Raw genomic sequence first — 103406 nt, forward strand, 5'->3', positions numbered from 1 at the left:
GGTCATCACACAAGCAGAAAGACATCTTATTGTAGGTGAGTAGTCACGTCACTTTTCAATGATAAATCTAGACTTAACCAAGAAGTGTATTGAAAGGTAGAGCGAAAGAGCTGGGATCTTTGGCATTAGGTAAGGGGCAATAGACAAAGTGTTCAACTTCTTCATTATCATAAGCACATGCACACGTGAAAGAGTTAACTAAATTCACCATGTAAAGGTCGGATTTCAGGAGACTACCTGCTTGTCTAAGTTTAGTATGTAGGATATTAAGGTGACATTTGTCAGTAGCGTAATTTTAGCGTGATGACCCGTTAGTTGAATTAGAAAAACGTTTCTTAAAAACAGAAAGATTTGGAGGATGAGAAACCTATAAACTAATATCAAATGTGTTAACATCGGTGGTTCTTTACAATTGGCATGACTTATTTGGTTATATACAAACCATCAAAAAACGGCAAGGGTAGAAGCGGGTAGCAAAGATATGAAGATCGGTAAGTCGCAAGCAATACCGAGACAAAAAAGGCAACTTTCAAGGTAGCATTTTCACACATTTATATTGACACGGGTCGTTTTAGACTAATGAGAAACCAATGACTGGATACACTGGTCAACAGTGAAATCATTACTGACTTGAAAAGGCTTTAATCTGTAGTATTTTGGTGTGCCGAACACGAATATAACCGTGAAAAATTTGTATTGGCTCTCGTTTTGAAGATATTCATATACCTCATTTTCTATGTTTCACTGTGTAAATTTCTCCAGTAGGACTGCAGCAACATCCGGAATAATGATGTAACATTGCATAATACCATCATGCTCACATCATCCACAGTTGATTGCATCATTTTCTGATGCAATGCAATACTAATGCCATGCGGCTGCTGAAGTAAGTTGACGTCAGCAGTGTACTATACATGTGTAGGCCTATTATACTAATGCCAGGCGGCTGCTGAAGCTGACGTAAGCAGTGTACTATATAAAGCCCAATCAGATAGGTTCAGCATTTAAAATATTTTAGACGTTGTGCGAGACAGTTCAAGCTACTGTTACATAAAACTTATTATTTTATCCATTTACGTACAATAAAGAACAGTAATGCCTCGAAAGTGTGTTAATACCGCGGACAATTTTTGCTATATTTGTGGGGAAGTGACATTTGCCAACCAGAAGAAAAGTATCAATTCTCAAGTGAAGAAGGCATATCATCTTTACTTCGGATGCAAGGTTGGTGACCAAGACAAGCCTTGGGCTCCGCATATATGCTGTGCTACATGTACAACACAGCTTTCACAGTGGTTGAATTGCAAAAGGTCATCAATGCCGTTTGCAGTCCCAATGGTGTGGAGAGAGCCAAGCAACCACCTAAATGACTGTTACTTCTGCTTGGTTCCTCCTCTTTCCGGCGGAATAACGAAGCGAAAGAAGTCGAGAATAGTCTACCCAAACATTCCGTCTGCATTGAGACCAGTTCCACATGGTGAGGGACTTCCTATTCCAGAACCTCCAGCAGAATATTCTCTTGATTCATCTGACGAAGACAAAGGTGAGTCGACCTGTTCTTCTCCTGGTCCATCAGCATGCAGTGATCCAGATTTTCACTGTGGTGCATCATCAACCCCACACAGAATAACACAGGAAGAACTAAATGACCTGATTCGTGATTTGGACTTATCAAAGAACAAGGCAGAATTGCTAGGATCAAGACTCCAACAATGGAATCTTCTAGAAGAAGATGTCACAATTACTGCATATCGAAAGCGCCACCAGCAATTGGAGCCTTTCTTCAGAAAGGAAAGTAATCTGATATTCTGTTCCGATATTGAGGGCCTCATGAATGCTTTAAAAATCACTCATGACCCACAAGAATGGAGACTATTTGTGGACTCTTCGAAACTGAGTCTCAAGGCTGTGCTTTTGCACAATGGAAACATTCTTCCATCTATTCCAGTAGCGTATGCTGTCCACATGAAAGAGACATACGATAACTTAAGGCAGCTACTGAATTCCATTGAGTATAACAAGTACAGCTGGCACCTCTGTGGTGATTTGAAGGTAGTTGCCCTTTTAATGGGACTGCAGCAAGGATATACAAAATACATGTGTTTCTTATGCGAGTGGGATAGCCGAGCAAGGGAAATGCACTACATGAGGAAGGAATGGACTCACAGGCAGAATGTAGCCATTGGAGAGAAGAATATCCAACACCCAGCTCTGGTTGAGGCTCAGAAATTCTTGCTACCACCCCTTCACATCAAACTAGGTTTGATGAAGAACTTCGTGAAAGCCATTGACCGGACTTTGCCAGCATTCCGATACCTGCATGAAAAATTCCCTCGACTCAGCGAAGCAAAGATTAAAGAGGGAGTTTTTGTGGGTCCTCAGATTCGAGAGCTTTTCAAAGATGACCGGTTCAACAACTTGCTGGAAGGTGACGCGAAACAAGCATGGAATGCTTTTCGCCTAGTTTCTACAAACTTCCTCGGAAATGTTAGGGCAGAAAACTATAAGGAACTAGTAGAAGACATGTTGATGAAGTATAAGAAACTTGGCTGCAATATGTCTCTAAAGATTCACTTCCTTCATTCCCATTTGGATTTCTTTCCTAGCAACTGTGGTATTGTTAGTGATGAACACGGCGAACGTTTTCATCAAGATATCGCAACAATGGAACAAAGATACCAGGGAAAATGGTCCACTACAATGCTGGCTGACTACTGCTGGACACTCCTCAGAGATGCTCCCGAACAGCTGTACAAGAGACAGGCGAAGAAATCTAAGATGTAGTCAATGACTTGATTTTTTATAGGTAGGCTATTACAGTTGACCTTTTACTATTGGAATGCATTTCGTTATGTAAACATTAATTTCTTGCAGATTACAAAAAAACTAGAGCCAATTTTGCAATTTGACTGTCATATTCGTGTTCAGCACATAAAAATTGATAAGAATTGACTAATTTTATTTCAGTAACATGACTTTTGTAAAAATTTGTTGTCCAGTGATATCAAATAGGTCCAAATCTTTGTAGCTTTTTTTACGATTAACATGACATATTTAGCCTTATAGAAAACGATCATGTTGCACGGATATAGGCGCACGGACAGAGAAATGAAGATGTACTTAATAAGATACATACACATAATTTTTACTGTTTTATTGCTTAAGTATATGCTTCATATCACTAGTATCAGCATCGAGGTATGTGATACCATCGCAAAACAGCAATACTAGAGGCACGTAACAAGGATATGAAGATTGGTAATGGTAAAGTCGCAAAGGATACTGGGTAAAATATATAAACTTTTCTAGGTTGCATTTTCACACATTTCTGTAGGCATAGATCAATTTAGACTGATGAGAAACCTACCAAATAATACCAGATTTGTCAAAATCTGTGTGTGCTTACGATTGGTATGACTTATTCGACTCTAAGATAAACGTTCGTGTTGTAAAGATCTAGGAGCACTAACATTCAAATGATTATCATCGAATTATATGGTACCATCTCAAAGCGGCAAGGGTAGAGGCACGTAGGTAGAATATAGAATATGATGATCCGTTGATGATCCGTAATATCGCAAGCGACACCAAGTAAAAAATATCAACTTTTTTACTTGCATTTTCACACATTTATATATTTCACAGATCAATTTAGACTGATGAGAAAACTATCAATTGATATCAAATTCGTCTAAATCGCGTTTTTAAAAAATTACTAATGTTATAACTTATTTGCCTATATGGAAAACGCTCATTGAGGAAGACATTGAGCGGACATACAGACACACAAAGATGTACTTTATAAGATGCATACACATATTATATATTGTTGTATAGCTTTCCTTATATGTTTGAGATCTATAATATTAAAATTGAAATATGTGGTACCGTGGCAAACTGCAATGGTAGAGGCACGTATAAGTCGCAACCGATATCGAGTCAAAAATACAAACTATTTTATTTTCATTTTCACACATTTCTGTTGGCACATATCGATTTAGACTGACGAGAAACCTAACAATTGATATCAAATTTTGCTAAATCGGTGTTTATTACTATTGTAATGACTTATTCACCTGTTTGTTAAACGATCGTATAGAAGACATTAGGAGAAAAGACAGACAAATGAAGACGTACTTAATAAGATACACACACATATTATTTACTGTTGTACAGCTTTAATTATATTCTTCAAATTTATAGTATTAGTATCGAAATATGTGGTACAATCGCAAAACGGCAATGGTAGTTTCACGTACCAAGGATATGAAGATCGGTAATGTCGCACCCGATATTCAGTAAAAAGAACAATCTTTTTTATTTTGCATTTTCACACATGTCTATTGGCAGAGATCGACTTAGAATCATGAGAAACGTATCAATTGATATCAAACTTGTCAACATCGTTGGTTGTTTGCGATTGGTATGACTTATTCGCCTATATGGAAAATATTCGGTTAGGAAGGCACTAAACGCAAGGACGTACAAATGAAGACGTACTTCATAAGACGCATACACATTATTTGCCGTTGAACAGCTTTTATTATATGTGTCAGGTTTATAGAATTAGCATCGAAAAAATGTGATACGATCGCAAAACGGGAATGGCAGATGGACGTAGCAAGGATACGATGACCGGTAACGTTGCAAGCGATACTGAGTGAAAAATACCAACTTTTCTATTTTGCATTTTCACCCATTTATATTGGCACAGATCTATTTAGACTGATAAAAATTTATCAACTGATATCAAACGTGTCAAAATCGTTCTTTGCGATTGGTATGACTTATTCGCCCATATGGAAAACTTTCGTATAGGTCAGATGTAGGCACACGGAAAGACAGATAAAGACGTGCTTAATAAGATACATACACATATTTTATAATTATGTACAGCTTTAATTCTATGCTTCAGATCTATAGTATTAGCATGGACGTATGTGCTACCATCGCAGAACGGGAACGGTATATGAATGTAGCAAGGATATGAAGATCAGTAAAGTCGAACCCAATATTCAGTAAAAAGTACACTTTTTTGTATTCTGCATGTTCACACATGTCTGTTGGCACAGATCGAGTTAGACAGATGAGAAACCTATATATTAATATGAAATTTGTCAAAATCGGTGTTTATTTACTATTGGTATGACTTATTCGTGTATATCGAAACCGTTCGTAGAGGAAGGCATTGGGCGCACGAACATACATTATGAAGACGTACTTAATAAGAAGATACATAAACATATTATTTACTGTTGTACAGCTTTAATTATATGCTTCAAATCTATAGTATTAGCATCCAAGTAGGTGCTACCATCCCTAAACGGGAAGGATGGAAGCATCAAGGATACGAAGATCGGTAAAATCGCAAGCGACAATGAGTCGCAAATAGCAACTTTTTTATTATTCATTTTCACACATTTTTTTTAATTATTTTTTTTTTTTTTTTTTTTTTGCACAGATCGATTTAAACTGATGAGAAACCTATAAATTGATATCATATATGTCGAAATCGGTGGTTGTTTACGATTGGTACAACTTATTTACCTATATGGAACATGTTCGTGTAGGAAGGCATTTTGGCGCACGGAAAGACAAATGAAGACGTATTTAATAAGATATATAAACATGTTATGCTGTTGTTTAGTTTTAATTTTATGCTTCAAATCAGTAGTCAGCATCGAAGTATGTTGTAAACTCCCCCTCCCCTTAGTATGCAACTGCAAGCACACTTTGTCAAATGCTAAAAGGCACTAACTTTCTTGAAAATTATAATAATCAAAAAAAATTCCGGATTCGTATATTATAACGTTATAATGCGCTTTCATTTTCCGTCAGGTGGGTCTCCAGGTCGAGTTGTTATGAACAACAGGAAACAGTATCGTACATTCTTTGCTAAGCGATCGCTCAGGTGGTGCAGTGTCTGTACAGAGCGTCCGCCTTGGATGCGAGAGGTCGCGGATTCAAACCCCTGCCGAATCACACTAAAGACATAAAAATGGTACTAGCAGCTGCCTCTTTTGGCGCCCATCATTAAGATATTGGTGTGAGGATAATGTGATTGGGTGGGACAAAATGCTGTATGTTTGTGGCATGATGCCACATTGCTAGACATCATTATAAACTGTCACAATGCAGACATGGTAGCGATATGATTGCATTTTTTTTTAAAGCTACGTTAAAAATTACACACACACACACACACACACACTTTGCTTAGTTATTTGCTATTTGAAGAGATGGAATATTGTTCATATTTCAACCGCTTTTTATTAATGATCATCGATGTGACCAACATATACGATAATAATACTCCCGATGATGATGATGATGGTTGTTGTTCTGATTTCTGTATTACTACTGCTCCATGGGTATATTATATATCGAACTTGAAAACAGAAGCACTACCAGCAATAAAGCAGCTTTGAAAACAAATCGCACTTAATCGATATCAATATATACTGACATCAAAATGAACGTCAAATGCTCTGTGCAACTGTATCGAAATGAACTATTACATGCTGGGTTTTTTTTTTCTTTTTTTTTGGGACAGTTTTAGACCGAAAAAAGTAGTACTTCAAGGCTCTGTCTATGGTATAAATATGTTCATGTACACTTTTCCATTGTAACTTTAAGTATATAGACTGCAAATACGATGAAGCACAAATCGAGGACGTCGAGTGTTAGCATTGGAACAATGTTACTACTTCGGTCTAGAAGGATAACGACCTATATATGTATTCCTGCCCACTACCATGTAGGATGTATCAAACTGTATATTACTCAAGCGCTCTTTGTCGAGCGTGCTGGTGTGTGTGTACAAAAACAAATGGAATATAATAACTTTAACTGAAATATATACAATTAAATTCTATATAAAAGTGATGCGGCACCTGGGAGTAAAGCAAAAATGGAAGAAACAAATTTCCGGATCGCTACTATCAACAGCAATGGGATAGACAAAGCGAAAGCAGACAAAGTAGCCAAAGAAACAAACTTTGGTGTAATAATGATACAAGAAACACACTATAGAATTAAGCCAGAGTTCGAAATTTTAGTAGAAGACAAACTTAACGCAATAAAGATATGCAACAATTTTGCAAATAATGATATTAGAGTTGGTTGCAACAATAATATTTTTAAAAAGCTGGGAAAGGTTTGAGGAGGGGGGAATTTTTTAAGGGACGGTTGCTACGTGTTAAAATGTTTAATTGGCATATTATAAATGTGTACATGCCAGCTAATAGAAATAAGAAACTAATTTTAAAGAAAACTTATACACCTACCTGCAACAATATTCGATGGAAAATCTAATCATAGGGGGAGATTTCAACTGGGTAACTATAAATTAAACCAGTCTAGCAGGATTGATACATTTTACGGAAATTTTTATGATCCATTAATATATATTAATACTGCAATAACCAACCAAAAGCTATCAGACCATTTCATGCTCACTATTGACCTAAAAATGAAAAAAATAGAAAAATGTGGGTCAGGACTATGGAAACTAAATAATAAGATTTTAAATGACAAAGAATATGTCGAAATAATAATTAAAAAAAGAAATTGAAACCGTCAAAAATGAAGAAAATATTAATATAATAATTGATTGGGATGTTTTAAAAAACAAAATAAAAGGAATAAATATTCAGTACTCAAATAGAGGGCGGAAAAACCCCAGAAAAAAAAGACAAACACGAACTCAAATTAGAACTAAGCAAAACAACAAACGACGATGGAGAAAGAAAAAAAAAAAACGATTGACAGACAAAATTAAAATCGTTGAAGAAGACGAAAATCAGGGGAGAATAATAAGGGCGGGACAATTTACAAAGATCTACAACGAGGCAAAAAACGTATATAAGCGAGAAGAATTTAGAAAAGGGGGTGATACAATTTTAAACAATATCAAAATAAACAATGTAACCCATACTGTAAAAGAAGATATCCTAAATAATATTTCCAAATATTATAAAGAACTATACACCACACACCACACAGAACATATACTTCAGCACAATCGACAGCTACTTAAAAAATGTCGACTGTGAGATGACATCAGCAGTACATAGAGACCAATGTGATGATGTCATCTCAGATGAAGAAATCACAAAAAGTATATCAACACTCACAAAAGTCACCAGGGAAAGATGGACTCATCGTGGAATTCTACCAAAAGTTCCACGGTGAACTGACGCCGATCTTAAACGCTTTGTATAATAATATAGTTTTAAGTAAAAATAAAATGACTAAATCTATGAGGGAGGGAGTTATCACAATTATATACAAAGGGAAAGGGAATAGAGACGAGATTAAAAACTGGAGGCCTATATCACTTTTAAACACGGACTATAAGATTTTAAGTAGGATTTTAACAAATACAGTAAAGGGTAGGATAAACAAGATAATTAATGTAAATCAAACTTGTGGGGGAGGGATATACAAAACAATATTTTAAACATTAAAACTATAATTAACTACATAAATGAAACTGGTATGATGAGTGCTATGGTACTCTTCGACCAGGAGAAAGCTTTCGACTGATTTGAACAAAACTGTATAAAGAATGTTTTTAAAAAATTTGGTTTCGGACCCAATTTCCAAAATGGACCAAAATCCTACACACTTGTATAATTAAACGGGAAATGCACGAAAGAATTTGAAATACAACGATCAGTGATACAAGGATGTCCACTATCAATGCTAGAATACGTAATGGCAATATAAATCCTACGTCACACGATAAGAAACAACCCAGATGTGCAAGCAGGGGCGTATTAACCATTAAGCAGACTAAGCACGTACATAGGACACCAGGGCCAAAGAGGGCACCACAAAGTTGAGAAAAGGGTGAAAAGAAAGAAAGAAAAAAGAATGAAGATTTGTAAAAAAACTGATACAACTAGTGCAAATTGATCATGATGTTCTGTTTCTTGATCATGGTACACCCTAGGGTTATCTTCTCAGGTGTACGTGGAAAAGAGGGGCGCGCCAAGATTTGTCAGTGCTTAGGGCACCAGTGAGCCTTAATCCGCCCCTGATTATACAAGGCATACAAATACCAAACCTAAAAAAGAATTAAAAAATGCTCTAACATGCATATGATTGCAACATCTTTATAAGAGAGGGGAAATGCTATAAGCGTCGGGTTCCAAAATAAACCACAACAAGCACGAAATCTTAAAAATAGTTAACTGGAGGGGCAACCACCCTGGATTATCGCCCCCCCCCCCACACACTTACTGAGAGACACTGTAAAGGCTCTAGGGGTTTACTTTGGTAATAAAAAAAAGAAGCTGTAGAAAATTATGAACATATTATCAATAAAATAAGAGAAAATGTGAAAATCTGGCCATGGCGCCATTACCTATCATGGAGCGGGCCCAAGTGGCCAAGACTTATTTATACTCAAATATTAACTACATAATTAAATCCATAGATATGGATAATACAATTTTAAACAAAACAGACAACGAAATAATAGATTATATATGGAATCATAAAATGCATCATGTAAAAAAAGAGACATTATATAGGGCCAAAAGTAGAGGGGGCTTGGGGTTGCCGAGCCCTCTACTACTATAATTAACTAACATAATCAATAGATTAAAAAAAAAAATGCACTCAGACCCGGCTACAGCGTGAGAAGCACCGTACATCTACTGGTTCGGCTTCACCTTGAGAAACCGACCAGAGATATACAAAAATAACAAATTAATATAAAAAAATCGAAGTGTCACGCAAACATATGAGAACTAATTTTAAAATATAGAGACAAAACAGATTTATGCAAAATTTAATAAGTAAAAGTCACGCTTGGATTAGGGAGGAGGTAACCAAAAATATAAAATGTAGAGTAGAGCAGGACAACTGAGGGGGTAAATTGGACAAAAAATTGGAAAAATTGGGGAAAATAAGATCTGTCAAAACACAAAGTATAATTTTTAAATACCTGCACAACACCTGGCTAACAGGCGAAGAAACAATCAAACATCGTATGCTGAGGATAATGCCGAAATGCCCTTTATGTAAAACAGCGAACTTCACCAAACTACATACGATTGTCCAATGTGATAAAACTAAACATAATAGGATAAAGTTAATAATGAAAATTTGCAAAAAATATAAGTATAACAAAATAACATTTTATTCATAGATTTAGACTACGAAAACAAAATCGTTCTAAAATGTATAGACTATATAGTAACTACGATGATATCCTGTGGACAGGTGATAAAGATTTTTAAATAAGATACGTGGTAAAAATAAGAATATTAACCACAACAAGAACTCAGTACGTCTTACGACGAATAGATACTTACCGTCAGGTTGATATAACGCAATTGATGTTGGAATTGGGGGAGAGAGGGGGAGGGAGGAATAGGTATTACAGACCGAAGGGTCGCGTAGCGCAATTGCGAGCTGATGCCATACCCATACCCCCTCCTCGCACCCCACAACAGCCATATTTCAAAGAAAATTTCAAATTCTATTTCAAATATTTCAAAGAAACCCATATAACTTTTTTTTTTAAAAGAGAAAAGGGAAGAAAGGAAGAAAGAAAAAAATAAAAGAATTTTGTAATTTAATTTTTTTTCTTCTTTCTCTGAAAGAAAATTCTAAAGACATATATAGGAAGGGATACAGGGAAAATATAAGGGGGAAGTAAATGGCGATGACATCATGGGGCTAAGTCACAGGGCTCAGTGAAGTGCATAGGCCCATCATGAGTCTTTGAAAACACCCAATGTAGAACATAAACAGACAAAATAAAGACACAAATACATACTGTATAACACTTAGTTTAAAACCCTACTAACTTCTCCCGCACTGCATGGTTGACCACTATAGAATAATGTGGTCTCATAAATACGTTTGGATCTTTCAATAAAGCATAATCAGATAAACTAAATAAAGGAGGCCTAACGCGACCCAGGAAAAACACATAGAGAATAAAGAAGCGTGAACCTTGGATCGAGCGTAACCTACCTATCAACATCTTTAAAGACTATTATGAGGAACGACACATATTATCACTCGAATAATAAAATAGGAAATTATTTTTTTTAAACAAAATCTAAATAGTACACCATTCCATCGTCAAAATTAGAAAACCATAAAACAAATTAAAAGATACAATATAACATCATAAAGGAAGAAATACAACTGGGAAAGATATTTGATCTATACTTGCTGTCTCAAACATAAAGAAAATATAGCATACACACAATATAACACCATTACATATAGCAAACACTGAGACCTAGGCGACATATAGCAAAGGTTACAAAACATTTCAAGGGAATGAACTTCGAGCAAGGTGAGGGAAACCAGACTCGGACGAACAACCCTTTAGATAACACTATGGAAACATAAATACCCCATCAAAAATTCTAAAAACTAAATTTTTTATATAAAATTTTGTTTTAATAAAACGTAGAACACATCTGAGGGGGAAATACACAAATATAAAATACTTTTTATTTTTTTGGGGAAATGGGGGCATCTGTCCGTTGCCCCCCCCCCCCCCAAAAAAAAGTGTGTGTGTGTGTGTGTGTTATTATACCCATTACATTACTTGCAAAATATATATGGTGCTGACATTTTCGGCAAGAGGGAGACCTACCGATATTCTGCATATAATTATTTTAATGTTTTTCAGAGCGAGAGTATTGGGGCCTGATCTGTTCAATATATTTCTCAACTGATACAGCAGGTATAATCAGAGGCGTAGCTGGGGGGGGGGGAAGGGGAGTACATATGTCCCCGGGCGCCAAGGTACAGGGGCGCCAAAATGAGGCTTACAACGTTACATTATAATAAGTAAACAAGGGTAATATTCAAAAATGTGATTAAACGGGGAGGGGGCTGGGGCGCCAATTTTATAGTTCGTCCCCGGGCGCAAAATATCATAGCTACGCCTCTGGGTATAATAGAGACCCCCCCCCCCCCGAGTTTGCCACAGAGCGCTCGTGTAATATACGGTTTAATACAAAATACATGATTGTGGGCAGGAATATACAAAATTTGGTCGATATACATGATCGTTGGTATCTATTCAAACGAGGGCCATGAAATACATTAGCAAATTCCTACAGTATTTTAAGGCAGGCGATTACGAATTATTTAAACCACGTTTTTCATCTGTCACAGATTTTATAATCATTTTGAAGTGGCTGCTTTATCTCGAGGAAAACGAGCGGTAAGTGTTATACAAAACAAAATCTTAATAGCAATTTGATCACTTTTGCGTCATTTGACAGTAAGAATAGTAAAAAATAGAGGATAATTTCTTTTCCTACGTTAGGCCTAATACCTGGTATGTTTTTTAGTGTGGTACACACACAAAAAAACAACCCCAAAACAACACTAACAACATTTTAAAAAACCCACAAAAACGAGTGCCGTGCCGAAGCCACGGGCTAAAATGCTTTATTATCATTTTTTTTTATTTATAGCATCAATCACAAATTGAAATATATACAGTATTAGCGTTGGAAAAGAAAGTTTTCTTTTTGTTATATTTTTTTTTTCTCACCCTAGCGAAACACTTTCTGCAAATGACCTTAATAAAGAAAAATAATAAATTAACCTAAACCACTTTGAATGTCGACCGTATCTTTTATTTACACGGCATCATGCGCGGAAGAAAATACCAACTGAACCGGGATTTCAGACAGCAGATGAATTTAAGTTGATTCATTGAACATCATTAGCAATTGTACAATCAAACAGATGCAACAATGAAAAGTGGAACTATGAAAAATCGAGAATGTTAGATTTGCGAAGGATTTATTCCGAATCATTGTCTGCTAATAGAGAATTCATGTCAGTTGCTGTGTCAGCGATGCCCACACAGCGCGCCGTCCAAATGTGAAGTTGCGTTTTGCTGACAGACATAACACTGTGCCATAATTTATCTGATGGCATGTAAAGAAGCTGCTTAAATTATAGTATTTAAAAGTTTCTTCATTTTGTAAGAGCTCAAGAAATTAATTCTGGTTTGAAAGACAAGATGACGGTAAAACTCAGAAGACGTAGCTGTACAGTACCGTTGCCGGCGTTGGTGTTGGAGACATCATAATAAAGGTAACTGCGTTAACTTCGCTTTTTGTTTGGTAATTTGTTGGATATTATCTTTTGCTGATCTTCTTTGAGCTTGGAGTAAATTTTACATTCTGAACATTTTTATTTGCACTTATCTGCTTAATATGTATTGCTGGGATATCATATAGAATATGAAGTCAGTATAATGGTACTATATTACATATTTGAATGATAAAAGACTGGTAAATGATATAATGATAAACTACAAAATAAATAATTTGCCCAATATCCCAAATATGTTAATTAAAACAAACATTGAATGTAAATTCAGATATAATGAGCAGTTGTAAGAAGTAAGAAATAACATTTTATCCATTGAACCTGTTATGTGTTATCATCATCAGTTTTAAAATAAACACATGGAGACAAGTTTGCTTAAATTCTAAAATTAACACACACACACACACACACACATATGGTATTTTAATCTAATACAGAAATGGTGACATTGATATATGCAGACCAATAGTTTTTTTCTTCTACAGATATAAATTAAAAAGCCTACTTCTGAGAGTTTCACCTACAACATTCATGATGGGAAAGGGCCACTAATTAAGAGCTGACATATGTGGAAGAAAAATACCATCCATGTTGAAAAGGGCTAGAGGTAATGTGAGAAAACATAATTTATCAATCTTATTTAACATTATTGTTGATATTTTATCTCAACTGGTCAAAAGGTTAAGTGGGTTTATGTAATGGTCCAGAGTGTGTTATTTATTTCACATCCCCTTCTGTCTTTCAACAGTAAGAAATTAGCTACTTTGGAGTCCATAGTTCTGATCAATTTGTTTATATAAAACTTGGTTTTGGGCTTAAATCAACATCTTGGATAAATCTAATAATGAGCAAAATCCAAGTATATACATGTGATCATGTATAAGATTAGTTGAGTTTTTTAACCAGCCTAAAAGCCACACTTCCACAATATAGGCTAAAATCATTAAGTTGTCCTTGAAGTTTGATGAGTGTTAACCATTAATAATAATAAGGTGATCTTTCATCTGAGTATGTTACCACCGCATGCAATATTTATACATGTAGTGCAGTTTTTACTAAACGTAGAATACATGCTTATATAAATGAGATCTAGATTGAAGAAGTGAAGATGCATACAAATACATGAGGTTATAACCACTACTGCTGATTCAAGTTTGATCATGCTTGGCCATTGGGCTTATAGAGTCAAGTTTCACAATGATGCTTATTATGAGTGTGATAAAGGTATGGTAGTGAAGTGACCTTGCATCTGATTGGCAGAGTTTCTTATGATTTGCACAACAGTGTTTATGATCCAATTTAGATCTGACTTGTTTAATTATTTGCTTGTATGTCTGAGGCTATAAGCAAAATCTATGCATATAATGTGGTGGTTCTACATCTCACTAGCCATTCTTGCTACTGCTCTTAAAACTATTTCTCATTAATTTCATCAGACTTGGTGAATAGATTTATCTCATCAAGATATAGCAAAAGAGCAATTTTGTAAAAAAAATATTCATTCATATTAAACTCAAATTCTGCATCTGATTGGTTGACCTTGCAAATACTATAAGGGCTCTATTTCTGACAAAAAGATTATTTTGATCTAATGTAGCAGAAATGCTTATATGATCAAAACATTGAACATATTTGATGACAAATAAGAAATAGTTTTTCATGCAAATTTGATAAACATTGATAAATCGGTTCATATCATTAAAAGCTTGGAAGAGTTTGATTACATGCGAGACCATCACATATTAATCATTCTTTATTTAGAGAATTATTTTTGTCAGGATTTAGTAAAATATGTAAAATCAATATGGACTGGTTTTGTTATGTACAGCAACACTAGTTGTTTACTGAGTACTGAGGGAATTGGAGTAAGGCAAGGGTACATTGCAGTAGGTAACCTGGTTGACTTGATAACAGGATTTTAACACAAACATTTTTATCAGGAGTCTAGCATACTAACCATTGATTCACTGCAGATCCTGCCCCCATTAGTTACCTTTTAATACATAAAGCATTTGGGTTTTTTATGTCACAAATCCCATAGGGATTAAAATTAACATCATAGGTCTCACTGGATAGTTTCGTATTTTGACATCCCTCTAATTTTTAAGGTAGAAGGCATGAACCTAATTATCACAAGCCTAGCATTTATAAATTTACACATAAGCTAAATCTATAATGTGGTTCAGATTTACTTTGAGTTAGGCATGGAAATAGGTTGGCTTGTTGGTGACTGCCTGTCACAGTTAGATGAGCATTGGAGATCATATGCGTAACTTAGTCTGCAAATGAGCTGCCGACTTTTATTTGTGTCTGCTACAGAGGTAAATATAAAAAAATCTTGATGGTAGAGGGGTGATGAAAAGTATGCTAATTTGTTATAGTACTAGTGAACTTTATTCATGCATAAGGCACATACTGATTCTTTTAGTTGCCTTGTCACAGAAAAATATTGAAAATAGCTATTTCTAGTAAAAAATGAATGTAAAATGTACCTGCATCCTTTGACCCTACCAGAACCAAACTAAAAGCTCAAATTTGTGCAGCTGCTTTTGCTCATCACAAACATAATTGGGAGTATAACTGCTAACCCTACCCTCTAGCACACATTTCATTCATTCATTGGATTAAAGTCACGTGCACCTTTCGGTATGTGCGACTGTTTAGTTTGTACACGTTTGTGTACTTTTTGAATTTAGCGATTAACTTATACAATGCCCCCAAGCAAGCAAGCCGAAGCCCAGGTGCCCCAAAAGGTCCCGCCCAGGCTCTCGTCGCTGCAACCTTCTCCATCGTTGTACTCCGTTGGTGGTCTGTTTCTGCATCCTGCATCTCCTTCCTCTCTCATTTCAGGCAGTAACCGAAGCACACCAGCAGCAGTATTATTAAATTTTCGTTGCAATCAATGCCCAGTTCCCTATATTTATTGGGCTATTCCTGTACTATCTTGCCAAACATGTGATTGTCACATACGCTTCAGATATTCCTGAGTTGTGAATTTTCCTATCTTTTGTAAGGTCTATTAAATTTTGTGTACTTTGCGTACTTGAATTTTCCGAAAATTTTTTCACATCTAGTAGGCTTTTAGTAGCCCTTTATTTTGTTTTGGAGATCTCAATTTGGTTAAGTATTTTGTACATGTGGCTTTAAACCAATCAGTGTCTTTCAGGGCCAGTAAGTTGTTGGTCAAAAGAGGGCTTTCGTGGGTCAGAATGAAAGCCCTATGTGGTAAAATTTGTTTGTAAAAAAGAAAAAAAAAAAGAAAAGAAAAGAAAAAAAAGGTGGGTAGGGAGTGTGTATGCTATATTTGTGTGATGGCTATAGACATTTTTGTTCGTTTTTCTGCTTTTCCCACATATCCCGACAACACACATTCACGCTCACTTTCTCATTCACACTTATAAGTAGATGTGGTGGGGGGTGGCCTTATTTCTTTTGTTTGATTTCGGGAAGGCAATTCTTTTCATACTGGGGGGTGGGGGTGGTTTGATTATTTGAGGCATACTCTTTTCATTGTTTCTGCCTTCATTCCCCAAGGTCTGCAAGTGTCCTGTTCTTTCTTCTTTTACTGCCTTAGGACGTTTAACTTCATTCTGTGCCTTTTCCTGCTCTTCTTTATTTCAGCTCTTTCTGCCTTATCCCGTGTCCGTTTCTGTTTTGGTCTTCTCGTCCTTTTGATACTGCCATGTTCGCCGTGAGATGTTTTCTTCGAGGGAGGTGGTTTGATTGCCTTTGTTTCCCTTCGCTTTGACCACTTGGCTATTTACCTGTTATTTTTGTTTAGCTTAGCTATTTGTGATTTATTTTAATGTATATTTTTTTTATTTTTATTTTTTTATATTTTTTTTTTTTTTTTTTGAACCTACGGGGCCTAGCATGCCATTATAATTCCAAAACAGTGATTTTGTAATATTCGTCCTTATCTGGTTTTTATTGTTCAGGTTATGAGCGGCGGTGTCAGTCTGTGAACCCACTAGCCCGAGCCGGCCGTCACAATTCCCAAACAGTGATTTGTAATATTTTGATTGGTTTTTTTCTTTTTTGGTTCGATCTTTTAGGTTTATTGGTTTTAATTTCTTTACATGGTCTCTCTTTATACCCAACCCTTCATTCGGTTTAGATTTGTCCCCTTTTGCCTATTTTGTTAATGAATGTCATGATGTTATTATAGGTCATTCCTATGTTATTGTTTTTTGCCACAAGTAACTCTGGGTATGTCCACCGTTCTCCTATTTGTTCCTGTTGAGATTTTAGTTCGGCCCTTTCCTGGTTGTATTTGGGGCATATATTTATTAAGTGTGCGATTGTTTCTGGAGTTGGGCAGTAGGGGCAGTTTTCGGTTGGTCCCCTTTTTATGTGTTTCCCTGCGCATCCTGCCAATAGTGTTTTACCTGTTCTTATTCTATTTATTATTGTTATATCGTATGGATTTTTGAAGGTCGGACTTTCGACTTTTCTACTTACTTTTTTCATCATCGTGTGTATTAGACTGTTTGCATCCGATTTTTCCCATAGCTCTTGCCACATGTCATTGATCTTGTCCCATGTTATTGATTTCAGTGACGCTGTATGCTATATTTTGGGCTTTTGGTTCGTTTGTGGCGTTTTTTGCTTCTGCATCTGCTTTGTCATTGCCTGGGATTATGGATGTGAGAGGGTATCCATACGAATTCAACGTGTTCGTTGTTTTTTTCAATCTCTTTAAGTAGCGATCTTGCATGATTAATCATATTAGGTCTGCTCTTGGATTGGTCCGTTGCTAACGATTGTAGTACACTGTAAGAGTCGCTTAGAATGACTGCCTTAGTTGTGGGGTATGTTTTGACGTATGTTAATGCCATTAGTATTGCCATGAATTCTACCGTGTATATAGCGCATTGGTCTGGGAGTCTTTTTCCAACGGCGACATCTAATTTTGGGATCACTATCCCTGCTGCAGTTTTATTTGGATTTTTGGTTTTTGATCCATCTGCGAAGATTTGCGTGTATGTCTCGTATTTGTTGTCAATGTACGTTAGTATTGATGCTCTTAGTCCTATCGGGTCATTTTGTTTTTGGCCTAGTTTACGTAAGCTAAGATCTATTTGTGGTGTGGGACAGGTCCACGGGGGGTCTGGGTAGTACCTTATTTTTTCTGGGTTGATATTTGCGATTTGAAATTTCCTTTTTAATTCTATAATTATTTTCCCACTAGGTATTTTTTTATTTTTTCCTTTTGTATCGAATGGTTTGTCGCATGCTAAGAGGGCTTGTAGCATGAGGTGGTTGGGTTGGTGTATTGATATTCGAGTCGAGTATCGCAGCATCAATTCCTTCCGCCTTAGGTCTAGCGGGGGTTCTCCTACTATTATTAAGATATCTTGTGTGGGGGTACCATTTAGGACGCCGGTGCATACCCTTAGCGCTTTTGATTGGACTGTGTCTAGTTTCTTTAGTAACGTGGCGTTCGCCGCTCCATATACCTGGCAACCGTAGTCCAATTTTGCTCTTATAAGTGCTCTATATAGGGTAACGAGTGTTTTTTGATCAACCCCCCAATTCACCCCTCTGAGGTTTCTGTGGAGGTTGATGTCTCGTTTGCACTTCGTTACGAGTTCTTGGATATGAGCTGCCCACATGAGTTCGTGGTCGAATACCATACCTAGGAGTGTCGCTTGTTTTTCGAATTTGATGGGTACCCCCTTTAGGGTTAAGTTTGGAGTGGGTGGGGGGTGGCCACCTCCCGGATTGAAAACTATGCCTACTGTTTTTAGAGGTGACAATTTAAATCCCCATTTATCTGTCCAATTTCCTATATCGTTTAGTCCTTTTTGTAAGTGCTTGGTCGTTTCTCTGCTGGCCGGGTTGCCAGTTTTCCATACGGCGCTGTCATCGGCGAATTGGGATAAGTCAAGGTGGTTGGGTTTTACCGCGGTTTCCAGGTCGTTTATCATTATATTAAATAAAGTTGGGCTGATTACGCTTCATTGTGGCGTGCCATTTTCCAGTTTGTATCGTTCGGAGTAGTCTTGTCCTAGTCTGACTTGTATCTTTCTATCGGTTAGGAAGTTAGCAATAAATTTGTATATATTGCCAGTTATTCCGTATGGTTTAAGTTTACTTATCAGTCCCTTAGTCCACATTAGATCATATGCTTTTTCCATGTCTAAGAAGATGGCTGTAACATATCTGGATTTTTAAAATTTTTCTCTAGATGCTAATTTGACAGCGGTTTCTAGTCTCATGAGTTGGTCTATTGTGCTTCGGTAGTTGCGAAACCCGCTCTGTGTATTAGCTAGTAGTCCTTTGCTTTCTAAATGGTATTTCAGCCTGTTGTTTACCATAGTTTCCATTATTTTACATATATTGTCTGTTAGTGATATGGGCCTGTATGATTTTGTATTGCTTGAGGGTTTTCCAGGCTTAAGAATCGGGACCACTACTGCCTTTTTCCATCTTATAGGTATGGTACCGGTTTCCCATATTTTATTAATGAGGTTAAGTGCAATTGTGACAAGTTTTTTGGGTAGGTTCTTGTACATTTCATACCCCAAAGTATCCTCCCCGGGGGATGTGGTCTTTTTGCCGGCGAGGGCCTTTCTCCATTTGGCTTCTGTAAACGGAAGGTTTAGTGGGCCGTCATTATTTCCTGCTTCCTTTATGTTGTCAGAGTTGCTTTCCTCAAATTGCCTTTTATGATTTTTAAACTTATCCTCTAAGTTGGTATTGCTACACATGTTGGCGAAATAGTTTGCGAATAATTCAGCCTTATGTTTGTTGTTTTGTCCAGGTATGTTGGGGGTTATTGATTTAGTTTTGCCTCTCATTTTTTTAATTCTTTGCCACACCTCCTTCGATTTTGTGTTAATATCTAGTTTTGAGCAGAATTCTCTCCATGAGTTTTGTTTAGCTATCATAATAGTTTGTTTGGCAGTTTTTTCCTTTTCCTTGTAGTAGTTAAAGTCCCTATTATTTTTAGTTCTTTTGAATTTGTTTAGAGCTCTTTTTTTCTCTTTAATTGCTATTTTACATTCATTATTCCACCAGGGCACCGTGGGTTTGGGTGCTACTCCTTTAGTTTTAGGAATTGTTTCTTGGGCCATTGTGTTAATGGTTTTTATTAATTTGTCATTAAAGGTGTCAATGTCCCGGTGATATATGGTTTCTGGGTCGATTGAGTCACCTATCTGTTTGAACCTAATCCAGTTGGCCTGTTCGTATTTCCATCTTGGTGTGAAGGACGCTTTATTTTGAGGTATTCTAATTTGTATTTCTATATTTATAAGGTAATGGTCACTTCCCATAGGGTCGCTTTCATCAACTTGCCAATCAGAAATGCCTGCTAATCTTGGTGTGCATAGAGATAGGTCTATTGCTGATGTGTGGCCTGTTCTGTCATCTATCCGGGTGTGCATTCCGTTGTTTAGAAAAACTAAGTTGCATTTTTGTGCCCATTTTTCTACAATTTTTCCTTTAATGTCCGTCTTTTGACTCCCCCATAGTTCATTGTGCGCATTGAAGTCCCCGCATATTACCACCCATTCTCCACAGTCTTTAATCATTTTGATTGTTTTGTCTGCACTTAAATTGCGCTGCTCATTTGTTTCATAGAGGTTAACGATTAGTACCTGCTTAGTTTGAGCGGTTATTTTGACTATCTGTATTTCGAAGTCATTGGGCGGTCTACTATCTGTTAATTTATGCATTTCTGATGTAATTCCATCTCTAACAAAGGTTGCTAACCCCCCTCCTCTTGCTGTGGGGGATCGATGCTTTAGGTATTTGGTGTTGTAGCCTATGATGTTTGGGATACGTGAGGTATCATTTAGGTGGGTGTCCTGTATGCATATAACATCTGGTTTTCTTTCCTGTTCAAGTATTTTGTTATTTAGTTGGTCAGCGTGGGCCCTAAGGCAGCGTGCATTCCATTGCCATATTTTGATTTCTGCTCTGGAATCCATCTCTAGTGCAAAAAGTCTTAATAGTTTGTTTAATTTACTGTTGTTTTCGTTTTATGCGTGTTTCCTACCAGTGAGGGTGCTACCTATTTATTTTGTTTTTGGTATCCTGATTTTTGTTTTGGCCTGCTTATAGTTTACCCCATGGGAGATCATATATTCAACTATTAGGGCTTCTCTAAGAGCCCTGGGGCATTCTGCGTGGTTTGGTTTGTGGTTACCACTACAGTTAGCGCAGTGCTGATTGGTGGCGCTACATGTTTTCCGGTCTGGGTGGTGAAGACCACATTGATTGCACCGGAATAGGTTTCCGCAACTCTTAGAGTAATGCCCCCAATTTTTGCAGTTGCCACAGAACCGTGGTTTGTTTTTGAAAGCAAAAATTTTTTTAGCCTTGAGTTTTTCGGCTATTTTGATAGTTTCTGGGGTGGCGCCCTTAAAAAAGAGTACCACTGCAGTGCTATCCTTTCCCCTTCTTGTTTTTAGGCGGATTGCTTTCTCTACTTCCTGTCCTTTACTCCTTATGTAGTCTACTATTTCATTGGTTTTATTTTGAGTTGATACGTATATGACTCCTTTGTTGTGTGTTTTTGGGGGGTTTGGGTCTATGTGTTGTTTTGTTCTGTTGTGTCTAGTGACCTGAACATTTATTTGGCCTATTCTTTCAATTTCCATATATTTGGCAATCTGTTGTTCAGTGGTGCATTTGATTATCAGCAAGTCGTCTCTAGTGCTTTTAAGCGTGAATTCTCCTTGGTGATGTTTGTTCAATTGCCATGCTATGGTTTTAAAGGCTAACTTCGTTATTTTGGAATTTACTCCCTTGACGAAGAGAGTCAGTTCAGCGGGGTGTTTCTTGTTTTGGATATTTTGCAGACTGGTCTTTTTTCCCCTGGTGTTTGTCTCTTTAGCTGACTTTGTTTCGTTGTCCATAACCGGCTTGCTGGGTCTTGTATTCTGACAGTTAGTGTGTTCCTTATTCTTTCTAACTGGTATTTGGGATTTGGTTTTCCTATTATTCTTACCTTTTGTTGAGTCGTGTGTGACTGCTTTATTTGTGGTAGGGTGAGGGCGTTCTGTTTCATCTAGTAGGTTCTCAGTTTGAGTCCCCTGGCTGCTAGTGTTTTTAACCAGCGTGGTCTGGGTTGTTTTTGTGCTTGTTGAGTATTGTTCCTCAGTTTGGGTACTCATGTCGGATGTAGTTTTGCGGTTACTCGGTAGATTGTCCACATTCTCGTTTACGCTTGGTGACAGGTAGAGTCTACTCATCGAGTCAGTTGGGGTCGAGTTGAAAATTGGCGTTAAGAACTGTATCTGTCGTTTTTCTCTTAGGGGGGATGAGACTGCTTCGGAGTAAGTTTGCCTTAGTTTATCTGCCTTTAGGTTGACCAGGCAGCTGAGATAACTATTTGATGATGTGACATTAATTTTGTTGTTATCCATCTTGAGTTTCTTTATTTGATGTAAGGTATATATGACGGGATATTTCTTTAGTTTTAATCCTGGGTTTGTTTTGATTTCTTGCAATTTATTTGAGTTTAATTCTAGCTTAAAGCTATCTGTCTTAACTATACTTTATTCTACTTAGTACTATGAAAAAGCAACAGCTGTAAGGGGATATGCAAATAGCTTTTATTCTGATTTGTGTAATTAATTATTATATTACTATTATCCAATTTAAACTTATTGAAAATTATTTTCTAGCCAAATGGTCAAAGTAAAAGGTTTTACTTACCCCGATCCAATTTTCTTTTTAAGATCTTTAGAGTTTTTAAATACAGCCTTCTAATTATACAAGTTTCATTACATTGGTCAATAATTAGTCACATGTGATGACACTTGTAACTAATCAAACCACAGCAACTGAGAGCAGACTAAGCACTGATATTTATATGGTACAGTGGCAATATACAGTCTGTCTGCCGCAACACATGAAACAAACTGGACAAATCTGAAAGCCTTGAATTTGACTTTATTTATCTGTATGGTAGAACAGAACCTGAGTTGAAAAGCTTTTAAAGAAAGACCTTGATATCAAACCTAATAATAACTGCAGGAGTTATATTATGGATAATTAACCATTCTCTCAGTTTCAAACTGGGCATTCCATCCCATGGGGTTCTAAATGTAAACCAAGTGTAACTGATATCCTAATGAACTGTAAAGACCATAGCAGCACAACAGCAGGGGACCAGGTATGTCCAGATCCAGAAATCACAGACCAGTTTCAAACTGATGATGAACCACATAAAAATTACACATCTGCTAGAACTTATGTTATGAAGATAACTTAAATTGCATTATTATTAATCCTCCTCCTCACATTCATCATAATTGAGATGCATCATATATGTTTTATTGTAAAATAGTTTATGCAACATAATTCAGTGAAGACCTTTGCTGCCAATTTACCAGTGAACCATTTGTTTCAATGAACATATTTTATGTTGTAACAAGGAGCATCATTTAAACATTATGATACACTTATCATACCTGTATATGAAATCTTAATACTAACACTTATACTTGCAATACTACTACTAATAAAAACACCTGCATTGATAATTTGATTATGTTCAATTGGACTTGTATCTAAATGATCACCAGCTGTATGAAAAGACATATTTTAATATATAGATATTGGATGGAATACTAGTTACCACAATTGAATAGTCATATGATAAATGATATATTATTTTAAACAATTTATATTTGCAGTGAAACATACTTTTACATTATTTTCACTTAAATTTCATTTATAGAGCAGTATACTCTGCATTCATTAAATTACTGAAATGGTTATAATACAACAACAAATACTGCAACTTCCAGAATCACAAAAATCAAAAGATATAAACAAAAACTTCCCTACATGTATCAACAGTTGTCACTTAATAGACAGAACTCTGAAGATTTAGAATAGGATGTTAACAAATTAGGTATTCAAGTTAAAAAGAAAAAAATACCAAGTAAGCTTACTACCAAAAAATCAAACAATAACAGTGAATTTTAGTACATTCCCAGGAAACAGAATATATGATTTTTCTTAACTTGATCTGATACATCTTAAATCTATAGAAAATGATTCATATTGTATGACTAAAATATTATGTAAACAAAAATTCCATCACTTTTTTCAGATGCAACATGCATACCCCAACCCATCCTTCTTGATCATAAAGTATACCAGCATTCCACTATAAGATGGGGAGCTGTAGTGGCTCAGTGGTTAGCTTTCTGGACCTGTGAAATAAGGTAGGTTCAAATTCTACCATCAGACCAACCTGGGTTAGCTACCATGGTGTGTCCTTGGGCAAGGCACTATACTTAAAGTGCCTTGGCACTAAATAACTTACTTGTGTTGGTTTACCATAAAAGGCCAAACCAAACACAAAAAAACAACAACTTTAAAATATGAGTTTTGTCAATACTAAGTAATTGAAAATCATACTGAAGAAATGTTTTTGTTAATACAGATTAATGGATCTAAAAAATCTCTTTCTTCTGCAGGAGTTTAAAATGTTAAATTAAAAAGGTCATGGTACACATTGCTTTGTTCGTACACATCAGGCTCCGTAACCCATATCCAACTAAAAATTTTAGTAGAGTCTGAATAAAACATATTTTAATCTGGATGATAATATTCTTTCTCCATTCATATATTACACCACCAAGATTGATCCAAATAAGATTACATTTTACTATAACACTGAGGATGAGTATGCCTCTTAACAACTTAGAAATGTGGAGAGAATGGAGTTAAACTGAACTTTGATTTCTTTTCAACCATAGCACAAGATGATCATTTATTATGAAAAAACCTGAATAAAGTTGGAGTTCATAACCATGACAGTCTTGATACAATATAAATTCAATATATTATTGTTGTCTTGAGGTATAGTTCTGTAAATTACAATCTCACACAAGATCAGGGTATATTTTAGTACCATACAGTTAATTCGGGATTGTATTAATACCTATTCTGGTGAATGAACATTAAATAAGATTTACTATTTTGGAACCAGTTGCAATAAAGTTTACTAAACAAGAGAAAATATGACTTTACTATAATATCTAAAATGTAAAATCTGCAAACAGAATACTTGCTTGACTTTACACTTCAACTATATCATAATATTTATTTGAAATGAATTTATACAAATGGCATTAAATTGGGTTTCAGGCTGGTAATGACAATGGTAGTAGTGAATAGGGACAGTCTAGGGACTAGGGAACTTCCATGTTAAAAAGGGTATATCCACTCTGGGGACTATGTAATTTAACATGGGAGAAAAAAAAAATATCCATTCTAGGGACAAGGGGAATTTAACATGGGAGAAAGAAAAAAAACTATTCATTCTAGGGACAAGGGAAATTGAACATGGGGAATAAATCGTGGGACTGTCTTGGGACTAGGGGAAATGGAACAGGGTCGGGACCCTATTTTAATAAGGTCCCGACCTGATGGGTCTATGAAAATGGAACAGGCGAAAATTGAAACAGGGAGGGGTCTCTATTTTTTTATTATTTTTTTAAACAAAAAAATAAAAAAAGGGGTAGGCAATTGAAAGTCAAGATCTTTTCGAGAGATAGGAATGGCCCTGAAAAGGGCCTTTGGTTTTATGTTAATATACCCTTAACATAAAGGGCATCTGTGACATCTTCTTCTTGACCTTAGGCTGTGCCTGACTGCAGGACCATAGATTAAGACTCTTTTGAGGCATCCTTGATGCTCCACATAAGATTCTTCGCATCCACAGGCTGGTGTCTGTCCTGTGGATAACTGTCCAGTTGGATCGGACATACATTGATATGTCCGTCCGGAACATCATCGAAGACACAAGCGTTGAAGATTGTACATCGGTCCACATGTTGGGGTGCTGAGTAACAGGTGAAGGAATGCAGTGAACTGTACTTATTTATAGGGGGAGGAAGGATTGAAACGGATTGAGTTTGTTGACCAATCCAAACACGCGTTACAAAATTCAGTCAGCCCACGTCCAATCCGAAGAGAGCAGTCTGTGACGTCACATAGTCTATATAGATTCGCTAGCGCCTGTGCGTAGTCAATCTAAGCGACAGTTTTTCAACATGACGGAAACTCAGAAAACGATCAGTTTGGGTGCACTGATGGTGGAGACTACCCAAGGGAACCCAGACTTACTTTCAGAAGAGGTGAATTGGGATTTTGTGGATTTTTTTACCTTGCAAGAATTTGTTCCTGAACCTTCGTCACCTTCTCCTTCATTACCGCACATGGAAAATTTTAGACAGAGACAGAAAGAAGAATTGGAGAAATTTATACAACAGCAAAAGGAAGCGGAACAAGCTTTTCTCCTACAGCAACAGCAGCAAGAAGAAGAGGTAAGGAAAAAACAACAAGAAGAAGACGCAGCAGCAAAGAAACAAGGGTGTCAAAATCAAACGGTCACGGTACTGTTAGACATTTTAGTTAAGAAGTCTGAAACAGATGTATCAGACTTCTTTATTACGGCCGAAGAGAATACGACCTTCCCAAGCTAAACACTCCAACCCTGTGACTACGCCTACTGCACCATCCTTAGTGATTTCAACGAAATCATCATCAACAGTACGCAGTCCAGAAGTAGGCCTTGGCCATGGCAAAGGCTTAAGACAGTTAAAGTTGATTGTTTAAACTCACCCCTTACACCAAAAAAGGCCCTTTTCAGGGCCATCCACGTCTCTCGAAAAGAGATAGGCTTTCAATTGCCAATAACTAATAAAAACCATTTTACCCAATAGTACCTGTCTGTGTATGAGTGTGCGTGAGTGTAGGTTCTTATTTTAAAATCAAAACCCAAAGACACTTACCTTTTATAATTAATTTATTCTTTTATAAATATTTACAATTCACAATTCACAACAGAGCACTTTAAAAAGTTCATAGACTTATTCTGTCTCATTGTTCACTCTCTGTTTTTTTAATTTCTTCACCGTCATAGTCTTTTCCTCCTCTTCCTCCTCACTTTCTTCCCTTCTTTTCTTCTCCTGTTTCTTTTTCTTCACCTGTCTGTTTTCTTCCTCTTCTTCTTCCTCTTCCTCTGAAGAATCCCTCTCTTCTTCTGACTCCTCTTGTTTCTTTTTTGGGCAGTCTGGTGACCAATGTCCTTTTTCTTGACAATAATAACAGGTATCTTGACTTTTGTCTCTTCTAACCCCTTTTTTTTCTTTTTTGACGGTCTGGACACTCTGAAGACCAATGCCCTTTCTTCTGACAGATATAGCAAGTATCTTGACTTTTATCTTGAAAGGAAGGAGAGTAGTCCCTCGGCTGGTCTGAAGAGAATTTTCTAATGACCCCTCGCAAAGCTCTGATGAAACGTTCGATCTTGGTAGTCTCTTCCATTGTTGTGCTCAGTTTGAGAGTGAAATGAATAGTGAAAGGACAAGTCACATACCCTTTATATACGCTGGTCTGCTATGACTATAAATTAATCCATGGTGTTTAAACTTTAGTCATTTGACTTTTTGCTATCGAGATGAAATGATCCAATTCATTTGAGAAGAAAGAAGAAGAAAGTAAGAGGCAGAAACGTGATCTATCGCCTCGTACTAGGGCTGAAGTCTTGGCACAAATTCATGCCAGTGATTTTGAAGAGGACATGAGTGAACCAGAATCCAAACCCTCTAAACAAAGTTTACCACCCTTAGTCAACCCTGAAAAGTACTATGACATTCGAGAGACGGAAAAGCGTCCCTCTAGAAAATTTAGAACTACGGCTTACAAATACACAGTGAAGTTTAAAGATTTCAAGTCTGAAGTACTGTTAGAGAAAGCAAAAGGGTTCATCACCGACATGTGGGATTCTTTGCTCACCACACTCAAGCGACAATGTCAACCCAAAGAAGATGATCGCTTGAGACTTTCCATACAACATGACGGCTTGAAATCCCCTGTTTGGATCGAGTTTAGCAGCCCTGCAGAATTGACCACTTCCAAAGTCATGGACAAGATTCAACACGTGCAACAATCTAATGACCAGTTTGACATCACCGATGGAAAAGCCACACTGGACATGACCCACGTCTCTCCTCCTCAAGGGACCGGACAATGCAGAAAGACCTTATTGGTCAACAACCTTCGCATTACCAAAACAAGTCTTGTCCAAATTAACAATTTTCAAGACCACATGTGTTTAGCCCGAGCCATCGTGGTGGGATGAACCTATGCCGACAAGAACGACACAGTAGAATGGAAAAGAGCCTGGGAGAACATTCGAAAATCGAACCGAGCCAAACAACGAAATGAAGCAGAACTTCTGTTACAGCAAGCATGCCTGTCCAAAGACACATTCTGTGGCATTCCTGAGATGCAAAAATTGCAAGATGTCCTAGCTCCACGATACACCTTGAAAGTGCACCCTCAAGAAGTGTGCGGGTCTCTGTTGTTTCGAGGGAAAGACTTTAAGGATGGAAAATACATTCACCTCTATCATCACGATGACCATTTCGATACCATTACCACTATCACTGGATTCCTGGGATACAAATATTACTGTGAGAAATGTGACTTATGATGGTTATAATAATCGAGAGCAACACAAACATTGTGGATCGAAATGCTCAGGATGTTTGGCCTCTCAACCCTGTATGAGCGAAGGGCAAGAACCAGTGCATTGTCCTGCTTGTCTGCGCACATTTGTCAGCCCTGCCTGTTACCAACAACATCTGAAGATGCAAGGTTCACAGAAGAAATGTGCTTGTCAACTCCTGAGATCGTGCCCAATGTGTGGACAAGGTCTATGTATCAACAGTACCAAGGCACACGTATGTTCAGGAAAGAAAAAATGTCACATTTGTCACTGCATTGTGGACTTGGAACACCAATGCTACATACAAAAATACCAATCCCAACCAGGGAAAGAGGATGGTCACAAGAAGAAGAAAGGCAATTTCATCTTTTTCGATTTCGAATGCATGCAAGAGACCAGTATTCACATTCCTAATTTCTGCGTGGCTCATCGAGCGTGCGAGAAGTGATTCAAGAACCTATCTTGAGTTATTGCCCTCACTGCAGTAAGATTCCTGGAGGGCGTGAAAAAATCTTTCAAGGACCGAACACACTAGCCGATTTCACACAATGGGTCTTAGACCCCATCGACAAGACGTGGAGCCAAGAGGACATCGAACATTATTATGGAGATTGTCATCACCATGCCACGGTGATGGCTCACAATTTCTCCGGATACGATGGACAGTTTCTTTTGAGATGTTATACGGAACGTGGCATCGAGCGTCCTAAAATCACTTTGAACGGAGCCAAAATCATTTTCATGCAAGTGGGACAAGTGCAGTTTAAAGATTCGATGAGCTACTTAGCCATGCCTTTGAGTCGAATGCCTAAAATGTTTGGAATGACAGAAATGGCTAAAGGGTACTTTCCACACTTTTTCAATACAGAAGCCAATCAACATGCCGTTCTACCCCATTTGCCTCAGGCTCACTATTACGACCCTGACAACATGCGTACCGAACGAGAAACTTTCTACGCTTGGTACCAGGCTCACGCCTCCGACCCTTTCGACTTTCAGGAAGAAATGCTAAAGTATCGTCGTTCCGACATGGACATTTTACGGCGATGCTGTGGAAAATTTCGAGAACTGTTCATGGAACACGGAGGGGTTGATCATTTAAAAGAGGCTTGCACCATTGCCAAAGCGTGTTCCTTAGTCTACCGACAACGATTCATGCTTGAAAACACTGTGGCTGTCATCAGTCCTCAAACGACCAACTATGTCAAACGTCAATACTCGGTCAAAGCCCCATGCTGGTTGCATTACTTGTGCGACAAGGAAGACAAATGGATTCAGCATGCCCGCAACGGACAGGGCGAAAGATCATCGGAATGCATTCGGTCAATGGCTGGGACTTAGAAAACCCCAAGATCATGTACGAGTTTAACGGTTGCTTATTTCACGGATGTCCCGTCTGTTACCCTGACCGCGGCACTAAAAATCAGTTCTTACAACGAACCATGGAAGACTTGTACCAGGCCATTTGTCAGCCACGCCTAAAGTTAGAACAGGAAGGATACCAAGTGGTGGAAATGTGGGAACACAAATACAATCACCGTTTGAACACCGATCCCGAGTTTAAACGCCTCATGGAAAGTTACCAGTTCATGGACCCCCTGAACCCAAGTAATAGTTTGTACGGAGGAAGGACCAATGCCACCTGTTTGCTGTACCAAGCTGACGAAGAGAAAGGAGAAGAAATCAAATACTTGGACGTGTGTTCACTGTATCCCTACGTGTGCAAATATTGTTGCTTTCCTGCAGGGCACCCACAATTGTTCACCGAACACATCGACCTAAAAAACATTCGACAATACGAAGGCTTGATCAAGTGCAAAGTTTTGCCTCGAACGAACCTATACCATCCCGTCTTACCTCGCCATTGCCAAGGCAAACTTATGTTTCCTTTGTGCCGTACTTGTGCTGAAACGTGCAACCAAGATCAACCTTGTCATCACACCCAGGAAGAACGGGCCTTGACGGGGACATGGGTCAGCGTAGAATTGTTCAAAGCTCTGAACATGGGATACCAACTGTTAGAAGTGTATGAAATTTGCCACTTTCCCAAGACACAATAATTCCACAAGGGTGACCCCACGCAGAAAGGCATTTTCGCAGACTACGTGGATGCCTTTTTGAAACTGAGCAAGAAGCCAGTGGCTATCTGTCCTGGTGTCACACTCCCGAAGACCAAAAGACATTCAGAGAGAAATTCTGGGCACAAGAAGGCATTACTTTAGATCACATTGAGAAAAACGAAGGCAGGCGATCGTTTGCCAAAGTGATGTTAAATTGCTTGTGGGGTAAAATGGCACAATGACCGTGTTTACCCAAGACGGAGTATTTGACCGAACCTTCCCGCTACTTTCAGATGATTCATGACAAAGCCAAATTCATGAAACACGTGGACGTCGTTCGTGAGGATTTGATCTTGGTGAATTACGAAGAAGATCTGAACTTTGTAGAAGATGACCCCTTTGGAAATGTCATCATTGCAGCTTACATGACAGCTCATGCTCGCTTAAAATTGTACGAAGCTTTAGAACTGTTAGGGGAACGTGTCTTGTACTTTGACATGGACAGTTGCATTTATATCGATCACCCGAGTCAACAGCACCCTGACATCGAAGGAGACCGTTTAGGAGCCTGGACAGACAAGCACCCCGATGACAAGATTCTAAGTTTCGTTAGTGGTGGTCCCAAAAATTACGGCTACGAATACTGGGACAAACAAGGAGAAGTGCACACGAAGTGTAAAGTGAAAGGACTTACTCTGAATTATCGTACCAGTCGAGTGGTCAACTTTGGCATATTGAAAGAAGCCTTGCAGTCTAGAGAAAGTGACCACCTAACAACCCAACAAGATTGTACGTTTACCCACACACCACATCGTCAGTCGACCCTTGGAAAAAGTCTATCAAATCGTGTAGCAGAAGCGAGTGCGGCTTCCCACCCACTTTACTTTGCCGTATGGACATGTCGGTATAAAACATTGGTTGTAAGAGGATAGCCACCCACCAGAAGGATGACTTCGCCGCAGCAAGAATCGAGTGAGAAATCCAGTGAGAACTCCAAGTTCAAACCCTACCATTTTCCAGTCTTCTTACCTGACTATTGTGATTGTGCCCGTCGATTGGACACGTTTCAAAAATGGCCTACGGATAGGGAAGGATTACCTTCTTCGTATGTTTTAGCTAGAACAGGATTTGTCTACTTCGGACCTGAGTCAGGATTGGGATACGAAGTACAGTGTTTCGCTTGCGGACTGAAGTTACGAATGGATCTATGTATCTACAAAGATTCAGCTATTCTGGAACATACTCGATGGTCTCCGCACTGCCCTTACCTTTCAATGGCCTTTCCACCCATTAAACTACGGTACAATTATGACGGTACCTTAGAGACGGTACCTTCCAAAACTAGACGTAAACACATTGCATCCTATTTCATTGTTGTTTCTTTTCCACATAATAGCTTATTTTTTATAAAATGTTAAACTTTACTAATCTTTTTTCAAGATCACTTTAGTTTGCAAAAATATATCTTGTCATTTATTGGCATTCTACATTGAATTTTGTAAACTAGCTATAAACCTGACCTAATTACTCAACTTAACTGCTGACAGAAACAGTCTACAGTAAATGTATTTCATTTCTATAGCTCGATGGATAAACATTACATCTTTTAAAGCTGTGCACAGAATAGGCCGACATATCACGAGTCAGGAAAACATGGGGGTGGTATCCCCTGTGTCCAAAATTAATATCATTTTGAATAGAATATTCTAGTGACAATTGCCTCTTTTCAAATGGTAAGCATTGCTTTTTTTTATTTTCATCAATCTGTCAAATTCGGTATGCATTTTGCTTTAATATTTGAGATGGAAACCTTAGGTGCATAGAAATGTCAGACAGCATTGTACATCATGGATGGTGTCCAACATACTTTTATGATCATAAAACAAAATCCCATTTTTTAGTTATGGCCACTGATTTAAAAAATATTCATCCAAGCTAAATATAATAATAATAATAATGAGGACTTTGTATAGCGCCTAATCTTTAGAAGCTCTAAGCGCTTTGCAACATTAGACAACATAAAAACATACACAATGATATGATTACAAAAACAAACACCATGAAATTAGAAAACATAAAAAACATGCTGAGAATATTTAAGGTAGTTAACATTATTGAGTCATTAAGTTTGTTTTTGTAGTCAGAATAAGTAGTTTTGAGAGCACTCTTGAATGGGATCACTGCGTCTTTGTGTCTAAGTTCAGTGGGCAATTCATTCCATGTTGCTGGGCCCTGGTATGCAAAAGAATGCTGTCCATGTGACTTTGTTTTCATAGTGAGAATAATGAGTATATGATTGTCGGAAGAGGAGTGTAAGTATCTTGCTTGTGTGTACACATAGGTGAGGTTGGATAGGTATGTTGGACTAGAGTCTGTCAGTGAAACGTAGCACAGAGAACTAATGTTGTGTTTGATTCTGGATCAAATGGATAGCCAGTGTTGGGTACAGAGCAGCGGGGAGGTGTGCTCTGATTGTGGTACTCTAAGTATGATCCAAGCAGCTATGTTTTGAACTTTTTGAAGTCTCTGCAGTAGATATTAAGATGAACCAGACAGAATTGAGTTACCATAGTCCAGTCTTGAAAGCAGTAATGAACACACAAGTGTTTTAGTGGCATCAACTGAAAGATATCTGAGAATGGAGCTGATGCGTCTCAGCTCAAGATACGCAGCCTTGCATATGTTCATGACATGTTGGTGCAATGTGAGAGTACTGTCCAGAGTAACACCTAGGTTTTGTACTGATTGTGTGAATTTAATGTTGGTGTTGCTGATATTTATTGTGTGAGGTAAAGGATGTGAATGAGAAAGTCTTTGATAAGTAAGTATGGCTTGATTTAAATTGTGTTTTTCATGTGACTTGCCAGAGATTTTTAAATGAATTGATAAAGTAACTTGAGACACATTTCAAAGTACGTGTTTTAAAAATATTCCATTGATTATTGCTGGCATTTAGAAAAATGCAATGCATCCTTTGTTGTGAAACTTATTTTAAAACATTGTATTACTCATGCAGAAGCCTGCTTGAAAACTAATGGCAAAGCAAAGGCAAATGGAATGGAAGAGACCATATCAGAGACCCTCAAATATGCACCCAACCAACGCAGAATGATAAAAAACAAGGTAATCCAAATGACTCTTATTTCATCAATATTGGATTCAGTTTCGTCTTTTAAAGCATAGTATTTGTAAAGCGGATGCATTTCTAAACTGATAACAAAATCAGCTTATCCTATTGCCCAGGACTATCAGAGCTAGAGTCCAGCTAACTACAATATGCATATATCTTGTCTGATCGGACAAGTGCCTCCATTTGGAATTTTTATTCACATGAAATATTTGGATGAAATAAATTCATCTTTGTGCAAATTGATTGCACCATCCACTTGCCAGAAATGACAAGTAAGTGCAAAGTTATCTTGTATCATGGCTTAACGATAGTAAGGGAAGCACAAGTGCAGTGAAGAAAATTTCATACATTTTTATAATGCTGATTAACATGACTTCTGCATATGTAACTAGTGCTGAGATGATATGACTTTATTTAAGCATTACAATTTTGTTTTAATTTGCAGGTGCCTGAGCAGAAGAAGTAATAGATAAACTTTACAGTGGAGTTGGAGACTGATTCTGATTCATAATCTTAATTAAATCTAGAAAATAAACATTAAAGTCATATTAAAATATCTGTTGTATTGTTTCCTTCTTTCATTTTTCTCTTAAAAACAAATGTCTGAACCTTTAGTCTGTAAATTCAGTGGATTCCTTATCAGCCCATCTACTTTTACTTTACACCATGCTACTTAAAAAAAAAAATGAATTATCCCCATTGGGGTAGGTCCCCCCAACCCCCCACCCTACTTTGTCAACTTACCTGCCACATTTAAATCTAATGGAAGGCCCTGCTGTAAAGCCTGTTAGTAAAACTACCCAACAAGAGGATTTCATACATTTGCAACTCCCAGATGGATGGTAATGTTTTCATTTTTGTAATGTAGATTTGGACATTCTTGCCACCAGTATGGAATATGTGTTTCAGAAACACAAGCAGCTTTCATCAGATTTGCATATAGGTTTTATATGTTGTGAGTATGTTGTAGGAAGTTTTTTTAAATAACATCATATGAGATGATGCCAGTGGAAATGGCAGAAAAGTGTCTGTATTGTTCACCAACTACACCTTGTTCTTACAAAATGTGGCTGTTACACATTCCCATGATGATGTCACTGACAGCCATCAGTGAGGAATGCCCCAACAAGCATAATACAAATTGCTTCCATTGTAATTGTTACAATTCCATTCTGACCACTCCGGTGTCCTAGTGGTTAGAGCGTCCGCCTCAGAAGCGGGAGGTCATGGGTTCAAACCCCAGCCAAGTCATACCAAAGACTTACAAAAATGGTATTAACAGCTACCTCGCTAGACGCTCAGCATTAAGAGGTTAGTGTTAGGACTGATCGGCCTGGTGTCAGGATAATGTGACTGGGTGCAACATCATACTACATGTTTGCAGCATGATGCCCCAGTGCTATACATCACTATAAACTGCCACACTGCAGACATCGTAGCAATATGACTGAAAAATTATTCAAGCTACGTTAAAAATCCAATCACACACACACAATTCCATTCTATGATCCAGAACCAACACTAATTCCGTACTACAGTTCTTGCATTTCAATCCAATTTTGCTTTTGAAATGTAGTGCCACTCAATTCATAATGAACCCATTCATTTCAAACACTCGCAAATACTTATTATTCCTGTCTACAACTGAAAAATATCTATATAAAAAAACGTGTAACTGTGTTTTATGCAAGGGCATGGAGATGCACAAAAACTTGCACCTGAAGCTTGAATAAAACCCCGACTGTGGATAAGACTTTACCCATCGATTACCCCAGCTTGGGGATAAATTCCGACCGTGGCGATTTATTATATATCCTATGACTGCTCCAGCTTGAGGGCAAAATCCAAGCACATCCCTAAAAAGATAACAAGTATAGCGGCTCTTTACCTTCTGTAAATGCCACTTGAGCTTCCTGATGCTGTTGTATCTGCCATTTGACAGAATCACGAATGTGGATATATTTCTTAATTGCCTCTAGTTGTTGAGCTAGTTTAGCTGTATGAAATTCCTTTGTGCAGACTCACTCATTATTAATATTACAACAGTGATTTAATTACACATCACCTGTCAGCACACCGATGATAAGTCAGTTATTTTATAACACACCAACAAGCTTGCCCCTTGCACCCCCCCCCCCTTTTTATTTTATTTGGGCACCTGTGGACATGAATCTGCAAGGCTCAAATTGTCATTTTTAATATAAGATCTCAACATTTTTAAGGCCTTAATTTTAAAGACATCCTTAAAACCCCCAAAAGGTTATCAACTGGATCACCAGCCTTCGTTTAGAGTAACAGCAAGTATATATATATATTTAGGTCTAAGGAAACACAATAAAAATGTTTGATTTAACAATGACATATTTGCCTCAGGTCTGTAATCCTGAAGTGAATATTAACTGTCCATTTATTTTCTTGGCTTTTCTTTACTAGGAAATTGATTATAGAGATTTCTGCAATGGTGAAGGCAATGTAAAAATTGGTTACTATAACATACTTTTTACGCCATGTTTGAAAAAATAAATCCAATGGAAAGGTTATAGTCTGAAAATCTTCATTAAATTAAGTTAATATAGGGGAAAAAACTTTAAGAGTTCATAAATATTTTTCAGTGCTGAATAAAGATATAACATAACACTTTCTGCTGTGATTTTAATAGTTTCTGAGAGCATGAAAAATTTCTAGAACTATAATGTATAAATGTTTTCAAAAGATTATATTAATATGAGGGAAAAATCTGTTATGAAATAAACTGACAAGATCTTGTATGAATTCATATATCTTTAAATATGATATTTGTGTGAAAATATCTGGAAGAAAAAACAAGATGGTGCCACTCACACATACAATGTGGTTGCCACAGTAGCCATATTAAGAAACTTTTTATCGCTACTTCTGAATGGATAATTGTGTCAGCGTGTCAACATGTGTACAAAATACTTATGTTGATGTCTAGCAGGTCCTGAATGAGAATTATGGTGCTGTACAGACATCCTATAAGGCCACCAATGTGGCCATCCTGAAAATCTTGGTATAACTACTTCTCCTGAATGAATCGTCATATCAGTGAAAGACTTCTTATGTCTAGTTGGATGTAAATGAAAATAGTGCCAATCTAACCTCCAATATGGCTGTTTTAATGGGCATCTGGAAAACCCCTTCCTTGCTACTTCTCCTAGATGGCTGGTCATTTTGACATTGTGCTTTCACTAGATGACCTATTTGATGTCTGGTTGGCCATAAATGGAACTATGCATATGGTTTTGATGTCTAGTTGGTCCTAAATGTGGTTTTTGCTGCTCATAAACTTCTAATGGTATTATAGTTGGTTCCTTAATGAAACTGCTGTACAAAATTAAAAGGCCTTCTCACTTTCTGTCAAGTTGGATACAATTATCTTTACCAGCTAGGATTTCTTGATCCTCTTTTTTATACATCAACCCTTCGCATATGTAGTTAGCTAAAACAGTATTTTGAACAATTAATTGCCCTCTTGCAAATACAATCCCAATTGCATGCTTTTACCAGTGTGAGAGCTCCTTATATAAGTAGCTAAGTATTCAGTAACTGAATTTCCACATCCACATGCATCAACTCAGAATTAAAAGTTGCAAAACATATACAAATTTGAAAATCTTGAGACATGTGTCACTTTGCATGGTGGGTGTTATGATTTAAATGCAACAAGGAAATTGAATTAGGGTTAATTTCTTTAAGCTGTATTCAATCATGGGGCCCTGGATTATAGAATGGTCTAGGCATACACATCACTAATCAATTCTCTCTAGTCCAACCAATGTGTGTATATGAGAAAGCTTGCCAGTAGCGTTATGTGTGTTGATTTCTTCCAATAAATATGTTGGCTGCCATGTAAAGTCTATGATGTCCTGAAAAATGGTGTTAAGCTCCATACAAGCAAGCTAAACAATCAATGATATAATGGAACAGTAGACACCATTTTAGCTAAATATGCCAAGAATTGATTTAGAGACTTGGTTAGTGATGATGACTTAAAATTGGCAAGGGATTAAAAAGATAAAAGAAATGACCTTTCATGGCACTGTAATATAACAAATGAGGAAAAACAAAAGTTTATTGCATTTGAACCTTTTGTTTTTTCACAGTTTCAATTTAAGTCATAAGGCCCCTTATTTTGCCTTACCAAACATATAGCAAGTTATTACCTCAAGCCCTAGCACTAATAATGCCTCACAAGTAAGCAGTCTTTTATGAAGTCTCAGGTCTGAGTATATGTCTAGCAATACTTATGTCCAGTTTGTTTATAAAATTCTTTCTCACATGGTACAGTTTTCAGAGAGACACGATAAATTCAACAAGTGTGGTAATGAAGGGACAGGCATTCTTTATTTATGCACACATCCCAAAGGGACATTGCTATGTTTGAATCAACACTGAACTGAAGAATGGAGCATCAGCTGCATCAATTAAAATATTGTGGCCCACACAAAATACTGCAAGGACTATAATCAATTTATGAGTGCAATGGGCATGAATTACTGTAGCAGACTGGAGGAAGTAATCCGAATTTATTAATATCTTGAAGCTAAATATAGTAAAGTTTTCATCTATAATCTGTGGAATCATTTTTGCACACAGTTTGCAGGATTTGTCTTTGGGTCATCGTTTTTCTTTTTCTTCATCTTTCTAGCTTATGGTATCTTGATAAGTCTTATGGTGCCGTGCAACTGCACTTGATGATTACCACAGCCAGTGACATTGTATCAAATCTTCTGGGATCGGATGATTCAATGCAAATTCCACATAACCTATCACCATCCTCATGTTTGCCATCTGACTTACTAAGTTATTTTGCCTAAATAATAATAAAAACAATCTGGTCTGATGTATTGATAGCGTTCTGAATGACCATAATATATTCTCTGTATCTATCCTAGAAAATCCTGAGTGGATTGCTGTTTGGTTTTAATAAACCAAAGTAATCCAATGAAAGGCATTTTACAGACACAAGTGTCTGTTTCCTGTATGCAGTGATTAAATGATAGTATTATGTCTTTATTTTTTTAAAACTGATGATACATATAATCACCTTCAATGTGCAATATTAGTTATGTTAATTAACGAGTGGGCAATATTTGAATTTCAAAGATAAAAGTGTATGCCATGATCACTTTAGTAGGATGATTTGTCAAGTGAGGTTATCTTTTCTGTTTGAATAAATATTGTTAACTAAACTATTTTCGCAAGTTATGACATAAGAATGATTCAAAGAAAGAAAATTCATTAAATTGAACATATAAAATGTAATACTGCAACAGAGTCTAGATGAACTATTTCTTCAGAGACACAATCCAGACTCTGTGGCAGCAAAATTATCAAATAGGACACAACTAAGAGACAATCACATTTTCAGTCACAATGGTTTGACAATTATCAATGGCTTGAATTCATTGACTGTGAAGGCAAAGTGATTTGCAGTTACTGCAAAAAAAGTTCCCAAACTGTCACAGATTTTAAATTCTACCAGTGGACTTCTAAGTGTAACTGACAAATTCAGGATTTAATCAAGCAAGTCTCATGATAGTATTATACCTAATAAAGCAAAATGTAGCACAGTATATTCATGACACTTAGGCCAGCATGTACAAAATATTCCTCAAGTTACAGTTGCTAGCACTCCACTAAGAAATGTCATTTTATAATAAATAAAAATGTAATGGAAAAAAAAATCGATAAAGTGATTGCACTCTTTAACATAGCCTACTACCTAACTCAATAATGGAAATGATTTGGTTCATTATATCTTTGTGTTTTATGGAATAAATGCATACATCTGATTGAATTTTAGGCAACAGACTGAACTTTTGGGTTAAGTTAAAATGTATGTGGAACAAATGCATTTTCTAAAACTACTTGTATCAGTGTGCATTGTGACTTTTCTTTAAGATAACTCTAAATGGTACTGGGTATATATCATTTTCTTCAACTGCACACTGTTGTCTTCCATTTGATTTGATGACTTACAGCTATACTGTCTACACAGTAGGCCTCAACGTCAGGAAAAATTCTGTATACTTCAGTTACAGCTGAAATAAGTTTTGCATTAGTACCTGAATCAGACAAAAAAGGTTGTGTTCTGGTGTGTGAATAGAAATGGCTAAAAGTAATATAGACAAAAGCCATAAGAGTACACAAGTTACATATGAAAACCACCAATTCACTTGCATGTGTGGCATACAAGTTCAAAGATTTGCTTCAAGTTTATTTGTGTACACAGATTGTTCAACTCATAAGATATTTTAAGAGCTATTTCTCTATTGTATGCATAATTCATTTACAAATGTGATTAGTGGGCCACACCGAAGGCCATACTATTAGTTCACTTGGCAATATGGTAACGTCAGCTGAAAAGCATAATCATCCATTATAAGAGCATTATGATATGAACATTAGGTATTTAGGACATATAGATTTTTCTTTTCCAAATGGAGTCCAAGTAATTATTGCCCAATCCAGGTATAATTTTGTACACAAGTAAAGAACAAAATAAGATAAATCTTCATTTATTTGCAATTGACAATACACTTCTTAATGAATATACACTTTTGCATTTATTTTGTATCACTTGAATAAACAATATTTCTTTCAGTTCATTTTAAACTTTTATTTTATATCACTTGAGTAAACAATATCTCTTTCGTTTCATTTAACACTTAGAAACAGGTTCTTCCAGTTACAATAATCAACTCTGGAAACAATAAACAAACTGGAACTTTTGACCTAATTATATTACATTTACTAGGGTTAAAACAATAAATTCCTTAACATAATAAATTAACAGTTCCAGTTAATCAAACACAAAATCACCTTTTATACAGGGTGTGAACTGTTAATATTTACAGGATAAAGCTTATAGTTTCCAAATTGATTGAAGCTTACATGTTGCAGTTGCTGGCACATATCTATTTCCAGCATGGTTTGCATACATTCCACCTTTAATAATTTTGTTACTTCCCTACCCCACCCCATTCAGTAACAAGTATCAAAAATCAGGCTCATTCTAAGGCAAAGTCTGTAACTTGTGTACCACAGTCATCAGAGAGACAAAGATGCAAAACTTTATGATGCCTGTCAAAGGAAGAAAACAGTTTGTTGTTTACCCAAGTTTTGAACCAGTTAACTTGAATTCTCAGACCATCAATTGCTACAGCCCCACTAATTACAATTGTTAGGGAATAATGAGAACTCACCTTCAGTTATCTGTGTATATATATAATTTTAATAACCAAGAATACCGGATGTCTGGGAACATTATAGCATTCAATGGTAACGTCAGAACTGAGATGAGAGAATTAAACAAGCATAGTACATGACATAATATATCCATAAACTATTGACTGGGAAAAATACTACAGAACACCATTTCTGCTGGCAGTAAGATGTTGAACCTATATGTCATAAATATCAGGTTGGACATCTAGGACCAGTAATATTCATAATGGGCAGTACCCACCCCCCACCCCCCACCCCCAAGTGAGAAGGGCCTGATTTGTAATCTAAGCCACCCAACCTATCACAGCCTTTATAGTACTTGAAACAAATATTGAGTAATAGTAAAACAATCTCTGAAAGTTATTAAAACCAATTTGTTATATTTCCATAACTCTGCATAGTTAACTGTGCAAGCGGACTTAAACATATCAGTGTATGACAGTTAAATTGAGCTATAGCATCGATTAACAGAACTTCAGAAGCTACGAATTCATCAACAAGCAGTGAACAATCATCTTCACAATAAATGTCAAACATTAGCATCCATAAGCTGTCAAGACAAGTTGTTACACTGGATATATAATCATCCATTTATTTCAAACAAGCTGTGAAAAACGAACCTCACGTCCGTTATATGTACGCTGGCCATTGCAAAGGATGCTTTAATAGATTAATGTTTATCGTCGTGTCTTGACAACCATTTTGCGCGCGCACACCGGAAAGTCATGCTATATATTTGTTACTTGTGAACGTATTCGTGGGCAGTACGCTATATATTGTTCCCGTGGCCGTATTCACGGGCAGAATGCTATATGTTTGTTCTTCGTGAACGTATTTTTGGGCAGTTACTTTGTCATCTTCAACCTAAAGGTCAAAACTGCCCGTGAAATATATATATCTGCCCACGAACCGAAAACATGAATAGGACTATAACATAAGTGTATATACTTATTTTCAACATATACATAATTACTATGTAAGAAATACAACCTATGTACATGTATTTTGATTTGAAATGTAAACTATATCATGTCCTTCCCGTAAACCCACTTTCGGGATGACTGCCCACAACGCACCTAAAACGTGTATATATATATATATATATATATATATATATATATATATATATGGGAAGCACCCCAAAACTACTACTAAAACAATTGCTACTACTACCACCACTACTTCAACTATTGATACTACTGACTGTAGTAGTGATGATGAATTGATGAATATGTGATGCTGTTGCTCATGAGGATGACTATTTTTAACCTTTCAGACATGACTGTGCAAATACTTTTTGCACCCTTAGGTACATGTGGTAAGTATTTTTAATGTACATATCTATATCTCCCAAGCGTTTGAATAGGGTTTTACGTTTGAGACTTCCCTTGCCCACAAGCAACATGCAAGATTAGAGCTTCTATCGGAGTCTACTGTGCGAAGCGAATGAGATTACACGACTCCTTGATTTAATGTCAACCCCTGCAGTTTCATTATGATATGCTCCTTTATCCCCTTTGATGACAAATTACTTGTACACGATGCCTGTGTCTGGATAATATGTCTTTTCTCTGTGTACGCACATGAATTAGCAACATCAATGTAATCAAATTATTGTAACTCCAACTTGGTTTTCAAGGTGATGAGATTATATTTCCCCAACTGATAAAGTTTGCTTTTTTATAAAAATTATTCACCATTTGAATTTTAGGAAATACTCTGTAGGTTCTTGCTATATTTTACGTTTCCTTTCTCATATATCGTACTATGCTTTCTATTGATCTACATGATAATTCTTTGGAAGATGATATCATTAACCAGTGTATTCCTGTGGAATAAGTGTTTTGTATGGAACAATGAAAACGTGCTTTTTACCGCCATATATGGATACTAAATATATGTAACATATATCGTACTGATGCATGTTGGTCAGCTCTTCAGAGCAACATCAGTACTTAGGCAGTCCTTTGTAATGCCAAATATACAAATAATTACAAAGATAAAAGCATATGGAATCTGACTAGTATACACTGAGAGGAGAATCTTTAATAGTTTTGAATGAGTTAAACAGTCAGCTCTAGAGTTCAATGTCACAATATACGAACCGTGATTGTGTGTTAAAGTTAATGCATATATGTGTAGACTTATTTAGTCATCATTACATGTCACAATGAGCCAAGTTCATCAAGGAAATTAATTCCTTCTAAATAGTTAATTTCATTAAATTGATATGATATATATGTATCGTCTTGGTTTGATCATATCAACGCTTGGCCGGTTAAATGCTGCTACATTCTTTCTTCCATTAAATTGAGTTTATTGGGACAAATCGTTAAAGAGAAAGTTCTTACTTGCAATCCAATGTTGCGAATGTTCCGCATTTATGTAGAGAATGTAAAACAATGACAATTTAGCCTTACCACTTACCAGTTTTGTAATACTCGTAAAAAATTATACTTTCCATATAGCTACTTCTTTGAACTGTTTTCGGTGCGTAAAGATCTCCAGTGTCCAAAGCTGTGACGAAATCGTTCAGTGTCAGTCAGGTCAGGTAAGTATATATATATATATATATATATATATATATATAATATATAACTGGGGTACTCCAGGGAGCTGGTAAATATCACTTGTTCTTTTTTTATTTTCAAATGGGGGTCCCATCTCTCGTTGGTACAGAGAGGTCAAGGCCACGACCTAGACAAATATACAGTTTACAGTGATGTAGCAAGAAATGCTTTTCATTAGCAATAGTGAAGTTTGTAATTGTCCGAATAAAGTGTAAAAATTAAGGGTGTGTCATATACATTCTCATTCATGTCATCATATGCATGGCATTCGTCGTCGGCCTAATGGCTTTAGAGAAGCTGCAAATCAAGTTCACTCTTCGAGTCATCACGACTATCTTTCACATAAACATCATTGTCAAAAGTATAAATGCGTCCACTGTTTATGTCCGGTTGTAATTCACGAAACATTTGAGCTTAGAGATTATCTTTATCCTCATCTCCACTGACGTTGTCATTGTGTGCATGAAAAGGGATCCGTCAACTTATAGCAGGTGTCGTCGGTAACCAAGACATTGAAATCTAATTGATATCATCTCGAGGGTGATGTTTAAAAAGATTTATAATATTTTAGCCAACAGAGACTGCAACATATATTTATAACATGAAGCATTTGTTATGTAATCTATATTGCGTGCTTAACTTTTGTCAATGATTGTAAGTTGAACAAAGGTCATTTATAAATAGAATCTTTACATAGCTAATATGTTTCTATGATTATAGGTAACAAATAGGTTTACATGTATTTGAGTATAGAACAATGTAAGTAGTATATGGGGACGATTCAGGGACAATGGGACTTACAATTAAAAACCACCCTGGGACGATATAGGGACTATGTCAGTTTAACATGGGGAAAACCAGCAAGGCATTATAGGGACAATTGGAATTTAACATGCTGGGATGGGACTGTCTTTGGACAAAGGGAATTTAACATGGGAAAAGAATATTAGTTTTTCCCATTGTCCCTATAACTGGACAAACATGACAAACATCATATCTATTATAGGGACAAAGGGGAATAGAACAGGGTCGGGACCCTGTTTTAATAAGGTCCCGACCTTATGGGTCTATGGAAGTTGAACATGAGAAAATTTAAACAGGGAGGGTCTCTATTTGTTTTTAAAAAAGGTGTAGGCATGAAAGTCAAGGTCTTTTCGAGGCATATGAAGGGGCCCTGAAAAGGGCCTTTGGTTTTATGTTAACATATACTATTGTTAACATAGAGGGCATCTTTGAGATGTTCTTCTTTTCCTCAAACTACGTCTGATTTCAGGGCCGTAAATGAGAACCCTCTTTAGGCATCCTTGCCTCTCCACGTAAATCCTTCTCATCTACAGGCTTGTTTCTGTCATCCTAACAATAGTCCACTTGGATCGGACATACATCGGTATGTCCGTCCGGAACATGATGGAAGAGATAAGAGTTGATGATTGCACGTCGGTCCACATGTTGGGGCCTTGTGAAGGAATGTCGTGAACTGCGCTTATTTATAGGGAAAGAGAGGATTGAAACGGATTGAGTTCATTGACCAATCCAAACACGCGTTAAAAAATTCAGTCAGCCCACGTCCAATCTGAAGAGAGCAGTCTGTGACGTCACATTCCCTATATAGATTTGCTAGCGCCTGTGCGCAGTCAATCCATGTGACAGTTTTTCAACATGACGGAAACTCAGAAAACGATAAATTGGGGTGCACCAGCCGTGGAGACTACCCAAGGGAACCCGGACTTACTTTCAGAAGAGGTACATTGGGATTTTGTGGATTTTCTTACCTCGCAAGAATTTGTTCCGGAACCTTCGTCATCTTCTCCTTCATTACCACACGTTGAAAATTTCGACAGAGACAGAAAGACGAATTGGAGAAATTTAAACAACAGCAAAAGGAAGCGGAACAAGCCTTTCTCCTACAGCAACAGCAACAAGAAGAAGAGGTAAGAAAAAAACAAGAAGAAGAAGAAGAAGCCAATAAACAAGAGGGTGAAATTCAAACGGTTACGGTACTGTTGGACTTTTAGCGCAGTTAAGAAGTCTGAAACAAATGTATCGGACTTCTTTATTACGACCGAAGAGAATACGACCTTCCCGAGCTAAACACTCCAACCCTGTGACTAAGCCTACCGTAGCACCCTTAGTGATTTCAACCAAATCATCATCATCATCAACATTACGCAGTCCAGAAGTAGGCCTTGGCCATGGCAAAGGCTTAAGGCAGTTAAAGTTGATTGTTTAAACTCACCCATACATCAAAAAGGCCCTTTTCAGGGCCACCCATGTTTCTCGAAAAGAGATAGTCTTTCAATTGCCAACATTCAAACTAACAAAAACCCCATTTTACCCCTATAGTACGTGTCTGTGTATGAGTGCGTGAGTGTAGGTTCTTAGTTTAAAATCAAAACCCAAAGACACTTACCTTTTATACCTAATTTATTCTTTTATAAATATTTACAATCCAATTCACAATTTATAACATAACACTTTAAAAAAGTTCATTGACTTCTTCTGTCTCTTTTTTTCACTCTCTGTTTTTTTAATTTCTTCACAGTCACAGTCTTTTTCCTCCTCTTCCTCCTCACTTTCTTCCCTTCTTCTTTTCTTCTCCTGTTTCTTTTTCTTCACCCGTCTGCTTTCTTCCTCTTCTTCTTCCTCTCAGAATCCCTCTCTTCTTCTGACTCCTCTTGTTTCTTACTTCAATCTGGAGACCAATGTCCTTTTTCTTGACAATAATAACAGGTATCTTGACTTTTGTCTCTTCTAGGCCCTGTTTTGCTTTTTTAACGGTCTGGACACTCTGAAGACCAATGCCCTTTCTTCTGACAGATATAGCAAGTATCTTGACTTTCGTCTCGAAAGGAAGGAGAGTAGTCCATCGGCTGGTTTGAAGAAAATTTTCTAATGACCCCTCGCAAAGCTCTGATGAAAAGTTCGATTTGTGTAGTCTCGTCCATCGTTGTGCTAGGTTTGAGAGTGAAATGAATAGTGGAAGGACAAGACACACACCGTTTATATACGCGGGTCTGTCATGACTATAAAGTAACCCATGGTGTTTAAATTTTAGTCATTTGACGTTTTGCTATCAATATGAAACGATTCAATTCATTCAAGAAGAAAGAAGAAGAAGAGATTAAGAGGCAGAAACGTGATCTATCGCATCGTACCAGGGCTGAAGTCTTGGCACAAATTCATGACAGTGATTTTGAAGAGGACATGAGTGAACCAGAATCCAAACCCAGAGAGTTTTCCTCTAAACAAAGTTCACCACCCTTAGTCAACCCTGAAAAGTACTATTCCATCCAAGAGACGGAAAAGTATCCCTCTAGAAAATTTAGAATCACGGCTTACAAATACACGGTGAAGTTTAAAGATTTCAAGTCCGAAGTACCGTTAGAGAAAGCAGAAGGGTTCATCACCGAGATGTGGGATTCTTTGCTCACCACACTCAAGCGACAATGGCAACCCAAAGAAGACGATCGCTTGAGACTTTCCATACAACACGACGGCTTGAAATCCCCTGTTTGGATCGAGTTTAGCAGCCTTGCAGAATTGACCGCTTCCAAAGTCATGGACAAGATTCAACACGTACAACAATCCAATGACCAGTTTGACATCACCGATGGAAAAGCCACACTGGACATGACCCACGTCTCTCCTCCTCAAGGGACCGGACAACGCAGAAAGACCTTATTGGTCAACAACCTTCTCGTTACCAAAAAGAGAATCGTTCATATTAAGAATTTTCAAGACCACATGTGTTTAGCCAGGGCTATCGTGGTGGGACGAACCTATGCCAACAAGAACGACACGGTAGAATGGAAAAGAGACAGAGAGAATATTCGAAAATCGAACCGAGCCGAACAAAGAAATGAAGCAGAACTTCTGTTACAACAAGCAGGCCTGTCCAAAGACACAATCTGTGGCATTCCTGAAATGCAAAAATTGCAACATGCGCTAGCTCCACGCTTCACATTGAAAGTGTACCCTCAAGAAGTGTGCGGACCCCTGTTGTTTCGAGGCCAAGACTTTAAGGACGGAAAATACATTCACCTCTATCATCACGATGACCATTTCGATACCATTACCAGTATCACCGCTTTCCTGGGATATGGTTATTACACTGAGAAATGTGACTATGGCTATAACAATCGAGAGCAACACAAACATTATGGATCGAAATGCTCAGGTTGTTTGGCTTCTCAACCCTGTCTGAACGAAGGACAAGAAAGAGTACATTGTCCTGCTTGTCTGCGCACGTTTGTCAGCCCTGCCTGTTACCAACAACATCTGAAGACGCAAGGTTCACAGCAGAAATGTGCTTGTCAACTGCTGAGATTGTGCCCTACGTGTGGACAAGGCATACCTACCAATAGTGCCAAGACACACATATGTTCAGGAAAGAAAAAATGTTACATTTTGTCACCACATCGTGGACTTGGAACACCAATGCTACATGCAAAAATATCAACCCCAACAAGAGAAAGAGGATGGTCACAAGAAGAAAGGCAATATCATCTTTTTCGATTTCGAATGCATGCAAGAGACCGGTATTCACATTCCTAATTTCTGCGTGGCTCATCGAGCGTGAGAGACGTGCATTCAAGAACCTATCTTGAGTCATTGCCCTCACTGCAGCAAGATTCCTGGAGGGCGTGAAAAAATCTTTCGAGGACTGAACACGCTGGCCGAATTTGCCCGATGGGTCTTAGACCCCATCGACAAGACATGGAGCCAAGAGGACATCGAACGTTACGGAGATTGTCATCGTCATGCCAGGGTGATGGCTCACAATTTTTCCGGATACGATAGACAGTTTCTTCTCAGATACTATACGGAACATGGTACCGAGCGTCCTAGAGTCACTTTGAACGGAGCCAAAATCATTTTCATGCAAGTGGGACAAGTACAGTTTAAAGATTCGATGAGCTATTTAGCCATGCCTTTGAGTCGAATGCCTAAAACGTTTGGAATGACAGAAATGGCTAAAGGGTACTTTCCACACTTTTTCAATACCGAAGCCAATCACCATGCCGTTCTACCCTATTTGCCTGAGGTTCAATATTACGACCCCGACAACATGCGTACCGAACAACGAGAAGCTTTCTACGCTTGGTACCAGGCTCAGGCCTCAGACCATTTCGACTTTCAGGAAGAAATGCTAAAGTATTGTCGTTCCGACGTGGACATTTTACGGCATTGCTGTGGACAATTTCGAGAACTGTTCATGGGACACGGAGGGGTCGATCCTTTGAAAGAAGCTTGCACCTTTGCCAAAGCGTGTTCCTTAGTGTACCGGCAATGATTAATGCCTGAAAACACCGTGGCTGTCATCAGTCCTCAAACGATTAACTATGTCAAACGTCAAATATTCGGTCAAAGCCCTACGCTGGTTACATTACTTGTGCGACAAGGAAGACAAGTGGATTCGGCATGCCCGCAATGGAAGAGGCGAAAAGACCATCGGAACGCATTCGGTCGATGGCTGTGACTTAGAAAACCCCAAGATCGTGTACGAGTTTAACGGTTGCTTATTTCACGGATGTCCCGTCTGTTACCCTGACCGTGGCACTAAAAATCAGTTTTACATCGACCCATGGAAGACTTGTACCAGGGCACTGGTCAGCGACGCCTAAAGTTAGAACAGCAAGGATACCAAGTGGTGGAAATGTGGGAACACGAATACGATCACCGTTTGAAAACCGATCCCGAATTTAAACGCACTGTGGAAAGATACCGGTTCATGTACCCCCTGAATCCGAGGGATAGTTTGTACGGAGGAAGGACCAATGCCACCTGTTTGCTGTACCAAGCCGACGAAGAGAAAGGAGAAGAAATCAAATACTTGGACGTGTGTTCGCTGTATCCCTACGTGTGCAAATAGTGTCGCTTTCCTGCAGGGCACCCACAATTGTTAACGGAACACATTGACCTGAAAAACATTCGACAATACGAAGGTTTGATCAAATGTAAAGTTTTGCATCCCACCGAATTGTACCATCCCGTGCTACCTCACCATTGTCAAGACAAACTGATGTTTCCTTTGTGCCGTACTTGTTCTGAAACGTGCAACCAAGACCAGCCTTGTCAGCACACCCAGGAAGAACGTGCCTTGACGGGACGTGGGTCAGCGTAGAATTGTTTAAAGCTCTGGACATGGGATACCAACTGTTAGAAGTGAACGAAATTTGTCACTTTCCCAAGACACAACAATACCACAAGGGTGACCCCACTCAGAAAGGCATTTTCGCCGACTACGTGGATGCCTTTTTGAAACTAAAGCAAGAAGTCAGTGGCTATCCGTCCTGATGTCACACTCCCGAAGACCAAAAGACATTCAATGAGAAATACTGGGCACAAGAAGGCATCACTTTAGATCACATCGAGAAAAACGAAGACAGGCGATCGTTTGCCAAAGCGATGTCAAATTCCTTGTGGGGAAAAATGGCACAACGACCGTGTTTACCTACGACGGAATATTTGACAGAACCTTCCCGCTACTTTTAGATGATTCACGACAAAACGAAATTTATGAAACACGTGGACGTCGTTCGCGAGGATTTGATCTTAGTCAATTACGAAGAATATCTGGACTTTGTAGAAGCCGACCCCTTTGGAAATGTCATCATTGCACCTTACGTGACAGATTATGTTCGCTTAAAACTGTACGAAGCTTTAGAACTGCTAGGGGAACGCGTCTTGTACTTTGACACGGACAGTTGCATTTACATCGATCACCCAAGTCAACAGCACCCTGACATCGAAGAAGACTGTTTAGGAGCCTGGACAGACGAACACCCCGACGGCAAGATTCTAAGTTTCGCAAGTGGCGGTCCTAAAAATTACGGTTACGAATACCGTGACAAACGAAGAGAAGTGCACACGAAGTGTAAAGTGAAAGGATTTACTCTGAATTGTCGTACCAGTCGAGTGGTGAACTTTGGTGTATAGAAAGAAGCCTTGCAGTCTGGAAAAGATGAATACTTTAAAGTGACCACCTATCAATCCAACAAGATTGTACGTTTACCCACTCACCACATCGTCAGTCGACCCTTGGAAAAAGTCTATCAAATCGTGTACCAGAAGCTTGTGCGACTTCCCCATCATTTCACCTTACCGTATGGACACGTCGGTATTGGTCTGTATTGGAAAAGGAACCCTAGGCAAGATCGATAGTTCATTGTGACTACCAAAACCAAGCGAACAAGATGAATACTTTCAGAGAAACACAAAACAAGTTCAGACAGGCACAATTCAAGTTTGGGGCTTCTGAAGTAGAATGCGATTGTGAACCCTGCGATGGGAACGATGCTGTACGTTGTGACCTTAGCGATGCCGTAAATCATCATGGGAACTTTAGTGTCACTACCCCTATGATGGAAAGTGATGCTGTGCGTGTCAAACCTGAGGGATGCGAAAGCGATGCCACTCGTCCTCTTGGACAATTCACAGGGTTTCATTTTAAATGTGGATGTCAACCTTCACGTCAACCCCCTCCCCCCTTCGGATGTCATCCAACCCTGAGAAAACTCCTGTCCATGTCACCCTACCCTCATCGAAACGAACCTGTGAAAGAAGAATATTCGTTCCCTGTGCGTTTGTCTGAATACTGCGACTTTGAAAATCGTTTTCAATCGTTCAAAGGAAAACAGCCTAAGTATCTGGGAGGATTAACCCCCGAAGAATTAGCCAGAGCCGGACTTTTCTACTTGGGCGAAGGGGATGAAGTCAAATACTTCAGTTACGGTGTGTCACTTCACCACTGGGAACCACAAGATTCGGCCTACGTAGCACATGCTCGATGGTCACCGAATTGTCATTACTTACCCTTAGTGGGACCGAGACATTGAAGTAACTTACCATGTCGTTGAAGAAGAAACCAGATTGGTTAGGAGTCAAACGTTGGACATCACCGAGACCAGTATTTAAACTCCATTTCAAAAACGATATTGAATCGTTACCTAAAGAACTGCAAGAGAAGATTTACAAGGAAGTTAAGGAGGGACTAGCCAGAGTGAAACCTCAGTGGGTTACTGTAGAACTTTTGTGTCGAGAAATTCACAAGAGGAAAGTGAAAAAATCAACCAGTGTGTTAGATTTCTCTGGGTCAAGTGTGCATTCATCCTATTATATCACTCTAGGCCGTTTACATCAAAAGATTTCAATGAGATTCTTGGACGTTACCCTAAATGGCAGTGGTCAGAAATTACTTACTATGTGGATTATTTTGCTCTAGGAGAAGATTGTGAATTGTACTGACTGACCTATTCATGGATACTTTACAAGAAAACATTCGTGCTTTGCCTGTGGAGTTGAGAGAACGCATTTACCGAGAACTGGTCAAAATACAAGTGAAACGTAAAGACCAATTGCATCCGTTACGTCACCACATGTTTAACCACTGGTACCTGAATGGTATAAAAGAACTGATTCGTCAGAAATTGTTCCAGTGGTCAAACCTTGTTCAACACTTCCAGGGCGCCAATGATCGACATGTTTGTGATTTTGGTTACTTTGAGATTCACCTAGAGCAACGCATTGAGGAAGACAAGTTAAAGGATTACCAACATATTTTACGTGGAATCTACTTAGAGGAAGAGGAAACTTCTAATCGAACTCTGAAGTTTAGGTTACAGTTTGGAGCATTTAAATTTCGAACTGGAGAACGAAGATGTCTGAGTAGAAAGTACGTGTATTGTTTCCGAAACAAAGAGAGTATAAAAACAGGTTGCCATGCCAAGACTTTTATCACATGTGATTGAACAGATTTCGTGGAAGGAACTCAATGACCATATTCAAACCATGGCTCATTACCATCAATTATGACAAGAACTGTATCCAATCAATTTGGGTCGACAAGTGGTGTGTGTCTTAGTGACTTGTTTTCTGGGATTTCATTTACCAGCCGATTCCTTGTGGACTCTTTACGAACAGATGGCCTTAAATGGTCACGAAAGACTCCTTTTGCTCAAAGCCTTGCGTTTTCATCTGGATACTTCTCGACCTCCTACAGGAAAAAAAGGATTCCACAACTTTTATCTACCGAAGACGTGGATGACGATGTGTGTGTAGCTTGTGACTTACACCCCCATTGGACAGATGTACGTGCGTGGAAAAAATGGGGTTCTGAGGCTTGGACCCAAGAAGTGGCCCAGTATGGACGAGAGCTGTGATCCTTCCTTTCAACGTCCAAAGAAAAAAGTCACTTTTCAACCTGTGTTAGTAACAGTACCAGAAGAAGAACTCGTCACCCAGGACAAGACTGTCGTGGACATTCCTGAAAAGACCCTTTCTGGAGGACACTTGTTTGACCGTACCCCCTATAGAACTGGTCAGAACATTACCTAAAACATGTTGTACAGAAACTTGTTTTCATATCCACGTTGATGGTTTTCATGTGCCTTTTATCGTTGTGCTTAAGCCATTGGCTTTTATGTATTTTAGTCTTTCGTGTTCATGTTTAAAACATTCAATAAACGTGTCCTGAAAAAGTATAAAAACTCTTGTCTTGTCTGTTTTCGTGTCACAAGTGACATTCCTAACACTATGGCTACCTCTGCTGTCTCTGCTCCCTCTTCCTCTACTGTCAAAGTCATCGACGAACACTTAGATCGTGTCAGTTGGGAGGCTTTGTATCTTCGCCATCCCTTTAACATGTTCAATGCTGGACCTAGCGGTTCAGCAAAACCGAATTTGTCAAACGTTTGATCGAACATAAACATCATTTGATCGCTCAGCCACCTGATCGCATCGTGTGGTGTTACAAAGAGTGGCAATCGGCGTACAGCCTCTTGCGAGAAAGTCAAGGCGATTCCATCGTGTTTGTGGAAGGCATTCCTAAAGAAGACGACGGAATCGTCTCTGACTCCATTCAAACCCATTTGGCCATTTTCGATGACATGTTAGGAGAAGACGAAGAAGAAATTAAACTTTGGTTCACGCGCAAAGGGCATCATCGTAATGCCAGTGTCATTTACATCACTCAAAATTTGTTTCAACAAAGTAAAGCCCATCGCACCATCAGTCTCAATGCGCATTAAGTGGTCTTGTTTAAAAGCCCTCGAGATAAATCGCAAATGCAAGTCTTAGCCAAACAGTTAGGAACGCCTTGGCTGACTCAGGCGTACGACGATGCCACTCAAACTCCACACGCCTATTTACTCGTCGATTTGAAACCTACTATACCTGATGATTTGCGATTTCGTACCCAATTGTTTCACGACTGGTGCCAAGACGGAGGGCCTGTCCTGTACACGTCTCCGTCCTCGACTTAATCCCTACAAAAAATCTATAAAAACCTCAGACACTTTTCGTCTGTTTCACACAGTTTGAACATGACGTCCCTTCAGTCGCATCTTCCCGTCAAATTGATTCGTGCCTTGTATGGTATCCGTCTAGAAAAAAATCCACAAATACGGGCTCATGTCTTAGAAGCTAGTCTCAAAGAAGTCTTACGATGGTTCACGGTGACAGAAACTAAGTCGCTTTGACCCAACTGGCCGATCCCCGCATCGACACTCAAACTAAAAGCAAATCATTTTGAAACCTGGAGGGAGCGATACTCTAGGAGGTGTCATAATTCGCTCTCTCTTAAGTTCTCCCGAAGAAAAAAGTCAAACGAAGCTCCAAAAAGAAGAAAAAGACCAGGTCCCCAAGAAGACCCGTGTCTCCAAGAACTTCTCCAGTGGCGGGACCCTCCTCTTACCGGTCACCACCCCGGAAAATGAAAAGCCCCCAGAATAGAAACAGAGAAAAAGTCCCCAGAAAAAGAAAAGCCCACAGAAAACAAGTCGCAAGAGAGGCACTTCGGCCAGGACACAACCTTACACTCGCAAACCCCGACCTGCAACGGCGGTAACCGCGTCTCCGGTAGCCTCAGTTTCATCCACTTCTCCGTTGATGACACCAAGAACTGAAAAGTACTTGGAGACGTTGATCACACCAAGAACTTCTCCGTTGATGACCCCAAGAACTTCCCCAGTGGTAGGACCCTCCAATTTAGCGGCAGTGGCCGCTGCTCAGAAAGTACCTTCTCCCAAAATCAAAGTCCAAGAGAGATCGGGCATGTTACAAAGTTTACTGGATTTGTCCAAGCAAGAACTGGCTCGATTTAGTAAGTTACGTACCCCTGCACGACGTGTCATGCCTGTCCTCAAGTTGATACGACGTAAAGACAAACAGTGGCGACGCGTTCCAGTATAAAAAGGCCTGCGACCAAGTAAGGGTATTAGTGAACTTCCGAAAGATGTCACCTCAAAGAAGTGCACACCGTCACTATCGTCAAAAAAGAAAGAGACAAAGGCAGATTCGTCATCCGACAAAACGCTTAGCCAAGCATCGACGTTACCCTAATAAAAGACACAGTCGTTCAAAGAAAAAGTGGCGTCAACAAAGGGGAGGATTCCTTGGCGATTTTGGAAAAAACATTGTCACCTTTATGACAAAGCGATTATCCCAAAAAAGATAAAAGGGCGTTGTGTTAAGTCATCGACGTTAGTGTATGTTTGGTGAATGTCCCGGAACCCACAAGCAAAGATGTCACCCTCCGGAAAACATTCCTCTTCTAAACCCCAAGGAAAGAAAAGAAAAGGAATGCCTCCACGTTTAGTCAAACATGGGGACATGTTATCTGTCCTGTCCAAAGCTTCTCCACCCCTGCGAAAAAAATTCATTCAAACGGCCTCCAAAGAGGTCACCGATACCGTGTGCGAATGTTGTTTGAACGTGTTGAAAGGCACGATCCCATTGTCCAAACACCAGAAACAATGTTTAGGCAAACATCGTCACGTTCTTCGCCAAATGGTTCAAAAGTTACTTCCCATTGGACAAAAGAAGAAGATGTTGGTCCAACGTGGAGGAATTTTACCCCTCTTGCTAGGCCCATTACTGAAAGGAGTGTTGGGAACCGTGTTGGGAGGACTGGTGGGAGCAAGATAAAAAGGCCCTCTGGAGTCCCAAGATCTCAGAATTGACACCTGACATCCCATGGAAGGACGAAAACTTGCTTTAGTGCCTTACAAACGATAGATAGAATACCATCATTGGCAAGAACAACGCACCCCGCATTTATCTCCCAATCCCAATTTGAGCGAGATGTCCCAGTTCCAACACGAATTGCAGTCCTTGATGGATGGCCAAGATTTGTCCGACACAGAAAAATCGCAAAAGTACGGTCAACTCTTGCAACGACTGCAACTCTTTCACCAGAAAGCTTTGGACGAAACAGCTCTTCCCACTCTGAAAGATTTTAAGACCTTAATGAAAAGTCCATCCCCCACACTACCACCACCACCACTACTACCATCCCCAGGGGTCACCAGAGACGCTACCCCACGAAGATGATGATGCAAGAATCCAAATTGGTGGAATTTCACCCCGTCTTCTCTTTGACGGATTCCGCTCCCATCGAGTTTGAAATCAAAGGTCAACCCGAAGATTACATCGATCTGAATAGCAGTTACCTGTACTTGAAAGTGAAAGTGATCGAACTACCCAACAGTGACCTAGACAATGATGATGTAGTAGCTCCCGTCAATTATTTCATGCATTCCTTGTTCAGCGAAGTGGATTTGTACTTGAATAACAAACTGGTCAGCAGCAGCATAGATACTTACTATTACCGAGCGTACCTGGAAAATCTCTTGACGTACGGAAAAGAAGCCAAGAACGCTCATCTGGATGCTTGCGTGGTATGGAAACCTGACAAAGCGACTAAAAGTTCGACAGCATTACAGTTGTTGGGGATGCTACAAATTCAACGGAATATGTAGAACGACGAACGAAAATTGCTAGAAGTCGTACTTTAGAACTGATGGATCGCTTGCATCTAGACATGTGGTTACAAGAGAAATATTTGCTGAACGGTGAGGATGTCAGCTTGAGACTAAATCGTAGCAGTGCCGCTTTCCATTTGATGGCTGGTACTGACGCCACTTACAAAACCAAAATCGAAGAAGCCAGACTCTACGTGCGACGCGTGGAAGTGTTACCTAAAGTGGGTAACGACATCAGTCACACATTGAGCAGAACGACCGCCAAGTATCCGATCCGACGAGTGGAATTGAAAACGTTCAGCGATCCATGATCGAAGATCATCTGTTCCAAGGAGAGTTACCCAAACGTTTGATTATTGGTATCGTCAAGAATACAGCGGAACCTACAATGTGTCCAAGACTGAAGTCAGTCGCGATGGCAAGGCCTTGTGTACCAGATCCTTCGAACCTAAGTTTGGTGACAGGAATTATTTGAGATCGTACTTGTCCCTGTACTATGCCACCGGTCAGTTAGGGACCAACATCAGTCACGGTATTACGTACGAGGATTATGCAGGAGGCTACGCTTTGTGGGGTTTTGATTTCACTCCAGACCAAGGCAGCGACGAGGGACATTTCCACCCTATAAAATCCGGTCAGATTCGTGTGGAACTTCAGTTTGCGAGTCCAATACCCGTAAATAACACGGTGAACGTCATCCTGTATTCGATAATACAATAGATATCAACAGTTTAAGAGAAGTCATTCTAGATTATTAGAAGCCATGGAAGACTGTTATCCCTCTTTACAAAGTGGAGAAACTTTGGAGATGGAATGTGAGGAGACTGTGGAAGAAGAAGAATCCCAAGACGAAGAAGTTATCATGATGAAGTCCCGATGGCCAGAACAAGAAGCTCATTTGGTCTCCTGTTTTGCTACCGTCCTGGCAGATAAAATGAAAGAATTGATCAAGGAAGAGTGCTATGGATGTCACAACGATCATCCCAGTCAAATTCAACACGACAAATGTCTGATGTTGAGTCAAGAAGAAAAGTTGGACGAATATCTGGACAAAGCTTGGGGTCTCATCGAGATAGAATTCGTGTTGAATGAGTGGTATAAAGGCTTGGATAAACATTCTTCTTCTCCATTAACGTCTCTGGAGTGCTGTCGCATCGAATCTCTCTTTGACCAGAGTAAGAAGTCGGAGATAAACGCCTTTTACTTGTCAGACATTTTCAAGCAAAAAGTCAGGATCGAATTGATCACTTATCATTACCTGTGAAAAAAAAAAACAACAAGAAAACATGAATACCTGGGAACTTTATTACCTTTTGAACCACAGTTCGTACACTGCTTCTTGGAATCCTGTCGTCTGTGCTAAAGATGAACTCCCTCATCGCAAACCTCAAGACCATCTAGCTTATGTGATCAACACGGACGACAATCATCTCCCAGGAACCCACTGGGTAGCCGTCTACCTTCCTCAAGAAGGATGTGTGGAATATTTCGATTCCTATGGATTGCCTCCTTTGGAAGACGATATCATTGACTTTATGAGAAGAAATGCTCAGACCACACGATTCAATAATGTGAAATTACAAGGCACAGATTCATTGGTGTATGGACAATAATGTGTGTATTTTCTGCATCATCGCAGCCTGGGCTATTCTTTAGAACATTCAGTAACTCATTTTGATCCTCGTTCTTCTTCTAGAAACGATGTGAAAGTAGATCGATGATTCAGTGACCATTACACTTATCTTTTGTCTCAAGCTAGGAAACGTAGTGTCCATCAATGACCTAATGACTTAACAGTGGAAATCACAATTTCATTCACAACGTTGTCAGCCTTGTCCAAAATAATGTGTTAGTTAAAAACATGTTTGTCATTTGAAAAAATGTTTAATGTTTTATTAAATGGTTATTGTTAAAAATGTTATAGTTGTTTGTTAGTGTTAAATGATTTTGAATAAAAAAATGTTGTGTTTTGAAAAAAATGCCTTTGTGGTTTGTTGGTTATATGTATCTTGATTCATGCTCTTTGACTTCTCTCTATCTCTCCCATAACATTCATTGAACATTCCGACTCGAAAACCGTGTAGGGATGTTTTCCTTCACGTCCGCGCTTTGACTATAAAACCGGTGTTAGTCTCCAGTCTAACCATGCATTATCGACTCGTCCTCCTACGAAGATGTGCTCCAGATTAGCTAAGCTAAACGAAGCCTACGTGAATTTGCATAGGGTCATTCACAGTCTGATACCGAAGCCAGAAGAGATAGAGAATGTGAGAATGTTAAAAGTCACTGAAGACATGATAGAAGAGCTCTTCAGAGAAGAAATTAACAGGGAGAAAGAAGAATGGACAGAGAAGTACAGACTTCAGAAACAGGAGAGAGAGCAGCAACATCAACAACAACAGCAGCAGCAGCAACCGTAACCTGACAGAGGTTTTATCGACTGTCGTATCGATACCAAAGAGTTCTTCTTCTCTTTCTGAAGAAGCAGACCTTATCCTGGGAGAAAGCCTATCGTCAGAGGAGGCCACAATCTTAGAAGATAAAATAGCCATAGCTTCAATTTCACACACAAAAAATAGCCCTTTTCAGAAAAGAAATAACAATCGATTGCCTATAATAAGTTAAAAAATAGAAGTGCGTGTATAAGCACATGAATTGTTTATCTTACTTAGAAAGTGTGTGTGTGTGTGTGTGTGTGTGTGTGTCTATAAGTATTTTCTTTAAGTGGCTTGTCAACATGCTTTAGAACAATGATGGGTAGTATAAAAAAGTGAGTGTTTCTTTTAGGTCCGCGCGTTGTTTGGTCATGTTCTAGGTAATATAAGTTTTGGGTCTTAGGGGATGTTTTCCTTCACGTCCGCGCTTTCCATATAAATTGAAAATCGCTTGGCAGTCTAGCTACCCTTGTTGATTGATCAACACTAGAAAATGAGCAGAAGGCTAGCGAAACTTCTTGAACTTCATGTGCACCTGGCATACGCCAGGCTCATACTGAATGAGCTGGCCGCAGAGGCTATAGTGGAAGAAGAAAGGATGAAAGAGGAGGAGAGAAGAAACAGAGAAGAGGAGGAAAATGAGAGAAGAATGGCTGTACCACAGCCACAATAAGGAAATTTCAGAATCCCAGAGACAGAATATTGGGATTCTGAAGCCACTCATCCCGCGTCTGCACTCCAAGCGGAAAGAGTGAAAGGAGACTAGAGTAGGAGATGCGTTTGCTGTGCCAGTCCGGGGAGATGCAACCACTAACGGGTGTCTGTGGAGTTGGAAAAAACCCAGCCCTTTTCAGGGCTACCCATACCTCTAAAAAAGAAGTAACAATCGATTTGCCAATGTGTGTATGTAGAGTAGTGTGAATATAAACACTGACTCTTTTTTCCTAGTGTGAGTGTATGTGTTTGTGTTTGTAAGCACTCACGTACGTTTGTGTGGATAGTAGATTATGGATATGTTTTTTGCTGCTTGTCGTGTGTGTAGATAGTATAGTTTGTGTTTGATTTGGCTGATTTGAGTGTGTGTGTGTGTGTGTGTGTGTGGATAGTAGATTATGGTTATGTTGTATGTCTAGTCGTTACTGTGTGAATAGTAGATAATATGATAAGAGAAAAGTAGGGGATGTTTTCCTTCACGTCCGCGCGTTTTAAGTGATGATCTAGGTAATATAAGTTTAGGGTCTTAGGGGGATGTTTTTCTTCACGTCCGCGCTTTCCATATAAGAACCCTCAGTGTTCGTCGTTTGCGCCATTCCACGGAATAACCAAAACGAAGATGGAAGTGTCCCAATTGTTTAACAATTTAAGGAATATTTACTTTTGGATGGTGGACGAAGAATATGCTATCGAAAGGATAGAAAGAGAATGGAAGTTAAGAAAAAGTCTTCACTATGTCAACGCAATGAAATTAGCCAGGGAAATGATAGAGGGATTAATAGAAGAAGAAGTCGAAAGATTGAGAGGATTGATAAATCCCCCCTATGTCAGAGTGGGGACAATTAAAGAAGCCATGGACAAGGTAACAGAAGTAAGAAGGTTTTTGGAAGAGATAGAATGAATGTCAGTCTGGTTCGTTGTCAAAAAGGGTAGTGAAAATGTGCAGAAAGTGGAAGAAGAGATGAGATGTGTCTTAGATGAGGAAGTGAAAAAGTTTAAGGAGAAGTGGAGAAAAGAGAGGAAAGAAGAAGAAAATAGAACGAGAAAGGAAGAACTAGAGAGACTGAACCTTAACTGGATGAAAATCCAGAACAAGTTCCGAGCCATGGGTCACCCGGACTGGATACCGGAAAATGAAAAGAGGAACAACAAAGGAATTTTGGGAAAGATAAGGGGACGGATGAAGAAGTGGGGAGTTAGAAGAAGAAACCCTAAGGTCCTTTTCAGGGCCCCTTCATATGCCTCGAAAAGACCTTGACTTTCATTGCCTACCCCTTTTTTCAAATAGAGACCTGTCCCTGTTTAAATTTCCCATGTTCAATTTCCATAGACCTATTAAAATAGGGTCCCGACCCTGTTCTATTCCTCCTTGTCCCTATAATAGATATGATGTTTGTCATGTTTGTCCAGTTATAGGGACAATGGTAAAACGAATGTTCTTTTCCCATGTTAAACTCCCCTTGTCCCAAGATAGTCCCATCCCACCATGTTAAATTCCCATTGTCCCTATAATGCCTTGCTGGTTTTCCCCATGTTAAATTTACATAGTCCCTATATCGTCCCAGGGTGGTTTTTAATGGTAAATCCCATTGTCCCTGAATCGTCCCCATATACTACTAATATATGCACATATCTAGTTTACAGCTGCAATAAGATTTTCCATTGGAATGTCTCTCACCTAGTTCAAATGAAAATGTGCTAAGTAGGGACATGCTAGGGAAATAATTCGTTCCGCTTGTTGGTCAGTTCATTGTAATCCTGTGTGAACGGAGCAAACAGTTGTGTTTAGAAATAATTCGAGAAGAATTACTTATTTGGATAATGTCACAGAATTAGGCAAAGAAATAACTTGGTTTTGTCTTAAAACAAGTCGACTATTTCTCGTGTACATGCGTACAACGTTATCTAGGGTGAATGTGTTTTTCCAGGTAAGCGACTTTATTAACATGTACCTAGCCACAGAGATTACTTGTGACGAGGTATCATGACTAACATGATATGCACGGGTATTCTACCCTGACATGTACTCACTCTCCTATGGATTTAAGTAAGACCAATTTCTAAAACCACACTGGTCGTTTTTGGATCACATCAAGGCGCATACACTCTCCATTGTTCTCCAGCCATAGGGGTAAGTGTTAAATTTACATTTTTATTTGATATGCGAAGCTTATTCGGTTTTTAATGTCTTATCGCGTAATAATGTGTTTATTACAACGCATATTTAAAGTATTATCATATATCTAGAGATTATACAGAAACTATTATTATGTCCAATTTGGTTTTATTGTAGCTGATTCTGACTGTGTTTGAAGCTGATTCTGACTGTGTTTGAAGCTGATTGTTATGGTAGCTGACTGTTATGGTAGCTGACCGTGTTTGTAACTGACTGTGTTTGAAGCTGATTCTGACGTGTTCGTAGCTGACTGTGTTCGTAGCTGACTGTGTTCGTAGCTGACTGTGTTTGTAGCTGACTGTGTTCGTAGCTGACTGTTATGGTAGCTGACCGTGTTTGTAGCTGACTGTGTTTGAAGCTGATTCTGACTGTTATTGTAGCGTACTGTTATTGTAGCTGATTGTGACTGTCGCTGTGATTGTGTCTATGAAATGTGATTGTCAATGTGACTGTGGATATGACCAGAGCGGCATGAAGCTGTCCGAAGCCGTCTATAGTTGCTTAGAGCTATCTGGAGTTTCCAGAACAATTAATGCTACGTGCTGTCGATACGTATGTATGTATGTACGTATGTCTGTGCAACGGACGTAGACGTAGCAAAATTGAAAAAGTGCTGTATGCTGTCTATACGTGTAACGTATGACTGTACTCGTGCTGGATTCGTAAAGGGTGCGAGCGGTCGATAAGAGTGTGGACCAACCCAAGGAATCGTGCGACTGTACAAGGGGTCTAGCAGCATACGTTTGAATCAATTGTTGTTCCATTGCATTTTTGTTTATATTCATAAGATTATTTTGAATCTTCGTTATGTTCATAAGATTATTTTGAATCTTAGTTGTGTTCTTAAGATTATTTTGAATCTTAATAGAATTTATGTTCGAGATTATGTGAATCTCTTATTGTGTAAAATACTGTTTGAGGCGTATGTGTAGTCCATGAGGGTTCTTGGATCTGTACTTCATTTGATTTAATAATTTTTGTTTATTTTCGATGTGTGAATGTTGTATGGAGTGATTTGAGTAAGTCGTATGCTGAGAGCGTGAGATAATCATTGTATTTTTACATCATATATTTATCTTTATTAATTCATTCATAAATTTCCATCTTTCTCCCATTGTGTTTGTCTTGTTCATTATGTCCAAAAACCCACTCGGTTGCAATTCTGCGACAGATAATTCATTCAAATTACTAAGTGTTCGTTGACTTTTTAAACACACACTATTTTGGAATTCTTATGAACGAATTCTAGGTCATGCTTGATTGTATCAGTGTGGTACACCAGAACATTAAAGACTATTGAAATGAATTCGAAACATTTTTTTAATTTTGAACTTGTGACAAGAAATTTAGGATTATTTTGAATTTATCTCCCAATACTGTGTCTCTTGAATGTTCACTTTTTATTGGGGAGAAATAGATTGCTTGCTTATTTAATTTAATTTAATGACTTCACTTGTTTCTGTTACATATGTTAAGGTCTAGGGTCGTAGCACCTTAAATGCCTTAATTATGCCCTGTGAAGAGAATGCAAGTGTGATGTCTATCTATTTGGTACGAATTTCAAAGTAAAGTGGCCAGATGACGCTCGGGTCCGTGTGATGTATCACGGTCCAAGAGCATGATTATGTTTGTTAAAAAATCGCTGCTATCCTGTGCTTGTGTGTTTTACACCCTATTGAAATCTCTCCATCCACTTACAAACTTTGGTCAAGAAGTAAACGGGAAAAGAGTCCGGCCACGTCACAATTAAATACGTTTCTAGGAGTAAAATTACAATTATTTTCTGGTATTCTATCACAATAGTCTTCGTTTGTCTCCAGTTTTCAAGATCATTTGTGTATGTTTAAATGTTTGAAGTTGGTTTCCGGTTGGGTGGGTGGAGTAGTTTAATATTAAATCTGGTAGCACAAGCTTTGTTTATTTTGAGATTAGTTAGATTTCGGTTTACTAAGGAAAAAGATGATATGCTGATACGTGCTTGTATTAGGTTCAATGCTCATTATTCACATCAGTACAATGGATTACTTCGTAGACATTTGATATTTGCATCAATCGTTATTCTTTGATTGAATATTATCTGGCGCTGAAGGAATCCATTATCGTCATATCTAAGCCATGTAGTTGATTCATTTAAATATGTCATCGATACGGTTATATTTCTTTCTGTATTTCCGCAGAGCTGCTTCATACAACGAAACAACACTTCTTCTGATGCCGTCTATACGCTTGGTTGTAAAGATATACAGGTATAAATCTTTATTTGATACGTATTTCTCACATTATGGGAAGAATATCGAAAGCCTATACAAATATTTTTCTTTCATTGTGCCTTTAATGTATACGCGGACGCATTATTGCGCTTACATTTCAAGTTTAGGCTTTTATACAGTATGTATTTGTAAACATCTTGAATAATCATTGTTATAATTGTCATTGTTATCATTGTTATCCTTCCTTTTTCAACCACGGTATACAAATGTAAAAAAGTAGAATTGGATATCATATTTTCTGTCTCGGATTAGTATCAAGGCATCTAAATTTTTGACGACAAAAATATTAATACATAAAGATCACGATTATTTGTTAAATAAATATGTCGTTTGCTAACCTTTAAAACTGCATACAAACATGTACGCCGAACAGTTGAAAATTGAAAGAATGCTAATATAATATACATGGCATAATTTAGTTGCAAATGTATGAGTTAATTGCTAGTATATAATTGAATTGCTGTTCATGATTGAATTCCAAGTGCATACTTTTATTGCTTGAATTGGAAATCGTTGACCATTTCAAATGTCTTAACATTTATTAAATGTTCTTACTTCAAATTATAACTGATCTATCGAATTGAGCGGGAAATATAAATAGCACAGTTTATAAACATCATGCTATACAATAATTCGTTCCACGTTGTTGGACCCTGGTATGCAAATGAACGTTGTCTAGATGACTTCGTTTTAATAGTGGGAATAGTGTGTATACGATTGTCAGAAGAGGTGCGTAAGGATCTTGCTGGTGTGTACACATGGGTGAGGTCGGATAGGTATGATGGACTGGAGTCCGTCAGTGAAACGTAGAACAAATTTTGTGTTTGATTCGGGATCGAATGGATAGCTAGTCTAAGGAACAAAGCAGCGGGGAGGTGTACTTTTATGTTGGCACTCTAAGGATGGTCCGAGCTGATGTGTTTTGATCTGTCTGAAGTTTCTGGAGCAGATATTGAGACGAACCAGACATAACAGAATTACAATAGTCCAGTCTTGAAAGTACTAATGAACTTAAAAGTATTTTAGTGACATCAAATGAAAGATATTTTCGAATGGGGTTGATGCGTCTCAGCTCGAGATATGCAGCCTTGCATATGTTCATGACTTGTTGATGCAATGTGATAGTACTGTCCAGAGTAACACTAGTTTTCCTACTGACTGTAAATGTAATGTTGGTGTTGCTGATATTCATTGTTTGAGGTAAAGGATGTGAATGAGAAAGTCTTTGTTGTGATCAGAATAGCGTCAGTTTCATCACCATTCATCTGCCAATTGTTACATGTTATCCATGATTTCACATCAGAAATGCACCTCTTTACACCTTTGATGGTAGCATCAACTTTAGTTGGGTGGTTAGATTTGTATATTTGGGTGTCGTAAGCGTATAATTGGTGAGACACTGGATGATGACACTTGAGAGCGGCTGAGTGTATAGAATGAAAAGAACGGGTCCAAAAACAACAGAGGGAGCAAATATGCAGAACCGATTAGTGAGCTGAACACATATTACGATTCATGATGAACATAAAGCAAAGCAGCCGACCGAGCCAACCGTAATATCTCCACCAATGAAAGAAATAGAAGAACAACTTGTGGTCCGGTTTAAGGTCTTGTCTGCAAGGAATGGACCGGATCAAGTTTCAGCATTAGAACAACAACAACAACAACAAGGACAGGATATATCTGTGAGTACAATAACCCAATCTCCTAAACACAGCACACCGTCTAAGGCGGTAATGAAGGAAAAAGTAATATTAAACATGAAATTGCTTTCTAGAGTTTTCTCACAAGACTTCGGCTTTGAAGACCTATGAACGGAGTCTGTAGCAGCTTCAAACGTCCTAGAGGACGTTGACATTCTGTTGGATAATAAAAGAGCCATAAACCTTTGAGATCGCGGGTTATGAAAGTTTTCATCAATTACAAGAAAAGAGAGAACTGGTTATGGTGTGTCCGGTACCCCTGGTAGGGGTCATATATACGAAGCTAATAACCCGTCATGCTCTAACAAGATCGCCTATATCATATCATCAGTCCTTCAGCCAATGTACAGTTTCTGATTTGGTGGATCCGGGACCATTGAAGAGGGACATTTGAACAACCACCACAGTATATTCATGTCAGTCGAACATATTTAAACCAACAGCCCTTTTAAGGGCATAATATGTAAATGCTCCTAATTGCCATAAATAGGTTCACATTATCTCTAGTGAACCTTTTTGATAATTCTGATCTTTTCGGCCTACAAATCAAAATTATTCTACAATACAATCGTGACTCGAAAGAGGAGTAAGTCACTTTGGCTTTAGTTTATTTCGGAAAATTAAAGGACATTATGTGCACAAAATCCTAAATCATCCAGGAAATAGGAAAATATACAACACTATATGTATGACTCGAATTATAAAAGTGGTTAAAACTAAATTGGTAATAGAATTAATCCCGAAATAATTAACTAGGTTAGATTTGACCACATGTATGACCTTGGCGTGCAGTGTTACTGCTAACGCATGGAGTCTTTCACCGAGCCCCTACCGCTCTTCCTTGGTAGGACTACTAAATACGAGTGTGGGCTGACTCCCACTCGTTAATTGAACAAATGTCCAGAGTAGCGTTTATGCACGGAACCGGGGTGGCGATTTGAGTAGGGTATTAATCCTCAGCTGCTATCGTAAATTATACAGATTAATACAAGGTGAGTAAGCGTGATTCAATTCCCACTTATCATCTGTCCCGTGAGACTTAAATAGACCCGAGGTCGGACACAACGGAGAAGCATCCCTTGTATGCACATGCATTAAAGCATGCGAAAATGTGGCTCTAATTCCCATCCGCACGAGTAACTAAATAGCCAGAGTCACTCAGACGTGCCCTAAAATGACAAATGTGAAAACTATGACACTAATTTCACCAATTCAAAATATGTGAATTACTTTGAAAGAAGTGGTTTTGAATGATATAAGATAAATCTCTATAGTAGTGTGTTACGGTACTGCGGAAGAAAAGTGGATTTGTTGCGCCAAGCAAAGATAAAGTTTGAAAGATGTAAAATGTCAAGACAACAAGTCCTTCCAAATAAATGTAAAAGTTAGGTACAAAACGATACAATTTAAAACGTAAACATGCTGCAATTCTGTTGAATGTTTATTAAAAAAATGCTCAGGTACCACATGTAAAACATATACTTAAACTTTGTTGCATAAACCGTTCTCTCTAAAAATCCAAGATTTTTTCAGGTCGTAGGTCCCCTTACAGTCTCTTCAAGTAGTTCAGGTCAAAATACGTCTGTCGCACAGAGTGGAAATCGACAAACTTGAAAAAGAATCTGCTCAGTTGTCAGTGGATGGTTCCATTCCTGTCGAGGTTCACAGTGTAGCTTCAGGAGATGTGTCGGTGTCAATTATGTGTCCGATACACGTTCGGCACTATGCCATCTCGTTGTTCTATAGAGAGATGCCTATATTGGGGTCGATATTATGACTTTGGAGCATGACACATATCCTGATGTACATAGAGACACTGGTGTCTACTTAGCCGCTTTCTGTACCCTTTCTTCACCCTTTATACCAATTTGACTTGGCAACCAATAGTACATAGTACATTTCCCCGATTTACCAGAACATTACGTGTCTGTAATAGCGTGGTTTCTGAGTGTTAAGGTTCAGCAAGGCTATCATACTGATTTCACAGAGAAGGGAGAATTCAACAGAGAGACATAGAATGTCCATTGTTTTCTTCTTGCTCTTTCTAATGGTACAACGAGCTTTATCTCGATATATATGATATCTATTCAGATTGTAGTTGTTGGATTGGCATTGAAATGTTGAGTAAAAATATTCTTGTGGTTGCATATACTTGTAATGAGTTTGTACATGGCGAATTGGAGAGGACACTTTAAGATTTTACATATTAACACATTCTGAAATGATGGATTGAGCATATCTACTCAAAAAATAGAAAATATATATGTCATACATAATATAATGCTTATTAAGATAGAAATCTGTCCTGGAATGAAAATTAAGCATCGTTTGTCAGGGTTTTCTCAAATAGTCATGGTCACGGACAAGTGTGGATAAATCAAGATCTTTGGAATAAGATGATTTTATCTTTGGTAAAACAGTGTGAAAAGTTTTATAAAGATTGTTAATCTAGAATCACAGAATTTTCAAGAGCTAGATTATAGAGAAGTCTGTCAAAACCCTTTAGCTAAAAATATTATTTCGTTATAGTAACAGTGGCACAATTTAGAAAATGCCTTTTTCACAAATAAAACTGTCTGCACATTCATTGCATATTTAACCAGGAAGGTGGAAGGGACTACGTATACACCACATGATCAAATGATTTGTATTTTGCGCAACGTGCTGAACGAATTTTCACTTTTTATAGTGCGAATGTTATTTTCCGCTCGAAAGATTAATATAAACTCGTTCGTTGGAAAAGCCCGATAGTGTTATTATTGTTAGTATGACTAGTAGTAATATTTATTTTTGTTGTGGTATTATTTGTTCGTCCTTCGCTGTTACTTCAATTTAATCGCTATTTCACAGCTTAATACATGTAATATACTGTCTCATATTTCATGAATCGTATGATAATAGTTAGAAAAGCATTTTCGGTACTGTTTATTTATGGATTTATTGTATGTATCAAACGTGACACCATATCTTCTATAACAAACTTAAATTATATATAATATTGCTGATGGCTCAATGTAAAAAAAGATTATAATCATCATCATCATCATCATCAATAAATAGCTTACACATACATTCTTGTACAACAGTATTTTAAATCTGAACAGATCTGCTTTAAATTAAGAAACACTGTGTTACTGAATCTGTCTAGTGAATATACTAATACTTTAAGCTATATTAGTGTCCTTTCATTTGATATCTGTGATGTTATGTGGCACAAATAATAATATTTTAAGGTACATGGATGTCGTGTAGTGTTATATGTTGTGAGGTTGATATGAATATACTAGAACTATATGCTGTATAAATGTCCTGTCCTTTGATACGCCGTGTTGGCAAGAATTAGGGTTTTATTAGAATTGTGTATATGAAGAAAAAGGATATAAATTCACATCCGTTGAAATAATAATACTGGTTTTTAATTTTAAATGCAGCAATGTCCCTCGACGCAGTCTTTTATTTTGGTCGGTAGAGATACTGAACACAGCTACGAAGGGGATTGCTATGAATGCTGCGAGACACACGGGTGTAACAAACACTTGTGTGGGATTAAAGATAACCTGTCGGGTAATGCAAGATAAGTTTAATGGCTGTGAACATCGTAAAGCTTTACAGTGTAATGGATGACATACATTTAAGACTTGTATTTAATGTCTGCAGTCCAAGTCATGATTTCTGTCACATGGAGGCAAACGATTCTTTGACCATCCAAGACCAGTGGTGTCCTGTGCGTTCTGTTTTGTTTTTACCTTCCTAAAGTGTTCATCTATTTCTACCAGCAGCATCTTATAGTGTATTAAAAGTTGTCGGGACAAATGCAATTGGGCTTTGTTTCGATGTATTTTATTTAAAACCTTATTAAAGCGCGATCATGCAATTTAACGTATGACTTCTTCGCCAAACCGGAAATAGTATCTTTGGGAAAAAGGAAGTTTTTTTCATTCTTTGCAGCATGCGATTCATATTCTTATAAACACGCAAAACGTTATCATGAATACCGTACATTGGAATTATTTCATTTTGAAAACTGTTTTGCAGTGAGCAACGCATAAGAAAAATATATTTGTTTTTGGCTAACACTATTCTTTCTCTCAAATGTCACAAACGTTTCATTAAGAAAAACTGCTAATAATGCTACTTATTGTCATCGTTTTCATCTTCATCGTCATATTATTATTATTATTATTATTATTATTATTATTATTATTATTATTATCATTTTCAGTGTCTCCTACAACAAATTCAAGTTCTAATTGCTTTGATAAATCAACAGACTGTGCTGCATTGGATAAGTATGGGAAGATTTGCAGCAACATTAGCGAAGCAAAATTAATATGTAAACACTATTGCGGGTTGTGCCTTATAGGTAAAACTATTCGTATTTTCATCTTTAAGAACTTCTCAATCATCATTTGTTATGAAACAGTTTCCATATTAATTGTGCGAAATAAATTCAAAATTCAGTTGTGTTTGTATCCTGTCAAAATCAGTCGGGATTTCCATCCTTCTTTCGGACGTTAGACATAAAAGACTAAGGTAATAAATGATGAAATATATATATCACGTTTGATTTTTTTTAGCGATAATGTCTGTGGAACGATAGTTTCTTATTGCTGTAAATTTGTATGAAGAGATATATTTTTAAGCAAACGACGTAATGTGCCTACACATGCACTTAAAAGAATACAAATGATAACATTGGCAAAAAAGTCATTTTTGAAATACTATACATATGTTCTTGAGAATTTGCCGAGCAACTGCCTTAATATTTTTGAAGATATGTTGTATAGGTAAGACACGGTTTATTAATATTTTTGTATAAACCGAATTATATGCTTTTAATCAATATAATAAGCCTTTTGGGTATTGTATATTTCACATTTTCAAAAGGAGCAGGTTTATTAAAATTTGCATACATGTTCGGTGAGTCCAGATCTAGAAAGAGAAACGGAATATACAGCATAATGTGTAACCTAAAGCTACACGTATAACAATAGCTTTACAACGTGTACGCAGACCTCGCACCAATCAAAATGTTTATAAAGCAAGTTTTTTTTCAGTCTTGCGTTAGCCACTCCTCTGGGCCATGTTTCATGAAACAATGCAATTTTTGCGCACAAAAAGTTCGTAAGTTTTAAGCGTAATACAATATTATTTTATTTTGTAATTGTTTTTCAGAAAGACTCCGTACGAACATTTCTTAGTCTAAGAAAACTTTTGGGCAAGCTACTCTTTTGTGTCAGAGGTAGATACAATCTAGCTAAATTTAATAAGACACCAGCATATACTTACAAAAGACTACGACGAAGGCTACGACAAAAACAACAGAATGACAAAGAAAGATATCGGGCAAAAATGCCGTGACCTATTGGTCGCGATGAATAAAATATAGATATTATTTCTCTGCAAAGAAGACAGTGTGTGTGTGTCCTGCACTCCCTCCTTCAACACAAAACAGTGCCTTAAACTAGAGCCTTAAAAGACTTTTGCACCTTTAAATGATATCAAAATTTTGACTAGAGGCTTTCTTATATGGAAAATAATTACATTCTTTAAAAACAAATCTAGGTTTTCATGCTATATAATATGCCCCGTGAGAATTATGTTCGCCCTAGACAGCTGCCTTGTCTACCGAATGGGAACACCGCAACTCTGAGTGTGTGTGTGTGTGTGTGTGTGTGTGTGTGTGTGTGAGAGAGAGAGAGAGAGAATGTGTGTGTGTGTTTGTGTGTGTGTCGAGCTAAATGTCATCTAATATACAGAAATCAACTTGTTGACTACTCCAGTGGCCTAGAGGTTGGAACGTCCGCCTCGGAAGTGGGAGGTCGTGGGTTCGAACCCCGGCAGAGTCATACGAAACACTTACAAAAACGGTCCTAACAGCTGTCTCGCTTGGCGCTCCGCAGTAAGAGATTAGTGCTAGGACTGGTCGGCCTGGCGTCAGGATAATGTGACTGGGTGGGTTACCATGCTACATGTTTGCTGCATGATGCCCAGTGCTGTACATCACTATCAACTGCCACACCGCAGACATCGTAGCGATATGACTGAAAAATTGTTAAAGCTACGTAAAAATCCTAATCACATGCACACTTACTTGTTGAAGGAAACGCCTAAGCTATACTTCTTTATTTATCTGTATTAAAATGGTTATCTTATCACTTAAATATTTTTTATTTCCTTGAAATACATGAACAGACTTGAAGGTCCTCATGCTGTCGTTTCCAATGACAAACCAGCAAAATCAATCATTATGCATGAGAAGGTACATGAGATGTTTTAACCAATCCTCGAGTCAGCTACAAGCTCTAAAATTATTTGATATTCAATGCAATAATAAGAATAATTTGATTTTTAATTACACATTTGCTTCAATTATATGCGTTGAAGTACAAAATCCGATGAATAAACCATTCATCGTGGTTTAACACCCCCTCTGTTTATATACTTGACAAACCATGAAATAAAATTATATTCTAAAAAGTGCGACGAAATGCAGATCTTTAGATCAGGGATCATCTCTAACTGATATATCTATCAAATGCTAACATGCACACACAAAACCTTCATAAATTCTCTCAACACAGGATTAAGTTAAGTTAATCATTATTACTGATTAATATATTTTAATTATTATATTCAAATCCATATAAACAATGAGTCTTTGATCTTCCTATCTTTTGAATCAACTATGCTCTGCAAATTCTGAAGCATTTACAACATGTTATGCAAGACATGTTAACTCTCCACCGATGAAAAGTATCAAAATAACCAAATATATGTAAATTTAAGTTTACTTGCCTATGTCAATCAATGAAGGCATTTTGATACGTACATCCTTACTTCTGTAAGTCTGTCTGTCTCGAGAGTTTTAGCAGTCGTGGGTAGGAATCGTTTAACGTTGTAAGCATACGTAGGCGACCTGAATAGATTTTCAGGTTATCACCTCTTTAATGTTTTTAAATTTTACACATGTTGACATGTTTAAAAAAAACATTGTTAGCAAGTTTAAGCAAAAACGGATCAAGGCAGACAAAAAGAAATTAAGTCATATTTCTAAATATTTGTAGCTTAAATAAATCATTTTGCAAACATTCAATTGCAGTAAAAATCTGCACATAAATAGGTGGGAATAATTTATTAATCTCACCATGAAATCATACGAAACCAGCCTTTCTATATAATTATTGTCTAGAATAAAAGATTTTGTAATATCCAATTGGAATTAGTTCTGTACTGCATTTGTATGGGAAAATATGAACGAGTTTTTCGGATGGAATACTGCACGACCTTGGGAGTGAAGTATATCCATCCGACAAAACGAGTTCATATTTTCCCATACAAATGCAGTAACCTTTTTATTACTTGCTCATTTTCTTATTCTACCTGAGGCTTAATTATGCAAACAAAATACACTACAAGAAACAAAGTAAATAAATTTATGCCGTATTCCAGACTAAATACACAAGCGCAGATTTATCTTTACACAACATTATTAATGCGCACATAACTCCGCCGAGATACATTTGAACTTGTCGCGCGCTAGACATAAGTTTCGAAATAATATGGCGTTTTCGTCTAATTACAATTGAAATTTGGAGTCATATTGTGAATTAATGCGCATTGCAAGAACTTTTCTATTTGATCTGGAATGAATTGATTTTGGTATTTTTGTCAATTCTACGAAATTTCGTGATTATGGACTGGATTCGTCTGTGCAAATTGTATATGAAATACTTCGGATTGAAGCAGCGCAGGAGAAGCGTGATGACACCTGCAAGTGTGTTTGTTCTGTCATTGACTATTTGAAATCATGATGTGTGAAAAATCTGAAGTCTTTCAATTGTATTTATCAAAAAGACGTTTTTGAATTTAATGTTTCTTTCATTTTTAAGTACTAGCACTTAAAATAAAGTAGAAATTACAGTACAATTTCGACATGTGTAATCAAGCTTGAGAACTCATAACATGGCTCATGTAATTCGGATTTACAGAACTAAGAAAGTAAATTTTGAGGAAATTCAGGATGTATAACTGTAAGTATATTCTTTTGCCATTTTTATTACCAGCTAAAGAAGACATGTTTATGCCTTGTCACTTGTATGTTATTTGTAAGGACCTGTCTGGCGTCTACTGTATAGCTAGCCTAAATCCGAAACATTGTATCAAAAAGGTTAACGCGGAATGCGCCAAACCAGCTGGTATATGGCGGTCCACGAAACATCTGCTTTAGTTCATTCCGAAACAAATTTCATCAACCAAAACGTAAAGCGCCTACTATGCGAGTGTACTTGATTTTTTAAAAATAAAATAAAATGCAGATGTCTGCTTCCTTTGCTTGTTTACAATAGAAAGTAGTTCCTTCATGCGCGTGAATTCAATATGACGGTGTGCAATATCGTAAAATACTGAACGATTCTGACAATTTAAAGTTAACACACAAAGATGAGCATATAATAAAATTGTTTTTACAACTTTTCATTGCATGAATTCTTCACTAACAATGAAGTCACGTTACATGTTGCCCTTTTTTTTTAAGCTGACACGTATGTTTGTATCATAGGACCACAAAGTCATCATGAAAAAAATATTATCATTGGCCATTATAAAAGAAATTATTAATTGTAGTTTCTTGGGTATTAGACCATCTGACTATGGTGATATTGAGTATGATAATGAAGATGATTGTTAACAGTAAGAACTGTTTTGAATTTTTTCATTCGACTTATTACAAACAGCTCCTATTATCATAAGGGGTGGAAATGTTTACATCATCAACTGTAAACACGCAGAAAAAATGTTTTACTTAATGGATAGAAGTTAGTTTAGATTATTCAGAATCAATATATTCTACATCACATTGAAATGAATTCCTCTCTGAATATCAGCACTTCCTGATGCTAACATACATTGTATAAAATATTACTTATTCGACGTACTTCCTTACAATTAGTAATTTGATGTCTCGCTTGTTTATATTGTCCAGGTAATCAACAAATTAAATGTATAATACGCGTATTACTGTTTAGATAGTTTTACAGATAATTTATAAATATGTTTTAAAATATCCTTATTAGAGAAGGACCCCCTACGGTGTATGTTGGAATGTCAGGTCGCATCTCAAATGTAGCCTTTACAAACATACTGTAAATCTTTGCACTTACACATGCTGGGAAAGGTACGAAGAAAATAAAACGTACGTAATTCTCGGTAGTGAAACATCCTTAATCACGTATGAGTTTGTAAAACCTTAAGAAAATCTTAGGCTTACGTTGTTTTGTGAAGCGATGCTCTTTTCCTTCACGTTGACGGTAAGGGTTTCATTATTCACATTTTAAAGATATATAAACTATTGTATATTTGGATGTCTTATGACTTTAACTCATATCGTTTGAATAAGTTTGGTAAACATATTAAGATGATTTTGTTTCCAGCGATATGACTTTTACCCTCTCATTCTTTTCATAGAACGTTTGTTGTTTTTGTGCCGATTATTTGACTTTTCATGTTCTCTACACATTTCCTTTAGTGGATGGTGGGTGGAGCAGCTGGGGTGAGTGGACACAATGCAGCAGAAGTTGTGGCCTAGGCATCGAATCCCGATCCCGCACCTGTTCAAACCCTTACCCTGCGAACAGAGGAGGTCTATGTGTTGGAAATAACACCCAGCAGGAGTCTTGTTTTCTGCAAAAATGTCCCGGTAAAAAAATATACATAAGAAGTTAACTACTAATTTGAACATGTCGATATCGGTCGTCTTTCTGATATATGTTTGTCATAGTAACATTTAACATTTTGAGGAAAAAATGGCAGCGGCTTTGGGTGTCAAGTTCTAATGATCTAATATGTTGTGGTTGTCTATAAGATATATATATATTGCCACAATGTCACAGCTACATAGCACATTCCTGAATATATCAGAATTTTTTCCCCCTGCTGGATTAAATCACTTCTGAATCAGACATTGTTGACAAAATCTGTACAAGCCTTCATAGGCAAGATGCGTGGATCATTGGAACTTTTCAACGAAAGAAAATATATTTAGATATTATTAAGATTATCTCACCGTGAGTTCTTTCATCAAAGGTTCGGTTACCTAGTTTAAAACAAAGAAATGTTTAAACATTGTTTGCCAAAGACAACTAGCGTTTTTATTTTGTTTGATTGTGGTCATCCTCATTTCCTTTAAGAGGAAAATAAATTGACATAAAATGCCAGCATTTTATTAATTTGATTCTTGTTCTATGTTCTTTAATTGTAGACGCAAATATAAAACTTCATAGAAACACAAGCCAAAATGTATATCGTTTTCTTCTATGGCTATGATGTCGTAACTTCGGGGTTTGTTATTTGTGTACAATAAAACATTTTTAAAAACATTTAATCAGATCATGGTGGCTGGTCAGATTGGGAATCATGGAGTCCATGCAGTACACAGTGTGGTATTGGATTACAAAAACGACACAGGAACTGTGACAATCCCCTTCCATCGTTTAATGGACATTATTGCATTGGAGATCCTTCAGAATATGCCTTGTATCGTGGTATCGACTGTTGGAGACCACCTACCACCCAAGGTTATATCGTTTCGTTTTATCTTTCGCTATTACCTCTTCTTTGACATCATTTACATTCAAACATGATTTTTATAACGCACACCAACTTACATTTCCTGAATTACAAACAAATAATAATGTTCAGTATAGTTCAAGACACGTATGTCGATAAATGTTAAGCACACATCATATATACATATAATAATACGTCTCCTCATAAAGAAAATATTTATAGCATTAAATTTCTTTAACATATTTGCCAAGCATGCATATGATACTATTATAATTAAAATATCATAGGTAGAAAAGTTATGAATGACACTCAGCTTAATTACGCAAACTATAAACAAAAATGAAGCAATCACATCATTTTGACTCATGTGTCTATTGTCAATGTTGTATTCTTGCAGCATTAAACTGAACCTCAACAATCTCTGATTTTTATTTTTCATTTTGTTAATGAACCTAAATAGATTCTGGTCACCGAATACAACAACCGGAGAAAGAGTTGAACTAATATATAACTCAAACTGTTGCTAAGCCAATATAAAAGCCAAAAAACCTTCTCGAGTGTGAAATTATTTTTTCTAGTTGTTTACTTTGTTGTAGAAAAATAACTCACTGGATCATCCACACCGTTTTTTAAAAATCTAGTTCAATAAATACACCACCAACCCCAACATCACTTCCATTGACAATTCTTTCAAATAATTGGATAAAAGTTAATGATGCATGGTCTTTAACTTGCCGAAACATTCATGACATTTGTCAGACCGACGCAACTTTGATTTTTAACTCAAATCTCCAGAGTCCGTCAATTATGAAAAAAAATTGAAGTATAGTTTCCGATAATACCCAGGCATACACTGCAGTCACTTTAGTTTCATACTAAAATGCGCAAGGGATTCAGATATGACCGTGACCTTGAATTACAGGTTTAGAAAACCTTGTTCCACATGATGCCCTAAAATGTGGCAAATAGTCCGTCTGGCTGCTGTACAAACAAAATGCTTAGTTAAGAATGAAATTTCCCCCTCGAAAAGACATTACATACCATGGTGGTATGGCGATTTGATACACACCGGTCCCCATAAATCTAATTAATTATTCTCTGGTCTCAACTAATGTGTACTTTGTAGATCGCCACAAATTTGCCCCTTCACATTTTCCCTTCCTTCAAGAGTAAACTCAGAGATTTTTCTCTCCAAATTTGTGGAGATCTAACCTGATCAGTTACATGACCTCAGATTAACCCTTCACCTCAGACGTCCCTAGTCTACTTAAGCAGTCAGCTCTACCTTCTCGCTACCTTTAATATACCGTACCTGGACTTGGAACTGCTGTAGATATAATGACATCTCATTAATCGTCCATTTGTCAACTTAGCTTGAGCTAAATAGGCAACTGGTTGGTGGTCAGTTTCCAGAATAAATTTTCGTCCATACAGGTAACGTTGGAATATAGATATCCCAAAGATAATTGCCAAGCATTATTTCTCAGAGACCGAATAATTGCGTTCTGCTGTTGACAATTTCCTACTACTGTAAGCAGTTGGGAATAAGCTTCCGTCTTGAAGTTTCCTCAACTCGCCAGGTAGCAAATTGTATATGGGCGAAGTCGTGGGCCGTAGCGGCTTTAACCCTGTCCTTCGCTTCATCGCCCTCGTCTCAACAGACCCAACGTGTACAGGTGCACACGTCATCCGGTTAGGTTGTGGCAACACATACCTACACCGTAATATTACCGCATGAGACTCCCCCTGCGGGTCCGGGGTTGTAGAATTGGTCCTACGTGCCTCGCTACGTGTCGTAAAAGGCGAATAAGTAGAGGCAAACTGTTTGCCGTGGGTTGCGTCCCGTATCGGGGGAGGAAATTATCCTGGTAGTTGAGCAGGGGCTTTCCATGCAATACACTACTTTGGCCTCTACTTCTCTTAGACAGTTGGTCGGGATAGGCCCGGTCCCGACAAATCGGCTGGTCACGCCGAGCCCTAGGAAGTCTTTATTTACTCTCTCACCTTCTTTAACTTTCTCCTTGTATCTCTCTTGCTAGAAGGCAGTGGCTTAACGGGTCAATCGGGAGGTAATATTACCGACCCTAGATACTGGCGACTTCACGGGTCAATCAAAGGTAATTTTATCAACTGAGTATGTCATCTGTGTATCCCTGGCACTTGAAAAGTGTCCCCTTGTCGGGCTCCATGGTGGGCGGGGAGCACGGGTGCTGAAGATGGATATTTCCAAAATAAATCAAACCTAACGTACGAAACCTTTATCTGACTCTGATGACGAGCCATGTAGTGTGGAGTCATGTCCACGCTTCATTGTCATACAATCTAAAGATGCCACAAAACCGCTTGCCTCACTCTCTCCGTTTGTGATCGAGAAAAGTATAACAGGATTGATTGGTACACCAAAGAGCGTAAAAAATATAAAACCGGATTGCCTTCTTGTTGAGTGTGAACGACGAGGTCAGACAGACAATATCCAGAAAATGAAAACTTTCTTTGATATTCCAGTGACCTCGTTCGCTCACACCATACTTAATACGTCCAAAGGCGTGATTCGCTGTCATGACTTGGCTGGAAATATCGACACAGATGTCGTTGAAGGAATGAAAAGTGAATATGTCACTGCAGTCCGTCCAATACGTATCAAACGTAATAATAATCTGCAGGACACCAACACCATTGTACTCACCTTCAATAAACCAAATTTACCCAAAGTGGTAAAGTTGGCTTTTTGCAAGTGAAGGCCGAGCTTTACATCCCAAACCCCCTTCGGTGCTATAAGTGTCAGAAATACAGCCATCACGAAGACCGTTGCTCAAAAAGCCAAATATGTGGCCGATGCGAGGACAATTCTCTTCAGGAATCTGATTGCAGAGCAACTTCGCATTGTGTCAGCTGTGGAAAGGAGCACCACGCCAATTCCAAGGATTGTGATACCTGGAAACAGGAGAAGGAAATACAAAGGGTAAAATATAGAGCTAACATACCCTATCCAGAAGCCAGAAAACTCGTTCGGGCCAAAACAGCCCATACTACCCCACCCTCCTCCACTTTAGTCAAAAAACAATCTGAAAACAACAAAGGACGCTCAAACACAAAAGAAACACCCGATTCAACACCCCTCATTACCAAGCACAGAAAAACACGCCATCTACCCAAACTACCTTCAGTAATACCCAACCACCGAAATCACCAAAGAATAAAAACAAATCACATGGAAACAGACAACAAAAGTTGTCAGATGACCCCACCAAACTCTATAACAGATCTGGAGACATTGAGATCATTGATGCAGAAGACACTGCTTCATGCACTCAAGGTTGCTCCAAACCTACAAACAAACAATTCACCCCCATACTTGCTCCATAGAAATAACCACACAAAGTTTCTCCGCGTAAGGTCTAACCAAGCTCCACAATCTTCAAATCAAACATATAATGAAGAACACCACTATACAACGGAACTGTCGAGGACTTAAAGAAACCTACTATAATATGCATCTGCTTTTGAACGAATATAATCGTCCAGTACTGTGCCTTCAGGAAACTTTCCTGAAAAATACAGATCACATCACTTAAAAACTACTCCGTTTAAGACCTACTCCCAAAATGTTGACAGGGCCTCAGGAGGAGTTTCTGTTATGTAAACAACAGAGCCCCTCATAGCATCATCCCATTAACCACAAATTTGCAAGCCATTGCTGTAAGCGTCACTCTACATCGAGTGATTACATTTTGCTCTCTTTACGTACCATCAAACACTAATCTATCACCAAACGAATTAAACATTCTTGTTCAACAACTTCCCGCGCCATTTGTTTTACTCGGGGATTTTAATGCCCATAACATTTTATGGGGATCAAATCATATAAATGACAGAGGTCACAAAGTTGAAGACTTTATTTCTAGACACGATCTGTGGCTATATAACACCAAAATACCGACATATTTACACCCAGGAACGGGTACATACACATGCATCGATTTGACACTTTGTTCTCCTTCGCTCCTTTTGGACTATGAATGGAAGGTTGGTGATGACGTAATTCCACAATGGAATATAAAGAAGGCCAACTGAGATAAGTTTGAAACACACTGTAAAACTATGCTGAATGAGGATACAATTTTCAATGTTAATGACCCTATTCAGCATTTTAAATCTATTTTGACCGAGATTGCAGAAGAATATATTCCCAAGTCCTCACCAAACTGTAAAAGAACCCCAAAACCTTGGATAACTAAGGAATGTAAGGAAGCCATTAGACAACGTCGAGAAGCATTGAAAATAATGTAGCAATCGTTCGACGCCCGAAAATTTAAGTAAATGTCGTATTCTCCGGGCCAAAACGTGTTGTACAATCAAACTAAGTAAACGAGGAATCATAGAAGAAATAAGTTTCTGCTTTACACTCTCCTTCCTGTATTAAGAAAGTTTGGGACGCATTATTAGAGCTTATTGAGGCTTTACATAAGGCGCCTGATGCATCCGCTGAGCCTGACGAAATACATTACCAGTTTTTAAAACACCTTCGAGAATCATCATTAACACCTCTTTTGAAAATCTTCAATGAATTTATGGATTACTGGTAATGTACCAAAAATTTGGAAAGAAGCAACACTAATACCAGTTCCCAAAGCAGTTAAAAATAGCGAAGATCCTACCAACCATCGACCTATTGCACTCACAAGCTGTGTATGCAAAACAATGGAACGATTCTCGGCTTGTATGGTACCTGGAAACTAACAATTTAATACCTCCTTTCCAAAGTGGCTTTCTTTATGGATGGATCACCAATGATCATCTGTTTAGACTGGAAACATTTATTCGCGACGCATTTATCAAGAAAGAACATTTATTAGCGATTTTCTTTGATACCATAAACGGTTATAACACGACATGGAAGTACTGGATACTGAATGACATGCACGATCCCTGTCTACAAGGCCGTCTGCCATATTTTCTTTCAGACAGAGAATTCAAAGTACGATTGGGCTCTACCCTATCAGATCTGCACGAGCAAGAGATGGGTGTGCCGCAGGGCAGTATTTTATCTGTGACACTTTTCTATATCAAAATTAATAGCATCGCCAAGTGTTTGGCTCCTGGTGTGGATTGCTCGTTATACGTTGATGATTTTCTAATATGTTATCGATCAAAAAACATGCATACAATTGAAAGACAACTACAGCAAAATATAAACAAGATCCAAAATTGGGCCAGTACGAACGGCTTCAAATTCTTGAAATCAAAAATGGTATGCACGCATTTCTGTCAGTTACGATGACACCACGATGAACCTACCCTCATGCTGGACGGAATACCTATTCCAGTTGTTGAGGAAACACATTTTTTAGGTATTATCTTTGACAGAAAACTGACTTTTATTCCACACCTAAAGAACTTGAAAGCTAAACGCTTAAAAGGACTTGACGAACTTAAAGTAGTATTGAACACTGACTGGGGTGCTGATAGAAAAGTCATCCTGAATTTATATAAAACGTTTATTCGCTCCAAACTGGACTATGGTTGCGTTGTGTATGGTTCAGCCAGAAAGCCATATCTTAAAATGCTTGATTCAATTCATCATCAGAGAATAAGACTGGCTCTATGAGCATTTAAAACATCCCCGTGCGAAAGCCTACTAGCCGAAGCGAACGAGCCACCGTTATCACATCATAGAGAAAGGCTTTCTGCACAGTATGCTCTCAAATTAAAATCAAACCCCCAGAATCCGGCTTATTCGGCTGTTTTTCAACCCAAATACAAAACCTTATACGAAAATAAACCAAACGCCATACCTTCCGTTGGCATTAGAATTTCATACAGCCTTAACAGTACAAAAATAGATCTTACTAAAATTCAGAAAACGTCCATCTCCGAAACACCACCGTGGCTACTTAAACAACCAAACACTTTTTACGCTACACTATGGAAATAATTCCGAGACAAACCCTTGTCTTCCACAACTCTTACCATGAACTCCTGACCGAATTTAAAAACTATACAAAAATTTACACCGATGGATCAAAGGATGAGAAAAAGGCTGCTGCAGCCTTTGTTTGTGGAAGTCACACAACGCAAGTTCGCTTAACAAATGGAACATCGTTTGTTTCAGCCGAAATCAGAGCAATAGACCATGCTCTGCAGCATATAGAAAACAATCGCATTTTAAGCAGCATCATCTTCTCGGACTCACGATCAGTACTTCAGTCACTACACAATAGATAAGTGGAGAATCCATTATTGAAAAACATACTCGTCAAAAATACCAAGCTGAGTGTCTCCCACAATATAATATACTTTTGGTTACTTAGCCATAATGGTATTAAAGGTGACGAAAAAGCGGATCACGCTGATAAAATGGCCCTTACTCAAGAATCATCTGATTTTAAAATACCGTATACTGATTTTAAACATATTGTCAAAAAAGTCCTTACGTCAGAAGTGGCAGGCATCATGGAATGATGCAGTGAATAACAAACTTCATGCAAACAATCCAACTCTTGGAGAATGGACTCCTTCATACAGAACTATACGTAGGGAGGAGGTAATCATTGCAAGGATTGGTTATTTATATCACCCACTCGTACGTACTAAAAAGTGAAGAGCTACCAGAGTGAGTTTATTGCAATGAATCATTCACTGTTAAGCACGTTATGATAGTGTTTCGATCTGTAACCTACGCGCGATCAGTATTACAATGTGCATGACATGAAGGAACGTTTTGATACTATAAACATCACTCGTATTAAGGAGTTCCTGAAAGCAGTGAATATTTACTCTAAGCTCTAACTTTTATGCTATCAGCTTGTGCATATTTATGCAATGCATATACCGTCCATTTTTTAAATACATTTTGATCATTCTTCATTAACGTACACCATTTACATCCCACTTTCATCGGGAAGCTTTATTTTCCACCGTTACCATCCTATCGTTTTAAGTTCAACTACTGGTTTTCTATATCGTTGGTCGAGATGAGACTTTTTAATTTTTTTAAAAAGATTATACGTATAACGTTTTGTTTGACGCCAAATAGCCTACCAGTGCTGATGCTCCGTTAAAACTCAACCAATCAAGCAATCAATCAACCTCATGTGACAGTCCCGAAAAATACGCTGCTTGAATTCGTCACATTACATACGGCGAATTAAGATCAATGCTAACGACCGGAAGCGGAGCCTTCGTCCGGTAAGCAAACTGGACCTCAACCGTCTCGCCTGTATAATGCACAGGCTTGACATACCTACTGTCCACCAAGGCCCTATAACTGCAGCCATTATCATACAGTACGGTTGCCCTTTCACCATTAACCATAGCTACCGGTGTATTAGTCAACTTCACTGTTTTCCATTTCTTAACGGTATTCGGAGTTACCAAATTAATCGTTGTCGGACTTCTACTGTAGCTGTTGCTTCGATGCTGTCGGTCTTGATTCTTTCGGTCCTCACTCTGTGCGTAGCACGCAGTCATAGATACGTCAGAGGATACGTCTCAGAATAAGTCTCAGAATTAACACGTCGTACCATACGTCGCATAATTAATACGTCACACAATGCTTCGCAGGAGCTATTTTCTCCCTTGAAAATAAATATAGAGACAGACTAAATTTCTGTTGTTTATAATAACAGGGGCTTTTGGATTATTACCCCCCCCCCCGTTATCGGATATTTATATCGGTGTTAAACAGATGCTAAGGCTATAGGTCGTCTCCACATGTCCTATAATGACTCTAGTTAGTTTAATGGCTAATTGATCACTAATTAACATCACACATTAACACCACACGTGTCATACCGGTTCCGAGCCAGCTCCAATTTACACAAGTGAATAAATAAGATCCATTATATGGCTTAATACGTCTGTTCAGTCAATACACAATCTCCCTTAATCATACGTGAAAGCTTCTAAATTCGGTGAATTCACACGGATTCTCGTAACTCATATTAACTAATGTAATGCACGAAATTCTTAGACACTAATTAGACACTAATTCTTATGCAAGCAAGACGACAAATTGAAATAATTCGTCAACCTTATCTAAAGAAGAATATTGTACGACTTCATATGCATAAACTCAACAAAGCTATACTTCATAAAGCAAACTGATATACGAATGTAGAAATTAAATTCATGCAAATATAAGTAAATAAATTCAGCAAAACATTATATATGGCATCAAGAATCACATGGAATTGTCACAAATACCTTTGAGCTTTCAGCTTTCCTCGCTTCTACCTCCAAATTTGTTCCTCGGTTTTCCTCAACAACAGTTTTACGAAAGAATTTCTCTCAGCTCTTCTTTACACTGGTTTTTCTCTTGCAGAAAATCATAGACCGATAAAAACTGTCGATGTGGGCGATATTAAAACTAGGAAATTTGACGTGGGGAAACACGCCCCTTATTTAGCGTAACCAATCAGAATCAGATATATCTGCCGCCTTTTTCCAGAGGCGCCAAAGTTGAGGTCAACTTGACCTTCTGGAAATTCTCAAGTCGTGACAGTTTTACCATTAAATCAAAGTTTACCGTGTCCCTGATAGTCTGTCAGGCTGTTGTACAAACAATTGCTTAATTAAGAATGAAATTTTCCTCTCGAAAAGACATTACCGTTCATGACAGTAAGGCGATTGGATACTTCCTGTCCCCCTAAATCTAATTTATTGTTTTCTAATCTCAACTGATGTGTTCTTCATAGATCGCCATACATTTGCTCCTTCACAATGTCCTATAAAAATACAGAATGTGCCGAATGAAATTCAATAGTCTTGAATGTCCTGGTATAACACAATGATGCAATCCAAAATGTTTTAAATGAGTTAAAAAAAATCCAAAAATAGTGTTTTAATCCAGAAGTAAATCATCACTTTCGTGATTCCAAAGAATATTTTAAATATATGATTTATTTAGGATTTCAGCAGATTTAGACAACACAGCTGTAACCTTTGATCACAAATAGATTTAAACAAACCGATATAAAACAAGAATATGTTATTTAAGAAATCCATGTTTATACACATTTTCACTTTGTATCGTATTAGGATGTGAAGCATTCGAACGGAAAAACCCAGGCTAAAATTTGAACTCAAATGCTGCAAACAAATAACACTGGACAACAAATTTTTACAAAAGTCATGTTACTGAAATAAAATTAGTCAATTCTTATCAATTTTTATGTGCTGAACACGAATATGACAGTCAAATTGCAAAATTGGCTCTAGTTTTTTTGTAATCTGCAAGAAATTAATGTTTACATAACGAAATGCATTCCAATAGTAAAAGGTCAACTGTAATAGCCTACCTATAAAAAATCAAGTCATTGACTACATCTTAGATTTCTTCGCCTGTCTCTTGTACAGCTGTTCGGGAGCATCTCTGAGGAGTGTCCAGCAGTAGTCAGCCAGCATTGTAGTGGACCATTTTCCCTGGTATCTTTGTTCCATTGTTGCGATATCTTGATGAAAACGTTCGCCGTGTTCATCACTAACAACACCACAGTTGCTAGGAAAGAAATCCAAATGGGAATGAAGGAAGTGAATCTTTAGAGACATATTGCAGCCAAGTTTCTTATACTTCATCAACATGTCTTCTACTAGTTCCTTATAGTTTTCTGCCCTAACATTTCCGAGGAAGTTTGTAGAAACTAGGCGAAAAGCATTCCATGCTTGTTTCGCGTCACCTTCCAGCAAGTTGTTGAACCGGTCATCTTTGAAAAGCTCTCGAATCTGAGGACCCACAAAAACTCCCTCTTTAATCTTTGCTTCGCTGAGTCGAGGGAATTTTTCATGCAGGTATCGGAATGCTGGCAAAGTCCGGTCAATGGCTTTCACGAAGTTCTTCATCAAACCTAGTTTGATGTGAAGGGGTGGTAGCAAGATTTTCTGAGCCTCAACCAGAGCTGGGTGTTGGATATTCTTCTCTCCAATGGCTACATTCTGCCTGTGAGTCCATTCCTTCCTCATGTAGTGCATTTCCCTTGCTCGGCTATCCCACTCGCATAAGAAACACATGTATTTTGTATATCCTTGCTGCAGTCCCATTAAAAGGGCAACTACCTTCAAATCACCACAGAGGTGCCAGCTGTACTTGTTATATTCAATGGAATTCAGTAGCTGCCTTAAGTTATCGTATGTCTCTTTCATGTGGACAGCATACGCTACTGGAATAGATGGAAGAATGTTTCCATTGTGCAAAAGCACAGCCTTGAGACTCAGTTTCGAAGAGTCCACAAATAGTCTCCATTCTTGTGGGTCATGAGTGATTTTTAAAGCATTCATGAGGCCCTCAATATCGGAACAGAATATCAGATTACTTTCCTTTCTGAAGAAAGGCTCCAATTGCTGGTGGCGCTTTCGATATGCAGTAATTGTGACATCTTCTTCTAGAAGATTCCATTGTTGGGGTCTTGATCCTAGCAATTCTGCCTTGTTCTTTGATAAGTCCAAATCACGAATCAGGTCATTTAGTTCTTCCTGTGTTATTCTGTGTGGGGTTGATGATGCACCACAGTGAAAATCTGGATCACTGCATGCTGATGGACCAGGAGAAGAACAGGTCGACTCACCTTTGTCTTCGTCAGATGAATCAAGAGAATATTCTGCTGGAGGTTCTGGAATAGGAAGTCCCTCACCATGTGGAACTGGTCTCAATGCAGACGGAATGTTTGGGTAGACTATTCTCGACTTCTTTCGCTTCGTTATTCCGCCGGAAAGAGGAGGAACCAAGCAGAAGTAACAGTCATTTAGGTGGTTGCTTGGCTCTCTCCACACCATTGGGACTGCAAACGGCATTGATGACCTTTTGCAATTCAACCACTGTGAAAGCTGTGTTGTACATGTAGCACAGCATATATGCGGAGCCCAAGGCTTGTCTTGGTCACCAACCTTGCATCCGAAGTAAAGATGATATGCCTTCTTCACTTGAGAATTGATACTTTTCTTCTGGTTGGCAAATGTCACTTCCCCACAAATATAGCAAAAATTGTCCGCGGTATTAACACACTTTCGAGGCATTACTGTTCTTTATTGTACGTAAATGGATAAAATAATAAGTTTTATGTAACAGTAGCTTGAACTGTCTCGCACAACGTCTAAAATATTTTAAATGCTGAACCTATCTGATTGGGCTTTATATAGTACACTGCTTACGTCAGCTTCAGCAGCCGCCTGGCATTAGTATAATAGGCCTACACATGTATAGTACACTGCTGACGTCAACTTACTTCAGCAGCCGCATGGCATTAGTATTGCATTGCATCAGAAAATGATGCAATCAACTGTGGATGATGTGAGCATGATGGTATTATGCAATGTTACATCATTATTCCGGATGTTGCTGCAGTCCTACTGGAGAAATTTACACAGTGAAACATAGAAAATGAGGTATATGAATATCTTCAAAACGAGAGCCAATACAAATTTTTCACGGTTATATTCGTGTTCGGCACACCAAAATACTACAGATTAGGGCCTTTTCAAGTCAGTAATGATTTCACTGTTGACCAGTGTAATCTGTACAAGTGACCATGATCTTAACCGTAGCTTTCAATCATTGTCAAATGTTAGGCATTAATTAACAAATCACAAGCTACTTTAGATGCAGTTTGAGTCAAAATGCATCCGTGTCATTGGATGGACGTTGATTTGTGAATTCAATGAAAATACATTTTCATTATATATTTAACCGCCAAAATTATCACAATCACTTAATAATAATAATAAGAACCGATAAGACCATAAACGTACATGCACATTAATAAATGAGGCGTATTTATTATCGCTTTGTATTGTCTCCAGCATCTTTCCGGAAGTGTAAAGCAAGGAAAATTCTTGGAATTTAAATTTTGTGGATGTATACCTGAGCCGATTCGTGTGTATGTATGTATGTGTGTGTGTGTGTGTGTGTGTGTGTGTGTGTGTTAACTGCACTGCTATTGAAAATCTCAATGTTCATTTTTTAAACCTTTCTCATAAATAATGTTTCATTTCCCACATCATTGTTAATCACAAAAGAAATAGAAATCCATATTTGATTGAACGAGTTCTTGCCAAATCTCAAAATGTAATCCCGTGTTGACCCATGCGTCTGTTGTAATTTCTCCTATTGACTTATCTTATGCGTCGTTTTGTAGGCGAAGATGAGGCGATAATTTCCAGTAGTAGTTTACAGAGTATGCCATTTCATGCAGTGGCGGTACGCAAAACATCAGGATAAAATAAAAAAATGGCGACGGAAGCACTTTTAGGACTTTATGCCTGCCTTGATTGTGATTTTAAAAGATGTTAGAGGGATTGGAGGACAGTTGGTTTGATAGAGTGAAATTGTGATGAGATGTGCTTTAGCACATGCACATTTTATACAGATTAAAACTTAACTGATGCAGATATTATATTACATAAGATATATTTAGAAATGACTGATTTTGTTTTCAGTTCCACCGACCCCTATTCCACTGGTGATTTTGTTTTCAGTTCCACCGACCCCTATTCCACTGGTGGATTGTCTTGATACGTTGAGCGATTGTGCAACTATCCATAATACTTTTGGAGTTTGTTCGAATAATGAACAAGCAAGGAATCTGTGTAAACGTTTTTGTGGACTCTGCTCTATAGGTAGGTGTACAAATTAAAAAAACAAAACGTTTGGATGTGTCCGCTTGAAAATTTAAACAAGAATCAAATCCTATTTCAAGAAGGTCATATTATCGAGATGTTCAACAATTGTTATTCAGCTGAGTTTCTCCTTGTTTATCAAGTTTAAAATGAGTATCAATTCGATAAAAAGTAACAATATACACTCATGTAATACTTTAGACAGTTCTCACGGCACCAATTGCACGCGCAGAAAGCAACCATTTCCTTTGTTCGAAACATAGGGTCCATCGAATAAAAGAAAGCTTTCAGTAATTTACCAAAATTGACTATTTCCTCATACCTTTTACACACACCGATATATATATATATATATATATATATATATATATATATATATATATATATATATATATATATATATATATATATATATATTGCACCAACGTTCAGAACGATAACTCTTCTAAGTACATGTAAACATTTCATGCAAGCTAACACATCAATGTAAATATATAAAAATTATGTAATTTGTTTTATAAATTAAGCGATGATGGTAGCATTTGTAAAAATCTTTAAACAATATTAAAAGTTCTTGTATAAATCGCATTTGCTTAAAAAGTCCAACATTTTGTTTCTTGGAAGGCACCTTCTCATAGTTTTCCTTCTCAAGCGGTTCGAATAAAATGAAAATCTACCTGACAGGGTGAAAATCTACACATTGGACAAGAATGTGCTCCACTGTCCGTTGACACTGCCACTTTTAGGAAGAAATATATTATTTAAAACCTATGGCTATGTAGTTTTAAGGCTGTCGTGCACTTGTAATAAGCTGTACGTGCAAATGTGCATTTATTCAAAAATAGTGAACTGAAAGCATGTTCATTTTATCTTAGCTGGACTAATACCCATGATACATGACACATGTCATGATTCTAGTACTTGGACAATGTAAGAACAAGACGCGAAAAGAAAACTCCCATATCTAAACGAGACGCATTCCATAAATTTATCCTACGTCGGACTTTTAAAATGACAAACACAGTTGACAATAGGACTGGATAATATCCATTATATAAGAAACGCAGAGTTACACATTTTGCGAATAATCGAATGGAAGAAAAAAGTGCTAATCCAGACTGTTACTACAGGCTGTACAACATCCAATGAATATATTATTTTATGAATATAACAACCTGCTTATATGTTTAAAGCTATACTAGCAGTATTTGTCAATGCAAATTTGGCGGCACAACAAACAGGGACGATATCCGATTATAGCGGCTGTGGGAGTTCATTTTGGAATGACTAATTTGTACACACCTGACACCATGCATCATCACCTTGCAATGAAACATTCGCACATTCCAGCCGTTTTCGTAGTGAGCAGGTTAGTCCTATTCAAGACATACTTCATGAAGGGCGTTGCAGTTGAGGAAATCATGGATATTTTATGGACACATCTTTACCTGGTCAAGAAAAAGTCACAAGAGATAGCTTTATTACCGAGGTGAAAGTGATGAATATTACCTAAGCAATTCAGAAACTAAGATATACGAAACGACAAGAACTGTAAAAGCTGAAATTTTGTCGAGAACTGAAGCAAACTGTTTGACTCAGGTTATGAATGTCATAAAAAGCGAAGCTCTTTCTTTATCAGTGGACGGTGTATGGTCCCCTTGGACAAAATGGTCAAACTGCAGTACAATGTGTGGCAATGGTACAATGACGAGATCACGTGATTGTTCTAACCCTCGACCAGAGAATGGAGGTAGAGACTGTGTTGGAATCACTTCTGAAATGTCTGCATGTGTCCTTGAGAAGTGTCCAGGTACATTTTAAACACTATCACAACGGCCACAACTACCTTTTGTCATATCAAATACTACCACTACCACCTTCACCACAGCAACATTTACTAGTGTTGCTCCGACTGCCATCACCACATAGTTTCTGCAATCATTAACCCATTTGCCTTTAATTTCATGTATGTATGTATGTATGTATGTATGTATGTATGTAATACCCTTTCAGTCTATGTGAGTAAACATATGTAGAGGAAGGAATATAGATATGTAAGTAATTACATTGGTAGTTAGGTTAATAGCTAGGTCGTTATATAAATATGTCACACCAAAGTAGTGGAGGCACCATCTTAACAACATGACAAAGAGAACAATGGGATGTGAGAAACTCATTGTATCCATTGTTTTAGTCAGAAATCTCAAAAGGTTTCAATATGAATAATACTACGTACACATTCTTAAAATCATATAACTTTTAAAAATGTATTCGTTTTATAATCGTACAAATTGAATTCTGATATTACGCGTGTCGAATGCGCGTGCATGAGATGTTTGTCTTCCAGAAGTCCACCAAAAGTTCAGAGATAGTTTCAACCAGAAATACTATTTTAACGTTAGGGTGCTGTTATAATGTTCTCAAGTACTGGCCTGGTAAAAATAAAGTTTTTAGTAGCTATGCAACGCTTGATTTTCAGCCCAAATTGTAAAAGCCAGATATAGGTTATGCTTATTAATACCATATCGTTGTTCTCCAAAAGAAATAATTTCAAAAAATGTGCGATGGTTTTAGCATGCGGGAAATGTCAAGGATACTGGACTCACATTTAATTTAATTACTTGTGTGGAAATGATTTATCGATAGGCAGACATAATTTTACAAGACAAAGAGAAACAAATGTATTTATATATCGTGTTGCATCAGTATGCATAACCTGTCATCTCAAATTACATATGTAATCATCACCTTGTTTGCGTTGAACCCTAATTACAAAATAATTTCACGTTAAGGGAATGGTCTTTTAACCATATGTTGTGTTAAATTCTGATTTGCCAGTTGTCTTCCTCGTTAGCGAATAATTGTTTCCCAGTGGTGGAGAAATATATCGTATAATATATACACCTTCCAGGTCACTAAGACTATCTACGGGGTCACGTATTCGCCAAATGTTCTGAAACAATTTTTCAAATTTTGTTTAAATGATATCTTCTGATGAACAGCTTAAGAAAACTTGAAGTGTCTCCTTGTATTTTCTAGTTCATGGTGGTTGGTCTGTCTGGAGTAGCTGGGGTGCATGCAGTTCAACCTGTGGTACGGGACTTACACATCGAAGGAGGACATGTGATAACCCCATACCATCTTATAGTGGAAACATGTGTTTTGGTGACCCTGTGGAGTATAACCTTTGTACTTTGGGAATATGTTCTGGTATAAATTGTTTAGAAAATGTCTACGATGCATGCAATGTTGAAACACTCGTAGAGGGCTAACTCCTTTAGTAGCATAAAATAAGCGATTCCATTGATCAGTTGACTCGAGTATGATAATTATATGTTGTCATATGGAAACCAAGAAAAGAAGTTATTTTCTCGATAAATACAGTGTACCTACTGATATTGTAGGTATATAATGCACAGTTCAGTGATGATCATATTTATAATCACTCTCAAACTGACCTTATATGGGTAGAGGCTAACAATATCCTTGCCTAATTTATTGTCAATATGTATCTATATTTACAGCTGTTATATAAGGTACGGACTGTATAAAATTAAAACCTTCTGTAAGACATGTTTGAAAAAGAAAGTTTCTGTGTTAAAACCCGATGCAAATTCAATAATTAAACTCAAATAAGACCGATTCAATTTAGTTTGAAGTATCTTGGCCCCTCCGTTATTAACCTGTAGTCAATACTTAGAGTAATAAAAGGTTGAAAAATAATAAATATTACTCGAAGTGTTAAAAGAAGCCTTTAGAAGGTTTATATTTTCGAGTAAGAATTAGAGTTGAGCAGGGTTATGACGGAAGTTACAGATTAATGTTAAATAAAACAAATTTAGTTATTATATTGATATCATCGTGCTTGTATCTGCTATTGTTACGTGAATTTTTTGTTATATCTAAATACAAGAAGATCTCACTTTGTGGGGACAAACCTTTGTTTATTCTTGGATTTTAAAAGTTGAAAAATGCAGTCGAAACCTGTACTGGAAACGGAGAACTTGAGATAAATAAATACTGATCTCAGTGTATACGACCGTACATAAGGTAATAACAATCAAATATCTGGTTTTATCAATTGCAAACTGTACACAGCGTACGCTCATCTAAGCAGATTTGGTAACAAACCAAGATTATAGTCTTATCAATGCCAGACGATACACAGCGTACACGTACCTATGTAGATGTGGTAGCAAACCAATAGTCTTGAGCTAACAATTCACAGCATACAAGCACCTATGCGAATAGCATTGCAAAACATTTGACTAATTTTGAAATCTAACAATACTATGAAGTACGCAATATACAATATGAATCTTTAATTTGTTAATTAAAGTAACATGTTACCTTTTCAATTGTAAACATTTTCGGAAGGAAATTTTAATAGATTATGACAGAAGATTGTACGTAGAAGACAAGCAGATATTTCAAAAATATTTATAATATTTCTTCAGCTGCCAGTTGGTCCGTATGGAGCTCATGGGGTCCTTGTTATGCCAACACATTTCCTTGTGTGATAGGAAATCAAATTAGAACACGAACTTGCACAGCCCCTGCTATAGGAAATGTACCTCAGTACTGCGATGGAACACCTATTATGTACAGACAATGTGACGCCCACCGGTCATGTCTTGGTATTCCAACAAATATATATAACGTTTTTAAAGAAAGATCCTACACTTAAATTTAAAATCTAGTAACGTTCAGTAGATCAGGGTTAATCATTTACTCATCTTCAATGTATGGTAGGATCAAAATATTGGGACTGCCAGAAACAAATTAAGCGACTTCTTTTGAAAACCTATTTGTCCAGTTTAGCAGAAAATGAGAAGAAATATGGCACATCAATGCATTTCTGGTTACCTTTTAGTGATTATATGAGTTGCTTCTGATGAGGAAACCAGACGTACATATATCTGTTTTCAGTGATTTGTAATCCAGTCTATTAAGCTATGGTAAGATATAATTATAGAGAAGCTAAAGTTATGCTCATTTAAATGAGCTATACCAGTCAAGAAAGGCATCCGAGAAACATTGATTAAATTTTACATATGTCATCAGTCCTCCTCACTTAGCCTAGCTTATTTTTTTAACAAATCGATATATCTTGCTGCTCAATTGTCTGAATATCTTTTGACACCCTTAGCAACGTTCCAGACATCTTCTGTTCGGGACATATTTGGTCGTCTTGAAGATTTTTACAATCATACATGGGGAACGGTTTGTGACGACGATTATGACGACAAAGGCGCCAAGGTGGCCTGCAAATTGTTGGGATATAAATAAAAACAACACGTAATTTTTCTCTTTCGTTTTTTATCTATATTTCTCGAGAAATGATTAATTAATAGTTCGTTTGTGTCCTGATCTCGTGCCCTGTCTCTATGCATACGGTGGTACATTATTCTCAGACCTATATATATTGCTTTTACTGGGTTATGAATGAAAGGGCTAGAAATAGGTGTATAAAGTTTAAAAGTTTAATTGGATTCCATTTTGGGCCTAACATTATATATATATATATATATATATATATATATATATATATATATATATATATATATATATATATATATATAATGAAGAATGATTGATATTTAAACATAGGCAAGTAAAAACTATATATTATTGTTAAGTTACTACCGACAATATTTTATTATTGGTTATACATATTATACCTATCTTCCTCGGCCTCGTATTGTAAAGCGATGTTACACAATAAGACATTATTATTAATGCATTTGTAAGATGAAACTTGCGAGATTAACAATCGAAAATAAATAATTCCTGTCTCGCTTTATACTTTCGCCTAAATGTGCGATTATTGTTATTAAGCATTCGTTAGGGTTAAAATTGCAATTTAAAGTTATTCATTGATATTAATATAATAGGTGTATGATTAAGATGTTTCTCGTTATAATTCACAGCAATGGACATATGTTATCTAGAGACGATGTGCCAAGTGGAACTGGTAATATATGGTTAGATAATATTCATTGCACTGGAGGAGAGCAGGATCTATTTCATTGTCCACAGAATCTCCCTACTGGAACTAATAATTGTGATCATAATAAAGACGCTGGTGTTAGATGTTTATGAAATAAATACCACGGTGCCTCATTCTACTTTTTACGGTTCATTTACATTCATAACTCGCTCTTATTAGCACGATGCTTTACAGTAGAGAAATTTGGCCAAAGTTGATATACGCACTACAGTGAGCCAATTATCATAGCTTTAGTAGAACATTAAAGCACGAAAGAAGTACAAATCCATATGGAATAATATTACTTGAATTTAAACATAATTGTCTTCAGCTCTTGATGGTTGCTGTTCCAGAGCTCATCTGTGTGCGAAAGCCTTCAAATGCGTATTTATATGCATTGTTCTTTTAGCAGGTCTGCTTGTCATTGTCCTTAATATTTATATAAAAGTAACAAATGCAATCTGTTGCTTTTACGCATTGTGAATCCGTACATTAAAATATGATATAAACTATGAAACGTAATTTCTCTGAATACATGTTAAAGGTGAACACAAAATGTACTGTAGCAAACCAAAATTAATTTACAGAGGAAACATATTTATTTCTCTTTTTAGTGTGATCACATTCCCGTTGATATGCCATATAAATATTATTTTTAACCAGAACATAATAAGTTTTCTATTTGTTTGTTATTTTGTTTGTTGAGGAGCAAATTGGCCCAAAAGGTGATTTTAATGCATATGTACCAAATCTGACTGGTGAGTGATTTCATGGAGTGATACCCAAGTTATCTTCAACGATTAGTTGCGTGAGTAGCCCCAATTCTGTCGGGTATGTGACTTTTGTAATTCATTCCTGTCTTCCTTGTAAAGAAATTTGGGATCGATCAGAAGGCTGTTCAATACGTTTCTACGATAGTATTCCCGGACTGTCTAATAAGAATTTGTTTCACCTGCTTCAAGGCTTCTATGTAATTGTTATTTTGGATCAATCCCAAGTCTGTTTTCTAACGATCATTTTTTGTGGGGGGTTGTGGTTGGGTACATATAATGTCGATTGTACGACTTATTTCTATTCTCCATCTTAACATATGTTTAGTAATTCACGTTCTGCTGAGAGAGGCGAAAGTGTTACTATTGTTATTAGTATTATATTTTAAAACCACCTCTTGTCTATTTGGTAGGAAGTTTTGTAATTTGATGTCAAAATATGAATTATAAATTTTAAAATCACGTGATTGACGCCAAGATTAAGACACCAACTATTTAGTATTTAAAAATGAAATGTCTTTAGACGGTGAATATATGGAATTTGTTTATCACCTATTACTGACTTAGGGGAGGATGCTTCCAGGAATAACACATAAACATTTGCTAATCCAATATAACCTCCCTCTGAGTGTGAAAAAAGAGGTCTGACATAAAATGGTTGTCGCTATGTTGGTGATAATATAATCCGAAGGGTAATAATGAAATGCATAGTATAACTTGTTCATGTACATACTCTATTTCTTGAACAAAGACATGACCCCTAAAGCAATCCAAAATAGCAACAAACAAAAAAACCACGAAAAAATCCCAACAAAAACGGCCACGACCAGAGTAAATAATTTCATTATGTCTTTTAAAAGCTATTATATTAGGAGATTTCCATAAAAGATTGTAAAGGTATCCAAGTGCGACATAAAATTCACGCAAAAGAGGAATACTAAAATAATGTATATAAACCTAAATTATCGTTTCATTTGCTTTACCTGGGAACACCTTACCCTCTAAATAAATCAAAACGTTTGCATTCGTCGTAAGAACACGTTTGTAGCGTAACCAGTAAGGTATGCCTTTGGTAAAAACAATTAAACAAATTGAAAATGGTTATTTTAGTATTATATGTTCCCCATCACGCTGTCACGTCATTTAAAATGCTGCTGTTTTATCATTACTTCCTCAAGCTCGCTTCAAGAAACTTAAATTTTGTACCAAAGAACGTTGTTATGTATATTTTATTGTGTACTTAACTTTTATCTGTGACTATCAGTTGTACTATACACAGAATGTTTACATAACTATCACTTGTCCATGATTGTAAGTTGTAAAAGAAATGTTTACATAGCATTTGAATTGGGAATATTCTAGGCCCATTCTCGTATACAATTAGATTGGTCATGTCCGTTGGAATGATTCACGTCTAGGTCAAGTAGTGTGTACAAATAGGGATTGGATAAGCAAATAATGAATTCCTGTTTTATATTAGTCTGTGGGAATCCGTGTTATGAGTTTTGTATTTGTGTTGTTGACATCATATATAATTCGAGAGGAATTATGTATTTAATATACTCATTTCAATTTACTAAAGTGCTTATTGACTTTTATATATTATACAAGTGTTACATACACTGCTTTGTGATTATGGCGAACTCAATCAAAGACATTATGGATCGCATTAATGTGTTGCATCAATGCATTCAAGACTTTTGGAGGTCATTCAGAACATCTCTAATGTTAGACGTTTATTTTATGATTATTTGGAATTTAATTCAAAATACTGTAAAACTCTCTTGAGTTCTCCCTTTTCATTGGAGAGAAATAAACAAATTTTTGATATTACTTAAATTGCTTTTGTTCACATCTTTCTGTTACACCTTTTAAGGCATGAACTTCTAACAGATATTAAGGGATCGTACAGTATTTCGAATTCTTTAAACCATTTCAGAGATATTAAAAATTGCCTTTAAAATGTAAATTGACTTTGTAAAAATTTTAATTTCACACATTACAGCTAAACAAACAAGCAATCAGAATGTCATCTAATCTTGAGAACTTTGTTTCAAATTCTAACGAGAGAAGTCTATAGACTATGAAAAAGGATGAGCTGAGTAAGATGGCAGACATTATGATCTTTCCGAAGTGAAAACATCTTTAACAAAGAATATAAAAAGAATACGTTGATTTAGTGGGTGGTGGGAAGAAAAATTTTAGTTAACAGTTCTTTGGGTTTCATTGGTAAGTCGTTATCTGGTTATAAAATAAAATTACAGCTTGATCATGATTGAGTTAGAAATCAGAAAGCTTCTGCTTCAGATGGAAATAGAAGTTTACAAAAGACATAAAGAATTACTGTTCGAGAGCAAAACGAGAAGCGGGATTCAGAGAGAGAAATGAGAAAGAAAAGGAAATTCAGACAGAGAGCGATAGAGAAACTGTGAGAGAAAAGAGAGAAAAATAAAATTTGGAGAGAAAAATAGCAAATGCAGATAGAGAGATACAGAAAAAGAGGCTAGGGAAATGCAAATTAGATAAACATTTGGCAAGCAACTTTCATATCAATGTGTCCCTCCTTTGATCTTAAACAACTCAAAAGCAAATTTCGTTTAAAGCTCGCTCAGATTTTGTGCTCAACAATTATCTGTCAGTTGTCTGCATACTTATTTACTTATTTGCAATTGGTATTATTTAGGATAGTTTTGCTTGAAGAATTAGAACTCATTCATTATACTTCATTTAGTGAAAACTAGCAAACAGAGACATGAGCAATCATGAAAGATATGTACTCGGTAGATATCAATGTTCTTAGGTTCACATTAAAGTTTTTACAGATATATTTCTTGAATTTAAAGATCATTTCTGTAGTTGAGGTGGGAATACTTACATCATAGTATTGAAATATTAAACACTATTTAAAACCAACTAAAGAAGATGTGGCAATAGTAGCATGGTATTGGTCACTAAGTCCATGTAACACTATTAGAGGGTATTTGTACAGACAGATTTAATACCAGATGTTTACTCTGGTAATTTGAGACAGAGCTGACGTAAGAGCAGATAGCAAGGAAAGTTAATTAGTTAATCTTATTACATGTCCATGAAAACATGTTATAAACCATTAGAATGAAAGCTAATAATGTTTGATCCAAATTGTCTTCGTGGAAAATATTATTAGAATATGTCTACATAATTTTCCTTCCATTTATCGGAATAAAATACTTTTCGGTAGGTATCTTCACAACTTATGTTAACACTTGACGTCTAGTCATATTACAAGTTAAAATGAAAGACAATTTTGCAACTAAAGTACGTATATATCAGTTTATTTAATATGTTAAAATGTACTATGTATTAGTGCAGATACTGTGAGTATGAAACCATTGTAGATGTCTACACACTTGGGTGACATTTGTTCCATCTTATATTAAATAAATATCTATTGAATACAAACGGTCCTGTTGAACGCTACATTTTGAAGGTTAGTTTTCTTAGTATTGAAAAACCGAAGTAGTGACAATGCTGGATAGATTTTAAACGAAACGATAGAAATTGACTTTCTAAATCTATTAAGGATAAAATTGGTTGCATATTTTAAAAAAGAAGGTATGTTTTCATCTATGATTCTAATATGTCAAAGATCGTATTGGTGCAGGTTTGAAAGCTTCTCAAAGTAAAAGTTGGCCATGTTTGTGTAGCGTTTGTAGCGGGATAATCTTTGATTTAAGATCATTCGCCGCAAAATAATCAATAATGTTTTTTAGATTAGACAGCATTGTCAAAATTTTACCTTAATTTTCGTATTTTATTCAAAGCGATGATAAAATCATATAGTAGGCAGATTTAATAATGCTAATAGCATGGTTCTTGCAGTCGGACATCCGGGGAATTGTCACGTGACATTCATCACAACGCGGCCGCCATATTTGTTCGGGGGAAAACAAGTAATCACAATCCATTGTAAAATTCCTAAGAGCTGTTGTGCACCAGGTTGTCATTCCAACAAGAGGAAAAATCAGGCTCAAACGTTTTATATCATACCCAGTCAATCCTCACGAAGAGAAAGATGGTAACATGCAATCAGCAGAGCAAAGCTAAATCCTGACGGCAGTATTAATAAAAATAAACGCTGGTCTCCAAGATGCGGACACTGTTACGTTTGTTCAGCACATTTCATTCCTGGTAAGTATTATGCTAATTTATATCCCTTCATTTAAACCGTTATCTGATTTACTGTAAATGATGAGAAATGGAATTAAATGTTTTATAATATAACGTGTTCTACCGCACCCTGAAGTCAATTTCGTTTCACTAAGTACCCGTTCACAACACTAAAGTGGAGTTTCTGCAATAAATGTCTTGATAGTGCAGAAGAACATTCTACATCTGAAATAAGTTTCCGTTCTAATTTTTCAGGTCTCAAAGTCAACGACTCAACACATCCAGATTATGTGCCGTCCATATTTCCAAGCATCACAAGTAGACAAGATGGTGGGACAGAAATGTCAAAAGTAAAGGTTGACCGCTTTAAACGGGCTGCAAAGATATCAAGTGGTGCAGGTATCTCTCTCTCTCTCCCTCACTCTCATATATACATACATATATATATATATATATATATATATATATATATATATATATATATATATATAGAGAGAGAGAGAGAGAGAGAGAGAGAGAGAGAGAGAGAGAGAGATTTGTATAAAATGTGCACACAAATTTACAAAACATTGGTACAAGTTTGTATATTGTATAACTTTTAATTACTAGCTTTGTCAACATGGGATTTACAAGCATCAATTTATTGTAGTTTACGTCTATTTGCACACCCATTTAGTCGCCAGTATTGTATACTGAGGGTGCCCACTTAATTTGCTGTCCTCCCTAAAATCTTTGCTCATGTGGCAATAATTAGGTTATAAAACCAGTCCCATCAGCAATTTGAGTGGTATTAACGATATATTTCACAGGATCATCGCTATTTGCGATATCTTCTTACCATTATATTAGGAAGTCAGGTTACTGAAAGCACGAGAGAGATATTTGTAAAATAATAGCTAAATAATTCACAAAATTGTAAAATTGAAAATATAAAATCTTCTCTCGCATGAATTCTAATATTACACAGCCACATAGTGAACAACAATCGACTGATAAATGATTTACCTGCCCTGACTGATGCACGTCATATTCTGGTTAAAGACACGCCCCGTCTCTTTCAAATATAAATAATTACCTACGTGGGTTCTGATTTATTAAAAAATCGGATTAAAATCAAGATCAACTTTTCATTAAATAGAAAGACATCGATAACAATTCATGCTATACTGTCCATGGAGAGTTACCAAAGGGTTGTTCAAATAACTGTTATTACTCTTAGCAGTATGAAAGCTTTAAATAAAAAGGTCGACGCAGCATAACCTCATATCTTATGAATTCTATGGCGAAAGTGCAAAATATTTCTTTAGCTGTCCAATGTTATGCTAAAGAGAGTCCTGGATAAGACAGTCATCAACATACACATAAAACATAAAATAACGTTGCAAGTGACATAGCGATCAGGAGTTTCAGTTCCACTTAATCCTACATGTTTATGTTGTGGAACAATGGCATCAGCCAATGTAGCGCTTTGTTTCCTGACCGTGTTTTGTCTTCAGTGGATCATATTAACATCTGATTGTAAAGTACAACAACTTGATTAAAAATGAGATTACTTGAAAAAGTAGATTTGAGAGTCATTGATAAAATGCATTTTCTGGTGACCTTCGGAATTTCTTTTATATATCGTATCAATAACGGCATTTCATGTTAGGATGAATTATCATTTGAAACTTTTTCAGAATGACGCTTGTCACCTTCATACATATTATAGGAATGAGCACACATTGGTAGAACTTTAATTACATTTAATTAAAAACTAGAAACGAAGCCAAAATGTATATGATGAGGTCACAGGATCCCGCACAGCCGCACATGATTTATCTAAAAATATTAAATATTCCTTATATAATAACAAGACAATCTCTCCCCTTTTTCTCTGATCGACCTTAGAATTAACACATATGAATGCCAGCCATGTTTGCCACTCAACATGGTCATGATCGTCCCACGTGATATGCAAATACAACGTACTGAATAGAATGCTGTGATGTTATTGGTTGATGGAAAATTACATGATAGAAGTACGTCAATTTCGTTTTAAACAATGACAGTATTGAAATCAACTCTCTTAGAAACTAAGGCAAATATAGATAAATTAAGTGTGTAAAACTTCTCAATTAACATATAAAGGCAATTTTTATTTTGAATTTTCATGCCAAATGGAATTTAACATTTATTTAGCAGGAGCTTCACTGAATAAACTCAGTCCCGTTTGGCCAGATCGACTTAGACCAACAAGTAGTTCTGCGCCTTTTTCTGACATTACTGGCGGCGGAGACCAACGGTTCTTGGCACTATTTGTGCTGGAGAGTAAGAAATTTCAATATCTGATGCATGCGTGGAAGGCAGAATTACCCAAAGGTAATAGTAAAGCGTGGATACCGTATATACAGCGAAGGCTATATCGCTAGAAACTGACCATTATTTGGGGCACAACTGATGTTACTCGTACCCTGAGGTGGTTCTGCTTTCAAGTCAGAAATGTAATTTGCAGGTCAATAACTGATGGATACAGAGATGTTTTGGTCTTACAGAGCTTAATACTTAATACGTGAGTGTTTCTGAAGGATTTAATGCGATGGATAAAAAAAAAATACATACCATCCACTGCGCTGATTTGGTACCTGCGGATTAGTGGCTATATGCACAAATTTAAGATTTTAATATACTGCATTACCCATACGTCAAATTATTTTGGCGGTGTTGGTAAATTTGAATATATTATATTGATACTAAATATAGCTTAATAAAAGAAACCAAATCACAATACCATTGACATGCATGTGTCTAAAAGTAGTACTTAATTTACGGAAATGTCGCAGACTCAAGCGGAGACTAAATTACTGAGACTAAACGTTACAGTAAAATTCCGAAATTATACCTGATAAAAGCGAAGACAGAAAATGTCACAAAGAAATTAATAATAGGCCTGGACTAAAAGTAGTACCAAAATTTCGAAACTCTGGCGGACTTTATCAAAACTGAGAAAAATATATATATGGGAAGTTTTCAAAAAATTGGTCAATACTAAAGGTTGCAAAGATATTCTAAAATTAGACCAGACTGAAAATAATCCCGAAATAAACTGTGAAACATTAGCAAAACCTATAAGTCGTACTACAATTGTGGTGGTCAAATAGGCATTAGCGATGATTGAAAAAGTGTCTGGGAAAATTTAAAATATAGTGGAGGCAAACATTAAGATTAACATTTCTAAGCTAAAACGGAACGTAACAGAAATAAAACCAATTTTGTACCAAAATAGACAAAAAGTAAAATTAATTTTACAAATTATCAAACAGGCATTAGGAAGTATAAATATTTACTAATTAGTTTAGATGTGTTAAAAATAAAGAAAACAAAATTGTACGAAACTTAGTGACGAGTAACAAATGTTCTGAGAAATTTAAACATTGTCATTTTCTTCTACAAGTTTTAAAATAAGAGTTGACCATTCCAATACTTTAAACAAATTGTGTAACATGTGTATCAGAGATTACAACCGTCATGCTGATATCGGTGACCAACTGCCATAATTGCTGACATGCGAAAATGATAGTTACAAACACATATTCATTATTATCCATCACGCCACATTGACTACACAAAACGACATGTACTAGCGAACACGCCATATTTTATAATAAGATTTTCCG

The 103406-nt window shown here is 37.3% G+C and overlaps 1 protein-coding gene and 1 long non-coding RNA gene across 2 annotated transcripts; both read left to right on the forward strand.

The window, feature by feature from the left end:
* Positions 1 to 13063: 13063 nt before the first annotated feature.
* Positions 13064 to 34343, forward strand: LOC149780035 (uncharacterized). The gene is made up of 5 exons (XR_016414872.1): positions 13064 to 13092; positions 13596 to 13717; positions 24185 to 24299; positions 33674 to 33780; positions 34233 to 34343. It is a non-coding gene; the product is annotated as an uncharacterized LOC149780035 (long non-coding RNA).
* A 7949-nt stretch (positions 34344 to 42292) lies between these two features.
* Positions 42293 to 96379, forward strand: LOC149780036 (semaphorin-5A-like). The gene is made up of 13 exons (XM_089937427.1): positions 42293 to 42356; positions 43507 to 43589; positions 63872 to 63940; positions 69099 to 69231; positions 69890 to 70030; positions 75194 to 75364; positions 76053 to 76241; positions 88663 to 88842; positions 90482 to 90652; positions 91882 to 92052; positions 93300 to 93479; positions 93992 to 94140; positions 94773 to 96379. The coding sequence occupies exons 1-12, from the start codon at positions 42293 to 42295 to the stop codon at positions 94129 to 94131; spliced, it is 1692 nt and encodes a 563-aa protein (XP_089793553.1). The 3' UTR covers positions 94132 to 94140; positions 94773 to 96379.
* The last annotated feature ends 7027 nt before the right edge of the window (positions 96380 to 103406 follow it).

Source organism: Sinohyriopsis cumingii, chromosome 16 (genome assembly GCF_028554795.1).
Source record: "Sinohyriopsis cumingii isolate HCF-2022 chromosome 16, ASM2855479v2, whole genome shotgun sequence".
NCBI lineage: Eukaryota > Metazoa > Mollusca > Bivalvia > Unionida > Unionidae > Sinohyriopsis > Sinohyriopsis cumingii.

Coding starts and splice junctions, on each gene's coding strand:
- LOC149780036 (XM_089937427.1), top strand. CDS start 42,293: ATGACTATTTTTAACCTTTCAGACATGACTGTGCAAATACTTTTTGCA. Junction 42,357..43,506: donor TGCACCCTTAGGTACATGTG/GTAAGTATTTTT, acceptor CTTTCCATATAG/CTACTTCTTTGAACTGTTTT. Junction 69,232..69,889: donor GATTAAAGATAACCTGTCGG/GTAATGCAAGAT, acceptor TATCATTTTCAG/TGTCTCCTACAACAAATTCA.